The sequence below is a fragment of the Pezoporus wallicus genome, unplaced genomic scaffold (assembly GCF_028554395.1).
Source record: "Pezoporus wallicus isolate ANWC-B61680 ecotype Strahan unplaced genomic scaffold, APGP_CSIRO_Pwel_v1 contig_6974, whole genome shotgun sequence".
Classification (NCBI taxonomy): domain Eukaryota; kingdom Metazoa; phylum Chordata; class Aves; order Psittaciformes; family Psittacidae; genus Pezoporus; species Pezoporus wallicus.
In genome coordinates this window covers 83,410-227,588 of record NW_026636227.1, presented here as the reverse complement: position 1 = coordinate 227,588, position 144,179 = coordinate 83,410, and positions in this window count along the sequence as shown.

Here is a 144,179-nt window from a genome sequence, read left to right as displayed (position 1 = left end):
GTAAGAGTTTCCAGCCAACATAAAGCTCTCCTCTACTAAAAACACATGATCAGCACGTGTGATAAGGATTTTTCTTGTCAGCATTATTTTGCTTCTTCCTTTCCAGAGTGATACTGTCAGCAGTACTCCTTGTGGAAGAATACAAGTTTTATCTTTCAGCAACCTATAGGATCAAAAATCTGAGATAGACCACCACTTTGCTTCTCTTTCCACCAAAAACACCCCTTGATGATAACAGCAGAGAGGGAAGCCCACCCACTGCAGTCTGTGAAATGTGAATCTAAAATGCTTCACTGAATTGTTCAGTGGTATTTGACAGAGATAAGGCGAGGACAAGGGGCACCTGTGGTTTCCGTTCCTATAGCTAAGTCTAGTTTGATGCTATTCACAGGTCATTCTTTGTATGACTGACAATGAATTTTAAATTCCTATTGAGCTAAAATCTTGACATTTAGTACATTCATTCTTTATGAGGTGCTGAGGAAAAAGAAAATCTTCCAATTGAATTTTGACTTTTCCATTGCAGGTTCCTAAAAGGTCACTGGCCTTTTTTATTAGCTGCAACCATTGTCAAATCTTTGTACTAGAGGGTAACAGTTAACAGGAGGGAGGTTTTTAAGAGACCTGTGAGGAGTAAGGAGTCATATCATCACTATAATTCAATATTATATTCATTTTTTGGCACTAAAGTTTGTTACAGCTCTCATTTACAGCAATGAAAATAATACAGAGTTAAAGGTATAAAATTTTAGGCCCAAATGTATATTTTTGTCATCTATACAAATATTCAGATTAAATTAAAAATTATCTATTCATCATACCCAGATGATGTGGGGATTCTTCTCCACATGAGCAGGTATTAGACTAACAAATGTACAGTCTTACATTGTGTGTGCTATTTCTATAACCTTCAAAACAAATATGAAAAATGTTTATAAGAACTGTAATACCAAATTAAAATCACTAGGTGATGCTGAGCATTTCACTGTGTTGCAATTTCTGTTTCCCAGAGCACTATAAGGAAAAATACTGAAGAATGCTCTTGAGTACTGGAGCTCACCAGGACTAAAAGCAAGAAGGTACAAATGCTAATTCTGATAGCCATGGTAAGAACAAACAATGCCGTAACATACGTATTTTACAGAATTCTCAATATTCTCAAATAGCTGAGAATATTTATCAAGAAAACAAAATTCTTTCCTAATCTCAGTGACAATACTCAAAACCTGAAGAGTACTATTACTCATTTTGTAATGTTGTTACACTGGGGAAACAAGTTATATGCCTAACTTGCAAGTACCAATCCCACAGAGCTACAGAACATCAGAAATTACCCCTGCTTACTCTTCAGAGATAGATACATATGATATACAGAGGAGCAAAAGACCCTTATCCCCCATCAATTCAAGCAATCTTTTTCTTTGATGACTATGGTGTTAATCAAGTAGTATTTAGCATATTCACCCTCTAAAACCAACACTTAAACTCAAGAAATGACAGTAGAGCACTTGTAATAGTAGATACTGTGGGCAAGTCACCTGTTACCGAGCATGTTAGGAATTTATAAAATACTGTCATATAGTTTATCATACTGAAGAATATGTTTATCATATATAGAATACAGTTTATCATACTGAAGAATGCTCTTGAGTACTGGAGCTCACCAGGACTAAAAGCAAGAAGGTACAAATGCTAATTCTGATAACCATGTTAAGAACAAACAATGACGTAACATACATATTTTACAGAATTAAAGGATCGTGGAACATCTGACACTGAAAGGCACTCATCTCTACCTGGAGATTATCTAGTCCATCCTTTCTCCTCAAGGCAGGGTGAACTGGAGCAGGCTGTCTTTAGCACCTCCATTAAGTATTTGCACACAGGAACAAGTTTTACCCAAGCACTCCCTTTTCCAGACTGAACAGCCACAGCTCTCAATCTCTCACCATATGTCAGAGGCTCCAGTCCCTTCATCATCTTTTTGGTCCTTTGCTTCAGTATATATCTTTGGGGTCCCAGAACTGGACTCAGCGCTCTAAAAGTGTCTCACCAATGCTCAGCAGAAGGGAAGGATCACCTCCCTCAAACTGCTGGCCATGGTCTGTCTAATGCAGCCCAGGATGATGTTTGTTTTTTTCGCTGCAAGGGTACTTTGCTGCACATGGTCAACTTGTACACCAGCATCCTAAGACCCTGTGGGTCTTGTGTTGTCCAGCACTTTCTTACTTGATTGGAAGTCATCTCCCAATTAAAATTTAAAGTTCTCAGCAAGTTAGCCAGCCTTTTGTTGAAGATACTTCTGACTCAATTTATCAGATGTATTCCATCTCTTCCTAGTAGTTCTTGATCCTGAGAAAGGATCCAATGGTTATAAAAGTTACATCTCTGTTGTTGACACTAGAAGAAAACCACCTGTTAATCCACAGGATTCATCCACTTCAGCCAGCAGGATTGAGAAAAAAAAACCCTAACCATCTGGGACTCCAGCCTCTGTGCCATCCACCCTCATCCCCAGAGTCATCTGACCTAGAAGAGCTAGGTAGAATATGTGCAATGTTAAAAAAGTTGAATAAGCATCCAGTAGAAAAGGTCTAGGGACTGTAAGTAAAAAGAATATGATTATTGACAATGCTGGCTTGTATGCATATAGATATTTCCTGGCATAGATAGTACTGAACTAAATATTCTGCCATACTTCTATCAGTCTTAGCTCCCATGTGGGCATCTTGTGTATGGAAAACTGCTATACTGTCCCTGAACAATTACTCTAGAGTAATTGTTGACAATTAATCCAAATAAAATTATTTTGAAACAGAATGTCCTTAAACTAGTACAGTGATAGCAGCATAAATTATAGATGTGCCAGGAAATACCTATCTGTAGAGGTATGAGTTACAACAATATAAGAGTTGTGGGTTTTTTTCTGTTGGTTTTGGGGATTTCTGTGTTTTGGTTTTTTGTTTTTTTTTTTTGTTGTGGTTGTGGTGGTGGGGTTTTGATGTTTTTGTTTTAATGATGAGGTAGAGATTTGATTTCATGGTACATGAGAATGCAAAATCTTCATTCTAATGTCACTGGGATCATTTTATATTATTATCTGTCTGTGTCACTGTTCATTCAGAATAAGTGGTTTTACAGATTGTTCCCTATGTTCTCCTGAGCGATTATTAACTCTGTCATATATAGAATCATGCAAAATTTCGGGGTTCAACACACAGTAAATGACCATGATTAATGCAGCTTATTCAGGACAGCTTTTGGGATCATAGCCCATCAGAGATGTCATGGTTATTGCTTTGAAATGAGTTTCCTCTGTGTTACATGTCCTTATCCTTTTATGTACTCCTTCTATTGTTTCCTTCTTCTGTTGTTCTCCTCTATTTTCTCCTTTTTCTTTCAGCCAATTTCAGTATGACTGGGGAATCATTTTCCTTATATGGTACATTAAAAATAAACAGCCATCTTTAAATTTCGAAGCTTTTTAAAAGAAGTGACCGAAGAGTGAAGGGCAGCAACCTCACGCTATCATTGTAGATGTTTCTTTTGTTCTGAATAAAATAAACAATGTTTAAGAACCTGAGGTCTTGAGATTTTATTTGATAGCTTATCTAATAACAAACCATTTGGTATATGTCTATACCTGTGTCAGTTCAATGTAAATGGCTTTTTCTTGTAATTTCAGCAGCCTTAAAGAGGACACTGTCTCCCACAAATACTTTACTAAGGCAGCCTTTTAAGTTCTCTAGAATTCTTTGATACCTTCAACCACAGCCACATCTTTTGTTCTTTCAAGGTTGTACACAGTATATTTTTCTTGTTGATAGATTGAAGTACTCTGTTCTGGGGATTAAAGACAGAATACACTCTCTGTTTTTTAAAAGTTCTTTGCTGATATAGGCATTTAGCAGCAGATCTAACAACTTGAGTTTTCACAAAAAAAAAATCACACAAACTTGCTCTTTGCAGGGGGCTATCTGTCATTCAGTGCAGTAGGAGCAGCAACAGCTTATTCTGATCTTATCCTTAACAGTGAAACCAGCAACCCATTTCTGAAAATTAACACATTGAAAAGAATCAATCTGAGGAAACAAGCAGTTGGATATCTTCCTTGAATTTTATAGATAACATTTTGAGCTGACTAATATTGATGCAGTGTAGTATTAAGAAATTATAACAGGCATCCCAAAAAAAGAGACCAATAGATACTACTAAAAATGCTTGAGTGACAAAGAAAGACAAATGTCTAATTTGCTTGATGATCCATTGAATAGTAAAATTCAAGTAATCACGAGACATATTATATATTTAAAAATGCAATCGAGCATATAATCTCAAAAACTCTTCAGAGTTGAAAACATAAGAAATTAAAATAAAACATCAGAAAATAACAAACTGTGTTAAAATATATGCATTGGAAATTACCAAGCTATGAAACAGATTTGTTTATTTTAATAAAAGATGGTAGTTTGTACCTATCACAGAGTAAAGTAATTAGGGAACAACATCTGAGGATGGCAATTCTATAGCATGGTTCTAAATACAATATAATATTCTATTAAACATCACTATTTCATTTAAAAATAATGTCTGTTGAATTCCATAGGTTTCAAAAATACTTAATTCCTCAAAGACGAAATCTTAATAATCCTTGATCCAAACAGGAGGATGCATCCTACCCAATTTTTCTCATTGAAAAGTCAGATTCCTAATCTAAGTCAAATATTTATGATTATATGGTTAATGGAGAGAAATGTGTGTTCCAAGTCACAATTCTTTCTGTGAAGCTTTGACACCCATCTTGAATAACTGCCAGCTGGAGTTGCCTGAGAGAGCCTAACCAACTGTTTTGAGCTGGGCATCTAACTTAAATAGCCTGGGTGTGCCTGAGATACATTCTAATCTCAATCTTCCCTTTTGGTTCTGAGAATTTATAACATCTTTTTTATTCATCTCCTTCAAATATTTCTTGAGTGATCTTTCTTCAGCTCATTCAGCAGTATCACACAGGCTCATGGTTTTCATGGATAACATAAAGCTGTTCCGCCTTTTGCTTGCTGAAGCGTGCAGTGGGTTGTCCTATCAATATGTACTCCCTATGAAGCAGAAAAACATTAATATCAGCAACAGTGTCTTATTCTCACTCCTTTCTTCCCTTCTCAATTAACACCAGGGTCAAGCCCCACAGTTCAAACAAAAAGGGCTGTAATTTGCTCTTTTCAAGAGAAGCACTAGTTTTAGAAAGAAAGATTTATTATTGATTAACTTGAGAATCCTTAAACATATAATTCATTATTTGCGGTTTGTTGCTCTCCAAGTTATCATATAGTTAAAGCATATTCTGCACTCTGGAGAAAATGTTAACCCCAGTTACACTTTTGTGGAAGACTTGCATGAAGATGGAAAACTTCAGATAGGCAGGAAGGTATCCTGACTCAGGACTTCATTCCATGTTTTATTTGCATTTAATTCTCTGATGTGACTTTATAGCAATGTAATATTTGAATAAGTAAATTTCTATTCTTATCCAGGAAAATGCAGCAAATTAATAATTTTGAAACAACCTTCCAACATCTAAAGGGAGCCTATAAGGATGACAGAGAGGGACTTTTCATTAGGGACTGAGCAATAAGACAAAGGGTAATGGGTTTAAAGTTAAACAGGGGAAGTTCAGGTTAGATATAAGGAAGAAGTTCTTTACTATGAGGGTGGTGAGGAACTGGAACAGGTTGCAGAAAGAAGTGGTAAATGCCCCATCCATGGCAGTGTTCAAGGTCAGGCTGGGCAGAGTCTTGGGTGACATGATTTAGTGTGAGGTTTCCCTGCCCATCACAGTGGGGTTGGAACTGGGTGATCTTAAGGTCTTTTCCAACCCTAGCTATTCTATGATTCTATGATTTTATTAAATAGCTTTAAAAAATAAATTACTTTTGTGCTCAAATAAAAGGATTGACTATTAAAAAACACGATTCCTTTACAAATTCCTATTTTCTCATTTAGATATGATATTTTTAAGGGACTAGATTTAGGCTGAGTAGGACAAGAAATTTTGACTTCTTAATACATTATCGGCCTCTAGATAGCTCCTGCTATCTGAAAATTCACATTCCTTTATTTACTTCCTATTGTCCATTAATGTATGATAGACTAAATCCTTCTACACTGGGGTTCTTCACTTCTTCACATTCTTTAAAAAAGAAATCAGTTACTTAAGTAAGAACAGTGACCTTAAGTATTAAGTTTAAATTCTGTTTCAGTTGTGTGCAGCAATGATTACTGATGTTTTGTAACTCAGTTGTAGTTACTCTTGCACATAATGCTATTCCTTTGCCAACTTTATGACTTTATGACTTTATAAGCTTTGTCAGACACTTGTTTTTCCTAAGAAGCTAAAATTAGTTCCTTTTCCTATATCAAACCTCTAGTCTGTGGTTTCAGTCCCCTTCTGCCCTCCTTTAAAATTTGCTCGTATGCTTCAAGAGTCTGCCTGAGCTTAGAAGCCACAACAGAAGTTAAACTCCTATACTCATCACCTAAAAAATTATTAGGTTTTCTTATTTTCAAAACACCATAGCAACATGGCAGCATTCCATATCTCTGATTCTTGAAGAGATGGAGACAATTTTGTATCACTTGTATAGTATTTTACCCCTATACCCCAGCATATATTTTTGCACTGGGATATTCAGCTAGTTTTCAATTATCGGCCTCTCAGTCTGCTCAGCCAGGATATACTTTAACAGCTTCTACATGAGAGTGTTAATGGGAGACAGTGTAGAAATGAAATGAAATATGTAGCTTCAACCTCAACCAAGCAGCTTATCATTTACTTTCATAAGCAAACAAGAGATTTTTAGCGTGAGCATGACTTTCTAGCCCAATAGCTTGGCTGTTCAGCTGGATGATGGAAAGCTTGCAACTGATTCCTGCTTTCAGAAGGAGTGTTTGCATATTGATGTTAAAAAGACATTGGATAAATTATCTTAGAATGGTTTCAAGTTTCCTAGGTAAAGCAAAGCAAACCTTATTCAAATTTAGTGGACTAGTCATGCTCCATCAAATTAATGACAAAATCCTGTTTTCTGTTAAAGTAATTAAACCTTTTCCTAGAAACATGACTAACAGACAGCCAGAGTCATTTGGTTCTGGCCCATATCATATTAAGCAAAAACAACATATATTCTACTTTATAATGTCAACAAGTATTTTTAACTCCAGAGTTCATTCATATGCATAATAAAACCTCTTGCAATATACTGTGTAGAAGTAGGTTTACATTTAGAGAAATGACCCTTGGTATGCAGCATATAACTGTCAATGTTTGAGCAAGATGTAACATCTGAAACCTTAATGAGTGGAACTCTGTTCACAGCTGGTGTTTCTTGAGATTTCTGTCATTAGAAATAATGGTATACTAGAAAATCTACATAAATTTCAAGAATGCAGAAACCTGCATGTTTAATATTAGAATTTGGAACTACTCAGAACCCTACAGAATTAATTTTCTAAATACTAGAATATAACTACATAAGAGCAAGTGTATTCTGCATTTCCTAATGAAATTAGATATGCTTTAATCCTTATAAAATATTTTCATGTGAATATGTGCTGATATAAATAGGAGCTGGAGGAGTGACAGGTTATGCACCTCAAAATTTCCACTGGGAATTACAACATTCTTCAGTACTGCACAACCTATACAGAAGGGGAAAAATTTATTGAGAAAAGTAAAACATCTCTTCACTATTTAATTTGCATTCACATTTCCATTAAATTGAGTAATAAACAGAAAATGAAACAGCAACAATAACAAAATGAATAGGCAGAGTCTGATTATTTTGATTAGAAAAAAATGTGTTATAAAAACCACAGGAAGGTATGTTCTCCTATACAAAATAGAGAATTTACAGACAACTGTTTTCAAAACACAGCTAAAATGGATTAATAGAATACAAGTTTTCTAATAAAATAGAGTGCATGTAACAGGGATTCACAGAAAGACGCAGAATTCTCAGGTTTTTTTACAGTTTGATCAGAACGCTTTTTTGGCTTTTCAGGTATTTGCACTTCATATTACTTTTATTTTTATATCATGGTTATATGTTATTGAAAGAATCACTAACTAAGCCACATTTCAGAATGGGATGCACTAAACAACCGGAAAAATATCATCAGAATTATTGTGGATTCCCAGAATAATGAGCCCCCAAACAAAAAGAATTGGGCACGTATGAATGAGAAATGCTTGATTCAGCCACCTCCATTCTGCTTGTTTTACTTCACACTGGGTATATTAGGAGTGTTCACATGGACAGTTATTGCATTTTAGCAGACACAATACAGCCAAAGGTATTCAGTTAGCCAGATAACTTCTGTCATTGCCCTATGTCATTTAGAACTATGATTCCTTTCAAGTTTCTCAAACATGAGTGATTCTACTGGCCATGTATTTTAAGCATAGAATCATAGAATAAGCATAGAATCATAGAATACTTACGGTTGGAAAGGACCTTAGGACCATCTAGTTCCAACCCCCCTCCCATGGGCAGAGACACCTCACACTAAATCATGTCATCCAATGCTCTGTCCAACCTGCCCTTGAACACCGCCAGGGATGGAGCATTCACAACTTCCCTGGGCAGCCCATTCCAGGGCTTCACCACACTTGCAGTAAAGAACTTCCTCCTTATATCCAGTCTAAACTTCCCCTGTTTAAGTTTGAACCCATTACCACTTGTCCTAGCACTAGAGTCCCTAATGAAGAGTCCCTCTCCAGCATCCCTATAGGCCCCCTTCGGACACTGGAAGGCTGCTATGAGGTCTCCACGCAGCCTTCTCTTCTCCAGGCTGAACAGCCCCAACTTTCTCAGCCTGTCTTCATACAGGAGGTGCTCCAGTCCCCTGATCATCCTCGTGGCCCTCCTCTGGACTTCTTCCAACAGTTCCATGTCCTTATTATGTTGAGGACACCACAGCTGCACACAACATTCCAAGTGAGGTCACCTGAGAGCAGAGCAGAGGGGCAGGATCACCTCCTTCCACCTGTTGGTCACGCTCCTTTTGATGCAGCCCAGGATACCATTGGCTTTCTGGGCTGCAAGCACACACTGCCTGCTCATGTTCATGTCCTCATTAACCAGCACCCCCGAGTCCTTCTCCGCAGGGCTGCTCTGAATCTCTTCTCTGCCCAACCTGTAGCTGTGCCTGGGATTGTTCCGACCCAGGTGTAGGACCTTGCACTTGGCATGGTTAAACTTCATGAGGCTGGCATCAGCTCACCTCACAAGCATGTCAAGGTCCCTCTGGATGGCATTCCTTCCCTCCAGCGTATCAACCAAACTACACAGGTGGGTGTCATCAGCAAACTTGCTGAGGGCGCACTCAATCCCACTGTCCATGTCAGCGACAAAGATGTTGAACAAGACTGGTCCCAACACCGATCCCTGAGGGACACCGCTCATTACTGGTCTGCAGCTGGACACTGAGCCATTGACAACAACTCTTTGTGTGCGGCCATCCAGCCAGTTCTTTATCCAGTGAATGGTCCACCTATCAAATTGAGGTCTCTCCAGTTTAGAGACAAGCATGTTCTGTGGGACAGTGTTGAAAGCTTTGCACAAGTCCAGGTAGATAACGTCAACTGCTCTACCCCTGTCCATCAGTTCCATAGTCCCATCATAGAAGGCCACCAAATTGGTCAGGCAGGATTTGCCCTTAGTGAAGCCATGCTGGCTGTCACCAAGCACCTTGTTGATTTTCATGTGCCTTAGCATGCCTTCCAGGAGAATCTGCTCCAAGATTTTGCCAGGCACAGAGGTGAGACTGACTGGTTTGCAATACCTTGGGTCATCCATTTTCCCCTTTTTGAAAATGAGGGTTTTATTTCCCTTTTTCCAGTCATTGGGAACTTCACCTGGATGCCATGATTTTTCAAATATGAATGACAGCGGCTTAGCCACTTCATTTGGCAGCTCCTTCAGGACCTGCAGATGGATGTCATCATGGAGTTGTGCACGTTCAGATTTTTAAGACGGTCTCGAACCAGATCCTCTCCTACAGTGGGCCTCAGGTCTTACTTCTCACAGTCCCTGTGTCTGCCTTCCAAGACTTGGGTGGTGTGGTCAGAGCATTTTCTGTAAATTGAAATCGCTGAGCTCCAAGAAAGAGCATGAAAATGATGTTGGAGGTTATATTTCAATAACCTGTTAAATGAAAATGCAAAAAAAAATTAATTCTTATTAATATTTTTATTAGAAAAAAAACAGATTTAGGAAATCTGGAAAGCTAGAATGTGTACTGCCTTATGGAGATATTTGTCTTGGACAACTTCAGATGTGAACATCTGAACTAATCAACTTCGTGGCTCCTCGAGAAAATATGCAAGTTCTTCATATTACTTGAATTTAGATATCAAAACAGGTTGGGGGAATTAAGCCTTAAATTTTTATGGTCTCAGTGACTATCGTATGACCAGCTGAGGTGTCAATAGCAGAGCTTTATAGATCTAAAATTAAACATCTGAAATGTGATGAACCATACAACTGCACACCTGCTTAGTTTAAGAACATGAACTTAAAACCTGTTTGCTCTAAATTCTTTCTAAAGGAGCTCTCATTTTTGTAGGGAAAGAAATAATCTAAAAATTCTCAAGTTGCATATATTACATGCCAACATATCCACCCAAGTCCTAGTGAATGTCTTTAGGACAGGGCTTTTCTTTACATCATGCTTAACATGGGGCAGAACACTATGTGCTCTTATGCTTTCTGATAATGTTGCAATACTTTGATACACAATAGGAAAAAACAATCAGTTGGGGAGGAAACATTTTATTTAACATTCAAGGAAGGCAATTCAAAGAGTTTGCCTGCAATAAGAGAAGCACAAACATGAAAATGGGATCTACTTTTGGAAACATCACATGCTAAGCAGATAATTTTCTTACCAGTTATTGTATCAACCAATGTTTTGAGTCCTCCCCATTCGAACAATTGCATGTAGTTCAGCTGTCTGCCATTCATCCATGATCTTCATAGTGCTCAAGGCTAAGACTTTTCTAATCAGATAAAATAACACCATACTCAGATTTTTTGTTCTCTTGGGCCTTCCTCTGCAGTAACAACACAAAAAGCAGTCCAGTTGAGTGGACGATAGAACAGACGCATGTGACTCTTCAGCTTGCTGAAAGAGGTAGGGGGAGGAATACAAAAAATGAAGGGGTTTTGAGCACTAGCTTTAGTCTGTGAAATTTAATCTCTGCATATGTGAAAGACTTCCAGAATGGGACTTGGATACTCGGTACCATATATATGTATGTACTTGCTACATAAAAGTATACAAGGAAATTAGGTATCAGTTAACAATTAAAAATGGAAGGCAGACGTTCATATTTCAGAATGCTCTGCAAAGCAGGAAGCGCACCCTTGTGAATGAAGGTGGCTCTTCAAGGTTTCTGTCACAACTACTGCAAAAGAATTCTGTTAAACTTCTGAAAAAGACAACAAAGGAAGACAGCCACTACTTAGAAGCCCCATAAGGCAATGTGATATACAGGATAGAGGGTGGGATATTTTTATCTTGACAAATGTTGATGTTTCAAAAAGGCACATTAATTTTCAGAAAAGTAGTTCGATTTCTTAGAAAATATCCTGCTAAGATCCGGACTGAAAAAAAACAACAACCCAAACCTAATTAAAGGAAATCATTTTAATGTATAAAAAAAGACCAGTCACATAAAGAAGTGATTGCTGGAATAGTTTTACTGGCGGAAACTGACAGGACTGTACAGTGAAAGTAATGAAATACTAGAATCATGAGGGAGAACCACCAGTAGAGAAAGATGAGTTTACTATTTGTCTAAAGACACCAACCTGTACTACAAAGCTGTACATCTTCCCAGAAGATTTTCAGACACCTAGGGTATTTAGGTGTAGGAGTTTGGTTAGCACCAACCCACAGCTAAAAACTGTATATTGCAAAGCTGTTACATATTTAACTAGTTTGCTGTGCAATTCCTGTAATAGAACTGGAAAAGTGTATGTGACATGCAATGTGCAAACATTAATGTAAAATTTAAACTTAGACCAGTAGGGGAAAACTAATTGCTCAATGCTGGCAAAGAAATAAAAAGAAAGAACAAGTCTTCTATAGGAAACCCCCAAAGAATATGTTTTAGTGGACCAGATAAGAAGTAATAAAACTGTGTATCCATGTTAATTTGTATGTAATACTGGCTTCTTTCTGGTATCAACAGTAAAAATTCCATTGCATGGGAAAATGACAGTCCTTAATAATTGCCTAACATTGCTGGGACAGGAAAAAACTTGCACAAAGCAACATGTGGGATATAAACACCATATAGGAGAAGGAATATTACTGTATGTCCTACAATTACTCTAAGTCAGAAAGTTACAGTTGGTTTTGCAGATTTTAAAACAATGTCTGATCTTTTGTGCTGACGCAACTAATCGTTCTGAAAAGCTACTTTGATGTATCTAAGGAACTGCTTACCTGGACCAGTCTGTGATGCTGTCTGTTGAAGTTCATGTCACAATTACAGTTTCTGTTTTTTACGCATTCGCCTTTCCTATGATATTGTTTCTGGGGTTTTTTTTGGGTTTTTTTGTGGGTTTTTTTTTTCAATTGTGTGCATAGATATTCATCCCAATGTCTCTATGGGCAGTTTACTGGCAGGTACAAAGACTTTTGATTTTCCAAATACGAATTCCTCTCTATCAACAGTGAGCATCAATAAACATTGAGCATCTATAAGCATTGAGCATTAACATAAACTTTTCAAAAGCAGATATTTCAGTTAGAGGAATTCCCCTCTTTAACACTGTCTTCAGACAGTGGAGCATAAAATGGCTTTGAATCCTACTTTCTGCTTTTGAATCTACACAACCTTTGATGTTACACTTAAAGTTAAGAGAAAGGGATGGGAACTCCACAATATAAAATTGTGTGAGGTTGCATGGGTGTGCAGGAAAACAGGCTAGGAGGGAAATCTGCCTGGAAGACTTTGAATAGTATATGTATTCTTTACTGATTTGAGATGCTAATTATTAGGTATGCAGACATGGATCCTAAACTATGCATGACCTGCATGATCCTTGCTGACCCAAGACTAAAACTTAACCAAATGACCCCTGACAGTGTTACAGTAAATGCAAGCCTTTCCAAAATTTGACAACACCCCTTACTCCAACTCATTCAGATCCTGGATGCTTCACACCTAAAGCTCACAGGAAGGGGGGAGGAAGAGGAAAAAGATGTTCCCAGGTGCCAACCTCACCTTACCAAGCAGTACCTTAGTTTAGGTCCAACATATACTAAATCAAAGAAGAGAAAATATGGTTATTTGTCCCCAAGGACAAGTGCCATTGGGCTTAAATCCATGCTTCTGGGCTAGTGGATGTCATAATTTGATTTGGAAATACCCTCAGGTACAGCCCCTGAGTGAGGATTTTTCTGGTTTTTCCTAAAGTCTTGGAAATGGGCATATGGCAGCTCACGCTGAGTACAAGAAGAGGTGTGTAGGAGACAGTAACAAAATTACCTACAAGAAAATGATCATTTTTTTCTGTTATCCAGCATATGGCAACTAAATGTTCTCATCTTTTGTTTTCTTGAAAATCAATTATATGCACTGTTCTTGATTTGCATAACTTTTTCTTAAGCCTCCTTTGCATTACATGCTTGCCTGTACAAACACAGATTCATATACACATGATACCACAAAATTTCCCATTGAGATCCCCATTGGCAGAAGAGTGTGAGAACTGCCATTTGTGTGGACAGTCAGTGATCTGTTTCATAAACTGGTTCATAAGCTTGGTTGTTTTCTATTTAGCCACATAGACTACTACCCTGTCAATCCCTTGCCAGACAAACCCTAACAAATCTTAGAAAGTAGCACTGGTGAGTAGACCCTGCTAACCAAATCTAGAAATAAAGTTCTGATGATTCACTGAACAATCAATCCACAACAGCAGTTGCCCAAGATGTCCCCAAATCCATAAGAAACACTAAGCCTAGATGCATGATCTCATTACATAAGACACAGATCATAGGAACAAAGCCAAACCTCTGTATTCATCCCATCCTTAAAAGTACACACATTGGCTCCCAAAGGCCAGAATCCAAACCTTAACTGTAAACCCACCAGTCCTTGTCAGATTTAGATCTGTTCCCAACCAGCTGCTTCTGCTATCCCTTACCACATTCTGATAGCCCACAGTGGACTCATATCCAGCTATAACATGTCAGATCCTCCTAAAAAGCAAGTCTCCAATCCTAACCAACTCCAAACACAGCTACTTAGCCTAGTTATCAGAATTTTCTTGTTAAAATTTAACTTTTAGTGGTGTCTTAGTCTTTGCCTTCTTCCTAACTCAGCAGTAACACTGTGACTTCTATTAAGTCTACCTAAACCAGCAACTGTGTCCTAAACTTACATCAATCTTAAACATATTGTACTATTGATACTGAAACATTTGCATGGCAGGAGGTTTCAAAGGAATTTAAAAATTTATCCACGTTTGTCAGAAAATTAAGGCTGCCAATTTATAGCTACAAATCATCACAAATTTTTAATGAAAATGCAATCGCTTTACATCATAGGGAATCAATTTTTTCTTTTCTGATGACATATATTGCTTCAACCAAATACCACTTCATATCAACATACAGTATAATGGGCAATGCACAGGGTGCATCAGTCTGCTATAACAAACTGTGAAGGTCTTCAGGTGAAGTGGTCTTTTTACAAGTGATTTGAGGAAACCTGGAAAACAATTTAACAAAAGCAGAATGGATAATAATAGAAGAAATATCTAGATATTTTAGATTCTATAGATATCTACAGAAATATCTATAGCAGAAAAAAAAATTTGTAAACTTTAGGTTTACAAATAAAATTATTTCTATCTCTTCCCAGTTCCTTTTGTTTCCCTGCTAAGTTAGACCAAACTGCTTATCCTGACAAAGATTGATTTCCAATTAAATATTGCAGAAGCTAATAAAGTGATATCTAGAAGCATATCCAGATGGCTTTATTAAAGACAATAATCTTTGACATAAACATTACTTGGAAGAATTGCATTGCTGAAATATTTCAGAAGCTACAGGAAGTTTTAATGATATCTTGACAAGCAAGAAATCTCAGTAAACATGTAGTGAAACTTAAGGTGACCTTGCAAATGGCTTATATAAAACATTTTATAAAACTATTGATTCCTGACATTCTACTTTTTCCACCATTTGATGTCAGCTTACATCCAGTGAAATGAAACTATATGAACAGCCATCCTTCAAATACTAAGTTCCAACATTTTTTCCTGCCTCCCAGGGCATGAAATAGCTACCCACCACCTGCTGTTCACAGGTTGGTTTGTCCGGTTGCAAGTCAGAATTGATATGCACTGATTTTTATAGCACCCACACTGTTATACCTCTGTAGCGCTTAGGATAGCCACTGCTGCCTTGTGCTTGCCTGCAAGCATCCCTAGAACTAAATTAAAACAAAAATAATTCTAGACTGTTTGTGTTTGAATTTTACCATATGTCATGCAAGGACTGAATGAAAATTGTGTATCTGGGGCAAGCTACAGAACAGCCAAGGGCAAATTCATTAAGCATCTGCAGCCAAAATTATTTTGGTTCATTGATTTAATTTTTTCATGAAATAATTGTATGTGGTTATTCAGACTTACAAACACTTCTGTTTTCCAAAGCAATGACAGCTAGAAAGGACAAGATTTTTTTCAAGGAACTTTCTCTTCGCCAAAATCCTCCAGGTGCACCCCACATAGGCGCTTATTCAGGTGTGTTTCCTTTTCTTTTCTATTTATAAACAATTGAAATAGCAATAGCATTTGTTTACTTAATTGCTTTGAGCACATGAGCTGGAAATAAGTACAAAATGAATGAGAAGACTCAACCCAGATAAGCAATGGGAAAGCTTTCAGGCTGTGTTTTTCTCATCACTGTTCACTTGATGGAGAGAAACTAAATTCCTTGACCTTGGGTTAGCTATCATAAAATGTAATCAAAATTCTTTAAGCTCAGAATAAATGTTCTAAATAGGTTAGCAAGCTAAATTTACTCCATTTCTATGATCTATCATGTCCTGAAAGAGGTCATATTCCCCAAAAAAATGAATGAAAAGAAATATTTTTTTTCTTGTAGAAAAAATACAGGTTAAGAGCTAGTGGCAAGCTAATCATAAAGCATGCTGCTATTTCTTGGAAATACTGAACAAAACCATCAAGCTCTATAGGGAAGGATCTAGTTAAAAATCAAGCAAACTTATGGAAACTGCAAAATACCCCCCCCCCCCCCCCCCAATGTATTTCTGTTTTAAGAAATCCCCAATGTCAATATGGCTTGTATTGCTAGTAAAAGTATTTCTAATGACAAATTTACACCACTACTGCTAGCAGCTGCCAGTCCAGCAATGGTGGCCATCCCCAGAAGCTGGCACTCTTGCTGTTTGTGCCTATTGCATTATTACTTCTGCTGAACTTTATTTTTCTTATAACCCTTTCCTTATTGACATGAGTGGCAAAAGAGTCCTGTAAGTGTTGATTTATCCAGGAGAGCAGAGAAACCTAGTCGGTCCTTCAGAGTTACAATAACATACATTGAAAGCATTAGATGCTGTAGTTGGAGAAGCACAGCAGGAACCTTGATGGCATACCTCCATCCTTTTCACTTGGAAAAAAACACTAACCAAAACACAATAACAGCAAACTCCAAAACCAACCAACAAACCAAAAACCCAAATCCCAAAATAAACACATAAAGAAACCAAAAAAAAAACCCCAATCGAATATCTATGCACTATTGGTAACACAGATTTATATGACCTAGGCCAAAACATAATGGAAAGCAACTTATACACTCCTGTACCCTCTTTAAGGTCAATTTTTTTCAAAAGTGGTTTTGAAGGTTCATTCATATGATGCATAGTATTTGTAGCTGTTGTTTAAAAATGTTCTCAAATGTTCAAAAACTAGTGTCTCCATCACAGAAAAATATACTCTAAAATCACTTTTAAAATTTGTAGTATGCCCATGAAGTCTATGGGAATGAGTGTTATTCTGCACAGTTTAAATAACAAATTTTGTATCTGTCCATATTTCTGAAATACAGCTGATGTGATAAATGATCTGCATAACCCATAGTAAATGGGTATATTTTTTACCCAACATAGTTTTTTGTGACCTCATCAAGCAATATTTCTTTCTTTTTCACATTTTGATTTTTTTTTCCTGACAATTTTGAGATCCTGAATTGTGCTTCTTTTTCCCTGCACAAACACATCATTCAAAAAATACATTAAAAATTTATTATGGTTATATTGACTTAACTATTGATCCAAAAACCAAAAACAAACAAACAAACAAGAACCCAACAGAAAAAACCCACAAACAAAAAACTCAGCACATGAAATGCCAGTGATGCAATAGGAGTAACTGTTTTCTCAGGCTGAAACTGATTGAAAGCATACCCTATATGAAAATGAAATGAATTTCTGTGGATGCATTGACGTTTCACCATCTGTCCAACATCTCAGATTTACTTTCCCAGACAACTTCATATTTCACCCTGCAGTCCCTAAAGAAACATCACTTTAAACAGGGCCACATGGAAAAATGCACTTCAATAACATCCGAAGGTCTTGCATTTAGCTTCAAGGGCCTCTAATCTAAATGAATGATGTGCCTATAGAGTAAGTTCCATTTAGAGTTATGGAAATAGGGAGAAGGAAATGCAAGTGAAAGAATGCTAAAAATATAAAAAAAAAAATAAAAAGAAAGACACAAATGAAAAAAGGGAGAGCAAAAAAAGAAGAGACTAGAAAAAAAAGGGGGAGCTGGAAAAAGGGAAGAAAAGAGAAGGATGCATGGGGGAGGGAAGTGAGTGAGGGGGAATAACAGCAAATCCAGAATGATGGCAGTAAAAGACACAGAGATTTAGAGATAAAGCCAGAAGATGCTGGCAGCCGTCTATCAGTCTGCCGTGATGAAATAGGTATTGGAAATTAACTCAGGAACCCTATGAATTACATTCAATCCATGCTCTGGGCTAAGCACTTGTCAATTTCAGCTGCTATTGCAACCTATTACTTACAGACTACATGGCTGGCAAGCTAATGACACTGGAGAGTGTTAAAGAACAGTAGCATAAACTGTGTAGAGTGATGCTTGTCACACTCTGAGCATATATTCCCATAGTCTAAACTGAAAACTGAAAGCCCAAACTCTTAGTTGCTCAGTGAGGATTTGACCTCATATTATATTATTTCACACAGGAGAAAAGTACATATCTGAAGAATTAATCAGTGATCTGCCTGTCTATAGAAAGCTTTCACCAAGGTTTACTGGACATTGGGAAAAAGTGCTTTGATTAAATTTCTTGAACCATCTTCCCCCTCCCCATAGGATAATCCACACTGAGACAGAGGTCTTGAAACTGATAATTTTTTAGAGGATGCTGGTAAAAGTGTAGACAAATATGCTGTTCCTATAAAGCTTCAGTCTCTCGTATAGACAATGTACTTCTTTGCTGTGGACTTGAACTTCCCACCTAACTAATGCTTGATTACTTAGCTTTCAAAACAGCCTTCCAGGGAAGGTTAATTTAATTCTATAGTTATAAATGAATACATTGATATTTGTGCACTGAAATACTGGAAATGCATTTTATTAGAAATGTACTCACCCAATATACTGGAATGTCTTTATTGTATTTTTCAGCTGATAAGTTTGTCTAACAGTGAAATATTTCAATAGCAAGCACATTCAGGGTAAATGTCAGACACTATGATTCTGTGACTACCAGCTGCTGCTGCTGCTGGTATAGAAAGATGGAGAGAGAGAGAGAAGTACTAGTACCGAAAAACTGGTGAAGGCCAGATTAGAACAAATGTTTGTCAAGTAAAAAGGGCAGCTTTTTGTCTGATGGAAGAGATTTAATTAGAAAAGTCACAGAAAGAAACTGTCTCGAAAGTACCAGATCCATTTTCTTCAGATAAGCTAATGAACTCCATTGAACTTTGCAAAGAATTGCTGTACCAGTATTACAAGGGGAAAAAATACAGATCTGTTGCAGACTCCCTTAGAAATGAACTAACCGACTATCAGTGTTACTCTCCATCCCAGGAAAGGAGCAAAATGACACATTTACTTACTCCTTTTTCTTCCATTTGAATGAAAATGTACAAACAAATTGTTACAGAAATAAATTAATTTTGTACAATGTTTCTCTTTTACAGCAGATGATAAGTTAAAAATTTAAGTTACATGTTATATGTGCTAAGTCACCTACATGGTACATTATCTACCCAATTTGTTGTCTAATTCTATCAAGGTGGTTTGTTTTTTTTTTTCCCATAAGAGCAACCATAACAAAAAGCCTATTAAGGAACATAATATTTTGCATTAGACAAGAGCATCTTGAATGTATTAAAGAGCACAGTGAAAAAAAAATCTTTTAACAATGACAACACAATTAAAAAAAAAAAGGAAAAAATCCCATCCCAAATGAAGATGGTTATGTAGAAATTCAGGGTAACTAAAAAAATCTCTTAAAAAAAACTCCAAATCTTTTAATGCTTTTGGACGCTTTTATGCTTCATTCATATTCTTCATGTGCTTCTCTCCTTGCTTTCAGACTTTCACAGTATATCCATGTTTGGCACAAAACTGCAGGTCTGGAATTCAAGTATACAGCATGGATGAAATAGAATCATAAAGCATCTATAGTCCCATGTCACAAATTAACTAAAAATATTTTTTTATCATAGAACAGACAAAAAAAAAAGTTTATTAAAAGCAAACAGACAATGAAAAGCATTAATGTAAGATAGTGTTTAATAAGCCATTGAAAATTCATGTAATGGATTTTCAAAGCAGAAAAAACAAGCCTTTAAGATGAACTTGGCTGCTTGAGATCCACATTTTCTTTCAGTATATCTTTTGCTGTAAGGTTTTGGAATTGAGCCTTTTGTATATGGGGTTCTCAGAAGGCTCACTGAAGTCTATGGAAATTTTCTATCAGTGAATGTGATGTCATTTTCAAAAGACACAAAGTAAGGATAAAGCTACGACTTTTAAACTTTTGGAATGCATAATAAATCAAACCCTTGTCTCTAACAGGAGATACTTTATTGGGCTGACAAAAAGCATCCAGTGTACTTGATGGAGAACTTCCTACTCTGAGAAAGGATGAGAATAGGTTAAGTCCATACTTCTCCCCTTTTACAGTAATGTATGTAACATATTATAAAAAAGATTATTTTAATGTAGTTTCAAATACTCGAATAATTTATTTCACTGCAAATGTACACATCTTTAAGTATATGCGCTTATTTTTAGGAAGGTTGAGAAGATTGCTCGTGTTTGCAATGGTACTTAAGAAGGAAGTAAAAGCAAACTTGTCTTCCTCATTACTGCTCTTTTCCCCCTGTCATCTCAAGTATCTATGTGTGCATAATATATTAAAGACCACTGCTTTAAGTTGAGTAAGGGGTTGGAATATATCTTTTGGGCATTTCTACAGGTCTACTTTTTTTTTCCCTTCCCCTTTTTGAATGAGGTAAGAGAAGACAATTTTTTTTACTCTTTCTGACTCTGAAACCCTACCAGTTGCATTCATGAGCCAACACCTAAAAGAGGCAAGCAATAACATTTTCATAAACATTCTCGAACACAAGCCAGCTGCCAAAAGATTGCACCTTTTTTGTACATCTGAAAATACATAAATATTCTTCAAAGCAGTTTTTGTGGAGAAGTAGTTGTATCTTGGGCGTGTAGTTTTTTTTAATATCAAAACAGTTTTTCTGCAGGCAAAATTCTGATTGTATGAAGAGAGATAGAATAAACAGCAGTGGATATTGATGGTAATTCGATACGTCATCAATAGTGAAAGACTTTTAAGGTTAAAAGATGTGCCTCATCCCTGCAGATAATGAAACTCAAATAGATTACATGGATAATTCAAAGTTCATATGGATATGGAAAAATGTGGTTGGAGTCATGGTAACATTATACAACGATACGTTAGATTGATGGGGGTCAAAGCAGCAAAAATATGAAGCCATACTAGTGTTAAAATCTAAAATACTTTCCACTGCTTAAAGAAGTATCCGGGTTTTTTCATTATTAGGAATAACGCTGCTATGTGCCAGTCCGAAATGCCATTGTTCAGAATTCAAGACATTGTCAAAGACAATAGTATGCTGTTGCTAGGTCAACATATTGAACATAAATTGTGTCTGCAAATGGAAAACTACAGACAACAGGTCACATCTCCTGAATTCTGACTTTCTGAGGTTTAGTCCTCTCTGTGAGACACAAGCAGGTACAATCTATTGGCATTATTTACAATTATTAATTCCTTCTCTGTCCAGGCCAAGATATATAGGAATACACAACATGTTCTGATATTAATATTTCTCAAAGATTCTTGATCCTTAGTTCATACAAGCTATCCAAATGCTTGTAAGGATAAGAAATCTGTTTGTATAGGCTAGATTGATTTGGGACTTTGTGGTTTTCTAACTCACTATTCATTTAGATCATGTCTTCTGATAAAGAAAGATGAGAACCCTAGATAGTCTCTTGCATTTTCCAGAGCCTGTTTATTCTGTTAGTGGCATAGAATAACAGTATGCCTATGGATGGTTTTGAATGTGATTGTAGTGGAAAAGATTATTTATTCCTGTTATGTCAATGATGTAAGAACTCCCAATGCTGTTACCTCATTTCAATACAGATGCCTAATAAAAGCATTGCTGACCTACTGGGTTAAAAAGGGAGGCAGGGGTCTAATGCAGTGCTGCACCACAGGAATGACAACATCCCAGTCTTGCAGATTCCTGTGATTTTGCTTTCTGCAGGAAACTAAGAAATCATTAAGCTTTGAAACCCTTTTTATTATTTTGGTTTTGCACAGATAGATAGAAGGTAAATAATGATCTTTGGCTGGATGAAGTGACAACCTGCTTAAGTGTTATCTCTAGTGTTCTGAGTTGTAAGTCAAGACCATTCTATGTTCTTGTACACGTGATACCAGAAATTAAGTTTTCCACAGAGATAGCATTTGGAGGATGTATTATCTGTAGGCAGACTGCAGTCTCTGATAATGAGTCTAGGTAAGTCATTGCCATATTGGGTAGCCAGCTGATGAGTTCCTCTAGAAACCCTGATAAAACCCTTTCTGCATAATGTCCATATGTATATAAATACTGTTTAAGATTCCACTCGAATGAAACTCAGGTCAGAATACTGCAATTACTAGGAAACTTAATTACTCTGTTGGAGCTGACTTATCCATTGCAATGTTAACTAGTTTTGATTTTTCCTGTATTTCCTGTTTTTCCTATATGGCGTTATAGTTTACGTACTGTGGTCAACATTAAAAAGCCAACATTCATTGTGTCTTGCTGCGCTAGTAACTTCAGTCACCAAAATGCTTTTTATTAAAAAAGAAAAAAACTTGAAGAAAGTTCCACTATGGCCACATTAGTTCCTTCACCTGGTCAACCAAGAGACCACGAGTGCAGAGCTAACCATTGCTTTACAGCTATACATAGGTTGCACATGCCATCTTCAAGGAGAGAAAAGTTATACCAGTATATTTATTGTCAAAAATAGTTCACTACAAGTAAAACACCGAGTCATATTTACACTGAAGACAACATAAGAGTTACCTGGACCTAAACAAGAATTATAATAGTACAATTGTTTCAAGACTACACTTTTTTAAAATTAGCTTTTAATGTACATTTGCCCTAATAGAGCTAGACTACAGATTTGACGTATTTTCAGTGTCAGAAAAGACCATAATCTTGCTATTCATATATAATTTGCAAGTTATTATTTTCATAAAGTGTGTGAAAAATGTATTTTGTTTTCTATATATGCAATTACTTTGTTACGATTTAGGTAAGGTAAATCACTAGACTTATGACTGGATCAGCAATTTTTATTGTATGCATTTCTCACTACTGTAAGTTTCTTTCATTTGCTTTGTACTGAAATATTTATGATGACCACCAAGCTACCTGTGGTCAGTCACAACTATTTTAAGTAATTTTTATCTTTTCAATTATTTACAGTCCTACTTGTCTTGACTTACTTGAACCAGTACTTTGCCTTCTATTCATTTTTCATGCATGGCCATAGCTTACAATGAACTTTCAGTAGTTTATTATGCCTTTGTGAAATAAACCTATAATTTTCCTTTTACTTTTGTAGAATATGGAAGCCAAACTGGAAGAATATAGTGTGTGATAACTTGGTATATTTTTCATTACTGATATGTGAACTATTTTCTCTACTGTATATTTAGCTGGCTTTGTCTTTGAACTTTTGCACTTCAATCAAAGTGCAATTTTGGACAAAACTGTTTCTTAACTTTCATGGGAGGCTCAGCTAGATTTCCTTTGTAACTAACTCACAGGAGAAAAGATATCAGCAGAGAAGACCTCATTATCAGACATGGATCAAAATATATATCAAAAGTAACCAAAGGGACCCATATATGTGTATATGTTTCCTGGAAGTGATTACATCTTTGTGTCCCAAAAGCAGTGGTTGCAAGTAATACTTAAAGACTTGCTGTCTTTGTGTGATATTCATTCCCCTTAAATTTTTGCTGTTCCTGCTGTCACCATTGAGATAACAGCAGGAGCACCAGCAGAGACAAACTGGCTGCTGTTGTCATTGCTTGAGTGAGGACATCTGGCCATCACAGCAAAAAATGTCAGTTATTTTACTAAATGTAAAGTTAAAAAAATGTACCTGTAAGACTCATATTCACGCAGTTATTGTTCAGATTGATGAAGTTAATGTATTTAAATAATCACGAAGTATTACTGTACTCCTATGTTTTAAAGTTTATTTCTATTCTACATATAGCTGTTAATTGCCATTGTTAATCTAGAATATCTTCTGTCTTTTCCATTTATTGTCTTTTTCCATGATTGTCATCATATTTCCCATGTTGAATAAGATAATGTTGGGCATTAAGATGGTTATTATAATGACTATAATGACTATATAGAAATTTTATGCATGGCACATTAATTCTGTTTCTCCATAAATCCATATTACAAAGCTCCAAGCTAATCTTGCAGTATTAGACAGTTTAGGGGAAAAGAGCTGGCTATTGTCATGTTTCCTGATTTAAGAGAGATTATTTTTGCTTCTCTGTGCCACAATAACAATGTTGCAAAATGACCTATTTATCTTTTATTGTCCAGCTCCTGGGAGACAGGTGTCAGCAGAAAGTGGAACTTCCATGTCCAGCTTGCAGATTTTTTCCACCTTGTCTCCCATGGAGCAAAAAAAGAATGGATGTAGTGGGGATCTGCATCCATGCCATTATTCATCGTTTCTCATACCCTCTGGAATTAAGGTGTTTTTTTTCCAGAGATGAGTTCATAAGGCTTCAATGGATGAAAGAAGACACTGAAACTGAATTCTAAGGAACAAAATACAACGTATTGCTCTCAAACAAGAGGAAAGGTGAAGGAAGGATAAATTAAGATGTGATTTTCTCCAAATTTGTCTGACATACTTCTTCCCCTTCCTATACCAGCTCTGGTAAATAGACTTGTGGCATAGATGTAATTTAAGTAAGAAGTAAAAAAAGTAACTGAAGAATACATAGTCATTTTTAAGTAGACACTAGAATAAGATAGTAATTTTCTCTTTCAGACAAAGTCTGTGCTATCCCATTTTTTGTGTGATGAAAATGAGAAAAACTAAAAAAAAAGAATCACTTTCTACACTTTTGAAGATCTTGGAAAACCAAGCTCTAAATGGGACTGAAAACCTTATGCCACCAAGTTGCTATCTCTTTTTCATTCATTTTAAAGCATTACAGATGCATTCAGAAGACAAGACATCAGTCAGCAGTGACAGCCAACGTGAAAATGTGTAAGAATAAACTGGGATTTAATTTTTCTTTACTAAGCATAGACAACTACCATAACTAATTGTCGTGGTTTAAACCCAGTCAGGTAACTTGTTCACTCACTCCCAGTGAGTGGTGCCGAGCTGACAACAATCGAGGTCCGTGTTCCCCCCCCCCCCCATCGGGGTTCTCCCCTTCCCCACTCCCGGAGGAACGGGGAGGAGGATTGAAAAAGTGCAACTCCCACGGGTTGAGAAAGATCAGTCCAGCAACCAATGTGCACAAATCACCACCGCTACTATCAACTACAACAATGATAAGGGAAAATAACAAGGGAAGAGAATACGATACCACCGGCCAAGAAAACAAGTTCCACCCGGAAGCCCGTGTCCTTCCGGGTAACTCCCAGTCACCCCCCACCCCGGCCATGACGTGCTGTGGTATGGAATACCTCCCCGGCTAGCCCGGGTCAGGCGCCCCGTCTCTGCTTCCTCCCGGCTTCCCCTCCTCCCTGGCAGAGCACGAGCCTCACAAAGTCCTTGGTCAGGGTAAACATCACTTAGCAACAACTGAAAACATTGACTTCACCAACACTGTTCTCAGGCTGGAAGTCAAAACACAGCACTGCACCAGCTACCACAAAGGAAAAAAAAAAATGACTGCTACTGCTGAACCCAGGACACTAATGCACTTCTAATAGCACAGCATTTTTTCCCATGAAGTAATCTCATCTGTTTTGTTATGTGTTAAACCTAATTAGAAAGCAAGAGTCCTAGCAGTTATAAGAGGAAAAGCAATATTTCTTTTGACCAGTGTAGGTGAAATCTACTGCAATTGAAGTTATGGCAAAGTTTATGCAAGAACAGAGAGATCATATCTTTGTTAAATAGGCTGTGAAGTCCTCCTACTTTTGGTGCTTAATTACTGGTGTCATGCTTGTAATAGCAGCATCTGTGCGCACTCAACACTCTAATGGGCAGCTCCTACAGGACTAATGAATTTTAATTGGTGGTGTTTAGCGTGGCTTTTGGTTTCTGTCTCTTGTAGAGGAGGCTATGCCCTTCTGCTCTTCTGTCCCCAAGTGAGCTGCATCTCTGTTGGGGAGCTCATAGATACAGATGGTCAACAAAAGGTGAAGAATGCCAGAACTCTCTGGGCATCAGTTGCTTTTTAGTAAAGATAAAGCTTGAATTGCTAATCAGCTTGCTTTTTCCACCCAAGCTGTTTACGCTGTGGGCTTAATGTTAATCTGTTTTAGTAAGATGACACATTCCTTTTAAATTCAAAATATGCTTCCTGTGTTGGCAAATCAGAAGGCAACCTTCTTCCCAGTCTTCTCATAGGTAGTTTTAAATGTAGCGTCCATTGTCAGATGCAAAACAAAAACATCTTGTGGTGATGCTTAAACATTTTAGCCATTCCCAGAGATTTTGCAAAGTACTTAAAAAGAATACATTTTTCTAAATGTGCAGTTTACTCTCTAAATATTTTTTTTTCTGTAGGTATTCTTTTTTCTCAGATCAGATGCTCATTCTTCACACTGGAACTTCCTTCATTTGTGCTTACCAAAAGATGCAATGGAAGGTAAAACATATTTGGGAGAAGTATCATTACTTTCATAAATCTCAAGTTTCTTTTACCTGATATGTAAGACTTCTAAAAGGGGTGGGGAAGTAATTTAAACATAAAATATGAGTGGCATGAACTTCGTGTTCAAAAATTCCTGCTTTATGAACAACAAATCTTTAAATCACCAATATCTCAGAGGCTGTATAGAGATATGTTATAATCAAAATCTGGTTTATACAAAAAAAGGAAATTGTTCAACCCATGTTGGGTAATTAACAGAGCTATTTGTTATTAGTTTTAAGGCAATTGTTTGCCTGCTTTCCTTTAGCCTATCTCTCTAAAGGAATAGTCAAAAAGTAGGAATGAAAATGTGCTGCTTGTGAGTGATTTCTCTGAATTGTTATCATCTGTAGTTCCCTTTTGCTGAAAAAAAAAACAACAATCAAACCACAAACAAAAGCACAATACCACTTTCCTTTAAGTATATTCTCATATTTTTAAAAAGACAAAGAGCTAAGAGAGTTTTTTTAATCTCGAACATGTAAATACATTAACTAGATATAATTATGATTGAATGGCTCAGTTATAGTCAAGGATGAGTCAACCTTTAATTGCAGTTGTTGCATCAAGCAACATGTGCAGTTGTCCACTGTAACTACTAGAAATAATGCTACTAGAAAGTGATTACTAGAAATAAGCTGCTCCAGAGGACTTGACAAAAATAAGTTAATAAAATGAGCCACTAAAAAGCACTGCTTTTGATTTATTTATTCCAAGCTCCACAGCTAAAACACAAGAAGATTTATGTGAAACTGTTATTATTTGATAACAAGTACATACCAGTTACAGGTGATATAGTTTTATACAGAAGCTGTTCAGAAACTCAAATCTATTGACTTCAACTTGCATGTAAAACTGTCGAAAGACCTTTTAGGATAGGTAATCCCATCAGTTATATTTGCAAAGAGCAGATTTTAATAATTCAGTCAAGATTTCTTGTGCAACAAGAACTGCACAAAAGTTAGGAAAAAGAATACTCATATATTCTTATGAAAGTTTTAAAACACGTTAATCTTCTATCATGTTTGTGCATATATTGGGCTGTACATATTAATATTTTCTGGCTTGCTGTATGGGTGCAATTAAGAAAGCAATAAAAAGAGTTTAAGTAGCTGATGAAGGAAGGTTTACATTAGCTTGAACTGATTTTTCCTGTATTACAAAGCTTCCAGTCATCACTAAGAATGTGGACAAAGAACTTGATATTAACTTATATTCTAGGCAACAATATCCCCAGAAGGAATCAGAATAAAACACAGTTAAAGGAATGTTGCTGAGCGTTCACAAGATATGCAGTTTTGTTACGAAAATCTCTTAAAGTATTTTTTGAAAGATGTATTTTTATTCAAGCATGAACATCATGTGCTTGCTCTAAACAATGAATATGAAAAAGAGTGCTTGGAGTAAGCCCATCACTGCAGACCAAGATTTCTAATTCAGAAATAATCTGTGCAGAATTTCATATAAAACACTAAATCTGTTAAAAATGCTTTCAGTAAGCCTGCTTTAATGTCTTCTGTGCCCAAGAGGGTTGGTAACAATATGTGAGGATCACAGCTGGGGTGATCAGACATTTCTGCTACCAAACAAATTGTAGTTATTGCACTTTTAGAAATGGCAGTCCATTTATCAAGTGAGCTAGAATGCCAATAAATGGGCAGGTGAAAAAAGTTACAAAGATGGGGTCAATGAATGAGGTACAAAAAAACAAACAAGAGTAGCAAAATACTCCCCAATGCAGCTGAATACTGAAAAGTAAGGTACATGGGAGATTTCATGCCACCCATGCCAGGTAAATCATGTCTAAAATGCTGTGTGTATATATATATATATATATATATATATATATATATATATATGTCATTTATATATATATACACATACATCTACATATATATACGTACGTGACAGCTTGAGATAGGGCTATTCTCTGTTCTCTTTTCATTGTATAATAAGTGGAAAAAATATGGTTAGAATTGTTTAAGTTTGATGACACTAGAATATTTTTACAGCAGATGGAAAGCAGTCCATCAGATGACCGTCAGATCACTCCATGTTATTGTTACACACACACATATACACACATGAACAAGTATATAAAACACAAGATATCTGGATAAATTTATTTAAAATTAAAAATGAAATCTGGGAAGCCTGTCAAGCTTGCTCAGAGGTTTAATGGTCATCATGAGCAAAATACTGGCACACAATGCAAATCTGCTGGGGGGGGGGGGTATATTTTTGACAGATGAGCAGTTACTCTGCAAAAAAATATTGAAGGCTTCACATTAGAGTTATGGTGATATAATAGCTCCCTGGCAATGAAGGAACAGCCCTTTTCCTGATCATATAGCTCTATTCTCTCTTTTACTCTCGTATGGTGGTTCATCAGCTGGTCAAGTGAGCCAGAACAAACACCTAAAAACAGCAGAAATCTATTTATTTGGGTTTGTTGTTTGTTTGTTTTTTTTTTGCACCCTTTTATTTTGGGTGGAGAGGGAAGCATAGATGCTTTAAACGAATTTTGCATTTCTGATTCTACTTATGGTGTGATCAGACATCCAACACAAGTACAAAGGGTGTGGCTACTTCTGCAAGTATGAGCTATTTGTTAAACTGTGATTGCTGAAACACAGCACTTAAAGAAAAGTCTTAATTTTACTACTACCAGGACATTGTGAAGTGAATTCCTTAAAGTACCCTGTAGAAGGGAACAGCATCTTCAATAAAATGATGAGTGGTTACAGAAAAAGAAAAGCGAAAAGAATGTGTTTAATAGACATGCTTGTTATGAACTTTCATCAATTGACCTCCTGTATAAAAATTTTTACCATCCTTTTTCAAAGAAGGTATAGTATAGATGTGTGGAAGGCTTCAGTTGCTATTATCATCGATGACAAGAATTAGGTTTCAACCCTATTTCCTTCCACATGCATTTCTTTATTTCAGTCAGAAGCTGCCTGGATCTTCTCATCAGCACAGAAGATGTGGACACAAAAGAGATTGCTAGCAGCATTTCTGAATCCTTCTCTAGATGTTCTCCCAGCAGAAAGCAGCCTTTATTTAACATAGGAGATAACCAAGAGATATTCTAGGCACCAGTGAAACAAATCAGTTTCAAATCAGAGCACCCTGGCAGGCTTTCTGCCATTGAACACTGCCTGCTATTTGGTCTCTTGTAAAGGAAGATGCATACTGTAAATAGTTTCTTGGCAGATTGCCATTTAATGCCCAGTGCCAGGAGTCTAGCCCTGGCCTTGTTGTAAGCCCAGACCCATGGGCTCACCTGCCATTATGAGGTCAGAAATTTGAAAGGCACTGGTATTATTTAAGGCAACAGTTTAATTTAAACATTAAAACCAAACAAGCATAATGGAACCCGCTGCAATGGTAACTCCATGCACACTCATGTTGAGAAAATATATTGATCACCCTTTGCAAATATGTTCTTTAATACACTGTAAAACCTAGACAGTATAGTATAGTAAATAAAATGGGGGAGAGCAAAGTGCATGATATTAGATCAGTGTATTCTGCAACAGAGATATGAAATAGCTGAGGGCACTTGCTTCCTAAAGGAGCATTAACTGGCTTCCATATATTAGCCCAGGGATCAATAGATAGTTCAATTCTCAGACCTTCATTCTAGCTCTCAGTAACACAATATTATCTAATCCATGTCCTACTCATTATCAACAAAATAAGAGAATCCTGTTGAGATGTTTTGGGCCAGACCTCGGTGAGGGTATCTGCTTCTCAAATTTTCTTGGTGTCGTGGTTTAAACCCAGTCAGGCAATTCGTTCAATCACTTCCCCCCACTTCTTGCCCTCCCCCTGCTCCCGGAGGGACGGAAAGGAGAGTCAAAAAGAATGCAACTCCCATGGGTTGAGATAAGAACAGTTTAGTAACTAAGGTATAACACAAATCACTACTGATACCACCAATAATAACAACGATAAAGGAAATAACAAGGGAAGAGAATACAACACCTCACCACCAGCCGACCGATAACTCACCCCCCTCAGCCTGACCAAGCACCGACCGATACCTCCTCCAACCCTGCAGTCTCCCAGCCCTTCCGGCTAACTCCCAGTTACATCCTGGGCATGACGTGCTGTGGTATGGAATACCTCTTTGGCTAGCTTGGGTCAGGTGTCCTGTCTCTGCTTCCTCCTGGCTTCCCCTCCTCCCTAGCAGAGCATGAGGCTCACAAAGTCCTTGGCCAAACCAAAACATCACTATCAGCTCTGTTCCCGAGCTGAAAGTCAAAACACTGCTCTGCATCAGCTACCACGAAGGAGAAACATGACTGCTACTGCTGAACCCAGGACAGTAAGAAAAAGAATTTTAAGGTCACTAAGGAAAGTTTGTACAAAGCAGCTGCTCTGCAAAATGATAGAAATTTTTCCTTCAAATGTAATGAGCTCAAAGTCAAATACACGGAAGTTTTTGGTGTGCAAAACTGGGAGACGAACATTTTTCATTTCTAGTTTTCTTCCTCTTCTCATTTGTTGTTTCTGTACGTCTGACTCCTGGGACCTATCTTTTCTCTTCCCATGTCAGCTGCTCACTGGCAAGAAAAACATTAAGGTAGTATTGGAAACAGTTTTGTTTCTCATGTCCTTTGACTGCCTGAAGCTCTAACAAGACATTCACGTGAAATACCGTATCTACAGAGGTGACAGTGAAAAAAGTAACATGATCTTGAGATTCTGTCTTCTGTTTATGATATGTAATTTCCACCCACCTGTGAGGTCTTTTTCATTCACACATTTTCATGTAATACTATTGACTGAGGAGAAAATAAAACTTGGCTTGAAATGCCAAGGTTTCTTCTAGAGTAAACATAGACTAACTTTTGTTCTGTAAAAGCCTCCAAGCAGGGTTATGTGATACAGATTATCAGTGTCTGAATAAAGAGAATAGATCCTTCCTGAGCATCTAGTATCCCTCAGTGATACCTGTTGATTCCATTCTGCTTTTCTTATTCAATGGGTCACACAGTCAGAGACATGATTTTATCTCCAAAAACACCAGCCAAAATTACTAGCCCACCATAAGGCAGAAAAGGATGAGGTAATGATTTGCATGACTGGTAATACAGTAAGTCATCATTCCTGCCCCATCCAGATAGTAGCAGGGAGGAAGTGGTGCCACCCCATGCTACTCACTGAAGCACACAGAACTGAGTTCTCTGAACTTTGAGCATTGCACAGAGACATGGCAGGCTGTGTTCTGGCATCTGACAACAAATAAAAGAGTTTACATCAAGCTTGTCTGTTTTGCTTGATGCATCATCCAAGTATCCATATGCAGCAAACAATTTGCACAGAGTTGCTATGGCCTTGATATTGATTTTAATAGAGTAAATCTAAAGCATATTAGTGTAGCTAAGTGAAGCATCATTTTTCCATGGTGCTGAGGCACAAATCAGAGTAATATATGTAATTTCTAGCATACCATTTTGTTTTAAAAAACAAGATGGTTTTGAGGAGTTGAATCAGTATATTAACTGTGGAAACCTCCTGTAACAGGGTGTTAATTTAAATGTCTAACAATCAGAACAATCAGTACAGATGCCTAGAAAAATAGACACAGTTCAGAAGTCTGTGCTGTTTATTTTTGTGGTGTTTAGTTGATTTTTTTTCCTAACAGCTAAAGCAACTGTGTTTCAGGGTCTCAGTACAGACCATCAGGAATACTTAAATGCATATCTTTTGGGGGGGAAATGGCAGCTCCTCCCCACAAACCCACAGAGGAAAGCAGATGAAGGATGTCTTTTTGACAATCAAAGCTTTAACAGAAAGGCATAGACAAAAGCTGGTGAGATGCAACTAACCTGCGGATGAAGCACTCCATAGACAGGTAGGAAAAGCCTCACGCTCGCAGGCCCTTGTTCTCATGGGTGACTTCAACCACCCTGACATCTGTTGGAAGGACGGTATGGCACAGCACAAGCAATCCAGGAGGTTCCTTGATTGTGTAGAAGACAACTTCCTTCTGCAAGTAATAGAACAGCTGACAAGGAGAGGTGCCATGCTTGACCTTGTGCTCACCAACAGGGAAGGGGTGGTTGGAAATGTGACGCTCCAGGGCAGCCTTGGATGCAGTGATCATGAGATGGTCGAATTTGAGATCCTCAGGACAGTGAGAAGAGCGTGCAGCAAGCTCACTGCCCTGGACTTCAAGAGAGCAGACTTTGGCCTCTTCAGGAACCTGCTTCGGAAGGTTTCATGGGATACAGCCCTAGAGGGCAGAGGGGCCCAAGACTCTTGGTTGATATTCAAGGATCACCTGCTACAAGCTCAGGAGCGTTGTGTCCCAACTAGAAGAAAGTGCAGCAGGAGGGCCAGGAGACCTCCTTGGATGGATGAGGAGCTCCTGAGGAAAATTCAGAAGAAAAAAAAGGCTTATAATAAGTGGAAGCAAGGACAGGTAGCATGGGAAGAATACAGGGATGTTGACCGAGAAGCTAGGGACCAGGTTAGGAAAGCTAATGCCCAGTTAGAATTAAACTTAGCTAGAGGTATTAAAGATAACAGGAAGGGATTCTACAGGTACATAGCAAATAAAAAACAGACTAGGGAGAATGTAGGCCCCCTCAGGAAGCCCTTGGAAGAACTGGCTACCCTGGATTTGGAGAAGGCTGAGATTCTGAATGACTTCTTTGCCTCGGTCTTCACTGGCAAAGGCTGTGACTGCACCACCCAAGTCTTGGAAGGCAGATGCAGGGACTGTGAGAATGAAGACCTTGGGCCCACTGTAGGAGAGGATCTGGTTCAACACCATCTTAAAGACCTGAATGTGCACAAGTCCATGGGTCCTGATGCGATCCATCCATGGGTCCTGAAGGAGCTGGCAAATGAAGTTGCGAAGCCACTGGCCATCATATTTGAGAAATCATGGCAGTCAGGAGAAGTTCCCAATGACTGGAAAAAGGGAAATATAACCCCCGTTTTCAATAAGGGGAAAATGGATGTTCTGGGGAATTACAGACCGGTCAGTCTCACCTCTGTGCCTGGCAAAATCTTGGAGCCGATTCTCCTGGAATGCATGCTAAGGCACATGAAAAACAACAAGATGCTTGGTGACAGCCAGCATGGCTTCCACTAAGGGGAAATCCTGCCTGACCAATTTGGTGGCCTTCGATGATGGGGCTACAGAACTGATGGACAGGGGTAGAGCAGTTGGTGTCATCTACCTGGGCTTGTGTAAAGCATTCAACACTGTCCCACATGACATCCTTGTCTCTGCATTGGAGCGACATCAATTTGATGGATGGACCACTGGGTGGATAAAAAACTGGCTGGATGGCCGCACACAAAGAGTTGTTGTCAATGGCTCAGTGTCCAGCTGGAGACCAGTAATTGTGTAAGTATGAGATTTTTGCAGGCTTTCTGATAGAATCATAGAATCATAGAAACGTTAGGGTTGGAAAGGACCTTAAGATCATCTAGTTCCAACCCCTCTGCGTGGACAGGGATACCTTACGCTAAATCATATCACCCAAGGCCTCGTCCAACCTGGTCTTGAATGCTGCCAGGGATGGAGCATTCACAGCCTCCCGGGGCAACCTATTCCAGTGCCTCACCACCCTAACAGGAACACTGTCAGCTCATGTTCATTTTCTCATCAACCAACACCCCCAAGTCCTTCTCCACATGCCTGCTCTGAACCTCTTCTCTGCCCAGCCTGTAGCTGTGTCTGGGATTGCTCCATCCCAGGTGTAGGACCTTGCACTTGGCATGGTTAAACTTCATGAGGCTGGCATCAGCGTGTCAAGGTCCCTCTGGATGGCATTCCTTCCCTCCAGTGTATCAACCGAACCACACAGCTTGGTGTCATCGGCAAACTTGCTGAGGGCGCACTCAATCCCACTGTCCATGTCACCGACAAAGATGTTAAACAAGACTGGTCCCAACTCCAACCCTAACATTTCTATGATTCTATGATTCTATCAGAAAGCCTGCAAAAATCTCATACTTACACAATTACAAGGTATTATTGCTGTGAAAGAGATTAAATCAATAAAGAGAAATGGGAGAGAACAAGATAGACTGCATTTATTTGTGCCTCTTTTGGTGATGGTATATATAATGCAGAAGCCTGGTCATTTCAAATGTTCATCCACATCTTAACTAATAGCATCCATTTAAATAAATAAATAAATAGAACAATGGTAAAAGGAAATAAATAAATAAATATATATATATATGAGTAGTGAATAAGGCTGTATTTAATCCATTTTTGCCAAGGCAACTTTATTTAGAAAGCTGTTTACCTTTCTGAAAAGCCTCATTAGGCATAAAAACAAAGAATGAAGCTGATTAATGTGCTCTAAGTGTGATGTTCAAATTGTAATTTTCATATACGTAAATGGATGCTTCTGCTGTATTTTGTTTCATAATTTACAGAGTTAGCACCGTCCAAACCACTAATCAGTTTCTTTTTATGAAGACAGCTGCAAAAGATCCTCCTAGAATGCTAATTTTCATTAGTGCCTTCGCTTACCAAGAACGAGGGCCTTTCTCACAGATAACCTCATCATTGTAAACTGGACCTAGGAAGATGTAGTTGATTTGCAATTCAATTTGGAGATACTATTTTATTTTAGTTTATTTTGCAAGGTAATCTGAAGAGGAAAAAAAAGAGCAGCAAAAACCCCGCAACTGGATGGATTTATAAGAGAAGAGTGCCTATAAATCAAGGTGGTTATCTTTTCCTTTTTTTTTTTTTTTTTAATATATATATGATCATCTGCTGAGCTGACAGGAAAAAAAAAAGTAAGTTACACGCAGATGGAATTTCTTTAGGTACAGTCTGTATATTTTGTAGGATGATGACATTAATACAGATTAAACACACCACTTTTCTAGTAATTCTGTTCTAAAGGTCCTTTAATACAAAAAGTAGTGCTATAACTAGATGCACTGTGGCAGGAAGCAGATAAGACAAACTGATTAATACATTGGGTTATCATGTATGAAAAATGAGGTTTAAATCAGAAGTAGTTACAGAATGTTATGTTTTATGGAATTGCCTCAGTTTCTCTCAGCAGTGTTAAACCAGCTCATTGGAAGCATTAGTTTCTGTTAATTTAGAATTTTCATGCTTCAGTGACAGTATTAATTTTTTATGACATTGTAAATAGAAGGTAACCAATCAAATGGTCTAAATATATTAATGTTCTACCTTTGTGCATATGTATGAGAAGATTAAACTAATTCTGCTGTACAAAGAAAACACCTGCACGGAAGCACTTAAAGTACATTTGCTGTTGCAAGGAAGAATATTTTTCTCAAAATATTTTGCAAAAGAAAGAACAAAATTAGAGGTACTCCCCTAGCTTTAATACTGCAAACAGCAGCAATGAAACAGTCTAGCAGTTTTTATAACAAATCCAAATATAATGTGTTAAATAAACTCTGACGGTTTCAGAAATCAGTCTGAGAACAGCTGACACATATTCAGGAGTCCCTGCAGTATCTCCACAATGATTAGAGATCTGAAAGCACATTTCAAAATGGGAAATGTCCTCTGTTGCCTTTCCCAGAAATACATGCTTATACCCATTAACTCCAGCTTCAGTCTTTTCCATTAAATCCTCCCATCTCTTCCACTTAGTCTATACAGTGCCCCTTCTTATCCACCTCTTGATCCTTCCATCTGCATACAGATGCCTGCCCACCCTGATCTAAGTCACTGAAACTACACTCAGGGTCAAGCAAGCAGATCTGGGATCCCTCTTGTGGAGAAAAACTCACACTGATGAGACGACATAAACAGGATGGGATTTTCCAAAAGGCAAATTAATATTCTGTGGTTAAGCGCCTTGAATATCAGACTGTACAACTACTGGAAAACAAAACAAAACAAAAAAAAACACCCCAAAACCTTTGCATTCATGAACTCTCTGCCTTTCTGCCGAACTTCCATAATTCATTGGCTCTATGTGATGTGTTTGTAAGTGATTTCACAGAAGAACGCGAGAGAACAATTATAGAAACTGTGCCTTAATGAGAACAAAGTTGGGGGAAAGGATAACAGTGTACTATTGAACTGAGAGGATGCTAAAATAGCTGGCATAGAGGACAAGAAAAGAAGATTCTGTAGAAATAAAGGCCATATGAGGTGCAATAAATGTAATTGACAAACTGAGAAAGGCTAAGAACATCATATAAGCTGACTTCTCAGATGTAAAAATAACACACTGCTTATGCAAATCTGCTTGTTTTAGACAAATGAACTGCCTTTTTAGGTGCATGAGAATGTCAGTCTTCAGCCCAGATATGTGGAAACAAGACTGTCTTATATAGAGGATGTCATCTGTGAAAAATACAGCAAATCAGGATGAGTTAAAGAAGGGGAAACAGAAAACGCTCTTGGGTCATGAATGATTTTTGAGACTTAGGGTGACAAAGCCTGGTATCAACAGAGGCGTTGAAGGCAAAAGAGAATATAAGAAGAGAAATGAAGGAGCACTGTTACTGTTAAAGAAGCACAGCCATGGAGGTGCTAAAAAGCTTTCCTTGCTGATTTCTGCTTACTTGCTTTGTGTTTCACATCTATAAACAGCTAAACAGTTGGGACTACTAGACTGCTAGATTGTCACTACATAATCCTATTGCTGGTACTCCTGACTGTGGAATCATCAGAAGCTATAAAAGAAGTAAGTTAACAGAGAAAGAAAAGAAAAAAAAAAAAGCAAGTAGTTAGGCAGTAAGAGATAATGAGAATCACAGCAAAACTGTCCTCATTTGGTTTTAGAGGAACTTTGACAGCCATTTGGCACCCACAGAAATAATTTCTCACATGCTGACAAGCCAAACGTAGCACCTGATACATGAGCTGTATTCAATGCTTTTTGTAACATCTGCAAAGTGGAGGTTGCCTATCCATTCCTTATGTTTCATTGGTTTACTGCACAAAATGGATAAAAGTCAAAACATGATCTATGAAGTGTCTTAGAAACAGAGACATTTTAACTAAATACTCTGAAAATCTAGACTACTTGGAATTATATATATTAATTTGCTAATTTTATCTATTCTCAAGAAATAATATTTTGATATGAATAAACCAACATTATCAAATTGGCATAAGCATGGAAAACAGTGAATTATGCCCAAATAAAGATGTCTTGTAACATGAAGAGAAAAAAATGTTTGTGTGCTGGTAAATTGTGTCTGTATGTGAGGGAATTCTTTTCCTCTGAACTCCCCCAGAGAAGCTCTGTCTGAAATATGGTTTACTGAAAATGGAAACTTATGTAAAAATTATAATTTCACATAATGTAATAACTAACTGAAATCTCCATTTCACTGAAAAGACACATGGATGCCCTCAAATAGATGAAAGACGGTGTGTTAGTTTATAGCAACTTTTCCTTAGAATGATAACTGCATCCAGCAAAACAGATTCCAGTGTTAATTATCCCTGATGATATATAGGGTTTTACTTCTATTATTATCAAAGATCACTTTGAACCCATATGCTTGCCTTTTGCACTAGAATGTTACTTGCATAAAAGAAAATCTAAGAGAAATGTTATTTCCATGAAAAACTTTGCATTTATATAGCACATATAGAGACTATAGGAACTACAGTACATTCTGATCTATAGTCTGAAACTATATACAATTGGAATATAATGGACAAATTCAAGAACGAACACTAAGGAAGCCCACTTAGAAAAAATCTTAGGAGCAGAAGTTATTAACGTTCATCCAAGTATCCACATCATAGACATGTAGAATAATTTAGGCTGTTAAGAGAGCTTTGGGGTCATCTACTCCAAACTCTGCCCTGTCAGCAGGGCAAATTCGATTTGAGCAGGTTGCTTGCTCACTGACCAGCTGAGTTTTAAAGCTCTCATAGGAGGCAACTGATAGCAACTCAGATAACACTGTGTTTGAGACACCTGTTGAATTATCAGTGAAACTGCATGAAACATCACCAAAAGAAATACAGGGTAATTAATGTGAAGAAAATTAACCAAAACTCTTTCAATTCATTTTTCTTAAGCTGTCACTTTAAGGAATACAAGGAATGCTGTCAGTAAGCATGGTCACAGAGAGTTCAAGACTCCTACATATTCTGCAGAAAATTGTTTGCACAAATGTTCACACTGTATTTGCAAGTCATTCTTTGTAAGATTTTTCAGGCATCCAAATAAGGAGTAGAAACAACTTCATGCAATTTATGTAATCATAAACTACTGGTAGTGAAATCTTACTGAATATATACTGAAGTTTGTTGACTTAAGTTGATCAAACAACTCTCAACAACCAGATTTCTAAACCTCAAAGTCTACTTGTGGGTAATTTACAAGTAGGAAAAGGTCACGCTTTGTTCATAAATTATTCATTATACACAGCCTGCTCAGTACAGATCTTTGACTCCATTAATAAACAGCACAGATGACAATCTAATATTTTTAAACTTCCTTTTATAGTCACCCTTTCAGACATCTGGCTTTTATTTCAAGTTTCTAGGAGTCTTCTTATCTATGTTATTAAAAAAGTGCCCAATGTTAAAAACACACTTCATTTTCGCAAATCTAAGTCCTCCACCATCTGCAGTAATCCACATAGTTTTCTTTTAGGAAAAAAAGCTGATGAATTAGTCAGAGAAGAGTCAACTTCCAAAGCCAAGGATTCAAACACCCTTATTCTAGTTCTTTTGCATTTAATCCCCAGGATCTCATCTTGAGCATATCATCTCATTAGAATTTAAACACTATCACAGAGTCAAAGACTTCCTCAGACATGTGCTATATCATTGCATTTGAGGTTTGATTCTACGGCATTGATGGCTTACAGTAACACTTCCTTTACCGTCTACAGAAAAGACTGGCCATGGTGCATAAGTAGACGATAGATAGGTTTAAACTTACATCTAAAAATACAGTAGAGCTATTTTTCTTGTAAGAAACACCACTTAGTGAGAGCACAGATGTGTACTGCACCAGATAAAGTTTGAGTGGTTTTAAGAAGCCACCCCATGTAGAGCCCATTACAATAATCCATTTTGATGGATGAAATCCAAGCATACATGCTCTCCTGATAATTTCCTGCATTGAAAATATTTAAATACAATGAAAGAATTATAGTATTAAATAAATTTCCTTTTTGATATTCATCAGCCACTGAAATAGGAAACTTCTAAGTGCATGTCAGAGCCCTTACACTTTAAGTAAGTAACACAGTGTATATGCATAAGCAGCTCACCACCAGCGAAATTCAACAAAGTTATTCTGACTAGCCACTCTGAGTGTTTTGTCTTCATGAAGTACTGGCCTTTTTTCTACCTTATAATTAACATTTATGGGTAGCATGTAACTCTCTGACCAGCACTGTGCCACTTCTGCTCACTGCATGTACAACTTGCACAAAAGGCCAATGGAGTTTGCTCTTTGGAAAGCCATCTGAAGAAACTTGGCAATTATATGAAACACTCTCCATAAAGCAAAGCAAGTCTTAATATCAGCTTTGCATTCAGAAATGTATTTCATCACAGGAATATAGTATAGGGACAATATACAGAGAAGCTAGCATGAGGAGACTGATGCACAGAGACTTGACTTGCTTTTTGCTTTCCTCAGATACAAGCAAACAGAAACAATCTTGAGGATTTCAAGAATGGTGATGGATTTTTCCTGCCATTATCTGTTTAAAAGATAGGAGCATCCAAAGATTTTTTTATTTCTTTTTTTTTTTTTAATGATCTTTCCCCACATATGGCAGTTGCCATGTTAGTGCATACTTACAGCCAGGTTTTGCTAGACATTTTTACTTCACTGAAACTGGTAGCGCAGATTACACTCAGACTAGAAAATCACATCTTCAATTCAAAATACCCTGAATCTCTAGCACGGTTTCAGTCTCATTTTGACAAGACATGCAAACATTCACTGGTACTTCAAAAGTTACCCTTTCTGAGCCTCAGCTTCTCTGTTCAGGAGCTCCCTGAAAGAACATTCTACCACAGGATCTGTCACAACCATCACAGGATCAAGACAAGGTTGATGAATTTCAATTATGTATCTGTAGTTTCATATGAATTATATTTTACATATAACAGAAAAATAATATCACAAAACAGGGTTATTTTAAATCTCTGAAGAAAAAGAAAAGAAGAAAGAAAAATAAAAAAAAAAAAAAAATCATGAGATTCACATGTGGTTTTGGTACCATTGATCTTGCATGTGCCTTGAAACAAGTCTAGAGTTGCCCTTCTGGTATTTTGAATCTGTAATTTTTAATGAATAAGGATCACATTTCTTTTTTCTTTGTAAAATTGTTATGTGGAACCTGACACAAAAATTCTAATAGGCAAAACATCACACAATAAAAATAATTGCAGTTACTATCATATAATACTGTAATGAAGACTGAAAGCTAAGGCAAGACTTTACAAAACTGCAATTTATGATGCATAGACACAAAGCAGTGCACTCACAAAGTTCTGCTGAAATAAAAAATTATTACATCAAGCTCATAGTTCTGTCACTGAAGAAGGAATCTACACAATTGCAAGTACTATGATACCTGACAAGAAGATCTTATAAGAAGATACTTTTTCATGTCATGCAAATAATAACAACAGCTAAATTTTTATATGTACATATCTGGAAGGTTACATTTATTTTGTGATACTGCATAAATTTTATCAAATTGACTTTTTACTGAGAAACTTGCCCTTAAAATTCTTACATAAGATTTCTCACATTGGAATATATCAATAAGTACAAAATTCTCAAATGGAAGCAAGTGAAATTGCTTCCGAAATAAAAAAAAAAAGGATTCCAAATATATGGGTACTGTGAGAACTAATGATGAATGAATACTATGTCAACTACTACTACTACTATCTTCTGATTTTAGAGAAGCTCTTAAAATGCATGCCCTTGATATATCTTCATGATTCTAGTTTGTTCTCTAGAACAAACATTTTAAGAATACATTTTATTGAAAGGAATATTTACTGAAACAATGAATAGTAGGCCAGAACTATTGGGCTTTGCACTTGAGTTCATGTTCATATGAAAACAAAAATTGTATTTCTTACTTTGACTGGATATTCATAGCTCAAGATATTTGGTTAAACAGAACTGCATAGATTATATAAAAAATTGTACTTGAAAATGAACTTAAACACAAGCAAGTAAAGAGGAGGGCCACAGGGGTGATCAGGGGGCTGGAGCACCTCCCGTATGAAGACAGGCTGGGAAAATTGGGCTTGTTCAGCCTGGAGAAGAAGAGAAGGCTGCATGGAAACCTCATAGCAGCCTTCCAGTATCTGAAGGGGGCCTACAAGGTTGTTGGATAGGGACTATTCATTTGGGACTGTACCAATAGGACAAGGGGTAATGGGTTTTAATTTAAACAGGAGAAGTTCAGGTTAGATATAAGAAGTTCTTTACTGTGAGGGTGATGAGGCACTGGATCAGGTTGCCCAAGGAAGTTGTGGATCCCTGGCAGTGTTCAAGGTCAAATTGGACAGGGCCTTGGCCAACATGGTCTAGTGTGAGGTGTCCCTACCCATGGCAGGGAGTTTGGAATTAGATGATCCTAAAGTCCTTTAAACCCTAACCATTCTATGATCCTATAATTCCCTAAAATTTATTATTGGCTCGAAAGCAGCAGCATCTAAAACTGGTGTAGTCAAGTGATTAGGAACTCCATGCTGCCATCTGATCACACTCAGAAGAGGCAGGAGACTGAACAATTAGTAGGTTGATCCAATATTACTTTCTCACCTTTAGTGCTCAACTGTCTTTCCCACAAGAACACTGGAATTACACGGCACATGTAAAGATTAGCGGACTGAATTCAGTGAAAAGTGATAACAAATCACTACATGATGAAGTTGTACTACTTGCTCTTTAACAAAGAATATTTTGTTCTCCACTGAAGTTTTTTAGTGTATGAAGTGAGGTGCAGGTCAGATGGAGACAACATGAAACACTGCAAATATAACAAAAATGATATTTCATGCTATATTGCAAGATGATAAATAAAAGAACCACAGCAGAGAGAATAAGGGTAACTTCCCTCATTTAGTAGCCCACACCTAAAACAGAGGGGAGAGTATTTAATAGAAAACACCCCTGTTTTGAAGCTGCTCTCACTTTAGGAATGCAAGAGCAAGGAATTCGCAGCACAGTTCAACTTCAATTATCCAAATTATTCAGTGTCCCATGGTAATCAGATAAAAGTGCATGTATCATTTTAGAAGTAACAGGTTTTGGGAAACATACACAGTTTATAGAAATAATTGTCACAGAAGGAACACAGAATAGAGAAGCTTTGATGTTCAGCACATCTGAATTGGATGAAAAACTTAATAATTGACTATTAAAGTAGATTCAGTTTTGAAAATTAAGATAGATGTTAAATCGGTGAGTTTTGATCAAGCATTTATAAGGCATTCACTTGTGTAACAATAAATACTGCCATTGTGTTTCCGAAATTTCTTTGGATAACATGTAGAGATCAACATGCAAGTGAGATGTGATGCTCATTGTTGCCCACTAGGAAGAAGTAAGAAGGAACATTGGGCTGACCTGCATGCCTTTTGACAGCTTAATGTTTCTGCTTATCCAGGACATGACAGTTATAATCTGATAATTCCATTTTTATTTCAGCAGTGAAGAGTCTCTCTAATCTCTTTGTTCTTTGGTTTAACAGTGATCTAAACCATACTTGTATCCAAATCTTTTAAATATTTTTAGAACATTCATTTACAAGCTTGCTTTAAGCTATCATCCTACAAGGCTGCTAGCTTCCCAGTCATTGACAAACCTAGACTTTTCAGGACAACTTCCATCGTAAACATTGAATCCCAAAGGGGCACAAACAGACATTACTGGTCACTATGTTTTACAAACAAAAGACAAGTTACACATTCCTCATCTAAAATTCTGAGAAAGTACTGCTTATGGAGATGCCGATATTAGACAATTGCCATTACTGCAGGAGTGTGACAGTGAAAACACATAGTTGCACAATATCCATCCTTGCACAGTTTGGTCGTCGTAAGAGAATAGGCATAAAATATTAAATAATAAAAAAAAGGAAGATATCATCTAAAGATTACTCTAACTCGCACATCAACACAAAGTTTGACTAAGAATTTTCAAAAAGTTTTGGCAGAATGTAATAGGTGGGAAGGATTATTGAAATACTGACATCTTGTAATACAAAGTTGCCATATTCTAAAACTTTCATCTCTGCAAAGATGAGAGTCATAATGTAACTCTAAATAGTATCCTTGAAAGCTCTTTTAAAATTAAGCTACAGAAAACTGTCCAAGAAATCTGTAATAAAAAAAGAAAGTGAAGGTGGAACAACAAAAGATGCATTATGATAGACCTGCAATAGTGCAACCAGTATTAAATATTTTTCTGTTCATGTATGTAGCAATTCAGGGAGAAAATGGAAAACAACATGGCGTACATTTATCATGTTCATACCTATCTGAAACTAAGACCATAAGTAATTCTGGATAATAGCATGAGAAAATAAAAAGCAAGATACAAATCTATAGGAAGTATAGAAAAGAATGTAAGATAAATTATCCACATCTGACGAATATGAGATGGCTTCTAAATAAAAAGAGTAAAAAAAAAAAAAAAAAAAGTAGGTATTCAGAAAGAGAGTGATATGTAACCCACACACCACATAAATATTACTAGCTCTGACAAAAACAGATATGTTAAGACATACTACTTACAGAAAAAAAAAAAAAAGGAAAATCTTTTTTCATTTATTAAAAGTAGTGTCTGGTCTCATGCATTTATGGCAATGGATTAGTATCAACTATTATAATAGACTGTAAAATTAAATTTAAACAAATGAAATGCATATACAATTGTACTGATATATTAATACTAAATACAAAGCAATAACACTCTATTTAAACTATAGTAAATTGTACTTTACTAAAACAAACACCCAAAAAGAAATCCAGAAAGACTATATAACCATATCCCTATATTTTTCAAACAGCTTACAGCACATTGAGCATTTTTTGCTACAATGCACCTTGATGTCTACAAAGTTTCAGGATGATCAATGAGTGTATCTTGCTATTGTGCAAAGATTTGACATACCTTTTTCCACTACCTTGCACCTTTCAGCAGTAGTTATCTGCATTTTTGCAAGGCAGTGGTAAAAAATTTTAAAATGACACTATTACATCTGAAAGGATTGAAAAAATTAGAGCACATCTTTGAAGGAGAAGAGCAGAATCCACATCATCTAGAGCAAGAGCCAAGTGCAATGCATTGCCTTCTGATACTCAATTTATAGGATAACTTCGGTTAACTGTTGTTTCCATGTTCTTGGAAAAAATAATTTAGTGTATGCAAACTGTCAAAGGGACATCATGTAAATCCATTTAACTTGGTTATAATATTCTTAGATCCTTCATTAATGAGTTAATTATTATTTTATTATGCCTTCCTTTATTAAAAAAAAAACTAAAAAACAACACAGAAAAAAAAAACAGAAACCCAGAAACCCCCCCAAAAACCAGGAAACAAACAAAAAAAGAGCAAAACAAAAATATGCTAAAAACGTATTAAAGAAACTTTTCCAAGCTCTAATTTTGCAACACCTTTCTTCTTTCTGATTGATTCCTATGTACATTCTTTACTGTTGAGTCTTCCATTCAGGCTATTAAAGGTGTTTTAAAAGAATTTGCCTTGCTATAATGCTCATGACAGAGCCAATTTCTTGCCACAGAGTGTTCAGCATTCTGCGCAGTGGCTATCAGAACAAAGCAAAACATAACCAGTCTTGGAGATACTGTCTAAAATCTGTCACCATGTTCAAAGATTGATCTGTATAATGCATCCTGTCCTTAAGCACAACTCTGAATGTCATTCCTAGTAATCCAAAAGTCCTTTCAAAGATCAACCTAGCTGAATTCTATGTTTTGCTGATTTTATAACAAAATTCTTTATACCCATGTCCTGGGTTCAGCAGTAGCAGTCATGTTTCTCCTCCTTGGTAGCTGGTGCAGTGCGGTGTTTTGACTTTCGTCTCAGGAACAGAGCTGATAGCGATGTTTTGGTTTGGCCAAGGACTTTGTGAGCCTCATGCTCTGCCAGGGAGGAGGGGAAGCCAGGAGGTAGCGGAGACAGGACACCTGACCCAAACTGACCAAAGAGGTATTCCATACCACAGCATGTCATGCCCAGGATGGAACTGGGAGTGAGCCGGAAGGGCTGGGAGACTGCAGGGTTGGAGGAGGTATCGGTCGGTGCTTGGTCAGGCTGAGGGGGGCGAGTTGTCGGTCAGCTGGTGCTGAGGTGTTGTATTCTCTTCCCTTGTTATTTCCTTTATCGTTGTTATTATTGGTGATATCAGTAGTGATTTGTGTTATACCTTAGTTACTAAACTGTTCTTATCTCAACCCGTGGGAGTTGCATTCTTTTCGATTCTCCTCTCTGTCCCTTCGGGAGCAGGGGGAGGGCAAGAAAGGGGGGGGAAGTGAGCGAACGGATTACCTGACTGGGTTTAAACCATGACAACCCAAAACACGTATTGGAACACAGCATTATGCTATCTGCTGTAATCCACTGTTACATCAAAGACATATATAGAGAGATATATCAATATGTCAATTTCCTTTAATTAAATGAATATCATCTCTTTAGACTCATATCTTTGCCAAAATATATAAAGAAGTATTGCAAGTTGGTTAGCCAATCTTTCATCAATTGTCTCATTGCTGACAGCTCACTGGTACAGGAATCAAGAGCCAGACTTTCATTTGCTAACATATTGGGAAAGTTATTTCTGGCACCAAACTACACCTGCATATTAGAAAATGCTTTTATACATTTCCACAACCAGTTCAATGAGACCAACAGCACTAGTCTGGTTGTTGAATCTTGTACACCTCACTGCATTGATATGGTAGTAAAAAAGTATTTGATTCTTCTAAGTAAAGCTTAAGGAACAAAACCAAGAGCAGCAAAATGATACATTTTGAAAGTCAGTAGCTAGCATATAAATAACGCAGTATGTGACTTAAAAGCCGAAAGTCACTGCTGAAAGGACGAAATAAAGACTCCTGTATGTATCTCCCTAGTGTAGGGAGATCCCTGAATCCTAAGAATGACAAGTCTGAAGACACATATTTTAGCATTTCTCTACTGAGTAGTTAGTTCAAGACTTTTCTCCTCTCTTAGGAGTGCAAAGGTACCCTTACATCTTTCTACAACCACCTTCCTAGGAAGTGCATATGACTGCAGATCTATGATTTCTACCATAGGACCAGGCAGATAGAATTTAGGCACTCTGGTGTCTTTGGGACAGATTTAAATGATTTGAGTACTTAAGTGAGAACTTATGGGTAGAAGTTGGGGCTGTTCAGCCTGGAGAAGAGAAGGCTGAGTGGAGACCTCATAGCAGCCTTCCAGTATCTGAAGGGGGCCTATAGGGATGCTGGGGAGGGACTCTTCATTAGAGACTGTAGTGACAGGACAAGGGGTAACGGGTTAAAACTTAAACAGGGGAAGTTTAGGTTGGACATAAGGAGGAAGTTCTTTCTTGTTAGGGTGGTGAGGCACTGGAATGGGCTGCCCAGGGGAGTTATGAATGCTCCATCCCTGACAGTGTTTAAGGCCAGGCTGGATGAAGCCTTGGGTGATATGGTTTAGTGTGAGGTGTCCCTGCCCATGGGAGGGGGGTTGAAACTAGATGATCTTAAGGTCCTTTCCAACCCTAACTATTCTATGAATCCAGACCTAATGATATCACCTCTGTAACCTTAGGCACTTCATTAAGATACCTAAGAAATACTACCTTCAGTTCCCTCTGAGCAATTATCGAATCATTTATTTCATTAAAATTTGTATCATCATGCTGTCTTTCTTCATGGAATACTAAGTTTATAGCAATGAGTACTTGACTTCTGTGCTTCAATTAGATTGGGTGAATTTTCTGTAGATGTTCAAGGACAAACATGACTTAAGGAAATTTAAACCAAGGTCATTTTATTTCTTTGTGATAGGAGGAAAATCTTCAAACCAGATGATGATATTGGCATAAGAGATATCCACATCTGAGTGTCATCTAACACCGCACCTACAATCAGTACAGACAAACAGGCATTTCTCAGGAGCAATTCATTTGCTGTCAGAACAGATGAATAACATCTCTGAAAATGCCTTCACTTTTGCAGTGATAATAAACAGAGCCCAAGATAATTGTGCATCTAAGCCTAGTTAAAATACAAAGGACTGCATTTTTAGATATCTCAGAATAATTTTATTTTAATCCTTCCATAAATATCCAAAATTATTTCAATGACTACTATACTATGTTCAACCAAATTTAATTTTTAAATTCTTTTTTTGAAGACATACCATATGAAAAGATAAGTCACAAATATATTTTGTTTTTTCATCTTCTTTTGTTTTAGTTTTGTTTTTTCAATGGAAGTATGCTAGTACATGCTAAGTTCTTTCTTTCTTCAGAGAAACCTGTAGTAAATTCAATACTTGCATAAGGACTAGGGCTAATACTACTTAAGACCAAACAATTTTTTTCTGCACAAGAAGTGCTGAGCTAGGATAGAACAAGTGTCTCTATTCACTTGCACTTTAGGTCTATTCCATAGGAAATGTGTTCAGGAAAGAATTAGGGATTTCAATCTAATTCTAATCATAATTCATTTTCCATGACTTGATCATGAATTTATTTTATGAGATAAAATTAAGTTTCACTTTTAAAAAATTGAAATTCTCAACTCTGAATTGCCAGACTTTCAGACAGTTTATTGTAATTCTTATGCCAATTGATGAAAAAGCCAGTTTAACCAGCACAAATAGAAAAGCAATGTTACTTTTAACACAAGAAAATCTAAGAACAATGCTGCCTATTGGTTACATTGTCATGATTTTTCATCACCTCTAGCTTATACTGTGTGTCATTATAACTATTTAAATCTTTGCATGTCACTTCCAGTAGGCTCTGAGCCATCAATTACACTAGTTCACAGGAGAGGAGAATTTGGATTGCCCTATGTCCTCTTGACCTCGGGCTATGTAAAATGACCTTAATGGACTGGAAACAGCTAAAAGGCAAAAAACACTAACTCTAGTACTTCCTTCCTGTTTAGAGGGAGGAGAGTAAACCCAAGAAACAAGCAGGTAATTTATAGTTAAATATTTTCCTTTGATATGTATATAACTTTTCCTATTTCAAGCTAATTTGATTAAGTACTCACAAAGGGGGGGCAAAGGAGAAAGGTTTTTCTTCAGGCAGCCAGCCAGGAAACACAGTAGCAGAGACCTATTATTATTATTATTATTATTATTATTATTTGATCTCCCAGTGATACACATAATTGACTCAAAATAACAGAGGAGCTAAATTAAATCTGAAACATTCCAGCATACTGAATCTGGGGTTTTCCAGTGCTAAGAGTTTCAACTACTTTCAATACCACAGAAAATGTAGATAAAAACATATTATGGGTTCACAAGTTGTTTTGTGTCAGCTGAACTTCAACAACTGACAATATGGATGCTGTTACCCCACCACAGATATGAAGAAAAATATTCTAGCTTATGTCCTCTCTTGTGAAGACTTAAGCAAATGCATTTCATATTACATTTCCTGTCAGTTACATAGTCAAAGTGCAAAGTAATTACCTACATCCTATTCAGTCATCTAGATGCCTTATATACAGCATGGAGAAATGACAGCTGTGTGGAGCGATTCACCTCATTCTAAAGTAGACAGATAAAATATATCAGAAGAAATATGCCTTAGAAGTACTTATTTCTTTTTTACTAAGTACTCTACCAGTTCAGATGCAGACATCTAACCGAATTTGCACAAGACAAACAGCTACAGTTACAGCAGCTCTGCTTATATGCAACAGTTGATCTCTGGCAATAATTCATTGTATGTTTGAGCTGTGAAGGCTTTTTCTATGTAAAGAGAGAAATGTAGTGCTGGCTCAAAATACTTGTTGAGTATATGCACACCATGTTCTCCTGCTCACCTTGACCATGAAAGAATGAAAACTTGATGTATCACAGGTTAGACAGCCCACCACCTACTTCAGTCCTTCTGGTGCTCCAAGAGGACACAGTGAGACCTGTGAGCAGTAGAAGACCCCAGTTGCGGCTTCATAAATTTTAAGTTCAGAATACATACTGCTTTTAACTGACTTCAGCAGGAAATACACACTGGTGCAATTGGGTAAGGTAACCAATTCTGTGCTTGCCTATGTTGACATCTTACCACGAATTAGATACTTTTATACTCAGAAATTGTGAAAGCTTGGACAGCAAAATTGGACTAGGCATACATCTACTAGGTATGTACACAGTATTGGTGGGGAGGGGCTGTTACAAAACAACACAACCAAAACTAACAGCTGATCATCATCCATTCAGTTAGCCAACAGTTTGCAAGGTTTGCTCAATTCTTCAAATTGCTGTTCTAGTATCATAAACTTTAATCTTTACAAAATGGGTCAACCTCACACAAAAAACAGACTTCTCTGACCTAAAACATTAATATGTATAGATTCTATACTAATATTTTATCAGGACAGATGTTACCACAAGTCAACTATCAATGAGTTTACATCAGTTGAAGGAAAAATGTGAACTAACCATTGAAAAAAAAATATATTCCTATATTCCTATACTTCATATATAAAATATATAAACTCTTCTATTCTAGGTAGCTTAGAAATTAATCAGTGTTTGAAAAGAACATAAACAATATATAATTTATGTTAAAAAATAAGATATCTCCTTCACTGCCAAACAAAAACTGCTGTCAATGTCTCGTCTCAGATGTGATTAACGGTATTTAGAAACAATACTGCTGAGAAATAATATGTTTTGCAGGGTGAATCCTGGAACTTAGTTACTTAGGAAATTATCTGCTAATTGCTGTTCTTCATTTGTATTCAAAGCATAACCACTGTAGCAACAGTTAAATTGCATGTAAGGATGCACTTTGTCATAATTTCATGTTTTCAGAGTCTTTTATCTTCCTATAAATTATCTGCTCATAAAGTTATTCTGAGCCCAAGGAAGGCATTTTGTATCTGTCTGACACAATGCCATTTGACTGCTTAGGATTTGCATGTTCAAAAACGTGCTACTTCTTTTGCCTCCTTTTTGATGACACATTAACATACTTGTCAACTTGTGGTACTCAAAACTCCCCAGTTTTTTTAAGGCACCAGCTTGCAGTTCTCAACAAGTAGAAATGCTTCTGACACATTTGGGAGACTGCTGAGAAATAACAGAGGCTTAAGTGTTGCTCAATTAGGGAAAGGTCAGTGATATCTGAAACTGACCAAACGGAGCAGTGACACTGAAGAAACTATCAAGGTTTATTACATTTTCCAGTCAGGCAAAAGAGACCAGTCCACTGACATGGAAAATACTGCTTCTGCCATTTCCTCCTCTCAAAACAAAGTAGACATAAATTTTTTTATACTGGCTGGAAAAAAAATATTTACCTGTCCTAAACAATTATTATCCTGTGAGGAAACTACAGCTAAGCAGGTGACCATGCGTATCAACATCTGACACTTGGCCACAGCTCAGTGATCTTGAGTGTAGGCATTCTGCAGTGAAATATGGGTCTAGACATCTAGCTGCTACTCTCACGTGATCCCAAGTCTAACAGTGACAGTGTCAAAGTAATTAAGCACCTCAGAAAATTGGCTGCAGAATCCAATCCAGCCTCCTCAATAATGCCGATGAGGCATGGGCTGTCACCTCCACACATTTCCTCAACAGAAAACCAAAAACACCGATGTCAGATTCACTGGGAATTTGCCGATGTAGGGGGAAAGAGAAAGGAAAAAAAACCAACAAAACCCAACCAAAACAAACAACCCAGCCTCAGTATGACTGGGGCTTAAGGTACTTGCTGAATCTTCACAGAAGTGAAACCATATACACCACAATGAGAGAAAATGGTCACAGAGGCAGCATTGCAAGAAGTATCCTCCTTGTCTTATGAGGCTGTCACTTCAACTGGCATATACAGTGAAGTAACAAGCAACACCTTCTCCAGATCCCAGAAAGGAGGGAGATAAATGGCACTGAATTGGCTATGTTTCCCAAAAATGTCTCAGACAAGGTACAGCCGCAGCAGGCTGAGCAGCTGAGCCCTCGGAGACTGGGTTCGGAGTCTGAGACAGAAAGGAAAGATTTATTGCCATCTGGTAACAATGATGCTGATGTCTTCGAGAGACCCACTGGGCTAAGCAGCAACACCTAGCAACCCTAAAACTAGGACATAATTAGGTAGCTTAATTACTGAGCTGCTTATAAATCTGGGAATTCTACATTATGTTTATGTTGTTATTACGGTTATCTTTGGCAGGGAAAGAAGGATGTGGAAAATTGAACCTTGAAGAGGATGAGATGAGCCAAACTGAAGCAGTTGCTGTCATCTGGTGTCTAATTATATTAATCAAGGACTCCTGTTCCACAGTAGATCACCTAGGATTTGGATGCTGAACGTAGCAACCCTCTCATCCTGCCTGGCACTGAGTGACTGCTGAAAAACACAGCAACCTTGGTGGTTGACAACCTCTATATATTCTCAGGACAGCTACAGCATGAACAGTTTATAGTGCAAGTTTCTCCACTTTAACTGCCAAAATATAGCTATACTCACAAGTTTCTCATAGGTATACAGCAATATTGGAAACTCCATCCCCATTAAAATGCATGGTTCTCTTACAGACATCTAATTATTAATAGCGGCTGTCACAGCAATTTGAGAGAGATAAACATTTCTATAATTTTGAGTAGAGGTTTAAGACAGCATGGCATGGCAGAGAGACAAATGCTCTATTCACGCTTGCAGCCATAACCCCCCCTTAGCAAATCCAGAAATTACTGATGGGCAAATAGGGTTGTTAGTTGTACACTATACAGGCAGAATCAAAGGATGCAACAAAATCAGAAGCTAACCTCTTAACCCTGAGCTTTCGTAGTTTTCAATCAAAAGCAAACATAAATATGAAGTATTTTCTTAGTTTTCACTGGAAATCTCCAAATGGAATTTCAAAATAGCTGGGAATCTGAAATTCAGTGTAGAAATCTGGTGTTTTCCTGGCATTTCTATTCTAAAATTTACTGGTCAATTGTTGTATGAAATCTCCCATACTTCTTGAACAATTCAACAACAGTTAATCTGACAGTTCACACAGAGCATTTAAATGCCTTTAAACATGATAATGTGATTCCAGTAACATTTTTACTTTTTCTAAGCCCTAGACTAACAGCTTCGTGAGTCATAAAATGCAGACTTGACTAAGAGGTGAGTATACTGCAGTTGCAAAATTATATATGTTACACAGCCAATGTATATCATATGTAAATGAATACAGTTGGTGAAGGAAAGAGCTGTTTGTATTATAGCACCTTTCCTTTTCTTGCTCTTCTTTTTTATTCTAAAAGAAATGAATAAGAGACGTGAAGTCAAATTCAATGTCTACGGAAAGCACTCCACTATGTTTACCTAGCAGCAAAAGGAACAGTAAACAGTTACCGTCTAAAGAATCCTTTAGAGTTCTGCAGAGCATAAGACAATTACTCATTTTGAGGTGACGTGCTTACTCTTTACCCACCTTTCTTTTTTCCTAGACCCAGATCCAAATTGTTTTTCTTCCAGAGAATAGCTTTCTTTATTTCACTTTATTTAACTCCAACAAATACAACTCCTGCGTATACAAACTAGGTTTCTCTGTCAAGGGACACTGAAAATAGTCTGGTATTGTTGAAGAGACAAATGCAAAAAACCTTGATTTGGCAGGGTGTTCTCGTCAACAGAGAACAAACCTAGAGGACTCACATGAACAATGAAAACCTTAACCAGAAAAGGAATCACATGAAATAGTATTATTTTAAAAGCACTAAAAGATGTCTCAGAAGTACCTGGCAGGCAAACAAGGAATTTTCTTTGCTTGTTTGTTAGGGTTGGTTTTTTTTTGTTGCATTTTACAGCACAATATGAAGCCTAGGAACGTTATCGTACTTTGTAGCAGAATTTAAGACTTGGTAAGCGTCTGTATTTTCTTAAAGCTGTTGGATGAGGCTGTGTTTTCTGGCATAGCTTGCCACTGTTTGATAGCATTTTAAAAGCACACTATTCTTGAAATATCAACACTGAGTGCTTATTAGTTTTATTCTCTGCAAGTTACTTTGCTATGTGTAATGGAATAATTACTATGAAGTTTTGTAGCACTTATTCTCACAGTTGTTTATTACATATGGAGCCTAATTTTGAACTTTTTATTTGCTTTCTTTGCTGTCACTTCCATGGCATTCATAATGTTCATGATGATTTAATTTGAAATTGGACCAGACAGTACTAATGGAAGTTTTAGTGATTCCAGTCATTAAACACATTCCTTTGCTGGCATGTATATGGGGTTCTTTACAGAGTGCTTATTGGTTTGCTTTCTGCTTAAAGGATGTACATATTTAAATCCATTTCATGAAATAAAACACTGGACAAAAAAGTAGAATCTAGAGGTTTCTCTTTGCAATCATCTCAAAGCACCAGTGTTATGACATGGATATAAATGTGCATCCCAGGAAAGGGTGAAAAAGACAACATTTATTCCATATTTAAGAAGGTATTAAGTGTTACAATAGTTGGGGGTTTTTCTTAAGTTGATTCACAAAGGGAAAAAAGAATTTATATGAAGTCAGGTTTCAGGGAGAAAACTAAATAATTAAACTAAGCCTAAAAATTAAGACTGTGCTTAATATTTGTTGGAGTTTGGAGGGCTAGGAAGCAAAATGTCCACTAAAGATAGGAGAAAATTAATTTCTCAGAAAATACACTTCTCAGTGAGGTTTGTCAGAAAGCTGGTTATTTCTTTGGTCCTAAAATATTCATTTCTTTGTTTCTAATTCCTTTCAGCTTAAGGAGCAAATCAGTCTTCTTACTGAACTGACTAATTTTCCAAGGAACTGAGTTTTGTTTAACCATGACTGAGAACAGTGGGCAGGCAGAAACAGTAGGACAACACTCAGGAGGGGGCTCTGGACTTAGCAGTGAGGGTTTGGGACATGTAGTTGGGTCCCAAATACAAATGCAGGTCTTCTGGAATCAAGAGAACTCCAAGGGACTTCAGCAAGCTTGCTGCTGCTTGGAAGAGAAAACTGTGGAGGATGTGACTTCTAGCTAGCTCTGGCAGCAGGGTACACAGCAGTAGACCAGAAGCTGCTGAGCACAGCACACACATGCACAGCAGCTGTGTTGATGTGCCACAGGAGCTGTCCTTGGCACCCACTAGAGCCACTACCCTACAAAGCAGAGACCTAACCCACTTGGAGCTCCTGAAGCCAGATGCAGCTCTGCAGACCCAGTGAAGCAGGGACACCTGGTGCTTCCCATTGATCTCAGAGACAGGGATAATGGACTCTTCACCTGCAGGGCATGAGCATTGGTGAGGGACTGTGTCACTAAGTAAAGGAGCTGTGGGAAGTGGTTAGCAGGCTGTACAGCATCAGGGATGTTGAGAAAGAGGTTGACTGTGTCTTCTCTGACATCCTGAGGGTCATGAGAGTTTGAGCCCCAGCTCCACTCAAGGAGGGAGATGCAGACCCTATGCCTATTGAGTTGGGAATAAAAGACTCCCAGGATGGAAAAGATTGGGAACTCATGATTTCTGTCACCAGAAGGGTGATTCCTGCTCCACCTGCATATCTGCAACTATAGATTAAGGCTACTCTCTTATGGTAAACCCTAGCGGTGGGTATTGGGTCTAATACTTTTCAATGTCTCCAATACCTAAAGGAGGCCAACAAGAATGCTGGAGAAGCACTTTTCACAAGGGCATGTAGTGACAGGGCAATGGCTTTAAACTGAAAGTCTCCAAGTTTGGACACATTCAAAGTCTGTCTGATCATTGGACGAGGCCTTGGGTGATATGATTTAACGTAAGGTGTCCCTGGCCACGGCAGGGGGGTTGGAACTAGATGATCTTAAGGTCCTTTCCAACCCTAACGATTCTATGATTCTATGATTCTATGATCATGATTCTGGCAACTTGCTCTAGCTTACCCTGCTTTGAGTAGAGTGCTGAACTAGATGTTCTCCAAAGGTGCCTTCCAATCTCATCATTCTGTGAATCTATCAGATTTAACAGAACTAAAATATCTCTGATGTTTTTCAAAAAGAGCAAACTACAAATACATGTCCCTTAATATTTCTCTGTTATCTTTGCTGAAGAGTCAATATTTATGTTACTACTTATCCCAAATGCTTAATCTGTTTGAAAGAAATGATGCATAGGATAGTCCAGCTTCTGACTTCTCCTATTCAACCAAATTAGATACTTAGTTTTGTTTGGTGTACTTTTGTGGGGTAAACAAAATAGATTTGATTAAAAAAGAAAGGTTATGATTGAAATAATTTTCAGCATTTTCCTCCTTCTTGAAAATTTTTAAATGGTTTTGGTTATTAATCTCCCCTCTGATTTTAGCTGTTGCCAAGTTCCAATTTTACAGGAACAGTTTTTATCCACAACATATTCAAAACAACCAGAACTAGAACACTTCAGTCCCTAGAACTCTAGGTTCTCTGTTCCCTAGTGAGAGTCTTTGAGAAATATAAATTAAAATTAGTTTCAGTGCATTGAATTAATTATTCCATTTATTGGTTATTATCTTGCTTTGTGGTTTTACGTGCTTCTGAACTGTAGATGGAATTAGAAAAGAAGTGAGAGAGAATCAACTAATTAATCTTGGGCTTCCAAAAGAGACAAAAAGGTTTGAAAGATGAGAAAAAAGCAAAGTAAAAACTTGATTAAACTAAAAAAAAAAACAAACCCACAACAAACCTGAAAAAAACTTTCAAAGAGCATATAGCTATGTGAAATATAAATTTAATTCATGTTTATGCACTGCAATTACTCAGCATTTGTGGGTATATAGATGTGTATGTGCAGAAATTTAATGTATTGGCAGAAAAAATACGTGTTTCTATAGCACTCCAGAGATTATGAATAAAATATTTAATTCAGGAGGTTGCAATTACATTTGCTAAATTATTTCACTGACCTTCCATACTCATGTTGTCCCACAGTGGATGCATGAGCACTGCCCAAAAAGAAAAAGAAAACCACAATTTACCAGGCACAGAAGAAAAATTTAGTTGTTCAGTAGTAAGTGTTACTCAAAACAGGCACCAGGGACAAAAATTTAGAACTGGCATGCATTAGGATGATAAGTCTTAGACTCAAGTAACATATGCCATGTGTCTAAAAAGAAGCATGGCAAACGATGATCTAGCAGAGATTTTGGTAGTTGCTGTATGCAGAGGAGCACCAAGCTGGGCACGAGACCTTACCCCTGAGACCTTAGATGAAGTCAGGTCAACGGAGCGGTTTGCCTTAGTCGATGAGGAATGGGTTAGAGACCAGTTGAGCAATCTGGACATCCATAAATCCATGGGTCCAGATGGGATGCACCCGCTGGTGCTGAGGGAACTGGCGGAAGTCATTGCTAGACCACTCGCCATCATCTTTACCAAGTCTTGGGAAACGGGAGAGGTGCCTGAGGCCTGGAGGAAAGCAAATGTCACTCCAGTCTTCCAAAAAGGCAAGAAGGAGGACCCGGGTAACTATAGACCGGTCAGCCTCACCTCCATCCCTGGGAAAGTGATGGAACACGTTATCCTTGGTGCCATCTTAAGGCATATCAAGGATTAGAGGGTTATGAGGGGCAGTCAACATGGCTTCACCAAGGGGAAATCATGTTTGACCAATCTCTTAGCCTTTTATGAGGAAATAACAGGGTGGATGGATGATGGCAGAGCGGTGGATGTGGTCTACCTTGACTTCAGCAAAGCATTTGACACAGTCTCCCACAGCATCCTCACAGCTAAATTGAGGAAGTGTGGACTGGATGATCAGGTAGTGAGGTGGACTGTGAACTGGCTGAAGGAAAGAAGCCAGAGAGTTGTAGTCTATGGGGCTGAGTCTAGTTGGAGGCCTGTAACTAGTGGAGTGCCTCAAGGGTCAGTACTGGGACCAGTATTATTTAATATATTCATCAACGATTTAGATGAGGGAATTGAGTGTACTATCAGCAAGTTTGCTGATGACACTAAGCTGGGAGGAGTGGCTGACACGCCAGAAGGCTGTGCTGCCATCCAGCGAGACCTGGACAGGCTGGAGAGTTGGGCAGGGAATAACTTGATGAAATATAACAAGGGAAAGTGTAGAGTCCTGCATCTGGGCAGGAACAACCCCAGGTTCCAGTATAGGTTGGGAAACGACCTGTTAGAGAGCAGTGTAGGGGAGAGGGACCTGGGGGTCCTAGTGGACGACAGGATGACCATGAGCCAACACTGTGCCCTTGTGGCCAAGAAGGCCAATGGCATCCTGGGGTGTATTAGAAGGGGGTGGTTAGTAGGTCGAGAGAGGTCCTCCTTCCCCTCTACTCTGCCCTGGTGAGACCCCATCTGGAATATTGTGTCCAGTTCTGGGCCCCTCAGTTCAAGAAGGACAGGGACCTGCTGGAGAGAGTCCAGCGCAGGGCAACGAAGATGATTAAGGGAGTCGAGCATCTCCCTTATGAGGAAAGACTGAGGGAGCTGGGTCTCTATAGTTTGGAGGAGACTGAGGGGTGACCTTATAAGTGTCTATAAATATATAAAGGGGGAGTGTCACGAGGATGGAGCCAGGCTCTACTCAGTGGCAAACAATGATAGGACAAGGAGTAATAGGTACAAACTGGAACACAAGAGGTTCCACTTAAACTTGAGAAGAAACTTCTTCTCAGTGAGGGTGACGGAACACTGGAACAGGCTGCCCAGGGAGGTTGTGGAGTCTCCTTCCCTGGAGACATTCAAAACTCGCCTGGACACATTCCTGTGTAACATTATCTAGGTGTTCCTGCTCCGGCAGGGAGATTGGACTAGATGATCTTTCGAGGTTGCTTCCAATCTCTAGCATACTGTGATACTGTGATACTGTGAGACCCGCTAGTGTGACATGTGGTGCTGCAGCCAGACAAAAAGAAAAAATAATTAATCTGTCAAAAGGAATCATGCTATATTAACACTGGCAAACTGCATCTTGACTTCATGTGTCACATTTCTTAAACCTTAGTATTATTGGGTCAAGGCTGAAGCTGGGTATGAATTTTGCAATGCACATCACATGGTGATGCACACCGTGGGCTTATCAGCCTTGGTCTCTGCAGTCATAAATGTCTCTTCCCATTTTATAGTAAGGACTTACCATAGAACAAGTAAGGAGACAGCTTCTTCTTAGACCGGTATCTGTACCAGTTTTGCTCTAGGTTATATATGTAAATCTCTACTTACCATATAAAATATGTCCCCTCCTATCAGAAGCAAGATACCTATATTACTATCTCACCCGATATATATAGTACACTAGCAGCAGGTTTATATTTGCCTCTGGTTAAAAAAATATTGGCTTATATGGAAAAGAAAAAGATACATATATTTATTTGATGAGCCTAAGACCCAGCAAAAGTGTGGTCTTGCAAGGCTCAGTCCTGAATTAATAAACACATCCAGAATTGTCAATGTCCTAAAATATTCCAACCCTAACCCTCTGGCAAGTGGGATATTTAAGCACAAACAAATGAAGATGCATCTATATGTTCTAGCACTTTGGCTGCAGTAATTTAGTGAGATGAGATTTAATGAAGACCAAGATAATACTCAGTACAAATATAAACAAGAAAGCTTCTCTACTAAGTCATAAAGGAAGAGATTTAGGAGCATACAGAGGGTAATTGTAAATAAATCAAATGAACTCCCAGTACAATGAGTTTTGAAAAGTTCCAATCTGGAATTTATATACATATGACACTGATGACACATTTGTAGAGCAGGAAAAATTATTCTTGAGGTTCTACTTTGCTATTCTCCTGAAAGTACTTAAGCACAAAGAAGTAGCTGTAGTCTCAAGTGTAAATCTTTAAAATTATTATCTGTATCTATCTCCCTTTCAGGAGTACACAGTTTCTAGTGCTTATTTCTACATAATAGTGGAGAGTATTTAAAAAAAAAAAAACCAAACACAAAACTTTACAGAATTATCTGTTTCCAAATTGGCACTTGGGCTTCAGAAATGCTGGGGGTGCTATGAGGACAGTATTTATTTAACCCAGATAGATTACAGGTTAAAATCAGCAAAGCCAGTTTATGACAGGCTTTGGCTAGAACTTTGAAGTGAATCCAATTCTACCTTTTTCTTAGAGTAAGCATACTAAAAGCCTTCAGAAGGGCTATGAATAACTAAAGTGAGGTTACATTTGAATGCAAATTAAAATAGTGTCACTAGAGTAGCATGTTAATATACTGTTAGGGGTGGCATAATATTCTCTTTCTCCTGTGGTCTTCCACTTGAACCCAGACAAGACAGAACAAAAAAGCAATATTTCTTTATTTCTTCCTACTGCTCAAGAACAGCTTTTTAAAAAAAAAAAAAAAATCACAACAAACGAAATCATGCACATAAAAAAAGGACAAATCTGTGATACTAGTGTATTGTCAAACCAGTCTGCTGCCCAAGGTGCTGTCAGTAGTACATTTCCTATCTATTAGTTGGGATTGAATGACCATTTTTATGAGTGGCCTTAAAAGTTTAAACCACATTTTCTCAAAGTCTTCCATTCCTCCTATAGTTGGAACATCACTTTTCTTAAAATATTTCCATCTTTGTGTTTCCCGTGATGATCTTTACTAGCAATTTTTCCTCAGTTCCTGGGATGAGTCACTTTCTCCTACCACAATTGTTGAGATTTAGATGCTCTGGCTACAGGTTTATTTTGCAGTTCAGCCATTAAGAAAAAACACTATCTGTTGCCTTATTTCCTCCAATAAGACTTTTTTTTTTTTTTTTTCCAGGCAACAGAAGGGTAATTCAGCTTATTTGAGAATGTAATGAAATGTAGAATGAGAATGCTTATTCTTTTTGAAGCCAATCTAGGATAACTATCTCCGACTTTGACATCTGAAGGTAGGTGAGATGAATCCCAGTCCATTTAACTTTTAGTTCATTGCACAGTAGATGTGTTATCCAAAAGTCAGCTGCTAAAATACTGCAGGAAGATTATGCTGATGCTTCTGCTTCTCTACATTGTCAACTGCCAATCAAATTTTTCCCTTTCTCAGTTTTGTTTTTTTTTTTAATCTAACACTTTAATTAAACACATTTCTCTTAACGCTTTCATGCATTCTTTTTCACATTTATCAGAGTGGTTTATGGATCATGATAAACCCCTAAAGTTAATGTGTTATCACTTTGGTTTTTGTAATGATCTATGGTGAATCACAGTTTAAAAGTCTGAGACTCTTCAACAGTTATAAGGCCTGAGGAAAGTTGGAATTGAATAATTAAAAGCCACCCCAACAAAACAACAACATGAAATTACACAAAGATAAGTGAATAAGATTATTATTGAAATAGGTTGCAGACTACAGCTGTGGGCTATTTTTCTGAAGTATCCACACTGCAAATATAATGGAGTAATTAGCCACCCTCAAAAACAACCCAGAGGGCTAGACACACTATTGCATGTGGCAAGACATAGTACTAGTAAGAAGTCAATGTTTCTGGACTGGAATGATCACAGGTGCACCAGCTCCTTGTATTCTGGCAACACTGAAACCCCTTCTCAGCAAAATGGGGATCTATTATTAGAGGAACAAGAGCTTTTCTGAATGTGTTTGTGGTTGAAGTTCCTGAACAAATCTACAGTTGCTGTTTTCATGATGCTGGAAGCTTCTCTGGGGGAATGTTAGCTCTGGCAGAGGGAAGATAACCTCTCCTATTGCCTAGATCTTTACCAGTCAACCAAGTCTGCCTATAAAAGCAAGAGCAGTTCTCTGCTATTCCTGTGTGAATTTACTAATCCAGGATGTGCTTAATGTTGCATACATCCATGCATAGCATGTATATACTGCATGTGTTGAAAACATTGGGATCAGGCTCAGCCTGACCTCAAACATGGCTGTATGGCTTTTGGAGGCACATTTTGCAACATAGGACCAGGGTTTGGCACACTGTGGGTTGATCAAGAGAGCCATCTGGTAAGCTTGAAACTTGGGCACTGTTTAAGGGTCAGGTCTTTTTCCTGGCCCTTTCTTTGGTCATTTCAAACAGCTCTGTTGAAGACAGAGCTTCCATAAGAGGGGCTTGCTCTATGCTGAGCTGATGGATGCCATCTATATATGCCATATGGAATCAAGGCCCAGGTTTGGTTCCTGACACTCTCTGTTAGGTATTACCAACATAAATCTGTCACTTCAGATGTGACTGTGTCCCTCTGCACAGCAATCTTCTGTGACAAGGGTAGAACAGAGTGAAAGAGGTAAGGAACATTTTAACCCTGCATGCTAAGTACGACAGGGTTTCCTCTTCTCGGCTTCCTGCTATCTGGATGGTTTACCTTAAAAGTCAGGTACATTTGCAAAACATAGCAGAAAGGATGGGCAGCCTGGTCTCTGGCAGAGAGAAGCTGCCAGAACTGCAGTGGGAAGACATAAGGAGGATGTAGCAGAATTAAGGAGAGAGATAGCAGGCAGAGGGCACATGCACAGGGTAATAGTTTCTGAAGCAACAGAGAGCATCAAGGGATGACAATCACAAGAACTACCAGAACAGTATATAAAATTGCTGTAGTATCTCAGTTTTGAGAACCATAATATTTTTTATCATGACAGCAGTGTCTAGCAGGGAGGCTGAAGGGACAAGAAACACAGTTCCACTGACCTGTCTTAGATGTCTCAGACACTGACACCTACACTGTAGGCACCTGTATGTGCATTGGTGAACTCCAGCTTTAAAATTAGCTGAGGTAAATGCTGTAGTGAGTAACATACTCTTCAGCTAAAATACGGCAAAGGCAAAATTTGGTAAACTTAATCTAATCTAGCTGAGGCTAAGGGAGCCCTTACTTAGGCAGAAGTATCACCATGATAGAGAAAAAGATAAAACCACTGTCAATATGAAAACAGGACCTCATTTAAATAAAAGGAGACTGTAGTTTCTAGCAGTAGATAGATACCTGTTGAAAAGGTGACAATTCTTACATTAAAAACTGTAGGCTTTATCTTTGCAGCTGGCACTGTAAATTACATTTATTTTGACAGAAGCTGAGATATTGGGAGTATGCATGAGATTATAAAATAAAATCCAACAATGAGTTATTGAAAGGGAAACATTAAATAAAATTAAATCCATCTTACTAAACAAGGTTCAAAGACAAAAAGCAATCTAGAAAAATAGAAATGAAATAGGTTAGCTTTCTAAGGAACAAACCCATAATTGCCCAATAAGAACAAATTAAAAAAATCTTCAACGCTTGTGGGTACATTTACAAAATGTTCTTGAGTTGTGGAATGATAGAGTCAGGGCAGGAGATAAAAAATATGATGAGTGCTAGGTAAAATTCTGCATGAGATGAATGTTTTCCCTTCTTCCCAGCAGTGTAGTTGAGAGTAAGTATGAGCAACTCACTTTACTTGCTTCTAAATTGGCACAAAGAGACTGTATTTGTTTACTGTCTTATAGGAACACCACGCAATTTAGCTAATGTGCTTTTGTATTTGTATTGTTTGGTGGGGGTTTAATATCTTTAAATTTGTGCTACTGCAGGTTCCCCCTGGGAAAGAGCTTTTCCTAGCAATACCTCAAGGAAGAAGTGTATTGAGTCTATGAACCTCTGCAGAAAGTAATTATCGCAAGTAGCAATTACTGAGGAAAGGCTACCTCCGGTGGTCCTAACTAACAAATGGTTGATAATATTGTCAGAGTATTAAGGGTACTCTTCCAAAACTGCTCTGTGACAATATTCTTTTTTATTTTTTAACAACACTTTTATACAATTCCCCTGAATCCGTATAAATCTACTTTCAACAGCATGTAAGCAAGTGGATTCCCTGAATATACTGGAAATTACTACATGAGAAAAGAAGCAGCCCTAAAAAGAATAGAGTTCTTACTGATTTCTGAAATAGGGGTTTAGTCCATTTCACTAGAAAGCAAGCTTGATTTCTTTAACAGTATATGAAAAATGCTCATTTAGCATTTCTTAGGTTGTCTAAAACATTAGTTTAGATAGAAAGTCTTATTTGGTAAGGAAACCACAACACAGCAGTATTGTCAATACATCTACAGTAACTGAAGTCTAATGAATTATATTTTCAAGAGGAAGTGGAGTTAAATATAAACTAACTTCAATAATAAATTTAAATAGTTGTAAATTATTTGAATTATTATTCATATATGCAAATAGGCAGTAACAGTACTTGTATGTGGAACTATTCTTTGCCCAAGATGAGACACGGTTACAAGAGTGGGTCATGCCAAGTGAGCTATATTCATCAAATGAAATGTCAAGGTCCACTGTGCTGATAAATCCTCTGAGTGAATTTGAATTCGTGACTCATCTGATTACATTCCAAAATCCTTTATGGTCTATTATGTCAGCAACACACAGATTAAGAGACATTACTGGTATATACTGACATGAAAGAATTTAACATCCTCAAAGGTGCATATTATTTAAAATATATAAAGCATTTCCTTTATCTTTTTATGTGTTTAATTAAAAATCAATATGCATTTAAAAAAACAAACCAACCATAATATCTTTTACCAAAGTAATGGGTCACAACTGTGGCACCATGGCCTAATTTTGACTGCTCAATATTATTGTAGCTTTTGTGTGTGTATGAGGATACTAAAGAAAAAAAAAGTACTATTGAAGGCAAAAAAAGTCAGCATTTAGGACAGAGCTATCTACTGAACTCTCTCCTCAGTGTAACATTAAATCAGCAGCTATTTAATCTATGCTGGTATGCTGGTAACATGTATTTATTTTTGTTACGGACACTGTAGCATGAAATTGGAGGAGGATTTCCTTACAACTGAAACTACTTATGATACTTCTGCACTGAAAAACAAAGTTCTTGCTAGCTGGAAGTTTCTTCTTTTATTATTACTATTCTGTCAGTTCAGGGACAGAATAACACTGTGTTGCTTTGATGTGTCTGCACTTCTAGTGTTTTCTTTTGTAGGTTTTTGGGGTAAAGTGCAGGGTACAAATGCTGAACTGAACTCTAGCTTCATGTATGGAGGGCTAAATTTTTAGCTCTTTTTAGGACTAGACTTTTCCTAGCAGCATATGCCATATGTGAAATCACACAGCTTTACAGCCAGGTAAAGGCTAGACACTTGTTATACTGTTACATGAGATATCTTGTGTTTCATTACTCCTCAATGGAAAGAAGGGGGCTGGGTGTAGGACTTCCCAGCTACTCTGTGAGGACTCAGCGCAGAGCACTGCAACAGCCTTCTCTGACGATCAAATCAAACTCTGCTCCGTCCCTATAGAAAGGAGTAGACTACTTCACCCATGAAGCTGATAGTGATAGCAATGTGCCAGCATTCTCTCCTCATATGACGGGCAAAGTTGACAGTGCTGCAATGATTTACAGTGCTCGTTATTTGTCATTATTTAGGTTCTCTGAGACTTATACAAAAGACAAAATCTGATGAACCCGAAGTGTCCTATATCAGCTGGTCAGGAGAATAAGGAGTAAGCTTTACCTGCACTGTAACAGAGTTTTACTAAATATGGGGATTAAGTCCTGAAGCTTGGCTAGACTTGAAGTACTATTCAGGACCTGTCAGCACCTTTCCCAATTACTAACATTTTTACATTATTGTTAATTTCTAACACTTGAGTCCCCTGAACATTTTGATGACACAATAATAGGGGTGGTTTGGGGTTTGTTTTTTTTTTTTTTTTTTTGGTTGGTTGTTTGGTTGTTTGGTTGGTTTTTTTTTAATGGTAATGTTTTAAATAGTTTGTGTTCTGGAGAAAATCTGGAACATAACCACCAAGAGTCTCAAAAAACATAGAGGGCAACCACTTCTACAATTCCAAATGTTTATCTTTGTTACTTTTTAGAATAATACAAAAGACATGAAACTGACTCGTGTTTTTGACAGACCTAGGACTGACAATTATTAATTCCACATATTACTGATGGAGAAAATAAACATTTTTTTTAAAGCTGAAGAGGTTACCACCTTTCTGTGCCAGGAAGCACATGCAAAAAGAACATTTTGTTTAGTTGTTGGGTTTTTATCCCTTCATCATTCATTATTGTGCAGCACTTTGCTTGATTTCTGAATTTCATCTCTCCCAGATGGTTGCTAATTGATAGAAGATGGCTTTCACATTTACCATTATAGCTGAAATAATGGCCTGAAATTAAAAACTTAAATATTAAAACTACACATTAGGCAGAAATGTCCAAAAGGTTAGACAATGGAATAATTTGTCAGGGGAGAAATAGTTGAATCATCATTACTACTAGAATTCAAGAACAGACTAGATAAAACAGATTATTAGGAGATTATAGTAAAGGGCAAGCACCAGCTGCCCTGCCCTCTGTTGCTTCCCGTTTTCTAATTTAGCCTGGATAACATATTACGCATACCAAGGATGATCTGAGATACTCCATAACGCATGGCAGGCTATAGTGATATTGAAAATACAAGAGGAAGGGGCCAGAGCATGTGACCAGCTAAGAAATAAAGTAATCTATATATGTATGTATGTGTCTACATAGGTTGTAATATATAAAACCTATCACACCCCAGAGCCCAAAGTTTTAATTATGATGGTGTGTAACACACACAGGGCACCATTGCCCTCTCTGGTGTGCAGTAATCTCCCCACACACACGTTCAAACAATTTTGTATTAAATACTGTTGCTCATTTCCACAACCCTTATGTTCTGAACAAGTGCAGAGTGTGGGAGAAAGCCAACTTTCAAAGATATACTGTACTTGCTGTACTTTTAATTAATTTGTAGATTGAAAATAGCTACAAGAGAAATATATGAGGGAGGGGAGACAGGAAGTACTAAAGGAGTTTTTACTGCTTTATTTATGTAGTTTATTTCAAATCTGGTCTCGTAAGAAACACAGAGCTTGTTTCATCAAGGAAAACAACTATACAATCTCATTTCAGCATATGTCAGTGTAATTAACAGTCCGTTTTCCAGCAAAAACTGAGCAGAATTTTACTGTAGTTTCTTTATAGCGACAAGCCTTCCTCCCTAGCTCTAACATTGCTTTAATTAAAATGACTGTGATATTTCAGAGCTCCTCATTTCTTTATGGATGCTACCTAGATAGTACATCTTAATTTAACATTGATTATTCGTGCTGATATTACAGTGCCCACTGAATTTGCATTAGCCTTTGATTGTGACAGATATTAGACCCCTGCATCACCTTATGTAATAATATGTAACCGAGCACTGCCTCCAGCTTTTCCCAGTTAATAAAACCTGGTTGAAATCCCTCCCTCATTTAGCAATAAATCCTGCCTATATCATAAACTTGAATAATGAGTGCTGAGGGAGAAAAGTGTGGCAGGCAGTAGCAGCACAGGAGAAGCGGTGCCTGCAGTGTGGGCAGGCAGGCAGACAGGAGCCCTGCCCCAGCATGCAGGCAGACTGATGATGAGGTGGTGTGTGTCTGGGAAACCAAGATTTTTAACAAGAAACCTGCGATTGGCTAGGAGCCTTCTAAGACTTTATGTCACCTGCAGAGAGTACAACAGCTTTATTAGCATTAAGCATTTTGAGCCTGATTCACTACCACATTACTGCAGCTTCGTGCTGAGGTAGCCCCAGGCGATGGTAAATCAATAGCTGGCCAAAGTGTGTCCCACTCTCAAATGGCCCAGAGCATGGGGACTGTGCCCTGAACCTTTTAGGGGTTCTTTATTACTGAACATGTCTAGCAGTGAATTTTGGGTAAACACCATCTCTGCTGGGGATGACCTCCTGGCACTAAGCTGAGGGGTAGCCCTTTAGCTTTTAAACTGGAAATAATTATATAGTTTCCCTTCTAAGAGGTTAAATGATATTTCTGCTAAACCTTTCTTTCTTGATGGGGACAATAGGACTCAGCTTAAAGCTTTTTTTTCTGGCAAAAACCATCAGAACTTTTATAAGTGGATATTTTGCATTTACTGGGTTTGAAAGCACATCACAGGTTTATTTACTAGCGCTCATTTTGCATATGCATAACTTTATACAGGCACACATGAAAAAGTCTGCATGCAAATTGTTTTTTGCATTTGATGACTTTTGTGGACAGAAAGAAAATATCATACACAAACAGCATCTGTGTGCTCAAATTAAGAATTTGTCACTGCTTTCATTCAAGTTCTTAAGCATGAAAACATTTTGCAAATGAAAAGAGAACAGATCTGAATCCCTTTACAAACACTGGCTCTTTTTTTTTTTTCCTTTAGAAATCATCCACAACTTAACCCTTGGTGCTCCAAACTTGTGTAATTTATGCCCCAGATAAAAAAAAAATATATAATTTCAAGGGAAATTAAAAAAAATAAAAGAAAAAATCAAACCCAAAACACAACCAAAAAACGGTAATGACAACAGATAATTATATTAAATCTTTTTGGGTTTGCATAGACATATACAGTTGATCCATGTACCCAATGACCACTTATCAAATCCTTTCTTAGCATAAAATTGCACAAAGGCTTTGTCTCTTAGCAGGTACAGAAATTAAGTTAAAACTTATTTACCAAAACTTGTCCTGTCTTACAGCAGTTTACTTAAACTCAGAGATTAACACAGTTCTCAATACATTTTCTCCCGTAGCTTTAAAAAATACAAAATAAAAATAGAAATACAGAGATCACCTTAAGAACCCGGGTCCCTACAACTGGAACCAACAGAAATCACATCCTTTTCTATCATTAAGATTGCTGAGAGAACGATCTCCTGTTGATGTTGATTTTTTTTTTCTTTTTTTTTTTTTTTTTCATTTTCTTTTTAATTACAGAGTCACGGTTGAGTGGAAGTGAAATTCAGTGTCAACCAGGTGCTGGAGGCACCTTGCAAAATCTCAGCATCAGCTATACAATATTTCATACAGATATGCTTGCTTCAACACACCACTCCTATGGTTGTCTATATGGTCTTATTTCAGTCTGGTTTTCTTCAAAGGACTTTCTTTCTCCCTGTACTTGGTATTCTCTATAATTTCCTACAAAATGTGTACCAATGTTGCCTTAATTAGACATGTGAAATTCTCACTGAAGTTGCTGGGATTTTTCTCTACAGGTCAAGGGAATTAAATTAGTCTGATTTTACGAAGGGTCTCTGATGGTTGGTACTTTATTGATGGAATTTGGTTGTGTACAGCTGTCATTCTCTTACTCAAAGAGAAATAAGAAGCAGCTGCACATCACAAGGTATTCTTCTTTGCTTCATGCTGCTATACATTTTGGTATATATATTTGTATCAGCAAATATAAATTACATATTTCAGCTAGGACACCAGTAAACCAGTGCATAATTGCTTTCTTCACTGTTCTTGCTACATTACACGTTATCTGCCATGTAACTGCTACTCAAACCATGACAATGCAAACGGTGGAATTAAACATCTTTTATTGTCTTCACATAATTCTATTTTCCAGATCTTTTTAGCTTTTTCAGATGCCACTCACTCAATTTTTGTGTTTTGCAGCACAGTAATTTGACATTCATTCATAATCAAATGTCAATGTACTTTACTTACCTGCTGTATAATTATACAGTTCTCCTAGCTATTGGAAGAGAGTGTGTAGTATAGTGAATTTGCTAAAAATAACATCTTTAGAGCTCCCAAACTTTTCTAGGTTCCCTTGACAGTAATAGACCTTTCAAGAATATTATCACTCAAGACTAACAGTAACTTCTGCTTGTCACAAGTTATTTTTATAAGATACTGAGAGGAACACAGTTCTCTTACAGTTCTGGCCAGGGAGTATGCAGAGGACCCCTGAATTACCGTAAGCTAACTAGAATTAACACCAAAACACCGGATGCAGTACTTCTTCCCAAAGTAGTAGTATTCTTGATATCATAACTGTTTCCAGCACAAGCCTAGAACTTATTTTATGAGATCTGCCATGGAAAGCTTACTGGAGGATTTGTCCACTCAGAAGAATACCAGGCAATCTCATTCTATGGTAAAAAGCAAACCACCAGCAAGAAAAGACAAAATCATCCAGGACTATAAGCATGGTATTCAACCTGCCAGATACTGCTTCCATGAAATGGCATCTTGCTGGTTACTGATGTCAGTGCTTCCTCTTCAGAAAATAGAAAATATTTTTACTTGCTCACCTACTAAGATTGAAACAAATCTATTTACTCCTAACAGTTTGCTTATGCTCTGAAATCTCAGTCTCGGCTGTGTGATGAAATAAATTAATAGCAGTGTAAAGCACTATGTACTGTCATGAGTTGTATCCCAGTTATAATATTTTCTATAGACAAGGATCTACATTTTTCTTCATGTGAAAAAAATTTATAAATAAAAATTTAGTAAGTTAATGTCGTGCTAATGAGTTTTTTATAGATGGAAAATAGATGCTCTGAATTTTGGGTAAGAACAACTAAAGTCTGGGGGCAAGACTGAAGATAATAATTTGGCTTTAGTGTTCTAATGAACTGCATACTAAATCTGAATTACATAATTAACCCTAGACAATAAATATTGATGGCTTTCCCTGCCTTAGAAGTAATAAGTAGCTCCAAAAAGACATCAGTATTTTCCTCTCCATATAAAATCACATATTGTTTTATATTCAAACAACAATTTGGGATAGGGAAATCAAAATATAAAGTACAGAGGGAAAACAAAAAAGTTTCTTTCTGACAGATTATTATCAATTAAAAAATACAAAACCATATCATAACAGAGTGAGAGTCTGGAGGAAAAAAAAATTCTCATTCTCATGTATAATTTAGCTTTGTCATGAATTCTTAACAGACCTGTAAATTGGAAAATCAGCATCTGCTCTGTGATAGCACGTGAAGGACATGCAGGCTGGCACCAAATTTCCATCAGCCTTAAAAGTGGAAAAAAAAAACAGGTCTTACCTTTTTGACTGTTATTGTAAACATGTCTTGTAGAGAGAAAATAATTTTTTTTCTAAGCATACTATACATATCCTTTTCAAACATAGTTCTCTCTAGATTTTTCCATTTGATATCATCGATATATGAATTAAGCAATGGCATGAAGACAAAATAAGCAGAGTGTACAATGTTAGATCCCATCTTCCTTCCAAAACATACTAAACTATTGTGTAGAGCACCCACAGATCCTTCATATTTGTGTAGAAATCATGTGCTAGTTCTGAATAGACTTTATACCCCTTTTGCAAGATTGTCTTCAGACTCACTGAAAAGGAATGGGAAGTCCCGATAATGCTGTAGACACAAGACAGAAAAACACACACACTGTATAGAAGAAGCTAATGTACTGTGAGTATTAAAGAGCAAATTACTATCCACTCAGCAGATCTGTGCAGAATTTTTCCCAGTGCTTTTCATGGAGTGACACATTATCTAACAATCACAGTTTAGACTTGTTTGATCATTTTCAGAAGCAAGAAAGAATGTTTTCTTCTCTGCACTTCAAGTTACTACAGTTCTTGTCAGAAGACTTTGGAATTAAGCCATAAACCAATCTCCATTTAAATCTCCAGAAAACAGCTTTTGCATGGGCATTAAAGTTTCCAAAGCAGCCTATGCAGACAAAAGTATTAACTCACACGAAGTAGATGAAGTAGTCCCACATGCCTTCCTATGGGACTGTGCCTTTCTTAATGTTACACAGTTGATTTGCACTGAGACATAATAAATTTCATGCCTTTCATGAGCTATTATTCCCCTTCTTTAGATTTAAAAATTAAACTGCTGCAGGACAGAGCATGTGGGTTATAGTCTCACAAGCAATTATAGTGTAGGTGGTGAATTACTGCAGCAATAATATTCTGGTCAGTTGTTTCCTGTTCCAGCATATGAACTTCTCTGGAGCATCTGGCCTCTGTCTGTGAAAAGTTCTCATATTTAATTTTTGGACAGGGTTCATCACCTGGCTATGAAGTGAGACTCAAATCGTAAATCTCCTTATTCAACAACAAAGATCTGGTTGGGTAACTCTCATGGCAACAGCTGCTTAAACAGCAAATGAGATCTATGTTCCAATAAAGAGTCATGTTCTCGGTATCTCAGGGTATCTAATGTCATAAACCTCACAACTGGAATAAATTCCTTGTTTCAAAGGTAGCTTATGAAGATGTCAGACTGGTTATCCTATGATGCTGATTTATATCACATAGAATCATAGAATCATAGAATAGTTAGGGTTGGAAAGGACCTTAAGATCATCTAGTTCCATCCCCCCCTGCCATGGGATCTTACACATTTTATTTATTATTTATTTTTCTGGTTTTATGTATACAGAAAATTTGTTTTTCTGAGCATTTGATTCCATTTAGAGTTATTTCTGCTCTCCCTTTAAGGTCTGTACTGTTCACCATTAAAGAATGACAATGGTCACCTCACATAAAGCAACTTCAAAGGAAGAAATAATGTCACTAATGCAAATATGAGAGTGACTGTATGTACAACATATATATTAGAAAACAAAGCAAAGGAAAAGGGCATCTTTCCCTGAAAAATTATGACAAAAAATATAGCCCTGTTTTGCTGGTTTAAGTTTCCAGCAAAACTCTCAAAACATAATATAGTTTTTCTGGAATGGGACTTCCATGTGTTAGGTGAATTGTATTTCACATCCTTCTCAACTTCACAGGTCTTTTGATCTCATCAGTTAGACTTAAACTTTTATGATGTATATAAAGCCAGATCATGATAACCACCTGTAAGGAACACTTTCTGGGAAATAACCTCCTGGATATTATGGTTTCATAGAATAGAATAGCAAGTCAATGGCTTAGGAAGCAAGTTTCCATAATCCACTTCTGCATCACTTTAAATAAAAATATTTTCAGCCCAAACTATTTTAGATATTGAGAGAAAAATATCTGAAAGTTGCACAATAGCAGACAAACTGAGGCTTTGATGAGAATCTAATTCTTATAAAAATTAATTTCAATGGAGAATTCTTGACCATCCCTATTAGAAATGGTTGCCTAAAAATTTTGTCAAAGACAAAAACAAAGAAAGCAACGCCATTATTAATAGTTCTCATGAACAAAAAGTGTTATAGGTTGCCGTATCTGTATAAAAAATGTAATAATAATTATTTTCTGATCTGTACTTAAAGGAACACAGCTAACAGCTTCTCTCTGAGCACTGAGCATATCTAGTGATTTGACTGAGCTAAAAGAGATACCTATTGTTTATCCAGCACCAGCTTTATTTTATCACAAGTGTTATCAAGAATTGGAACTTTAAGCTACCGATAAACCTGTCATCTGATAAACTGTAAATGAAGAAAGCTACAAACTTACGCAGTTGTAACCGCCAAATGCATGTTAGTTCGTGATTTGGTATCTTCGTTCACAGTAATATTCTTTCTTTTCACACCATTCAAGAGAGTGATAACAAAATGAGATGCATCTCTTCTCACTAGGGAATTCTTTATCAGCTGATTGTCAATATTGAAAGTCAGCTTTGTTCTCCAGCATTCATTATTCAAGGATGGCTGTGATTTTATTTTTATGTGCATAAAACAGCGACAAGAGAGGTTCAGCTTGCCAGAATCTGAACCTGAAGCAAAATCATCCATTCCAAAGCAATGATGAGTTACAGAGTACTCACACCTGTTCAAGCAGTGCGAAATAATTCAGCATAGGTGTTAATGTGATGTCCAGTTTGCATAACTGCAACTTCATGCCCTGGAAATTCAAAAGCTCATAAAAAAGCTTATAAAGACAAAATAACTAGCAAAAAACTTTGGAAGTATTTTAACTTAATTAAGCAACTTTCAATTTAGATTGTAAGAAAACTGTGGGGGTCATCTACTCCAAACTCTGATCATAGCAGGGACACATTCAGTTGGAGCAGGTTACTTGCTTACTGACCAGCTGAGTTTTAAACCTCTCCTAGGAGAGGATTCCACACCCTTTCTGGCTAACCTCTTCCAGGGATTAACCACCTTCACTGCCAACATTTTTTGTTTAAATCCAGTTGGAATTTGCCTTACTGCACCTTATGTCCACCACCTCTTGGCTTTTTGCTATGTGCATCTGTCAAAATCCTGTGATCACTCATTAGGTAGTTGCGCATGATCAATTATCCCTTTCTTCTGAAGGCGGAACAAACTCTGCTCTCCCAGATTCCTGTGTCTTATGGTCCAGCCACCAACCATCATGGCTACTCTCCTCTGGACTCAGTATACTTTGTCAACATCCTTATTGTACTGGACAGCCCAGCACTGGATGCTGTAGCCCACTTGTCTCACAAGTGCAAAGCAGAGGGTTATAACCACTTCCCTCAACCTGCTGACAATGTTTTAACTAATGCAGCTCATCCCATCATCATGCCCAGGGCATGCTACTGACTCACTTTCAAGTTACTGTCCTCCAGGATCTTTACAGCAACCCGCAGAACTCTACTATTTCCCTGAGGCTAGAGCTGGCTCTCAGGCTGTTACTGGTACGTGGCGTTATTCCATCCCAGGCACAAGGCAATGTTTTTTCAGTTATGAACTTAGCGAGGTTTCTATCCATCTGTCTCTCCAGTCTCTCAAGGTTTCTTTGAAGTGCTTGCTCTCTAGTGTATTGATTAATCTACTCAATTTGGTACCATCATTCAAACTTGTTCTAGGTAAAGAGACTAAGACAAAACGGAAGATATCCACATGTTTAAATTTCTGAAAGAAAGAAAACAGAAAGTAGGAATATTTTATCACATGCTATCAATGCTTTTTAAAGCAATGCCCATACAGTTAGGATGGGTTGGATTCTAACATATCTAATTGGGTGATATAATTCAGACTTGAATCTTTCTTCCTGAAAAAGTGCTAATGCTCCTGATGTAGTTAGCTGAATGCTGCAGGTGTCCTTAAAGCAGAGTCTTGAGAAGTTCAAGATCCATTATAAAGGTATGATAATAATTTTCTGTCATTTATTCATCCTTTACCTATAAACCATGTCATACTTGTACCACTTATCATTAGTTATTAGTATGTTCATCCGTTGCCTTTTAATGTATTGCCATTAAACTGGATGGCAAACAGTGGGCAGGGAAAATTATATGGTCAGTGCCCCAGGGATGTAACAGTAATGGATGGATGGACAGTAATGATTCACTTATTGCAATCACTGCTACTCCCAGTCACTTTTTTATTGGTTCCATAGGAGATATCAGATAAGAGGGGAAAAAAGATAAATGGCAATAAATTGCATAAATGGGAAGGAAATATCAAATAGATGTGTTTTCAACTTCTGTTTAATACCGCTTTCTAATGTTTTGAAAGGGATGAAAATTATAGGAAGCACTAAAATAGAAATTAACATATAAAAAAAAAAAGGTTGCAGTAGACAGATTTAAAAGAAAATCATCTCTGTCTGCAGTGCATTTACAACAGAAAGTCTTATGACATAACAAAGCAAGGTAAAGCAAAAGGACTTAGGGTATGTTCTTTCCTGTTAGAAAAGGGCTGAGCTTCATTTGACCTGGAAGAAATTGTACATAAAAAATTTGTGTACTGAGAAAAAAAGTGTTTTGATATAAACTTCTCAGATCAGCTGAGAATGAAAATAATCCCCCTGAATACAGTAAAATTACTTATGCACTCCAAACTGCAGCTGCATGTAAGAGCTCTTCTAGCTGATCCATTTTAAAGCACAGCAAAGTCCATAGGACTTGTACCAGTTTCATTAGGGTTCTGCATCAGCCTTTTCTTCAAATTGTCTCATATGTATTATCATAATGCATTGCTTGTTTTTAACTTCAGCTATTTCAGCTACTGGAAGAATAAAATACAACTATTATTATTATTATTTATGATATGGTACATTGGAAAACCTAAAGAAGATAAAAGATTAAGTAAAATTAAGTAGAAAGCTTAGAGAATTTAATGAGATGGTTTTATTTAAATGCTCATGTACAGAAGACCTTTCTATTTGTTAGAATTTTGAACTTGTTAAAAAAAGAATTAATGCCTTGACATAATATTTTTCAGATTTCTTTTTCTCTTTTGAATGTGTTTTGCTGGTTCAATGTCTGATTAGAAAAGTGTTTTACAAATAGTTTCTAGACAAATTACTAAGTAAAACCAGATTGAGCAAGAGGTGTTATATTTTTGATTGATAGAAGGAAGCAATGCTGAAAGAATAATAAACAGCATTTAGATAGCAGCATAAGAAAATTTTCAACTGTTTAATAAAAACAGTTTGTTACTATATACATATAACAAAAACCAGAATGGTATTTTATCTTTATAGATTTTAATTTGCTTGTCTTTTGAAAATAGGCAAACATTGCAGCTGTGTTTCCAACCGTACACTTTATAAACTTTGCTGTCATCTAGCAAAACATTCTGGCTTAGTTCTTGTAACTGGAGGTAAAGATGTAATTTCTTTACATGTTTAGCCATGGAATTACAAAGAAGTAACAACTGAAGGGTTTAAAACTATATCTAGTACACTTCTTGCAAAGCCTAATGCATGTAATTACAGGTTTTAATTCCATGTAATATTTTCTAGCATATATGTACATATAGCTACATATTCATTCTCTGTGTCTTTATCTAATCTAAGAGTTAAAAAATACAATTTACAATCAAACAAATCAAAGTAATAAAAGAATATAGATGTAATCTACTATGGTGGAACTGAATGTAAAGCTCTATACTCCATTGCAGTGGAGGGAGGCCTATTACTCTGTGGCACTTGAGGAGCAGCATGTGCAGATCAATAGCTGCAACTAAAAAAGTGGGTTGCTACTACTGCTGCTTCTACCCATTTTCCTAGTAAAGCTATGATTGATGATCAACATAAACACGTTGATTTTTTACTATATGGTCCAGTGAATCAGTCCAAGTATACAAATTCTCTGTCACTGTACCATAGAATCATAGAATCAGAATGGTTTTGGTTGGAAAAGACCTTAAGGTCATCTAGCTCTAACCCCCCTGGCACAGGCAGGCATCTCTCACACTAGACTGTGCTGCCCAAGGCCCTGTCCAATCTGACCTTGAACACTGCCAGGGATCGAGCATTTACCACTTCTTTGGACAACTTGTTCCAGTGCCTCACCATCCTCACAGTAAAGAGGATGTTTAAAAGTTCCTTATGATAAAGTTCCTTATATCTAACCTGAGCTTCCCCTTTTTAAGTTTTAACCTGTTACCCCTTGTCCTATCACTACAGTCCCTAATGAAGAGTCCCTCCCCAGTATCCTTATAGGTCCCCTTCAGATACTGGAAGGCTGCCCTGAGGTCTCCACGCAGCCTGCTCTTCTCCAGGCTCACATTTTAGAGACAAGGATATAGGATGCTTTGCACAAGTCCAGGTAGATGACATCAACTGCTTTGCTCACCAGCCACCTCATTGTTTTTCATGTGCTCTAGCATGGTTTCCAGGAGAATCTGCTCCATGATCCTGCCAGGCACAGTCATTTATATTACTTTTTTAAGTCATATTTGTAAGCAGTTATTTACAAGTTAAACTAGATACTTCACTTTGTGGCAGAGAAAAGGTATAAATTTACCATTTCTCTGCTTTGTAACTCATTTTTTTGTTTCTCATGTGAATTTCTGCTGCATGGTTTGGGAATGCAGGAGGTTATGCATTGCCCTGGACTTCAGTAAGGTTTGGACAGATTTATAGATGAGTAGTATGCTCAGGCATAATACAGACAGAGCACAGCCCACAGTACTCCCCAAACCCAAAGTCAGTTTGAAATCTCTTCCTTTCCTCCCATCTCTTATCAAGAAGAATAATTTCATAGTGTCCTCCAAAGCCTTGGCATTCTGCTCTGCTAAAATCCTCATACAACTACCTCCCACATGTTACATATGCTGAGCTCTGTTTTTCATGTCAGTGCAGACAAAATAAGACAGGAAGAGAGTGTCCATAGAAATGTTTGTTTACGCAAAATAATAATACCATCAAAGCAGGTTATATATTTCTTCCAGAGGAGGAATTAAAAGTTGTCTATAGTTCATAGTATTTCACAGGATTTGAACAGTTTCTGAGAACTGGTGAGCCAAGCCGAAGCGTCAGCCTATGAGCTACAATAACACCTGGAAAGGTACAGCAATAGCATTTGGATTTTGTGAAATGATTAAACTAAGTTATCTTAATTCAGAACAGCAGGAGCAACAGATGTTGTTTGAGTTTATTTTCTTTTGTTTCCAGATGGGGTTAGAGAAATAAACACTGGAATATAAAAAGGGATCTGTAAAGATGTCTTTCTAGTCCTTCAGCACAGCCCAGCACTGTCTGCTGCAGCACATACTATGTGGTTTTGGGTCTTGGGCATTTGTTTTCCTCAAGCTAACATTGCTGTGGAAGCTTTTTTTAAGTTTTTCGTTCAGAGTGCAGTTGAAATAATCAACTTGCATATCACAGAACCCTACAAAAGAAATTCCTCTCTGCCATTACAGAATTATAGATACACTGTGGAACACTGTAATTCCTTTCTTTTTTTTAAAAAAGAACCAGACAGCGCTACCCAGAGGACCATCTTGATCATCCTTGCCACTCTAATAGACATTACTGAGACATTTCAAGCAAAGTCATACCTGCTTTGCAAAAGGGTCCTTTAGAAAGATAAGAAACACAAAATTGTCAGAAAGTTGTATTTTTGCAGTTCGTAACAGGTTTCAAACCACTAGTCTGATGGTGACTCACACCTTCAAACCACTTTTGATTGCTTAGTTACTCCAACCAACCAAGAGTAGTGCTCAGCTGTCCTATTCCCTGAAAAGCAAGAAACAAGTGCTCTCCAAATACTAACAGTATGAAGCTGGGGCAGACAAAAAGTGGAGAAAAAACAGCAAAATGCAAATCAGATAGTCTTCATCCCCAAATTTCTCCTCATATCACCAAACCAATCTCCACAGAGTAAAACTATCTGATGCTCCTTATAAAATCAGATTGTATTGGCTCTGACAGTAATTGTTCCCCCAATACTGCTGTAAGCTATAGCCAGAGAACATTCTTAACCCTGGACTCCTCTCATCCTTCATCTTAAAATAAATAAATAGTTGTAGCTGCTTTCTGGCTGAACAGGATTTTAAAATATTTTTATTACTATGATTTTTGCATGCCCACACTGTTAGCTGAAATTAAATAATTTTAAAGGTCTAGTTCTCAGAAATTGCTTTTCAGATTCTTTTTAGGGTGCAGATGCTTAATCTCATTTAGGGGTTATGGCACATTAGACACAGACATGCAATTTTCTTTGTAGTGGCATTCCAGTACGAGGTTGACAGGGTGTCTTAAAAAAAATTATCAAATCCCAGTGGTAGCTGTGTTCATGTATCTCCACCCAGCATTACAAAGGGAATGGAAAAGGTGTCTAGAAAGAGCTCCAGCCAGGATAGACTAAAGGGAAAAGCTCTGTGAACAATCAAGGTCAAAGTATAAGTTTTTGTTGATTTAAAACCAAATAATCAAGCCAACAACTAAAGAAATAAAAAATGACAAACATATTGAAGTATTAACATCAATTCCTGGGAAAGCAATTACATGAATACTACTGCAAGTCTGTCAGTTAAGGATAGACCAGGGAGGGATTCATTTATGGCTTCATGCAGGTATTACCAAACCATGTAGATGCTTGGAACAAGACTGCTGCATATGGCTGTAATGCTGCTGCTTATTCTGCCTGTATTAAATGCCTGGAAATTAATAGGTGCTGCTACTGCTGAGGACCATCACTGGTGTAGTCAGAATAGCTGACCCCCACTAATGTCTGCTTTCCATCTCTGTTCTCCCTTCATCTGGTTTGATCAGGAAGTCCACATTTCCCTGCCCTTCCTTGCTATTCCACATTCTTTCCTACTCATGAGAACCCTGTTATTTGTCCACCTGTCTTTGGCATCAAAGCCCAAAATAAAATTTAATCTTACCTTGCTGAAAAGCCAAGAGATGGTTTTGGGTTTAGTGTCCTTTATTGTTTACAAGTAATATAGATTCTTCCAGTGTCGTATCTGAAATACGTTTAATTAAGTTGTGAGTTGTTGATATCAGGTGACTGTTGATCACACTGACAGGAGTAAATAGGTCACTGGTAACCAGGGGCTCAGAAAATTGGAAGAAGTCTAAGAATGACTGCAATTATGTCAAATCATGCAGAACCAATAATAATGAAAAATAAATTGTCCCCCAACTCTGAATGTACAGACATAAGTGGAAACAAAATGGAGAAGCAGAACCATACATATTAATGAGACAGCACCATCTAATCAAAACCCATTGTCTTCTGCCAGCTCAATCAAAAAATTATTATAGAGGATAATGTTACACTTAGGAACTCTAAATGTTTATAAACAACCTCAATTACTATATTGCAGTAACTTGTCTTTGAAAGCAATCGGGTCTAATATTTTATCAGAAGAACAGAAGGATAAATTTGTACAAGATCAAACACTACATTGAGAAAGACAGTTATGTTGGATAAAAATGTTATGTTTTAAATTAGTGTATTGATTATTTGTATATGATTTTTCTGAGTTTCTCAATAGCACATATAAATAAATATCAAGTTGATAATATTAAAATATTATTCAGAATGTAACAGTCTTAAATACCAAAGCACAAAGCACCCTACAATTTTAACTGGTGCATTATCAACATTTATGAAAATAATCAAGGTGTACTTGTCAGTTGTAGGGCAAGCTATTCAAATTTGGTCAATGTGTTCTACCTCTCCAGCCAATGATGATGCTGTCAACTAATTAACTGAAAAAAAAAAAAAGTTGGGCTCACATTGACAGCTTTACCAAATTTCTCTAAAGTGTGTTTAAAAGCTACAAATATACCTTTATTAAATGCAACTCAGCTTTCAGGTGTACATTTAAAGGCTATTATTACAGAGGGAATTTTTTGTCTCCAGTTCCTATGAACATATGACCAATTGAAATATATATGTATAATTGTATATGACTGTATTCATTCCCAACAAGGCTATACCTCTGTATTCCCCTTGACAACAGCCTAAAACCAGCTTATCATTGAGTGATGAGACTATGAAATCACCTTTTCTTTCTTCTTCTTTACTGTCCTTTTCTCTTATTTCCCTGGCCCCACAAGACAAATTATCTCGTGACAAGAAGAATTATTCAGGAATGGCAAAGGCCTATCATGTAATTTAAACACTGAAGAGGGGCAGAGTGATCTAAGCCTAGGAGTGACAGCTGTGACTGCTGGGATTTGTTGCCAGCTACAGGAATGGCTTGCTCCACAGGCTTGCCAACTTTTGCAGCCTATCTGAAAAATGGAACTAACATTTTTTGATGTCACAGAGCCAAGCATTTTGAAGTACTTTGAAGACGCAAAGAGCTTTAATAGTGTTAAATATCACATTTCAGCCACATAGACCAAAGAAGAGAGTTTGGAAGTTCCTATCTTTTGTTCCCTGAAGAGTCCCTGTAATGCAAATTAAACCTAATTCTTGCCCAACTATGATTCTGAAAGTAGTGATGGATGGAAAAATCATGTTTTCAAGGGATATGTCCATGTCTAAGCAGAGAAATATTAGCCCATGGTTTATTTGGAACTTGCCTTAAGGAATTAATTATTTTTTTTTTAGTAGCTTTCTCTGCCTGTTTCTCATTATTTTTTGTCCTAGTTCTGTCATTAGCTTTTCACTTTTACTCTTTATATCCTCAAAGTTTAAGAAATTGTAAAAGGTGAGGATCATATGAAATGGGTCATATGACATTTTTCTCAGAAAGTATTAAACAATTGTATTCTGAGACCTACAGAGAACCGAAGCCATCAAAATAAGAAACACGGCCCTGTAATTTCAAAAAAGGATCACTATAAAGATGACCAAGTATATAGAACCATTTTGCAAGGTGCCCCCATGCAAAATTCCCTATGTTGAAATGAGGTAGAATCAAAATGGTGCATAAAAACAATTAAAATAATCCTTGATGTATAAAAGCTATTTATATGGTATCAGTAAAGACCAATCTTTACAGTGCAATGGAATACTGCACAGAAAGACGGATAATACAGATTGACAGAAGCACAACTGCAGCATACATAGATTTGAAAGATGAGATAAATAAATGGAAGGAAGGGGCAACAGTATTTACTTAATATGGAGTTACTAATACTGCATCTGGCTCCGAAAATCCCAACTCTTTAGCAGCATTCTGGAATTCCATGATCAATCTACAGAGGAGTATGAGCAGACAAGACTGAATTTCTGAGGATATTGGAAACACATGCCAAGTCTCAAAGCATGCATCCTGGGTGAAGGGTCTGCACCCACAGGGGCAACTAGTAATACCAGCAGGAGTTTACCTGGCTATATGCTTGACAATCCAATCCCTATGTTTCTCTCCCTCATGAATTCCTTGACTGACTTAAAGAACTTCACCAGCACTACCCATAATAGATCATGTCCAGGCAAACGGGTTCAAATAATCCACTGAAAGAAATGTTTTCAGTGTGTCACTTTCTGAACTTTGCTTCAGATTCTGAGTCCTTCTGGGAAGAAACTGATTTTATGTGACATAGTCTCAGTACCCACTAGTGATACATGGCCATAGCACTTAAGAATCAGACTGATTTTAACCAGGGCAGGCTGTCTATTAGTGGTGAAGGTCTAGGTAAAAGATATGGGAATTAATGAAAACTTAAAAACTCCCAAACAATAAAAATTTAAAGAAGAGGATTTGGATTTGAGACTTAAGATTTGAGCTCAATCTGATATTTTTCAGAAACAATTTATCACTGAAAATAGGTGTTTTGCAATTGAACTATTAGCAGACATAATTCTATAGATAAAATTGGTAGTGTGCATATGTACGTATATATATGTCTTTGAAAAAAAAAGTTCATTTTCCTGCGTGGCCAAATTGTAATTTACAGTAAATCTGCAAATTCTGAGAGGGAGGTAAATAAGGATTGGTTATATTGGGTCAATTGCTGAGGTGAGTAGCTTGAGAGAGGATGCCTTTAACACTGGAGCAGGGGGCAAGCTCAGCATCCAGGAGCCTCAGCTCAGAGTGGCAAGAGCCACCGAGGGATCCTCAAGTCCTCAACAGAACTTATCCAGGAGCCGGCAGCTCAGCTGACGAGAGCGAGCAGCTGACTCACACGGGGCGGAGCCAGGAGGGGCGGCACCGGCCCTGACTGGTTAAAAACCTGCCCCAGGGAGTGGGGGCGATCCGGAATGCAGTGAATAGGGTGGGTGGAGGCACTTTGAACTGGCAGGCGAGAGGGATGGTGAGCACCCGCGTTACGACCAGGGCCCAGACTGGGACCTCTACTCTGGCTGCCCTGGCGGTGGCCAGCGTAGGCACCCAGACAGAGCTGATGAGAGGGGAGGCTGCAGTGCAGAGCTCAGGGTGTAGAGAGTGCCTGCACTGGGCTTGTGAGGGGAGGGTGCAAAATGGACAGGGTTGCACTCGGTGCTCCGTGGTGGAGGTCCTCCTGCAGCAGGTGGCTGAAGGGGGGACACTAAAAAGGCTAGGAGGATTGGCCAAGTTAATAAATGGTTAGAAAGGTGGTGCCATAGTCAGGGGTTTGGGTATTTTGAACATGGGACCCAGGTTAGTAGGCCAGTTCTACTGGGGGCTGGTGGAGCTGCTCTAAGGTGAAGAGCGGTTTTGGTAGGAGGCTTGCCAGACTGGTTAAGGAGGCTTTAAACTAGAAGTGTTGGGGGAGGGGGGCATCATTCTATCCCAACACACCCAGTCAGTTGCCAGCACCTATAATAAATGCTCGGAGCAATGTAGAGATATCCCAGCCGCTCCAGCCAACGAGCCGGCTTCATTTGGAGCTCAGCTCAGATGCTTCTATACAAACTCCCATAGCATGGGGAACAAACAAGAGGAATTAGAGATGTGTGCACAGCTACGGGGGTATGATATAATAGGCATTGCAGAAACATGATGGGATGGCTCCTATGACTGGAGTGTTGGAATAGAGGTTACAGGCTCTTTAGAAAAGACAGGCCTGGCAGGCGGGGAGGGGGGGTTGCTCTTTATGTTAGGGATAGGCTGGAGAGTATGGAACTCTGCCTGGGGACAGGTGAGCAGTCCACAGAGAGTTTGTGGGTCAGGGTTAAAGGGAGAACAGTGATGGGAGAAATTACTGTGGGGATCTGTTACAGACCACCTGATCAAGAGGAATCTGTGGATGAAGCACTCCATAGACAGATAGGAACAGCCTCACGCTCACAGGCCCCTGTGTCATGGGGCACTTCAACCACCCTGACATCTGTTGGAGGGACGGTATGGCACAGCACAAGCAATCCAGGGGATTCCTTGATTGTGTGGAAGACAACTTCCATCTGCGAGTAATAGAGGAACTGACAAGGAGAGGTGCCATGCTTGACCTCGTGCTCACCAACAGGGAAGGGCCCAAGACTCTTGGTTGATATTCAAGGATCACCTGCTACAAGCTCAGGAGTGTTGCATCCCAACTAGAAGAAAGTGCAGCAGGAAGGCCAGGAGACCTCCTTGGGTGGATAAAGAGCTGCTGAGGAAAATTCAAATGAAAAAAGAAAATTCAAACTACAAAAGGTGGAAGCAAGGACAGGCAGCCTGGGAAGAATACAGGGATGTTGTCCGGGAAGCTAGGGACAACGTTAGGAAAGCTAAGGCCCAGTTAGAATTAAACCTGGCTAGGGATGTTAAGGATAACAGAAGGGATTCTATAGGTACATAGCGAATAAAAGACAGACTAGAGACAATGTAGGCCCACTCCGGAAGCTCTCAAGAAAACTGGCTTCCCTGGATTTGGAGAAGGCTGAGGTTCTGAATGACTTCTTTGCCTTGGTCTTCACTGACAAATGCTCTGACTGCACCACCCAAGTCTTGAAGGCAGACGCAGGGACTGTGAGAATGAAGACCTTGGGCCCACTGCAGGAGAGGATCTGGTTTGACACCATCTTAAAAACCTAAATGTACACAAGACCATGGGTCCTGATGAAATCTATCCACGGGTCCTGAAGGAGCTGGCAAATGAAGTTGGGAAGCCACTGGCCATCATATTTGAAAAATCATGGCGGTCAGGTGAAGTTCCTGGTGCCTGGGAAAAGGGAAATATAACCCCCATTTTCAAGGAGAAAATGGATGATCCGGGGAATTACAGACCAGTCAGTCTCACCTCTGTGCCTGGCAAAATCTTGAAGCCGATTCTCCTGGAAGGCATGCTAAGGCACATAAAAACAACAAGGTGTTTGGTGACAGCCAGCATGGTGTCACTAAGGTGGGTTTTGTTTGATTTGGTTTGTTTTTTTTTTTCTATCAGCCTTCAGTGCTGCATCAAAAGGAGCATGACCAGCAAGTTAAAGAAGGTGATCCTGCCCTTCTACTCTGCTCTTGTGAGATCTCACTTGGAGTATTGTGTACAGTTCTGGTGTCCTCAACATTAAAAGGACATGGAACTGTTGGAACAAGTCCAGAGGCGGGCCACGAGAATGATCAGGGGACTGGAGCACCTCCCGTGTGAAGATAGGCTGAGAAAATTGGGGCTGTTCAGCCTGGAGAAGAGAAGGCTGCATGGAGACCTCATACCAGCCTTCCAGTATCTGAAGGGGGGCTATAGGGATGCTGGGGAGGGACTCTTCATTAGGGACTGTAGTGATAGGACAAGGGGTAACGAGTTCAAACTTAAACAGGGGAAGTTTAGATTGATATAAGGAAGAAGTTCTTTACTGTGAGGGTGGTGAGGCCCTGTAATGGGTTGCCCAAGGAAGTTGTGAATGCTCCATCCCTGGCAGTGATCAAGGGCAGATTGGACAGAGCCTTGGGTGGCATAGTTTAATGTGAGGTGTCCCTGCCCATGGCAGGGATGTTGGAACTAGATGGTCTTCAGGTCCTTTCCAACCCTAACTATTCTATGATTCTACATCACAGCTATATAATAAAAGAGAAATAATGAAAATTCGTACCTTGTTTGTTGCTTTTTTTTTCTTGAAAATATCTTGAAAATGCTGACATTACTTCACAGAGCATGAGATGTGTTGGAGGCTATGTATGTTTCCACCCTATGTACTCTCCTCTTCACAGCTGCCAAAAGTTCTGTAACGCATCAAGTGTTATGACACTATTTACATCTTAAATACTTGTGTAACTAATATATAAGTATGTTGTAAGTTTGTGCACAGCTAAGCAAACTTCTAGAGAAATTGCAATGCTTCTTTCTTTGTAAATTAGATCATTATATTCTGAGTCATATTAGACCTAAAAAAAATGTGTATAGTATACGATCCCTGAACTTAATGAGTACACACAGTGTTAGAATTGATTCACCATTGCTGCTGCTCAGTGGCATAGGAATTACAGGAGATGTTAGCTTATCAATCCACCTCAGCATTTTATCAGTGGGTATCCTATTTCTTAAAGTCAGAAATACGAACTCAAATGCATTACAAACTTGTTTTACAACTGCATTTGTAATTTATTTCATGTGCATATAAAATGAATGAATGATTTGTGCTCAAATTATGTTTAGGAAGAATTAAAAGAAACCCAAAACTATTCTATATATTTCTTTCAAATTATTCTGTTATTTCTCAGAGAGGCAACATATATTTTCCTTTTATAGCAATTAGCCTCCATTAGATTGTAGGCTAATTTGGAAGGAATATAGACATAAACACCTACAAAGTCTGGGCAGGGAAAGCAACATCCTCTTCTTTTTTGCACAGCTCATTGTGGCAATCTACCCTTCAAAGCTATCTAATCTTCTCTGAGGCAAAAAAATCCCATCATCCAACTCTCAGACAGTTTTCTTTTTGGATGCTTCATGGTTTTGAGTTTTTTGTGTTCATCCCAGGGCCTTACATTATATTTTCAAGGCACTCCCAGGATGTAGAACCTTTGCCTACATTCATTTTAAGATTGAAAAGCACCTCCTGCTTACCACAAATAAGGTTTTTCCACAAACCTTTCCAAACACATAGTAATCTTCCGCAAAAAAAAAAAAAAACAAAACAAAAACACACAAAAAAAAACAAAACCCAAAGAAAGAAACAAACAAAAGAAAAACCAAACAACAAACTAAACACAAACAAGCAAACAAAAAGGAAATAGAGTGCTGCTTCAAGAAGAGGCCTACTTTTTGAAGTTCAGTGCCATTTGGTCTTGCTCTTCTCCCTTGGAAGTTTTCCATGAAGGTGTATCTGTAAAAGGAGGCAGAATGCTCCTATTAGACTCCTAAGGATTTATCAAGCCTAAATCCTTGCTACTACTACTAAACTACTAAAAATGGTTGAAAAGGTAGGTGAACTAGTACCCATCCTTTAGTAATCTTGCCAAGCAACTCTATGGTCAGTTCTAGTGGATGACCACTGATGTCTGTCACATGAGTAACTTTTTCAAAGGAAATCTCTTTTCTTGACAAGGTATTTATCTTGCTTGAAACTTCTTAATCAGGAAAGATTGGCTGCATTTTAAAAAGGGAATATCTCTCTTTCATAAAATGTAATTAGTCTGTGTTACCATCATTTTGGGATCACAGCCTAACGTGAGCATCAAAAATTAAGATAAACTGTATTTCCAGAATGGAATTGTCTGCTTGCAAGAAATATGTAGAATGTGTTATAAATACGTGCCAAATTCCTATGTTATACATACAGATTTTCCCAAATTGTCATTAATTAAAATATCAGAGTATTAGCAATCGACTAATGACATTTTGGAATGTTCTACTCCATGTACCAGTTCTCCATGCAAGAAAAGATATTCTGTCTGCTGTGAGTACAACATAAAAGGCAGTGAACAAGTTGGCCTGCAGCAGCCCCTCTTCTCCTCAGACTTCAGGTATGTTGTTGGGAGTGCATCCTTTTTTGACAGAAGAGGAAAAGAAATGATGATAAAAGCAGGCACACAAAAAAAAAGAAAAAATAACTATTGCCCTTTCTGAAACAATAATCTCTGCAGGGATAAAAGGGGAAATATCAGCCTGCCCTCCATCAAAAATAAAACAAAGGCATGTACTACAACAAATATTCCTGTACAGCTAGTTGGAGTTAATTGAATTAAAAATAGCCACCCCAAGGTGAAAATAGTTACTCTGCCTGTATTTGTTGCCCTAAACCAAAGGCTTTTGGCTATATGACACAATTTCAGGAAGTACTTGTCCCCCCTCAGTCAATATTTTACAGCTGCAACCCCAAATTCCAGAGGCTACCAGGAAGATACCAATAATGAGACTTTTGAGATTCTTTTACAGGGATTACAAATGAAAACTGGATTGTATGGGATTTATGGAAAAGCAGAGTTCCAGCTGTAGGACTGTGAACATACTTGGGAAAAGGAGAGTAAGATGAGAACCCATAGATGAAGGCAGTCTTAAAAGAAAGATTTTTGAGAAGAAATAGGTAGGTAGGCAGGCAGCCTACCCAGAAGGGTTCAGAAAGGAAACAGGTTAATACAATATATAGGAAATGTAAGAAAGGAGGTGGGATTATGCCTAAAGCATTATATTCAAGAGTCTAAAAGAAGGAAAAAACACCACGGGCTGTTTGAGAATGTTGGTTAAGGTGATATTATATACTACCATGTCTTGATCTTTTGCAGAAATGTTCCTGCTTACACGTCACAGATGTATTTTTGCAACATCTGGCACTAACCAATCCTTGCAGTTTAGGAGGAAACACCTCTTAAGATCACAGAAATTTCTTCTGGCTGGATTTATACTCTGTGCATTTTTATTTGTCCATTTTCATTGAGATAAATTCTGCTTTGTACTTAGCAGATTCTCTCACATTTTGTGTAAACACTAGATAAAGTTCAGGAGAGGGCAAGCTTTATTCTAACAAACAGAACAGTTAAGGTCTTGATGATGAAATCAGAAATAAGGTTCCCATGATGGAAAACAACCAACCTCTCCCCCGCCACCCATTTGGATAAAACTCAACACTAAGAATCATTTTACCTGTTTGAACACCTCACCTAACTCAGTATCTGGGTAACTTGTCTCTTAGCAGGGCTGGATCATCTCTCTGTTCAATGTAGATTGCTCTTTTTCTCCCCCCTCCCTCCCATTTATTCTGCTTCTTTCTTTATTCTTTTCTTGGTGTTTTATAATCCATTAGGAAGATAGTTTGAGTAATGGAAATCTCTTTCATAAATATGGCTGCAATAGATAAAAGTTCTTTAAATACAAACAAAATCTTCAGCGTCCTCTCTTAGGACTCACTAATTGCAAATAAAATGACCTTTCTTCTCTTTGGAGAGATATTTCCAGACCGTGAGATTGCTATGTTGTTTTGTAGATGGTATCTTTAGAAAGTTTACGTTATCCACATATTTTATTAAATTTCATTACAATTTCAGTGTTATTTCTTCAAAGAGACCACACACAACATAATAGATTAGCTCTCAGACTTATTTCTTCTACACTCCATTACCTTTTGTCATTTCAGGACCTTCAGCATCATGTGATGGAGCTCTCTGAAGAGAGAAGGGGAGCAGGACACTGAAAAAAGTCCTATCTCATTATTAATATTAAATCAGGTTGCTGACAAAGAGACACTATGCTGCTAGGGAGTAGCCTTAAACATTGGATCCCTGGTCATCTGCATTGCTTAATTATTATCTTGTTCCCTGGCTATGTCTTACACCACTCAAACTGGCTTTCTAGAAGACAAATCTATTAGACAGAGAGAGAATCCTAAACAGAGTGGATGCAAGTCAGTCTAACTTGGTTTCAGCATCAAGGATGGGTCTGTGGTCCTTTGTCATTTAGCCACATTGACACAGTCAAAAGAAGATTGAATGAAAAGAGGAGCATCTTAAAAGCTGTAAAGGTGTGTGGAAAGCACAAGGGACAAACTAGAAGAAACTGTTAATGGGAAGCTTGTTTTAGTAGCACTTTGAAGCCATTGTGCTAGGTGTGATAAAAGTAAAGAACATAAAGATAAGCTTGGCCTGCATAAAGCTTGCAATCAGATCAAAGAGGCCAAAATAAGATGTTGTCAGAAAACAAGGGAGAAAGAAAGTAAATCCTGAGCTGATGATCCATAGTAGTAATAGAAAGGCTAATTGTTGGAAGGCAGTAGATGGTACAAGTATTTTTTCAGGACCTTAAAAGCAAACAAGGTTTAGAAAGAAAGCAGTGAAAAGTCAAAAGCAAGTAACAAAAAAGAGGAGAAAATAAGAGAAGAGCTGATGCTCGCTGTCCTCAACTACATTCATAAAACCAGTTCCAACCCTTACAAAGATAATCCAGAAATAGTTTTGACTTTAACTTGAGACTTTCTGACTATATTTAGTGCTATTTTGTGTAACATTTATGATTTATTTAGTGATTGCAAATTACTGAAGTTACCAGTAGGTTTTACTAAATATTTTCCTAATCTTTATGGTTATTTAGCTGAAGAAGAATTAATTTAAAATGATGCAACAAATTTATCAGTATTTACTAGAACAATTGGATATTATAAATCTTCTTATATGAAGTTAAAATCTTTATACTGTTGTTAGAAATAATTGTTAAGTAGCAGGCTTCCAGTATCTGAAAGGGGCTTATAAGGATGCTGGGGAGGGACTCTTCATTAGGGACTGCAGTGATAGGACAAGGGGTAACAGGCTAAAACTTAAACAGGGGAAGTTTGGATTGAATATAAGGAAGAAGTTCTTTACTGTAGGGGTGGTGAGGCACTGGAATGGGTTGCCCAAGGAAGCTGTGAATGCTCCATCCCTGGTGGTGTTCAAGGCCAGGTTGGACAGAGCCTTGGGTGACATAGTTTAGTGTGAGGTGTCCCTTCTCATGGGAGGGGGGTTGGAACTTGATGGTCTTCAGGTCCTTTCCAACCCTAACTATTCTATGGTTCTGTGATCAAGGGGAAGATGCCCATCATTACTCCTGCTGAGATTCCAGGGTGTATTAACACATATTGAATATTCAATCTTCAGAATGACATTGCAAATAAATGAATAATGATGACTCTATTTGCTGTGATTTTTGTTGTTATTAAACTGTCTTTTTGTTCTTTAAAGGAAGCTACATAATATTGCTCTGATTTTTCACAATATTGTTCTGATTTTTCTGATCCTCAGTGATAGGAAGAGTGGATATTTCTGTTTTCCCATCTGGAGAGTCATAAGTACACTAGAAGCACTATATGAAAGCAGAATGTGTTGCATTATTTCATAGAAGAGGGAAGGCTTCAAGGAAAATGCTTAACAGTGCTTGGCAAACAATCTCAAATTCTTTCTTCAGAGACAAATGCAAGCACTCATGTTTCAGTCTAGTACCCTCCTTATTCCAGTATCTTATGTCTAACGGTAACCAATGCTGAAGCATCCTAAGCATGAACAAGAATATGACAAAAAAAGAAAAGGGATTCTATTTATCGTATACGAGCAATTACAGCTACCAAATGCACGGCAAGTCCCATGTCTCCACAACCAGTGGAATGAATCTTGAAACTGATATCCTTATTGTTGGACAATATTATTCACCCAGCTAAAAAACTGGTAAAACTAAAGGTCTGTTTCAGAAATATATTTTAATCTACTTTCGAGAAATATCTGGAAGTTTGTATTACCTACTGTTCTCAAACAGTGGGGCAGGAGTAATGTGGCTAAGTATAGGTGACATTCCCATTTAATATGCTTCACTATATCTTCATCTTAATATAAGAAAGAAATTATATATATATTATAGTTTAGGAGGAAACACAACCTCTAAGATCACGGAACTTTGGCTGGTTTTATGTACAGTGCATTTTTATTTGTTCAGTTTTCATAGAGATGAAATCTGCTTTTAATATATATATAAAGTTAAGCAAGATGAATCCACTTATTTATCTATCATAGGTTAGGCTGTAATTCCAGAAAACCCATAAAATTTTTGTTATTCCTGTGCTCTTATACAGGAAAACATAATAAATGGAGCCACTGTCCCTTCTCCTCTTCTATTTTCCATCCACCATGTGTGACCAGAAAGGAGGGAACTGTCAGGAGGCATCAAACTACTGTTTCTTTAATTTTGAGTTCAAAAGTCACAAGCTATTGTCTTTCATTATCATGAGCTGCAATTTCATGTCACAACAAACCTTTGTTCTACATGTATTTGCCAAAGACTATTGTTCATAAAAAAAAGTGGGTTTTTTTTGTTTGTTTGTTTATTTTTTTCTTTCTGAATTCCAAAAATATTTACACCAGGCCTGTTTATTTCCAGGGAGGTGATTCTGACCTATGGTGATCCTCTGAATCAATAAAAGCATCAGCTTGAAGTTATAAAGCTGTAAACTATTCATATCCTGTACTCTTCTGTAAAGGGGCTGAGGGGGAGTCACTATTTTAACATACTGCTACTTTCTCCAAATGCAGAAGTATATGCACAGTAATTTTTATTAATTGTATTCAAGCACTCATTTCATGACTGTGTTATACAGGGAAAATAAAGCACCGTCCAAATACAACAAATCCAACCCCAAAACTCAAGAGTTACATTTAAAATGAGTATGTTTGTTACCCATGGGCTGTAATTGTAGGAATTGGATAGCACTTTGATGGAAATCATCTGCCTTTGACTCTCTCCCTCAGCTGGCTGGTCGCTTACTAGCAGCAAAGGATTTCTTAATTTGTACATGCTATCTGCAACCCATGAATCAGTTCCTTATACTGCTGCCCTCACTGGACAAGTACTGCCAATATCTACTAGTTCAGTAGTAGCTCAGTTTAAGTCCAGACTCAAAAAAAAAAAAAGGGCTTTGGGGAAGAAAAAGAAGTGAATGATGTGACGAAAAAGAAAAATGATGATTCATGGTTGCCTGTGCTCTAAATAAAGGGTAAAAGTAGAGGAAAGCCTGAGGTTATCATTGGTTTATCCCAGCTTTAGTCACTACTGTCTATCAATAAACAAATATAGTCATGTTAGTATTTTTATGTGAGCAAACTATAAATCAGTATTTATACAATATAGGTATACAATAGGTCTCTCTCTCTTCCCACCAGTAAACACTGAGTTCTAATTCAAAGCAATTTCAGTGTTAATCCAATGCCATACACAATAGGAATTTATGATCTGCTCTTTCACCTGTCTCTGTTCTTCATGACAAATTCATCTGATAAACAGAAAATAAAACCGTATGTGGAAGAGCCAGACTAAACTCCTCTATTAAAAAAAAAGGAAGAAATAGGATAAATATTTATTTGGATAAGACAAACATTTCAATGAAACCTTAACTATAAGTCATAGTGACTTATCAAACAGGATAGTAGTCAGAATGACATATAGCACGCTGTTCAACACATAGAAAGGAGTCAGCACATATTAAAAATAAAAAAAAGGAGTTAGAAACTTGTAAAGAGTGTGATTATCCTTTTAATTACATTACCTACCATGGAATCTTCCACTGAATTAATGAGGACAGTATCTAGTACTGCCATTTTCTCCAAACAATGAAGGAAAATAATAACAGCAATAACACAGCACATGCTAGAAATCATACCAGTGGCTTAGGTGACAAATTTCATATCTCTAATACTAAACACCAAAGAACAGTGAACACTTTAGGAATATCATATATACTGTATATTATCTACTGACAATTAATACTTAGATATACCAGCAAAAGAATGGATAAAATGTGTTAGAAGTTGCAAAACCTCTCTATGAAACTATTCATGTATTGTCAAAGCAGAGAATTTTCCACACTGAACCACATTAGTGGTATTCCTGAATAGAGCGAAAAATGCAGTTCCTAGCTGGTTACTGAGGAGGAAAAGATATCCTGTTTTTAAAAAAAGTGCCACTTTATGTCTTGAAGACTCATACTGTATTCCTTTTCTCTTTCATAAGTTATTAGGACTAAAATGTGGTTGTATAGCACTAGGAACAGGTAGAAAATAAAGGCCTATAGCCTTCTGAGGTATATAGGAGTCTCTCCATTGATTTCAGTGGGCTTTGGATAAAGGCCTAAAGGCATATAACATAATCAAGCAGATATTTCATTTTTCTTTAGAACTCTTTGAAGGTTCATCTTTCTATTTTGTTTTTAAAGTCCCTGATAACAGGAGGATAATATCTGTCTGAGGGTTATATGAATAGTAAGGAGAACAAAACATCTCTCCCACATCTCTTCCCACCACAGCTAAATTATCACAAATGAGGATGTTACAGGTTTTTGAATGCTTCATTCTAAGTAATCTGAAGATAGTAGAAAAAACACTCATCTAAGTACAGAAATTTCCTAAGATGGCATGCTGGAAAAGATCAGCTTCATATTCTCATTCTCCCTTCCTCCCCCCTTCAAAAAAAAAAGGGGGAGATTTACTTACATTTTGCAAAGAAGGTTTCTCTCCCTTTAACTCAAAATTTGAGGGGAAAAATACAAAACTGCTGCTTTGTCCTTTGTTCACAGCAAGAGAAGTATTTTTCTCCAATCACCCACTGATTGAGATTCAGAAACCTTACTTGTTCGCAGCAAAAATAAATAAATAAATAAATAAATAAATAAATAGAAATGTGTAGCCAGTAAGAGTATTTTAATTTGCCACCATTATAATTTGGCAATATAGCTTTATGTCAGTCAGTCATTCTCTGCTACTTCATACAAACATGTCTGTTGGGAAAGGCTTTGATCCATCCTGGCATCTGAATTTGAGAGAAGTATCAAAGTCACTCTACCACAGAGATGAAAGTGAACATTCATCTGTAACACAACAAATAGAAATAGATGAGCACAGAAAACAAGACACACAGCTAAGTGCTTTCCCATATCTAGTATACATAAGCCAACTAACTGACGGTATTATGTTCAGTAGAGAGGGAGTCTTTGTATTGTAATAGCTCTTTGCATATTCAGAACCAAGATGACAGCTGGAGAAAGCACAGTTCTATATTTTATCCTGAGAGTACAGAAGAGCAAGAGAGATGATACAGCACTTTATTCATTTCTGTTCTGAATGTTTTAGTCTTATTCTTAAGTTAATATGGGAAATATGGTTCATGGCAGTGTATTATGCTACACAGCCACTGGTTATTTCAGCTGGTATTGCAAAAGCCATTTCAATGGAGTGGCTGCATTGCTTTCCCTGTACACATGATCTTTGTTTTTGACAAGATCAGAAAGAAAAAAGAGCATTTATATGACTCACAAACTACAAATAAGTTAGTAAACCTTTTTTTTAATGTCATTTTTATTGGAGTAAGTATCAATTTTCCTACCTAGTGGAAAAAGATAGTTACAGGTATTACAATAACAATGAGTCTTCAGATACTGTAGACAATATATTATGGTTGTAACTAATCCGCTCTGCATGTACAACTCCCTGAGACTCATGACACTCCTGTGTTAAGGCTACATTAAAAGCATTTCCATTTCATAATCCATGATGTCAGGCACTTCAAACATAGTAATTTATGAAAACCCAAATATTTTTCCAGGTCTTCAAACAAATATCAGTATGACTTACAATAAATACAGCTGGCCAGCAACTCTCATGAAAACAGGAGTGACAGGAGAATCTATGGAGCCATAAGCAATTCTGTGTCAGTGTGTACTAGAGAACATGTTAAGCCCTTGTAGACAATTAAAAAGACAAGACTGACCAAAACATCACGCATCTTGCTGAAATTGCTGGGAAAAATGCATAGTCATGAGACAATGTGCAGACGCTACTTCCATTCAAACTTCATTGTAAACAGGGTGTGCTTTGCACAGTTCCAAATGCAGGAAATGCTCACTTGTGAAATTAATCTGTTAAAACATCAGTTATCGTATATCTTAGGTTATATCAGGATCAAGTTGGAATGCTCAGCTGAAAAAATAAAAATTAGGGTATAAAAATGCAAATATGCAAATACCCGGGTCATTTTGGAACTGAATGCCGTGAAAGTAACCTGTATGTGTTCCTATCCATGTTATAAAATATAATGTAAGCAGTAAATCTGAACAGCATATGTTAACCAAAAAGGAGATTTTCCACCCTACTTGATAAAGGAAACAACTGAGTCTTGGAATATGTTTAATTAAAGTGGAGAGACAGCTTTCTGGCTTAACCTGTAAATTTCTTGCACAGTAAATGGGAAAACAGCCATCAGTGTCCACTGCAGAGTTCTATTCTGGAAAAAAAAAAATATTCCAGAATGAGGAGCTCCAACTTTTAACTGCAATAATTGGATGAGGTTCAACAAGGTTAAGAGTCCTGCACTTGGGTCACAACAACCCCATGCAGCACTGCATGCCTGAGGAAGAGTGTCTGGAAAGTTGCCCAGTGGAAAAGGAGCTGGGGTTGTTGGTTCACAGCCAGCTGAATATGAGCCAACTTTTGCCCAGGTGGCCAAGAAGGCCAGTGGCATCCTGGCTTGTATCAGCAACAGTGTGGCCAGTGTTACTAGAGAAGTGATAATTCCCCTGTACTCAGCACTGGTGAGGCTGCACCTTGAATACTGTGTTAATTTCTGTGCCCCTTACTACAGGACAGATAGAGAGTTGCTGGAGCAGATCCAAAGAAGGACAATGAAGCTGGTGAAGGTCTTTTGAGGAGCAGCTGAGGGAACTGGGGTGGAGAAAATGAGGCTGAGGGGGGACCTTATTGCTGTGTACAAGTACCTTAAAGGAGGTTGCAGTGAGGTGGAGGTCTGTCTCTTCCCCAAGGTAACAAGTGATAGGACAAGAGGTAATGGCCTCGAGTTGCTCCAGGGAAGGTTTAGAGTGGATATTAGGAAACATTTTTTCACTGAAGGGGCTGTCAAGCATTAGAATAGGCTGCAGATGGAAATGGTTGAGTCCCCATCCCTGGAGGTATTTAAAGCCTTGTGGATATGCCAAATCAGGGACATGGTTTAGGGCTGGACTTGGTAGTGTTAGCTTAATGGTTGGATATGATGATCTTAAAGATCTTTTCTAACCTAAACAATTCTATGATCTTCTGGGTAGAGACCCCATCGTAGCCTTCAGTGACTACCAAGATTAACTTGCCATATATACTATAGATTTCAAGCTACTCTTCTATGATCTTTTATTCCCTTGCAAGCAAGCAATTTCAGAGACAGGATTACGTAGGGTATTGCTGCTTTTAAATTCCTGCATTGCATCACCCAGACATAGGCTGAAGGAGTCATTTTTATAAAGACTGTGGTCAATGAATGCTCAGTTCCTCAATCAGGAAAAGCTTCTCCAAAATAAACTTGCTTTTAGAAATGTACATTCCACTTTTTAAGCTCAAAATACTGCATATCAGGCAGAGACCTATGGTTTTAAAAATCTCTGGATCATTTATTGTCTCAGATACCTATGGTTTTAAAAAGCTCCGGACCACTTATCGTCTCTAAAGAGGACAGGATTCAGGGTAAAATGCGCTTGAGGCCAAATCTACCTAACAGGTGTCATCTGATTAACATTCAGGTTTATTGCAGTACACTAGTGTAGGTAGCTTAAAAGCAGATTTGTATCTGAACTTTTAATTAAAATTTCAACTCCATCCTGAAATCTTTACAACGTTTTCTTGCAGTTCATGGAGTTTCTACCTTCAATAGATCTAAGGTTTTCAGTTTTCCACTCGGTCTATAAAATATTTCCAAGTTTACATTTCTATTTTTTTCCATATATATTGATTTTCACTTCAGTCAGTACAAGCAGATTGATAAACCTAGGTGACACATGAATCAAGTGAATCTGACCTCATCAACCCATGACCCTTCACCAAGGGGTACTGGAAATAAGCCTTTGTCTTATTTCTATGAGGTGTCCACCATATGGTCTACATGGCTGTTGTTAGCAAAGAGATTTTAGTTTTTTCTTCTTAAGAGTCACTCTTGATTTCGTAGTCCTTGTATTGAGTTTGTGAGGTAACGTTTTGGTAGTAGGGGCCTAGAGGGGTGGCCACAGCACTTCAAGTATGGCCACAACAGTGCTGAACAGAGGGAAGGATCACCACCCTCAAACTGATGAGGCATAGTCCCACTGGGTCTGAGAATGGTGGGCAAAGCAAAGGTGATAATAACAAGGAGCATTGATAGCCCTAGACAGAAGTAATGTACCAGAACCAGGGTTTCCACCAGAAGCAAAAGGATCTAAAGGTAGGTATGAAGACAAATCTACAGTGTACATCCAAAGGTTCCATCCAGGAGGCACAGCTTAAGACATGCACTGTGACCAAAGTCCCTTTCCTGAGCCAAAATGCTGCTCCTGGGCACATGGGCAAAGTCATGTTGGGGTGTCAGGTAAGGCTGCACAGGACTATGCACAGGACTATTATGGCCTGTCAAAAAGTCAGGGTAAAGAAAAAAAAACATTTAATCATGTTTTAGACTTTTTACAAAGAAAAATGTAGAATTAACCTGAGTTCATAATTGCAACAGTTTGGGACAAAAATGATCTCATAATACTACACACAATTGGAAAAAACACCTACTCTTTTAAATTTTTTTACAGGCCAAGCACAAATCTGGATTTATTTTCTTCTTAACTCTGCAAAGCATTTCTATGAATTACTTAAATGCAGATAGAAAAAAATTTAGAATCCAATGTATCAGATAATTTTTCATTTGACAGGTTTAACTAATACAAATATTGTAATTTATTAGCAGTTTTAATGGTGTGACCTTCAACTGTTCCTCAGGGGAAAACAAAATCTAGACAAAGATATTTGTTCTAAAAAGGGTCACTTATGATAGGTTTTCTGTTCAGTATGTACAAACGCTGTATTTCCAAAAGAAATGTGTAATGCTTTTGTGGGGGAAAGTTTATGCACAACACATAATTTTTGTATTGTGACTAGCAAAAAACATATTTGACATTTATAATTCTGTTACATTACAAAGGGGGTAAGTAAGGTAGTAAACTGAGCACCATATTCATAAATGATGATAAACAACAGTACGTTGTACTTACATGGTATTTTTCATTCTGAAGATGTCAAAACTCTTTATAAAAAGCCCCAAATTTATATTCTTATTTTAGAGATGGCAATCCAAGGATGTCTGAAGTAGAAAGACAGGATTACGGAAGGTCACACAGCTTTTTATGGGAAATGTAATTTCTCTTTATGAACTCCATGAGATCAACAGTGTGAGAGCAGAAGTGAGTTCTTGTGCTAACCTCCACTTTGTCCTAGCTGGAATGTGTTACAGTATGAAACCAACAAAAATTTGCTAGGTTTTTCAAGTAGCAGGTGTTTCAAGTCCTCAGAGGTACAGCTATCAGCCATACATAATATAGGTCCAAATAAAGTGCTGGCCGTAGCATGGCAGTCAAAATTTCATGTTTCTTTAACTAAAAGAAAAGTTGGAACAAGCAATTTTCACATTTTCTTTTTAATGATCAGTTAATGAGAAACATTAGCGTGAATCAAGTTCAGTTAATATAGCATTTAATTTTTCATTCCTGTTTAACAGTAGTTAGATAACCACATTTACAGCCTCTTTGGAGGGAAATCAGGTGATGAGCACAAAGGTGATTTGTTTCTTCAGGGCTTTTCTGCACCGTAGTACATATCCAGTGAAAAGAAGCTCAGGAGGAAAACTTATCAAAGAAGTACACAGACGCGTACAGTAATCCTGCAGTGGAAATACAGTTGTCAACCAACAACTACCATACATTAGACAGTGCAAAAGAAAAGATCTTGAAAGTATGGAGAAAGTTAAGGACCACATGCCCAGCTGTGCTGAGATCTTGGACTGCCCCCCTCAGTTTCTTTTCTCCAGACTTAGGAATGTATTTTTAGGAATAGCTATGAAAGTAGTTCCAACACAGTTCAGTCTTGTCCTTCCACAGTTTTGGCCTCTGGAAGTTCATCAGTTCTTACCCAACAACAGGGAACACTACAGGTTAATGAATACCTTGGATTCTGAGAGTACTATGCTGTCAGAAGTGTTGCCTACTCAACAGAAAGAACCTCTGTGTAACTGCATCAAATAATCCATGTAATCTGTAGCATTTTTCCCAGGGACAAAAACTAGCACCAGCAATTGGAGCTAGTTTAAACAGTCAGGTGAACCTGCATTTAGAGATAAAATGACACATGATAAATGCTTTGAGATGTTTACTGTTAAGATTACACTCTCAAAAAGTCATAGTATAACTAAAAGAGCTATGTATGTACATCACATATACATGACTGGGCTTTATCCAGAAAATCAGTCCCACTGAAGTCAGTAACTCAAGCACAGTGTTGAACCAAACCATCAGAAAAAGACAACAGATGATTACAGCAGCTAGCAACAAATTGATTCTCCTCCCCCAGATTTTACATTACTGCTTTGATCTTTTATAAAAGTTTAAAGTTGAAATATTGTCCTTTAGTGTAGCAAGCAGAAGGCTCATTTCATTGTGAAGGTGGTAATATTTCTCTGGTGGACATAATCACTATATCTAGATAAAGGGATTTGGATTACATTTGCAAAGTTTATCAGAATTCTTTTAGGTTTAGAGTGGTATACACAGTGGATATCATTCATTGTAGTTCCAATTATTTTGACAGATAACTCCTTTTCCATTTGTATCAAGAAACAGTCAAGTTTTTCTCTGACCTATTTGAAGTGAGAGCAGAGCATTGAAGTCCTGGTGTATTATGTGCTATTCATAAAAACTTCATGTGAAGACTAAAGAGCACAGCTCAAACTTACCGTGTTCCTTTCACTTTGTCTAAGCACCCAGATGCTTATCTGGGGTTTATCCAGACCTGTTGGGTCAAAATATCAGCCAGCGAATCTTAAAAGAATGTGTGTGCACTTATGTGATTTTCTGAACATCTTATTTTCAATCCATTTAATAAAATAAAAAAAAAAAAAGAATTTTAATAAAATTTAATCCATTTAATAAAAAAAGTGAAGAAGTTACTGTGCAATAAGCTCACAGATCTGCAATTTCAGAGCAACTCACCTACTTTAATTAACCCTGTCATCACACTTCTGTGTAATAAAAATATTTTATGTCCATTTTGCAAAACTGTTGAGCGTTTTGCCTACCTACAAACAAGTATGCAACAGAAAAGTGAGAAGCACTTCGCAGTTTTCATGAACTGGAAACATAACCTGTGATAGTACATCTGTCTAAAATAAGTTCTGTATTTTTCTTTTCATTAAATTAATTCCTGGCGTAATTGAAATATTTGGTTTTGTTTCTATAAATGGGAAAAGAGTTACCGATGCATAGTTTCAAAAAATGAAAATATTGTGGCACCTGTAAATACTTCTTGGGCAACAGATGGTGAGGGGAGATGCTTAATACAATAAACCTTTCTCTTTGAACTTCCAGGCAGAATTCACATGCCTATTTCTCCACACATCTATTAAAAGTGAGCTTTAACTATGTGGTACATGTAGTTGTGGAATAGTCATGCTGAAGTCCTAATTTACCATTCTAATTTACAGATATCAAAGAGATTTTGTCATTGCCTTCAACATTGGAACTTCAGCCTTTATGGTTTAAATCAATATGCTTTATTCACCTAGACCTATGGCAGTTTAAGACACAAGCAGTGAGTAAGCTGAAGTGACAAGTGGCAAGAATTTGGGAGGGTACACAACCTGGATAGCTGACACAAATTAACCATAAAAATATTCCATGGCATATAGCATCATGCTCAGCAATAAAAACTGAGGAGTTTTTTTTCTGGGGGGTGGGAAGAGGAGGGAAGGGTACTAGTCCTTGCTCACAAGGTGGATGGGCTTTGGTCTACCTGTGGCAGATGGTGAATGACTGATTTAGTATCACTTTTATTTTTTTTTTTCCCCTTCCTTTGTCTTTTCTTATTAAACTGTCTTTTTCTCAACCCATATGTTTTCTTACTTTTGCTCTTCCAATTCCCTTCCTCATCCTGCTGCGGACTAAAAGTGGGCAGGCAGCTGTGTGGTGCTTAGTTGCAGGCTAGGATCAATCCATCACAATTGGCATCAGAGGGTTTTTAATTCTCTTTACATCAAAGAAGGCAATTCTTACTATCTTAGCTCCTCCACATCCTGTACACTGATCTGTGTTCAGTGCCTCTTTCCTTTCCAGCTTCCAGCTTTATCAACAATTTTATCCTTAGTTCAAGCTGAAATTTGATACTAAATTCAAAGCATCCAGCAAATCTGGGTTCTGCCAAAACTTTCAGGAAGCAGAGATTACAAGAAAGAATTTAATCTTATCATTCTATTGCCAGAGTCCAGGAACATATTGCAAACCTTGTTCATGTGTGATTTTCTCAATGAAGTACTAGTGCTATAGAGTCAGTAACAAAATAGAAGAGGCATCAGCAATCAGGACCTTGCACTTGGCATGGGTAAACCTCATGAGGTTGGCATCAGCCCACCTCACAAGTGTGTCAAGGTCCCTCTGGATGGCATTCCTTCCCTCCAGTGTATCAACAGAACCACACAGCTTGGTGTCAAGGTCCCTCTGGATGTCAAGGTGTGTCAAGGTCCCTCTGGATGGCATTCCTTCCCTCCAGTGTATCAACAGAACCACACAGCTTGGTGTCATCCCCAAACTTGCTGAGGGCGCACTCAATCCCACTGTCCATGTCAGCGCCAAAGATGTTGAACAAGACTGGTCCCAACACCGATCCCTGAGGGACACCACTCATTACTGGTCTCCAGACGGACATTGAGCCAACTGACCACAACTCTTTGTGTGCGGCCATCCAGCCAGTTTTTTATCCACCGAGTGGTCCATCCATCAAATTGATATCTCTCCAATTTAGAGACAAGGATGTCGTGTGGGACAGTGTCGAACGCTTTGCACAAGTCGAGGTAGATCACATCAACTGCTCTACCCCTGTTTATCAGTTCTGTAGCCCCATCATAGAAGGCCACCAAATTGGTCAGGCAGGATTTCCCCTTAGTGAAGCCATGCTGGCTGTCACCAAACACCTTGTTGTTTTTATGTGCCTTAGCATGCCTTCCAGGAGAATCTGCTCCAAGATTTTGCCAGGCACAGAGGTGAGACTGACTGGTCTGTAATTCCCCGGGTCATCCATTTTCCCCTTCTTGAAAATGGGGGTTATATTTCCCTTTTTCCAGTCATCGTGAACTTCACCTGACTGCCATGATTTTTCAAATATGATGGCCAGTGGCTTCCCAACTTCATTTGCCAGCTCCTTCAGGACCCATCATGGATCTCATCAGGACCCATGGACTTGTGCACGTTCAGATTTTTAAGATGGTCTCGAACCAATTGGGTGAAGACTATAAGAGATCCAGTAAAATGATAGGATAATAAAGATATAAATTTACTTTTTCCTAGCAGTTATTTTTCCTGTAGGTGACTAACCAAAATAATGTCCACATAGTACTATGATAAATGTACATTCTTTTAAATGAAAAAGAGGTAGAATTTAGGATTGCAAATCCAAATGTATGAATCCCCAGAACCTTTCCAAGCTATAAGCACTTTCATGTTGACAGCTGTGTATTCAGGCATTGTTGTCACTCTGACCTCTAAACTTGACTCTGGATGGATCCTTAGACTAGCTGTTAATTTGCCTAAGTCCTAGCGAAGGCTTAGCCTGGCAGGCATGTACAAAACATGCATAACCCACCCCAGCCATGATCCATACAAAACACTGGCCACACAAATACATCCGTTTCATTCAGAACTGGGGGAGGAACCCAACAAAAAACCAAACAAGCAAAACCCTACCAAACAACAACAAAAAATGACAACAGAAAAAAGTAGTGAGATCATACTTCCACACTCTCCCTTCACCTAATAGCTCTTGTCCTTGAAGGTGGTCAGGGTTTACTGCTTTCGTTATACTGAGAGCATCCAACCAGTGAAAAATAGCTCAGTGCTGATCTCTTCCCCCAAAAGTACCGCTATTATTTATTTGCTTCTTTCTTCATACACACACATAACACACACACACCCCTCCCCAGTGACACTTCTATAGAGCCCTAGAAGCAGAATCCATCATGGTCACTTGCCCTTTCAGAGAGACCCACAGTACCCAAGCTAGACAGTTGTCTGTCTTCTTACTAAGACACTGATGAACAGTGTATTGTTTTCTAGAAAGCTACAAAGAGGTGCTTTAAATAGCTTAATTTTGCTAACCACTTCTGTGCTTAAGGCATCCCTTTGGAAAATGGTATTTGTGAGTGCTAAGTAAGGAAGGATTGCGGGGGGGGTGGGGGGGAAGGGGAGGGAACCATCAAATCTGCCCTTTTCCAAGCATTCATTTAGAAAAAAAAAAAAAAGGTGAGGGGCACCACCACTATTTTTAAAGAGTGAGAGCTCTATCTTGAAATTAAGGGAGGTTTAGGAGAGAGCTTAAGGCTTGAAATCTCTGACAAATGTGTCTCCTTAGGCCTCCTGGGATAAGCAGCTGAAAAGGCATGGAATGTAACACACAACCTTTAACCTGTGGTTGAATCAAGTCACTTACAGATGACTTTCAGGTTTCTTGAAAACCCTTTAACTAGAAGACCCTGATAACCACCTTTCTGAAGCACTTCTTCCTGCAGGCTTCATAGGCAAGTTCCTAAGCTCAGGATGGGACATCCAGTCAAAGATGAGACAGCAAAAAATGAGGCTTAGAAATATTGATTAAAAAAAAAAAAACAACAAAAAACCCTAAAACCAACAACCCAGAGATATTCCTTCAGATACCTTCTATTACTCTAAATACCTATATCTTTCTTCATCAAAGTCACCTCTGGAAAGCAGCAGGTACCCCTTCAAGTTGGTACCTGCATACACGAATAAAAGCACACACTAAATTAACATTTTTTAAAGTGTGTGGCAGCAGATAATGAAAAGTTACAAATAATGAAGCAGATAAACGGCCCTGAAATATTCATTACAGTTGTAACTATCAATGTCAGTATATAATTTTCCTTTTCTTTCCCTCTGTTGTAGGAAATTCTTTAGGAGACAATGCTCTCCATAGAACACATGAGAAAGTAAAATTGAATGTGAGTAAAAAGAATGGAGATAGGTAACGGCACAATGCATAAACTACTAGGCAGGGTGTCCTGTATCAAGATGAAGGATATCTCCTCATGGTGGAGGTATTACAAAAACAGCCCTATGCTTATAACATTAATACTAACATAGTGATAATGGCCAAAAGCAAAATCATGGAAGCAAAGTATTTACCCTATAAGCAATATTCTTTTAAGACACACCAATGTAGAGCATCTATAAAAGTGAGTATTATTGTGCTCCCAGAAAGTGGGCCTGAGGATTGTTTGACATGACCTTCTGTTAAAGAAATGTGTTGAATAATATGTGAGAAAGCAGCTGTCATAGGATTCTACTTAAGTGCTCCAGGGCCTGTAAAGATGACTTTCTTAGGGAGCTGAAAATGTTTTTTTCTTTTCTAGTCAGAACTTAGGCTAAAACACTATCCTATAGTTTTCTTTGAACTAGGCTTCACTCTGTAAATTATAAAGAAGTGTTCATTCAAAATCTAGTTCAGCCTGTGCAGAGCTCTACTGCCTTGTAAAGCAAAAAGTTCAAATGCAGATTGCTTGGACAGCGTTTTGAAAAAACTTCATTGCAGAGGTTAAATGAATCATTTTTCAAAAGACACCCCAGAAGCTAAGGCTGCCTCGAAGATGCAGGATCACTTCTGAGCAAGTAAGATAAGATGAAAGCAACTATCTCCAAGATGGAAAAGAATCTGAAACAAAGAAAAGCAGTGCAGGTATGTGGGCTTGGTGGGAATTATAACCCAGATGTCGATTTGGACAGCTGATACATTCAGCCTCTGAAGAGCACTAAAGCAGCCATGCATATGACAACTAAGACACAGCCATTAAGAACAAAGCAAAGTTGCAGGAAAATGAACTATTTTAGATGTGTGGTTTTTCCTCCTGTGTTAAAAAACTCAACTTCTTTCATATTAGGCTTCCTGATAGAAGATGAGAGGAATTTGGGGAATTTCCTCTTGTTTTCCTTAAAATAATATGGGAAATATTTTATCTAGATAACTGAAATATGAGATGAAACATTAAATAAATTTACTATTAAAAGTATAGCAGAGGTATTATAGAAAAAAAAAAAAACAAAACCATAAAATCCTATGGTTATATCTTGAACATATTAAAGTATATTTTACTTTAATATGTTTATTCTCTTCCAGACAGAAATTCTTCCTTTAGTGAATGCTTTGCCTCTAGCAGTTTCAGAAATCATAAAACTCTGTGTTTTTTTCCACATATTCTTTCTACTGCTGAGAATTAAGAAAGAAAATATTAAAAAATGAAGAAAATAATATTCAGTAAGGGCAGTTATTGCAGTAGATATTGCAGAAAACATCTAGGATGATATTATGGGTTAATTTTCAAGCAGCAAAAGCTATGCCGTTTCTTGTACTTGAGACTCTAGTACAAACAATCTCCACTAGTTTGCTCTAAACCACACTCTGAGCTTATTTTATTTCTATGAATGTTCAGTGCCAAATGGTCTGTTTAACAACTTCATAATAATCTCACCTTTTAAAAATTCAAAACTGATTTTTGCACCGGTGCAGATGTCTCAGATCCATACTCTTAACACTTCAAACATAATACTTTTCATACAAGGTGCTGAAATGTCAAATGCAATACATATACAACAGAAAGTTCAGAAAAAAGTTAACTGTCAAGGTAGAACAACAGACTGCATTTACCAGAATTAGTATTTCACAATTATGTCGGAAACTGCATGTTGCTGATCCACTCCTCTCTCCCCTAAAGTTTAAAAAAACCCGTGTGTATATTATGCAACTTCTGAAAACTGCCACTTTAAAGTAAATTTCCAAATCATGAAATCTGATCATTTAAGGAATGTACTCTCCATGTATGCTTGCATGCTTGAAAGAGCTAATAGAAAACGTCTATTAAGATCGACTTAATGTCCCCTACATTATTACTTATGCAGCACTATAAATGTATGAGACATTTGCAGATTAATAAAACAGAGAAGGAGCTTACAACTTAAGGGGAAAAGCTTTTTGACTTTGCATCTTGTCCTAGCAACATCACCTCTGTATGTAATCATAGGGAAGACAGTTTCTTTTTGCTTCTGGGAAAATTAGCTTGTGCCATTCAACTACAAGATCTGCCTTCATTGTTGTTGGCTGAACTCTGCAGGCTGTCAACTTGTGGGTCAGCATCAGCATGCACAGTCCATTTATTGTCTTCATCCAACTGCAAAAAGGGAAAGAGTGACCTTCAGCGTGTTATATTCTTACAAAAGCACATATAACGTAAGGCTTTTATGTCTCTTCGTTTTCCTCTCACCCCCATTTATCTAGGAAAAAAACTATAATCTTGCTTTACTTCACTTAATTGTTGGTTGTTCAGAACTTCTTAAGTTCTTTAAAGAATTGAATATTATTTTCATCCTCCCAAGGCAAGGCCCAAGAATAAAAATATCTTTTCAATCTCAGCCAATGAATTATTCATGATGCCCCAGGCGGTATGCTCCATATCATGAAATAAATAACTGTATTTGATAACGTCATTATCAAAGAAAGCAGTTTTCTTGATGTGAACAGAGCATTAAAGATAGACTTATCAGTGTTCTTTTCACTCTGATCCCTGTTCACAGTACCAAGAGAAGACCCATATTTGCACCTCTATCTGCAGGAAGTACTTCCTTCTAGTGGGGAACTTTCAAAAGGAGATAAAAAAGGAAGCTTGGAGGACCTACCATGATTCTTGTTTCATCCATGTGAAGTATTATAGTTATCCATCCAGAGAATAAAAAGAGAGTATTTTATGTCTGAAAAAATGTTAATGGTTTAATGCACTGGAAGGCTTGGTTTTGGTGCAAATTTGGTGGAACCAAGGCTGAAGTTGCTTAGATGGGCACCACATAGAGTGCACAATTTAGAACAGAACACAAGGCCCTCCAGCAATTAGCACTTTGTGCATGTGCAGCACATGCTTGTGCCTGGCAACTGGTTCACACTTGGCTGGCCACACAGACATGAGATGTGGATGTACTGTTCTAGAGACTTAATGAAGCACAGCAGGTGAGAATCTAACCCTTAATGCACTGCACCCATTACCAATCACTTAATCAGCATTTCTGTCACAATATTAAGATGGAAGTTTGACTCCTTTTTATTGTCTTTTAAAATACATCAGAACTGTTTTGCTTTCATGCAAGAGTTTTTCTTTCGTTTGAAGTACAGATGTACGAGAGAGGAGGGAAGGACACCGTTGGCTTCTTGCCAATCAAAACAAGCTCAACTGGGTTAGGAAAATATAAAGGCATTTCTGAAGAAGGGGTTATATTAATTGTACGAGATTGATCTGATTAACTTAATTTAGCATTTCTCTTTAGCCATAAACAAATGTACATTTCAGCTAGTGTCATGGTTTAAACCCAGCCAGACAGCTCGTTCACTCACTCTCCCCCCTTTTCCTCCCTCTTTCTTTCCTCCCCTCCCCCCCGCCCCCGCTCCCGGAGGGATGGGGAGGAGAATCAAAAGAATGCAACTCCCATGGGTTGAGAGTCCAGCAACAGTCCAGCAACCAATGTACAACACAAATCACCACTGCTACCACCACCGACAATAAGAGAAAATAACAAGGGAAGAGAATACGATACCACCTGCCAAAAAACGAGTCTGACCCAGAAGACCCCGTATCCTTCTGGGTAACTCCCAGTTACCCTCCCAGGCATGACGTGCTGTGATATGGAATACCTCTTTGGCTAGCTTGGGTCAGGTGTCCTGTCTCTGCTTCCTCCCAGCTTCCCCTCCTCCCTGGCAGATCATGAGACTCACAGAGTCCTTGGTCAGGGTAAACATTACTTAGCAACAACTGAAAAACATCAGTGTTATCAGCACTGTTCCCAGGCTGAAAGTCCAAACACAGTGCTACAACAGCTACCAAGAAGGAGAAAAACTGACTGCTACTGCTAAACCCAGGACAGCTAGGTACTTAGACAATTTTGTCTAGAAAAAATTACCCCTTTCCAAATATGATCATATTTACATATGAAGATAGAAAACTAGGTTGACAGTGTAACAACCTAGCTGAACATATACCAAAGGAATTCAAAGCTGTTTTATAATAATAAAAAAAATTCTTCATCTAACTCTTCCCTTATAGTTGCTCTGTCTATATTTCTTGATATTTTCAGTCTAAGGATAGGAAAGAGTAATAACAAAATACAGTGTGATTATGTGTCATCTTTTTGTTCTCTATTTCTAGAAGCTCGTGATCTGACAGGATTTCCTCCCTGCATACTGCTTAAAAAGATGAAAAACGCCAGCAACAGACTGAATCTTTAAATACATATTCAAACGCTTTAAGGTTTGCCTATACAGAGTGGCTGCAAGAGGCACTGAATTCCTATATTCATGTAACTTGATTGCACTAACAGTGTTAGGCTCAGCGGGTTCATCCTGTTTCAAAACTTTTGAGTAGAGCCAAGATGGCAACTATTACAGATGTATTACTGGAATATCTGTGCAAAAGTTGCACCTTTCCAGAAACAGGTGGTTGAGTATTAAAAAATAAAAAAATAATTAAAACCAAAATCAGTTCAGCTGACTTTATTCATTCTGAAAGTTTGTACAGTGTGTTGTTTCATGACACAGCCCCATAGTTCTCAGCCGCTTACCCCTGTCCTGTGAGAGGCAACCTGCGCAGTTTGAACTCGCTTTCTTTCAGCGTACACCCTTGCTTCCTTTCAGCATGTAGTTCAGCTGAGCCATGCCACCGGATCAATGACTAGTTGCTTTTCGAAACCCACGTTGTGGGCGCCATTTGTGGTGTATCATGACACGGACTCAAGTTGATGACTCAAGTTGATGAGGAGACTCAAATCCAACTTTATTACAATCAAGCCCTTTTTATCCCCTTGTTTGATACTTTCCCAACCTGCACAAATATGCCATTTTCAATCTCATTGGTCCCTGTAGGAAACTCCAGGTAAACAGTCCAATCACAATGCTGAGCACACGTTGTCTAGACGGCAGCAGCTTCACCCTGCCCTCTCAGACCCTCTCCCAACCCCCACATTGTCTGGCTCCAACTGAGACTCCTGCCACAACAACATCCTGGCCCATCCCCCCAAGGCTTGTTTTTTGACATTTCCTGTCCTTCAATGTTCCAGCTCACCACCCCAGGGCTCGTTAAGCATTAAGGCCTCAGAGCTCATTCCCAAACTGGTTTACATGCAAATCTCCTTCACTCCCCACAGTACAGTACCTTTAATGCCTTCTGTTTGGAAATAAACTGACCAACAGTGCTGAGTACCAGAATCTGATCTTCAGAGTCCCAGAGTACTTGCAAACCCATTTGAGATCAGCAATGCCTGTTAATGTTGACCACATCATGTAAGCAAGGGTTAAGTATTTCTTGTTGAGTAGATAAGGTAACACCCACAAGACTTGATCATAAATTCTTGTGTGGTAAAGTAGAACTTGGAATTCAGAAGTTTAATTCCAAGTACCAAGACCCTGAAAAAAAAACCAACTTTGCTCTTGGAGGTACTGACTGTGCAGTCAGCTGATCGGAGCTAGCCTAGCTAGAGCCACAGCCGGCACGCTTCAGCGACGCGAGGGTCAACGGAGATTAGGAAAATCAGAGGGGATAGCGCAGAGACATCGCGATTCCCGACATCTCCCGATCCCCGAAGCCCCAGCAGCCCTTGCGAGAGAGAGAGGCTGACGTGGCGGGGGGCGTTCCCACGGTGACGGTGACCACTCCCCTGCTGCTTGCCTTGAAAAAGCTTCAGAGGGGGCAGCGGCACACCGGGCGCAGGAAAGAACAAGCAGGTCGTGTTGCTGGTGTCCCAGGCTGCGCACCAATATGGTTGCCTCCAGAAAGAGAGCTTGCAGTAAGGTGATTACAGCAACTCAGACAGAGACCCCGTCCCAGACCGTGGCTGTTCAGGTCTCTGGGTGCAGGGAGTGCCAGAGCCTGCTGCTGCCGGGGGACGGAGGGCAGCATTCCACCTGTGTGAGGTGTGAGCAGGTAGAAGATCTGCTTAGCCTGGTGGCAAGACTTAAGGAGGAGGTTGAGACACTGAGGACCATCAGGGAGTGTGAAAGGGAGATCGACTGGTGGAGTAACTCCCTGGCGGGCCAGTTGGAATGGTTCCAGGGAGATACCCCCCAAAAGGGGAAGGACCCCCTGCCTTCTCACACAGAGGGGGATGGCCCGAGGCAGCCCCTGCCCTGTAGCTGTTGCGCAGAGGTAGGGGACCAAACAGATGACGAGGGTTGGAAGCGAGTTCCAGTTCGGCGCCGTGGGAAACCCTCCCCCCTTCCTGTCCTGCTTCCCCAGGTGTCCCTCCATAATAGGTTCGAGGCCCTGGATCTTGAAGGAGAGGTAGGTGAAATGTGGGGCAAGGCCAGCCCACAAGGCCACATAGGAAAAGGGGGTCGACTTTGCACCTCAAGACTGCCTCTGATAAGAAAGAAAGAAGGGTCATTGTAGTAGGGGATTCCCTTCTGAGAGGAACAGAGGGCCCGATATGCAGAGTTGACCCTCATCATAGGGAAGTGTGTAGTCTGCCTGGAGCCCGGATCAGGGATATCACTAGGGAGCTCCCCAACCTGGTGCACCCGACAGACTACTACCCGCTGCTGGTCTTCCAGACAGGTGGGGAGGAAAGACTACAGGGCCTTGGGGCGGATGGTGAAAGAGTCTGGGGCTCAAGTGATCTTCTCCTCACTCCTTCCATCTTCCACTGAGGATGTGGGAAGGAATGGGAAGATTCAGTTCATGAACAATTGGCTTCGAGACTGGTGCTACAGGCAGGGCTTTGAATTCTTTGATAACGGCTGGTTTTATAGGGCGCCAGTCTGGACAATGACATGTGAGAAAGGTTTGTCCCACAGAAGCAAAAGGATGCTGGGGCACGAATTAGCAGGGCTCATTTGGAGAGCTTTAAACTAGATTCGAAGGGGGATGGGGTTGTAGCTGGGCTTGCCCCAGTGGGGCAGCGCTCCAGAATTGATGAAGACTGGGAGGCCTCCTATAATCCTAGGGTGAAATCGGTGTGCTCAGCTCGCTCCCTGGAATGTCTGTACACCAATGCGCGCAGCATGGGAAATAAGCAGGAGGAGTTGGAAACCTGTGTTAAGTCAGGAGACTATGATCTGGTGGCAATTACAGAGACGTGGTGGGACAGCTCACATGACTGGAATATAGTCATGGAGGGCTATGTCCTTTTCAGGAAAGACAGGCCAGCCAGGTGGGGTGGTGGGGTTGCTCTTTATGTGCGGGAGGAACTACAATGCACCGAGTTCTGTCCAGGGACAGATGACGAGCGAGTTGAGAGTCTGTGGGTGAGAATTAAGGGGCAGGCTGGCAGGGGGGATACTGTTGTAGGTGTCTGTTACAGACCACCGGATCAGGGTGAGGAAGTTGACGAGGCCTTCTACAGGCAGCTGAGAGCGGCCTCACAGTCACAGGCTGTGGTGGTCGTGGGGGATTTTAACTTCCCTGATGTTTGCTGGAAGGACCACTCAGCAACCCAGCCGCAGTCCAGGAGGTTCCTCCAGTGTATGGATGATAACTTCCTCCTGCAAATGGTGGATGAGCCGACCAGGAGAGGAGCGCTGCTGGATCTCATCCTCACTAACAAGGAGGATCTGGTTGAAGCAGTAAGGGTTGAGGGCTGCCTTGGTTGCAGCGACCACGAGATGGTGGAGTTCAGGATCTTGTGTGGCAGGACTAGTAGAGTAGCAAGTAGAATTGCAACCCTGGACTTTAGCAGGGCAAACTTTGGCCTTTTCAAGCAATTGCTAGAGGAAATCCCATGGGCAAGGCTGCTTGAAGGTAAAGGGGCCCAAGATAGCTGGTTGACATTCAAGGACTGCTTTTTCCGTGCTCAAGATCGGAGCATCCTGACATGTAGGAAGTCAAGGAAGAGGGCCAAGAGACCTGCATGGCTAAATAGGGAATTGCTGGGTATGCTCAAGTGGAAGAGGAGAGTTTACAGGTCATGGAAGGAGGGGCTGGCCACTTGAGAGGAATATAAGGCTGCTGGTAGAGGATGTAGGAAGGCAGCTAGGAGGACTAAGACATCCTTAGAATTAAACCTGGTGAAAAGGGTCAAGGACAGCAAAAAGAGCTTTTTCAAATACATGGCAGACAAAACTAACACCAGAGGCAATGTAGGCCCACTGATGAAGGGGATGGGTGCCCTGGTGACAGAAGATACAGAGATGGCAGAGTTACTGAATGCCTTGTCTCTGTCTACTCTGCTGCAGGCAGTCCTGAAGAGCCCTGTACCCCTGAGACCTTAGATGAAGTCAGGTCAACGGAGCAGTTTGCCTTAGTCGATGAGGAATGGGTTAGAGACCAGTTGAGCAATCTGGACATCCATAAATCCATGGGTCCAGATGGGATTCACCGGCGGGTGCTGAGGGAACTGGCGGAAGTCATTGCTAGACTGTTCTCCATCATCTTTACCAAGTCTTGGGAAACGGGAGAGGTGCCTGAGGCCTGGAGGAAAGCAAATGTCACTCCAGTCTTCAAAAAGGGCAAGAAGGAGGACCCGGGTAACTATAGACCGGTCAGCCTCACCTCCATCCCTGGGAAAGTGATGGAACACCTTATCCTTGGTGACATCTTAAGGCATATAAGAGGGTTATGAGGGGCAGTCAACATGGCTTCACCAGGGGGAAATCATGTTTGACCAATCTCTTAGCCTTTTATGAGGAAATAACAGGGTGGATGGATGATGGCAGAGCGGTGGATGTGGTCTACCTTGACTTCAGCAAAGCATTTGACACAGTCTCCCACAGCATCCTCACAGCTAAATTGAGGAAGTGTGGACTGGATGATCAGGTAGTGAGGTGGACTGCGAACTGACTGAAGGAGAGAAGCCAGAGAGTTGTAGTCTATGGGGCTGAGTCTAGTTGGAGGCCTGTAACTAGTGGAGTGCCTCAAGGGTCAGTACTGGGACCAGTATTATTTAATATATTCATCAATGATTTAGATGAGGGAATTGAGTGTACTATCAGCAAGTTTGCTGATGACACGAAGCTGAGAGGAGTGGCTGACACACCAGAAGGCTGTGCTGCCATCCAGCGAGACCTGGACAGGCTGGAGAGTTGGGCAGGGAGTAACTTGATGAAATATAACAAGGGAAAGTGTAGAGTCCTGCATCTGGGCAGGAACAACCCCAGGTTCCAGTATAGGTTGGGGAACGACCTGTTAGAGAGCAGTGTAGGGGAGAGGGAGCTGGGGGTCCTAGTGGACGACAGGATGACCATGAGCCAACACTGTGCCCTTGTGGCTAAGAAGGCCAATGGCACCCTGGGGTGTATTAGAAGGGGGGTGGTTAGTAGGTCGAGAGAGGTCCTCCTTCCCCTCTACTCTGCCCTGGTGAGACCCCATCTGGAATATTGTGTCCAGTTCTGGTTTCCTCAGTTCAAGAAGGACAGGGAGCTGCTGGAGAGAGTCCAGTGCAGGGCAACGAAGATGATTAAGGGAGTGGAGCATCTCCCTTATGAGGAAAGACTGAGGGAGCTGGGTCTCTATAGTTTGGAGAAGAGGAGACTGAGGGGTGACCTTATTAGTGTCTATAAATATATAAAGGGGGAGTGTCACGAGGACGGAGCCAGGCTCTACTCAGTGGCAAACAATGATAGGACAAGGGGTAATGGGTACAAACTGGAACACAAGAGGTTCCACTTAAACTTGAGAAGAAACTTCTTCTCAGTGAGGGTGACGGAACACTGGAACAGGCTGCCCAGGGAGGTTGTGGAGTCTCCTTCCCTGGAGACATTCAAAACCCGCCTGGACACATTCCTGTGTAACATTATCTAGGTGTTCCTACTCCGGCAGGGGGATTGGACTAGATGATCTTTTGAGCATCTCTAGCATACTGTGATACTGTGACTTCACTGTTACTCTACAGTGTTAATGCATTTATCCGAAGACAATTGAAGGTAAAATACATAAACAGCTGTTTGAATAGTCTTGAACAAAGCACTTTTTCATTCAGAAATGAAAAAAGCTAAGCTAGAGTGATGCTTTTCTCATCATCACTTTTGATACATTATTCTTCAGCTTTTTGTGGTGTATTCTCTCAGTTCCAATGAGAAAGGTTGAAAAGTGCCATTGCCTAGGATAACTTGTTGGTTTAGTTAAAGGATATTGTGGAGCTAGACATACCAAAGTGGGAAAGCCAACTCTATTCTCTCTGGGTGAATAACTTGATTATATAAAAGGTGGGGAACTGCTGTACCTTGAATCCTTTTATGGATCTAATCAATGTTGTTAAGCTTCTCTTTCTTAAAATTTTTAACTGTGACTCAGTAATAATAAAGATCCAACAAACTCAGTGATTGCTTTTATTATCCTTAGCTATTAACTCCCTCTTTGCAGAGAAGAACCCCCAAAAAAGACGGGTGTCTACAAAAATGATGCCTGGACTGCAGAGGAAAAAAAGACATCATGGAAGGCACTTGTTGCTGACAAGAAAACAGGTTGTAATTCAGCAAGTGCTTTTGCAAACTGTGAGAACCACATGGAGTGTGTCAAAATGTACCTAGCAGAAGTCTGTCTGCAAGCAGCCTGCGTACAGGCAATTATATTAGACATTGGCACCAAGGGACAAAATCAACCTCAGAGGAGTAAATCAAATATAGCTCAAGACACATGTTGTGAAATTGCCCTGAGAAATGGGCAAGCACCCAATAAACATAAGGCAGCATGGTCAGAAATGAGTTGTGTCATGGCCTAACATATGGGATGAAAAAGAGTCAGAAGAAACTCTTCTCTGTCTAAAAGTCTGACACAAAGGATAAAGGTATGTCCTATCCCTCTCCTTTTCCAAGTGCCTAAGTATTTAGAATGTGCTTGTCACAGAAATTTTTCATCTCTTGACTGAAGTCATCCTGAGCACAAAGAAGTCCATAAAATCAGTTAATGCTTGTAGCAAGAATCTAACTATTCAAAATATTTCTTCATAGAAAATGAATGGAGAAACTGATTCAATGGTAAACATCCTATATTTGTTTATAATAGCTATTTAAATTTAGCAGAGGTACATCACTGTTGTACAACTACAAGATAGCTGATACTGGCTAATTCTTCAATAAATTCTGTAGTTTCAAATGAACAATATAAAAATAAAAGGTTAAACATTTTTTAGAAAACCTATGGAATTCTTCAGAGATTTTAAGAATAAGAGCATTCTTTCAGAGACAACTCTGTAGTGAAAGAGCATCATGAAGCCATGATTTGTCATCTGTTTTATTTGTTTTTTTTTCACACTCATATTATAAGCTTTTGTTCTGGATAGGTTACTATTTTTACTTTATATCAAATATAGGTTCAAATATACATATCTTTTTCCCCACAATTTCTCAATTGGCTAATGGGTGAAATACACCTGATTCACCAGGAATTATGACATAACTATGTCCTACTGTTTAATAATGAAGGACAGGTTTGGGAGGGAATAGAAAAACTAAAAAAGAAACCAAAACAAAATCTTGCTTTCTATGTTTGGGTTTTTTTCTTGAGCAAAATAGAAAAAAAAAAAAAAATTACTTTTTTATCCAAGTTGCAGTAAAAAGAGGGAGAGTTTCTAATTTCACGAATGGGTTAAGTGGGCTAGTATGCAATCCAAAGATTGCTGAAGAAACTTTAATGCTGCATGCTGCAAACCTGTCCAAGTTTAAGGCTGTTTGCACTGACTGAGCTGCCCTTTTGTGAAAAAGGAGAATTAAGAACAACATAGCACATAAACTGTTCATCTTTAAAATAACATTGTCTGGCAGGCAAGTGAGGGGAAGGAAAACAGCACAAGGGGACCATTCCTTCATTATGGGGAAAGTGAAAAATATGTTTAAAATGTCAAGGCAATCAGCACCAAGAACCAGAAAAGACTGGGTGTGTAAAGTCCAGCTTTGCATGTGTTTCATGCAGAAGCAGGAATATTTTCACCTAGTGATACTGTGCATGCCTCAGAAACGGAATCGTTACTCTGAACAACGTCTGTGTTGCACATGCAAGCCACAGCACTCCTTTGTACAAGGTCAGTTCCTCTTTCTAATTCTCATTATTCTCAAAACAGCAGTCCAGCTCATTGATACGGTGAAAGAGTAATGTCAGATGATTGGCAAGTGTCTCACCAGCAGGAAGTTAGCTGATAAGCTTCTTAAGCAGTAAGCTCTGGTAAGCAGGAAGCACTGGAGCCAGCTCAAGGAAGTTACCCTTAAAATTGCTTTGCTTAGACCTCAGCCTCAGCAGCCTAATTAGAAGCTGTTGAAAGGAAGAGTCTCTGGTGTGCATTTTTCTATAGACAAGACTCAGGAAACACATTGCTTGGGCAGCAGTGAACAGACACGGAGATAAATGTTTAAAAGATACCATAAAAATATCAGACAGTTCATGAGTACAAGAATGGAAAAAACAGACTAATATAAGTGGCCACTGAAAAGTTTAAAAACTAACTGGGACAGGTCCCAGTGGAAAAGCAGAAGGCAAACAGGCGAGCTATGCAAATGAATATTGGCAATTTGAACATTTCCTATTTGTGGAACCATTGATCAGGCCCGGAGAAAGGAATGATGCATAATGAGGATTATAATATTTCTCCACATGATATGCTGGGTATAAAGAACAACAGACCTTTCTTTATAGTGATCTAATCATATGGACAAGCACTCTCATTCTTTAGGAAAAAGACAAAGCATATTAAATTAGGAGCATTAGATTGAGCTAATGATGGGATGGCAGTGTGAACAAAGAAGGGTTCAGAGGTGTAAATGCATGATCTGCAAGGGTTATTAAAATAGCATTTTCCTGAGTCTTCTCTCTCCCTACCCTGAAGTAGTGACAAGAGCTGCATCCTCATAAAGCTATGAGATCTCTAATCTCACGAAGGCACTCAAATTATTCTAAGAAGCCTCTCAAGACTCAGAAGTATTTATGTGTATGTATCTATACATATATATATTACAAACTCTGATTATCAGATTATTTTCAGTATAATACAAAAGGGGTTTTGTTACTTAAGGTCTCTCTTCCTCCACACGTGCTACTGCCATGACACACACCTTCCCCCCATTAAGAAAACTTATTTCTAGATCCAAGAGCAATACCTTCAGGGTACAAACATTAGGATTACAAACTGATTAGGTTTTGGAGCTGCCTTTTACCTATGGCAGATACAGCTTTTTTGCTAACACAGTCGCTGATGAAAAATCGTAACATGCCTAGTTAAACACCCAAAGCACACACCATTAAGTGTCTTGCTCCACTGTGCAGGCAGACAGGTTCTAGCACCCACAGATGACACCAGGTAGTCTGAATTATGCGTTTTTGTCTCAAAGCTAATTATCAGTGTAGTCACTTAAGTCCATCGTAGTGCTGCCATTCATTTCAGCTGCCCTTAGGTTCTTAGAAGAAATGTGCAACTTCCCCTCCCCAGCAGCTGCCATCTCCCCTTTTCAGAAAAGCAGGGGGGATTTTGAAAGGGACAACACTGCTAGCACCAGTCCCAGCTCCATTAACTCCATAACACTGATATCTGCAATCATTGGCAGAGGAACAGCTATCAAATGCTCCAGGATCCTCTCTGTAACTGTGGGCTCTTGAACAGGAGCTTATCATATTAGTGAGTGTTTGACAAGAATGTAGGAGGATGACTATGGCATGCAGTGGATCACTGGGCATTTGTGACATATCAGTGGGGTTGGCAGCCTGCAGTTCAAATATTAGTGCTCCCATCTACTCCTCCATTTTTACTCCCCCACTGATGACACAGACATATTCCATACCCTTCAAGGTTACTTAACTTCAACCCATAGGCACAGCAGGGGGATCTAAAGACAGAAAGAAGGAATTATCTCTGAATTTCCATCTTGTGTTGGTAGATTTGTAAAAGCTGTAGATATATACATGTATATATACGCATAGATACACATATATACTAGTATAATAAATGAAACCAAGAATATGGATCATAAATGGAATTTCATGAGGCAGTCTATACGGTAATTTGTGGAGTGTGTGGCACAGACACAATAGAAAGTTAAAGCTTAGAGGCATTATGAACTGTCATGTCAAATCATACTTAGAGAGCTTTAATATGTGGATTACAGATACATTAAACCATAGTCTCCCCTGACTATTATGTCAATGGGACTTTGCATATTTAAATAATACCAGAGTGTATAATCCTAGTACTATGCCATGCATGCACAATAGATCTGGGCATACCTGAAATGAGTAGGAAAAATTCAGAGTTTTTGTCAAAACATTAGTTACTTTTAGTGCATAAAAAAAGGACAGATACCATTGTTTTACAAAATCCCTTTATATAGAAATTAACAATCACAAATGCACTTTTATGATAAAACCCTGTGTGTTTTTCAATAAAACAAAACATTTTTTCCTACTTTATTCTCTTTTACTTTCATATCACTACATTGGTGCATCAGAGCTGAACTGATAATCTGAAAATGACTATACCATCTTAATTATTTTTTACTCTCTGCACTCCAAATGGGTCCTCATTGTTCCCATTTACTGAACTGACCTTTCATCTTCTCAAGGGAGATTCAATCTTTCCACATCTCTACCTGTCAGTGCTTCCTCTCTCAAGCATTTATTGAATTTCATCACCTCCTTCCACCACAAATTCTAGCTCCCCACAAATTCACAAAGAGCACACACTTGTGCCTAATTTACTTCTCCTACACTTACTGATTTATTTCATCCAGCGTGTTAAGAACAGGACATAGACTGGAAGAGTGAACAAAACAAAACCATATCCAGGAAGGAGTTTCCAGCGCAAAACTTTATTCCTGGAAAACTGATTAAAGATGTTTACACCAGCGCAAAACTTTATTCCTGGAAAACTGATTAAAGATGTTTACAGCTACATTACCAGTTTCTATTACACAACAGGACTATATTGAGTGAAACAGCTATTGCTGAAACCTGATGTCCATATTATGTACATTTTGTTATGTAGATTTGTTATGAAGGTTTACTTCAGGTTAACTCCAGTCTTGTGCCTTTTACTGATTATCACTTAACAGTTGGAATAATTTTGATTAATTTAATCCAAAAGTAGTTCAGTTTATGCACTCCTAAATGACTCTACATTGCAAACCAAAGTGGTTACAGTGGAAAATTTGCTACAAAGGTCTTCCTCATCTGAGTTAGTTAAAGGCAAATGTAGATGCATACATATAAAAACCAGTAAATTTTTACCAAGATCACCACAGCTAACATTGGGCATCAACTTAAGTATCAAAAGATTATGAATGTAGTTGCCAGAAATCTTTCTCTTCTCCCAGCTGAAATAGAGCTTTCCAGAGGAGAAATTAGTAGAGGTCTCAGTAAAGCATGTTACAACTTAAAGAAAAATTCAAAGAAGGATTAGAACAACATGAATATCTGGAGTTTATGTGTGGAATAAACCAAGATGAGCTTCAGTCCTGAAACAGTACCTAACTTTTAGGAAATATATAGGACTTCTGTGGGAGCAGTTTATACAAGCTTTGGCTACTAGATGATTCTTGCGCTTCTGTATCAACAACAGATATCTACTGCTGGAGCTGGTTCTGGACTAGGGAGATCATAAATCTGCTTTTACAGTGAAATTCTAATCTGCATGTGTCGCTATTCCACCCTTCATAAATAGAAGGACATTCTCAGCCTGAATCTCAAAAACAGCTGCAGCAAAACCTGTAATCAGGAAAAAAAATTTAAAAAAAGAATAAAAAATCTGATTTCCCTGCTGTTTCTTTCTGTCTCTTTGCTCTGGTGTTTTGTCATCACACATCCCTTTGGCTTTTGTTTTCTTAAGGTCTCCACAATCCTCTGTTTCCTTCTGTAGTCTCTGTTTTTATCAGCATCTGCTGAGACGTCTATTTTTTTCTATAATTTATGTTCTCTAGTTTCCTTCTCCCCTAATTCTGGATTTCCTTTCTGTCCTACTCTTGAGAGATAATGTCAATCTGTGACATTCTGTAAAGAAAGAGAGACATATCTATAGAGTGCTTGCTTATTTTTGAAGCCATGAGGCAGCATCTACTTTCCTGTAGTTTTAATGTTTTACCTTTTTAGAGGGACACTTTAGCTCACTCTTACTAACAATCAACCTCTCTATCTAATTAGCCAAATGCACACTGCCTGTGATAGCAGTGCTCAAGCTCAGCCATTGGTTTGTAGCAGCAAATGGGAGCAGTTGCCTCCACACTGTTTTGGAATGGATCTCAAATTTGATTTATTTTTTTTCCTACCATGATAACCATTGCCTTGACTGTGCTTTCCTGTCCAAAGAATCTGTTTTCTCACTTCTGATGGAAAAATGGTAAATAAAATGCATGTAAAAGGGATTACAGTAGTGTTTAGACTTAAGTCTTCAACAGTGTATCAATATGGACAGAGCCAGAGTATTCAAAGAAGAGTCATCAGCTTGCAAAAACAATCCAGAAAATAGTAGAGAATAGATGGATATCATCACCTCATGTAGAAGTTACTAAGGGGCTGCTATAGAAGTTGAGGTAAAAAGGAGATGAAGATGGGCAAACAAATTATTTTTGGTGGTATATCCCTGCTATATTCCTAACCACAAACAGCTTGCCACCATGGATGAATATGTATGTCATTAAAAAATCCTAATGGCTTTTGAGGTTAAATATTGTTTAACATGTAATTACTATTTTATATGAGCAGTAAGATATACCGAACCATGTTTAACTGGTCTATTAATAGGTAGGTACCTCAGGTGACTGAATGCATTTTGACCTGTAGCATTATGCTTCACAACATGCATTCCTGGTTCAATAAATTATAACCTCCTGTGTCCTGTTGCTCTGTTTAATTAAAGTTCTTTCTAATTATTAACTTGATTTTTTTATTATTTTCCCTTTTTAATGGATGATTTAACACAGCTTTCATGCCAATCCCACCTCTTCTAACTCATGTAGAAATACAGTCTGAGGGAAACCTGAAAGCTTAAGCCTTGATGCCAAACTGCCTATTTTCCGATATTTGATTAGTCATTCTGTTATGCGAAGCAGTTTGGTCAGTACTTTCTCTACATTCTCTAACTGTATTAATAAATACAACATGGCTGTGTGGCTGGTTTGAGGGGATTTTTTTTCCTTGTATATATGGGAAAATAAGTATAATAGGTTAGTTTTTAAGATAGTTGTCCTGTAGTTTTCTTTTCACCTCCTGTGGAGATAGGTAGACCGTGATAGCTTAGTTATAATGTTATCTGTTCATATCTTGCCCCCTGTATGTGATTTGAAGTCACTGAACTGCATATGCACTAAACCTGGGTGGGTTATTTTTTTAAGTTTGTCTTCGGTTTTGGCTATTTTCATAAACAGAGTAATTTATTCTACCAAGTCTCCATAACCCCTTAAATTACAGTACAGCAATGAAACGTTCAGGCTTCAGGAGAAAATTGCTCCTGAGGAAAAACTCAAACCTTCTGCCCTGTTATATGATACCAGAGTTTAATGAGTATGTAAAGTATCAAATTAAAAAATGTTAGCAGTTTATTATAGCTGAGCAATCACTGAATGAGAAACAGGTTTCCCTTTCATTGAGCATAAAGGACATGACCTGAGGCTGGTAAGCACACTGCTGCCTCAGATTCAACATTTGATTTAGGGCTGGAGTAGTTGCCAGCCAGAAATCAACTTAGGGGTTTTTTTTATTTGTTTAATCAATAATTTTTCAAGCTGCTGATAGGAAAGAAGTATTGTAATGAATTAAGAAATTAACTAGGTTTAAGTTATGCATTTACATTCATCACACTCAGTTTTTCTCCAAGCCACTGCAATACAAATCATCCTTTGAAGACAGCTAGACCCTACACAATTCCTTATGGTTGTGTATAGTGCACCACAGTTCTGTACACTTTTGATGCTCATTTGTCTTCTCTGACAGCTGTTCCTCAGTGCCTGTAATATAAATTGTTAATGTAGAAATTACTCCTGAATTATGGAGAATAGAGGCAACGCACTTCAATTCCTATAAGCCACCTAAGGCAAACCTTGCAGGGTTTGTGAAGTTCTTTCCATGCGTCAGAACTCCCAGATATTCTCTTATTGGGATGAGTTCAACATTTTGCAAACATATATTCCCCAGCACAAGGACACATTCTCATCTGAAGACCTCTGCCAAAGTCTCATGCCTACCACGGGACCATGGCTCACATAAGTCACCAATGATCACTGCAACTTCTATGTAAGCCAAGTGTGCGGGTTCTCTTTTGCATCAGTGAGGATGAGTGGGATGAGTGGCATGTGCCCAAGTCCTGCTTGATGAGAAGTTTGGGTATGTTGATGTATTAAATACAATCCTCAGAAGCACTCACAGGTCCCCCAGCCAGGATAGGGATATCGGCCTGTGAAAAAGTAGTACAGGCTGAGGCCTGGTGAAGGAAACAAAGTTCAAACAGCCCTAGGGTGGCTGGACACAGCCATGGGAACAGAGTTGCAGCCTCCCCACTGCCCACTGCACTGCCCTGGAGCTGCTCCCCAGGATCAGCAGTAGGAAGGGGCTTCTCTTTGCTGGCCCTAAGTACCGGTAGACAAACTTTTCACCCACAGTACCCACAGCACCTTCTGGGCAGCTACCCACACGCTTCTGAGAAAGACTGCACTTCATGCACCAAAGTTACTGTGTTATACACAAGACAAATTTCAAGTTAACACAGAATAACAAAGCATAAATAGGCCTGTAACAAAATCAAAAAAGCAAGCAGACATTTCACTTCCACAAAGGTAATTTAAAGGCTTTGTGAAAATTCAATTGGAATTTAGAATAACTGGGACATAGCATTCCTAACACATTTTTCTTTCAATTAACTCATTCTTAATGCTAGGAATTGATGTTGCTTTTTTGTCCATTTGTGTCTAATGGAAATGTACTACAGAATGAACTAGAAAAGAACTAATATTAGATGCATCATCTAGAAAGGTAAGTTTCTGAGGAAGACTTTAGCAAGCAGGAAATATGGATTCTAATAAAGCTGTCATCCCAGTCTTAATTACATTTATTGACACAATGGAAATATTCTTCCCATTTCTTAGGTTTCACCCCAAGTGCTGAGATCACAATGAGCCCACAGTACAATTTGTTTGACCACACTTAATTGCATTTTCCATGTAAGTAATCCTTGTTCTATCTCATTTTCCTTTCCAATGCACTCTAGTAAAGAAGCAGAAACACTAATACAGAGTACTGCAGCAAGTGGTGACTGTTCCTTGACTTCCTTCTTGTGAATTCTGATGTGTTTAGCTTTGCCATTTTCAAGAAGTCCTGTTCATTTTAGCTTCTGTTAAAAATGTGCTCTTTTCCTGTTTTAATCTTTCTGGTTAAATTTTTCTCCTGCTGAGTGCAGCTGTATATGTTATCATTTATAATGTAGCACTGTCTAGAAATCCGAATCAGAAGATGTATCACAGTGGTTGCAGTTGTAGAAACCCATGAGAAAATGGTATTTGCACCGGAAGAAAACCCAACCAAGCAATTTTTATTTTTTTTTCATGGTTCTGATGGAATTGTAAGTTTTCCCAGTGAGAAGAGAAATGGTGTTTGGAAATTAAGACATCTGGGTTTTTCTTCGCAATCCACTTTTTGAAAGGGATTTGGGCAAAGTTTAAACCTAAAATCAGGGAGTACAAAATTCTTTCAAAATTATTCACAATAAGCAATAGGAACTTAGTGTTGTTGGGTGGGTGTTTTCTTAAGTCAGAACTAGATCTGTTTTGGCAGAAAGCTAGCATTCTTCCTCCCCGTTCCCCGTTCCCCAAACTCACTCCCAAACTCGTTTTTCACAGTCTGTTTGAACCTGAGTTTTCTTTATCCTGTTAGTGGGATGCTGTACTCCACCTTTGCTGTAGAGCTGGGGTAGAAGTAATATTTTCCCTCTTCCACTTTTATACACTGCATCCTCAGACTGCACTGCACCTTTTTGGTCCTTTCATATAAATGCACCAGGAGTGCATTTATATGCACTGCAGACTGCAGACAAGAAGCACTGCTCTGGACTCTCTTTTTTTTCTTTCCCATCTGCTTCAGGCACAGCCCAGCCCACTTGTGTTTCTCAGAAACTGCAGATAGTGTTTTGTTATGCCTGGATCCCTTTCAGCACAGCATTTTTCTTTTTCTGATGCCAGTCAGTATCTTTCTCATAATCAATGTCATTCACATTGGCAGGTTATTTTCATTCATCTTTACCAAGAATTCATTAATCACTGGAGGAGTTCTCCATAGAATATCCTGATTAATAGCCTCACTGCTTTCTGGTTGAGTAGAAAATTTCTGTTGTAGTGGTGAATTTCTCAGTCATTTAAGCACAGAGTCTTAGAAATCACAGAGCTGAAGGTATCAGCTAGTCCTGCCTGCATACAGACATGATAAAAGCAGCTAGACAAACTCTAAAAAACATACAACTTGCCTTTTAAACAGAAAGAAAAAAAAAAGAAAGAACCAGAAAAAACACACACACAAAAATCCCAAAACAACCTATGCAGGCACCTTAGCATACTGCTTCACTAGCCCTTGTTTGCCTTGTCTTTCAGAAATTTCCCCAGTATCTACACTAAGTCTTTGCTGAAAATTCAGCTGGTTTCTCTCTCTCTGAGACCTTATGGTCACAGAGAACAATCGTTCACTGCCCTCATTATAACTGCCTTTTACCTAATGGAAAAAACTCACTCTTGCTGCCTTCTGTCCCTTATTCTTCTACCTGCTAGACTAAATAAACACAATTATTTCAACCTTTCTTTTACCTCCTAAGTCACTTTTTCTATACCTCTTATCATTCCTACTACTCTCTCCAACTTATCACACTCTTGTTTAAACCATGCTGTTGGGCTCTGTTCCAGCCAAGGATGCCCTGAAGCCAGGAAGAACTAGAAAAAAAATGCTTCCTATGTATTAAATCCAACAGTCATCTTAATTCATTCCAGAATGAGATTTTTCTGGTTTTACAACAGGATCTCTCTAATGACTTATATTCAATTTTGAGATCTGTGCTAAGCTTTTTATCTTTTTCATCCAACTAAATAACCAGCTAGAACTTATTTTAAATGTGTACATCTTATTTCTCCTTTCTAAGTGCAACATTTTGCACCTAAAATCAATTGCATGAAATTCAAAGAAATCTTTTCTCAAATCCTTATTTTGACCTCCAAAATGTGCTTGTCACCTTTCCCTGAGTGAATTCTGCTATAAAGTTTGTATATATTGCAGTGATTATCCGAAGACTTTTGTACAAGAATAAAGCATTGACTTCCAAGAACCTAATTTAAGAAGTTTTATATGATTTAGTGGGTCTTCAATGATCTTTTGTCAAAAACTGCTGCTGCTAGAGCAATTGTGGATTCACATAAGTTGTTTTCTCAATTGCCTTTTCTACAGGCTCCTGCTCTGCAAAGCCAGTCGCTGTTTTCTGTCTTCAGCAGATTCTTTCCTCAGTTCAGCTGACTGTGTTCTGCAAGTAGATATCTCTACTCGCTGTTCTATGTTACCAATGAAATAGAAAGGTATATATAAGCCTGTCCATGAGGGCTGCATCTGTTGTTGCTCCTTTACCTGATTTCCAATCTTACTCCAGCATCTGCTTCCAAAAGACTGTCCCAGATTCCACCAATGCTGTATTTACAGATGTCTCCTGCAACCACATCCCCAAGGGTTTTGCACACTTCATTCAGTACATTAAACCATCTCTCTCACATTTCAGTAGGTATCTTGGTTACCTCACCAACATTTTGGCTGCTACTTCTTATGAGGAATCAACCTTTGCATGCATTATCACTTTGCATCTGGCATTCAGACCTTCAGTCTGTCAAAGCTTGGAATTTATTCAGTTCAATGCTAATTTCTGTCATACCAGGCATTTCTAATTGAATCTGGGATGCTTTCTGCAGATTAGTTTTCCTCTCTCCCACTTCAATCTTCATGTTTGGCATAGGCAGATCTACCAGAAGGACTGACAGCATATAAAGACCAATTACATGCTTTCACAGCATATCGCAGTTTTTCACTCTGCCCAGGATACAAAAAGTTAAGAGCTGGAATAGCCTGAATAAGTCATTAATATATATGTGCCAAAAAGTAAGGAACCAAGGTAAGTGCAGCAGGGAATGGCTCCAGTTTACTACTTGACATCCAGAAGGCGAAACAGAATGACTTCTGAAAAGAGATTGCATTGAATGAGTGAGCAAATTAAAAATTGGAAAGATGATAAGGGAAAGATTTAGAAAGTCTAACAATGCCTTGAAATCCTCTTAGTGCAGCTGTGAGTGCCATAACCAGTCTGCTGCTCTGCTACTTTGTCAAATCAACCCTTCTAAACGCAGTACTTGTCAGTGACACTACTTGCAATTTGGTGCTTGTTCAATACTTGGCAGAATAGGTAAAGATAGCAGAAAAGGCAATTGCAGCAGGAAGTTTTCTTTTCATACCAGATGAGGAAGTTCAAGGTTATCTGTAGTAAATCAATACATTGGTTAATTGTCAATAAAATGAGGCTAATTGTACAGTTCTTTACAAGGACACTATAGCATTTAATGTTCTCAGACTTCACATTCATTGGTAATCACCATACAGAGGAGCTAAAATGAGGGGTCTCACAAATATCTCCATTTCTATCTTTATTTGCTTTGAGCTCTATCATCCATTTCAACATATATTAGCAACATATGTTCACTTTGCTTTAATAAAGAAGACCAGCATCAGTGAAAGAGATTGCTTGAGTTTTACTTAAATCACACAGATTTCTGCATGTTACTGGCTTAAGGGGCAACATAAAAGTAAGCCATATTTTATTACCTTTTTGCTTATATTGAGTTTTCATGATGAGTTTATTGAGTAAAATCTGGTTCTTAGTACTGGAGATCCTCAAACCAGTAATGGACATTCATTTAAGAAAACATTTCCATAAATGCTTGATTAAGAGCACATGCCTAAATCCTATTCAGTGTGGTCAATGCGACCTACGGATATGTTTAATATTTTGCTAAATAACCAAGGACTTTCCTATATTTTTGAAAACTAAATTGGAGCCTAGGAGAAATTATTAATGAAAAAAATAAATTCTTAGTCAAATTTTGCACTTTAAAACATATTTATACATAATGTGATCATGTACGGCAACTCCCTATAGAATAATTGCATTAGATATGCTATAGTCTTTCTCTAAGATAATGATTATGTGCAAATCTGAAATTTGTACATTACTCAAAGCTCTCCTGCAATTATCCAGAAAAGATGTTTACATATGCTTATGGAATTTGTCACCAAAATCTTTTAAAAACTCTTGTGTTATCCAGAAAACTGTATTTTCCATATGGGACTGTGTGACTGAATGATTTGTAAAAGACAGAGGGCCATCCAAAACCTGGTGCAATGTTTGAAAATAATGCTGGTCAAATGGATGTGACAAAAGTACATAAATGATAAAGAGTTTTGACTACCTTAGATTAAAAGCCAATGATATTAACACTAGCTTCTGTCACCTGTAGATGATCCCAAAGTGCTTTATACATTAAGCATAGCAAGAACAATCCGCCCACTTCTGGAATACAATTATCTCTGTGTGAGAAACGTGGCATTCCAAGATAGCAACCACATACTCTGTCAAGGTAATTTGATGCAATTACAACCTTGAACACTTATATCTAGTAAGTGTAAATACATAAAAAAATTTCTACAGAAACAAATACCTAGATAAATACGCCTCAAAGGAGAGGTGGGAAAAAGTTGCTTTAAAAATATAACTTCTACATTTAATTTTTCTATTGTTGTTCTTTTTTGTGTGAATAAGATAAAAAAAGTCCTTCCAGGTTCTGCATAATCAAAAGTAAACAAGACGTACAAAACTTACACTCTCACTTCTTCTGCTCACCTCTGTGTTACTGTGCTTTTACTTGACTGTTAAAAAGACAGCAAGAGTTGCCAGTAATTGACATGTTTATTTCCTTTCTTTTCCTCCTTCACCCATACTGATGCAGTAAAATGGTCAGTAACTAATAAATAGCTCCCTGATTGTCTGAAACAATGAATTTGATTGCAGTATTAGATGTGTCAATTCAAGTCCTGCATATTTACCAATGGTTAGTCACAAGGAGCATCTTGAGTAGACAGAATTTCTTCTCCATGTCTCCAAAGGACTCTTGTGATGCCAAGATATGTGGACACATGAGAGAGTAGGGAAAGATGGAGAAAAATTCCGAGTTGTATGCTACAAAATCTGCATGCCATTCACACCTACTCTTTCTGTTTTGACCAAATCTACACTTTGCAGGCGAGAAAAATTTATTTGGTGAGAAGATTCTCTTCAATTGCCAAAAACCCTAGGGAATCTGATTCACCACTCTGTGATTCAATGTTATAATACTTTAGTTCCATTTAGTTAATCCCCTTTGTACTGTTGTTGGAAAGGACCCATTTATGGACACACACATAACAAGTACAATTTAAACAGATTCTCTCAGATTTCTCTCCTCTGCAGTCCCTCATTTATATGGACAGATATATATTGCCTATACACATATTCACATATTATACATACACACAAAATATATGTTAAAGGAATTTATTAAATTGAGCGCTCAGTTGCTTAAAAATGTCAGATTTGAGGTTACTCCTTCAATGTTAATTTGATCCCTCATACATATGCATTATGCTATAATCTTTAATTACATCATTACACAACACCTTTTCCACAGGAACTCACCCACAGCACAGGCCATGAATGTATGATGCTCACTTAGTGATCAATATGATGATCAATAGTTTCTTTTACCCTCATTATTCAGTGTGTGACCCAAGGCTTTCCTAACTTCATACAATTCAAACCTTATTTCTGAGTAGGAACTACAATTAATTCCTCACAGGCCGCTCTAAGTTCATGAGGAGCATTTCCCAGAGCTTCCTAAATATGGAAATACTTATTTCTCCAACTACCTTGGTGACGAACATGGTGATATCACTCCTGTTTTGAGGGCAAGAAACTGAGGTACTGAAGTCAAATCCATGCAACAGCTGGTGACAAATTTCAGAGTACAAAGCATTAGCGTCCTTCAGCCTTCAAAACTCAACACCAGTGAAATGCTACATGAGTCCAGTCCCTGTGCGTATGTGGTTTAGTGCCCTGTCCAAAATTACATGGACACTGTAGTAAGGACAGGACTAGACATAAGCTGCCACAACAATATGTAAACAATTCTCTTTCACCTTATGAATAAGCACCCTACCTGAAAATTACTGACACTTGTCAAACTCCCCATAGTAAATGCAAAAAATGAGCAAATAAACCTAAAACAAGTGTGTTATCTTAGATTTTGGAGTTCTTCTGTTTTTTTTATTTGATAAACAATTACGCCTGCAGAAATTATAGAAAATAAAAAGCACATCAGGATTACAAGGCCAGATACATACAAAAATATTTTGTACACATTCTTTAAAATACTCCATCTCTATCTTCCAAATTCATAGGTTTATTTCTGTAAATTTCCAGAAGCACATTTGGAACTCAGTTTCTGCCCTACTAAAGGCCTTCCTTTTCTTATGCCTCTAATACCAATCAGATCTTAAATCATAAGCAAATATTATTCACAGTTCTGTAGATTCGGGACTGTTCTTTATGTACTAAAACTTTTCTCAGTTTCCTAAATTAAGACACAGGCTTTTCTATGTATAGATCAACTCAGATTTGATACAACCTATCAAAATAATTGAAAATTAATTGAAGCTTTTGATTAATAAGAATCTCATTATAGCAGTGTAAAGCTCTGGTCCACAGAGCTTCTGCATGATTAGGAGGGGAATCCTTTGGAGAAAAGCTGTGTAGACAGACTGTTATGTCTCAGGCAAAGAGCAGTTCTAAATATTGGGCACATAAATGTAAATGCATGAATTCATATATAAGACCGGTTATTGAAAATATATGGTAATAAAAAATAAACAAACATGCATTGTTGTTTTATAAAAGACTTAAAACCTTCTCAAAAGCAGTGCTCTGTCACCCTCAAAGAAAAGAATTTTTTCTTTATGTTCAGATGGAACTTTCTGTGTTTCAGTTTATACCCATTGCTCTTATCCCATCTCTGGGCACCACTGAAGAGTCTGGTCCAATCCTAATGACACCCATCCTAAAGATACTTGTATGCATTGGTAAGATCCCCTCTTGGTCTTCTTTTGTCAGGAGAACAGGCCCAGCTCTCTCAGCCTTTCCTCCTAAGAGAGATGCTCCAGACCCCTAGTCATCTTCGTAGCCCTCCACTGGACCCTCTCCAGTAGCTCCCTCTCTCTTGAGCAGGGGAGCCCGGAGGTAGACACAGTACTCCAGATGCAGCCCTACTGGGCAGAGTAGAGAGCATAATAGCTATCACAAAATAGATTGCTTTCATTAAATCTGTGTACTAAAAGAGTCTCTTATTTATTTGACATCTAGTTTTATTTTCCTCAGTTATCTAAGCTGAAGTAACCCAGTGGCAGTAGTTTGGTGAGAAAGCTGACATTGACTTCAAAACAAAGTGAAGTTTAAAAAAACCCCAAAACCACAAAGTGTTATTTGGGTAACTTGCTGTGTAAAGTACTCCCTGTGGTGTGTGGATCATTCCTGTGTATATTGTGGCTGCTTTCATGGGTTTTGCCAATAGCTAAATAAAATAAAATAAAAAAACAAACTACAAAACACAGAAGAAAAGAGCACTGCTCTGTCAGAAAGAGTCATTGGTGCCAGAACACTGTATAGTGGGAAGGTATGTGATGTTACTAGCAATCGCACCCAGCTGCATCCAGCTCCATCATTAACCCTCCACACATCAATTTTCCTGAAAGAAGTATCACTGCTGCTAAACCTGTTTCCGAGAAGAGCAGCTCATAAAGTAATATTTTGGCACCCTTTATGTTTATTTTGCATAATTTCTTCTTTCCACCTTCTAAGTCAGTCACTTAAACATCATAGCCTCAGCATGCTACTGGAACAGAACAGCTTGAGTGACTTTCCAGTACTTGCACCCCACCAAAGAGTAATCTTAATCCATATATTTGAACAGTGTCCTAGAACAATGGAGCAATCACCTAGATTTCACATGGTGATGTGCAACTCATCACTGTACACATGACTGAAAAATAGGGTTAGAAGATTACTCTAGGTTTATGATAACTGCATTTGTGTTTTCTAATATCTTAGATTGTGTACCAGGCTTTTAGCAAGGTCACTGTGATGTTAATAGCATCAGTGTTTTGCAGCTAACCACACTTCTCCCAACAGCACTATTTGTCTTCTTAAAATTTGCTCATCAGAAACTACCTTCCAGGTCATCTGAGGCTCTATCCAACCCTCACGGCTTGAGGTAAAAGCATCTAGTGCTCTTTTCACTGGAGAAGGAAGCAAAGAAGCTTCACTAAGCATCCACAGCCTATAGATGCTGTTCAGAAAGGACTGAGGAAGATTCTGCATCATGTTAATGGTTAAAATCTACTTCTGCTCCCACACTTTCCTAAAATCACTGAGTGACAGATCTATACTTAAAAGTTTGCAAAAATCTGAGAAAGAAACCATGTACATAAGGGTGTGGCAATCAGAGGGAAAATGTTTTTTTGGTGTTTTTTGTGGTTTTTTTTGGGGGGGGGTTTTTTGGTTTTGTTTTAGGTCTGAATAAATAAGGCTTAAAATTCTTATCCTTGCACAGTCTTTCCACTTTCAGTTTTCCATTCTTCCACAAATTTTCCATCTGTGTTGAACAAATTGCTTAGCATAAGTAGCTCAGGGCATGTAAAGCCATCTACAGTGATTTCTGGGGTAGTGAGGCTTGTATGTGCTTTTAGAATTAAGGCTTTCATCTCTTTATATTACAAAAAGGAATTATAGCACAGAGGTGACTGAACCACCTGTCAGCAAGTGTCACATGGAGATGATACTTCCCTGGAGCGCTGCATAGTGCCAGAAAGAGCTATCAGCTTGTGTCTGAGAGTGGTGCAGTAATTGTGGTGGTGTGATGCCCATCAGTTAACAAAAGCAGCCTCAGAAACACTGACGTGCTGATACAGCTGTATCCCTTTCCACCAGTCTGGCTACTTCCAGGGTCTCTGCCCTAGTTTTATCTTACAACAGTGCTCAAAAGTAGCAAACTTAAATCTTGCAGTTTTTTTAGCAAGAACAGATTTCATGACAGGATCCTGGAGGATTTGCATTATTAAAAAGAATGTCTACTGATACAGTTCTAGTGTAATTTTTCCTCTTCTTACAGGTAGAAAGCATAGATAATAACAAAAAAAAACACCTTGAAGTTCAGATGTACTCTGATGTTCATGCCACTATCTGCTTGTAAAACTGTGTTATAGCTGGGAATATTTTGACAATGCTATAAAAGCTGATTTTCTGGCAGTGCATTAGCTTGTTCCTGGAAGAACTGTCTTCCATGGTACAGCACTTAATATATCTCAGAATAAAGATTTTCAAAACACTGGTTCTGTGGACACAGTTTAATCGCTCAAGCATTCAGATATTTTAAATTGATATATTTTCAGAACATGTGTATAATTCAATATATATTTCTCTGTTAAAACAAAATGGAGCAAAAGAACTTGCAAGGTTTTATGCTGTAGCTTTTTTTTTTTCAACGCATAACTGCTTATTCACAATAATAATTCTGAGATAGCTCAGAAACTTATAGATAATATCATAACTTTAACCTCTTTCAGATGAAAAGTAAAGTACACTTTTTCTCTACTGTGTACCACTACAGCCCCCTGCATATATTAAACATAAATAAAACAGCAAAACTCACTTCACTACACATGTGATTCTGTCCTCTGGGAGAAGATGAGGGGAAGGATAGACCACATTTGAATTCACCACCACAGTTCTTATTGGAAAGGCTCAAGATGAATGTGACATAAAAACCTGAATGCATTACTGCAGTAACTGTAACTCTATCCTGGTGGGAGAGGAATATCTAATTGCAATCAAACACCAAGGAAGAGACAGATCCAGAAAAATCATATCTGTGTTATATTTTTAATTAACTGAAAGTCTGGGACTGACAGGTCAGATCATGTCTAGTAAGTACACAGTTAAAATTTTTAAATGTATTTATGCCTACTTGTCCCATGACTTAGAAACACCTTCTATCAATACCCAGGATGGCCAAAACACAAGACATGCACACACTGTGTGAGTTAATCTGTAACAGCTCTGTCTAATATATGTGCTCTAAAGTAGTTTCCTTTGGTAGTATCTGTACTATAGCTCATTTCAGCTCTGAAAGAAATGGTGTGATTTCTAGTTTTAATAAGAATGGCCATAAAACATTAAGCTATAAAATATTAAAGCTAACTTTGCATCCTTAAAATTTGTTTCCCTGTGAGTGGGTGTATAATAGAAAAAAGAGTTATAAATAAAGTTACTTAAACAGTAACAGAATTCTCTGTTTTAATACAAATTACTAGCCCTGTATTGCACGGCTTACATAGTCTTTCAGACAGAAAGGGGACACACTGATAACAGAGATAATTATCAATCATATGGCCTGGCTTATTCATTTTAGCATCTTGTTCCTAAGCACAGGAGGGACCAATAAGATTTTAATTTGCCCTTACAGCCAGACTTCTGTCAAACAGCATTTCTCCCAAAGGTCTCCCCTAGAAATTTTGGAGATGCCTGAAGTTATGCATACTATTTCATTCACGTTAATTCCTGATTACCTACCCTGAATTTAAGTCCATCACTGTGTTCTATCTCTGTCTGAGATTAATGGGCACCCTCCCCTAAACAAGTGTTCAACAAAGCCTTCAGTAATATAGCTTTAAATCTTGGGAAATCCTATACATGGCTGGGTGGTCAGGGGAGCAGGGGGCCAGAAGGCGTTGTCATACAGAAATATTTCCTTTTGAGGCATTCTTAGATTCTTAACATATTCTTAAAATAATTAAGAATGAGTGTTAATAGCTCTAGTTTTAGTAAAACTTTCACAAAAGCAAACCGTGCTCCACAAGACAAATTTTACAAGAAACACAGGACCTGCACTTACATCAGTGCTTTTGCTGTAAGGTCCAAGCACAGACTCTTGACATTTGCTATCCTTGAAAATAGAAGCATAGCAATTTCAGCTAAAAAACAGTAATCAAAAGCTATGCACACCACCTGTCAGTGGCATCAGTATTGCTGAGTTGGGCTAACTGAACTACCTTTCAGAGGTGCCTACTGTTCTGAGTTGTCAGCAGCTGGCCAGTTCATTGCTCTCTAATGCCTAATCCCAGCAGGCAGCTGTTTCAATTTCATTCATGTGAAGCTCTGCTCCAATGCACCATACAATTTGTATGGACTTTGCTGTCACTACTGAAATGTTCTATTATGCATTGTGGCTCCCTGATGTGTCTAATTGTGCTACATTGTCAGGTTTATGAAATCTACTGTAAAAAGCACTTTATTCTTCTGTCTTCTCTGTGATGTTGTGCTTTTCTTTCTTGTATTAAGTATTTGCTGGTTTTCTATTAGATGTTTTCTACTTTAATTAGATGTTTGCAAGTCTTCTGTCTTTAAGCTATGCAGGCTATAATCAAGCTGAAATGCTTGATTTTGACTTTTTTTTTCCTGTAAAATATCTAGAATGTTCTTGAGTTTTCGAAGAGTGCATGTAACTAAGCTGTAGAAATACAGTATGCTAATAGTTTCCACATAAAAAAGACATACTCGAATGGTCATGAATTTAATATATTTTTTCCAGGCTTATCTTTTTTTTGAAAATAATTACTCTGGAAGTAAAGCTAATGTGGACTACGCCAGTGGATACATAAGTGTCTAATTTACAATTATTTACTTGATAATGATATATATGAATGCAAGTTTTTTACCTTTGTCCATATACTTAAAAGGCCCAGTTATGCCCAGTTATCATAATTTTAGGCGTACTGTTTTCTTACGATTTAATCTTCTTACCACACTGAGAATTTTTCATGGCTTTTCCTGGGTATGTGTTCATAATTGACATATTTTTTCAGGGTAACATGCACAATAAAACACAAGAGAATTCATACAAAACTTTGACTTTCTTCTAGCTTTTTTCTTTAATAGCACCCTTCATACCAATGCGGAGAAAATGCCACTTTGAATCAGAAAATACACATGGATCTAAAAATTATGAGAAGAAAAAACACTACCTATTTAAATCAACATAGAAACATTGTTACATTTGAGAAAAGGCCTTTTATTTTTAAGGCAATGCATTATAAGAAAAGAGAAGCTCAGATATTTTAAAGATATATGAAAGGAGCAACTTGAAGAAATGAGGGAAAAAAAAAGCTAATGGCATTTAAAATGTGAAAATTATTTTACTGCCAGCACAAAGATTAGCTGTGACAGGGACATCTAAATACGTCATGAAGAGCTGCATGTAAAGAGCTGTACATAGGGAATCATTAGTAATGCATGAAGACATCTTCTGTTGTTCCAACAAAACCTATGAAGAATGCTTCAATATATCGTTTTCTGTAGTGTCTCAGGACTGTCAACTGATGAGTTTTTTGTAACTCTCACAATATTCTGTTTTCTTTAAAGCCTAAAATTCTTTTGTCACATAACTGTTTATAAAAGAATTTGAAGTGTCTTACTTTCAAAGTTTGCTATATTCAGGGTTGCTAAGAAAAGAATTTAGGTGCATAGAATATAAGATTTTAAAGTCAAAACAGCAAAGAAACTTCATCTTCAAATTATTACTATTTAAAACTCATTTTAAAGTCACAAATCTTTGGTGTTTGACTCATTTTCTGAATGTTCAGAGATGGTAACATTTCATCTATTGGTATATAAATCTACTAATTTACACATCGACACACAATCTTCCGAAGAACATTCTCACAAAACACTGTATTTATGGAAGTTTGACTCACTTCAAAGAATAAACAACCTTCCCACATTATACAATGCAATTTAGGTTGCACTGAAACCCTTTTAAAAATCAGGAGCCATGCTATATTCACAGTTTCAACCTAAACCAGCCAATTTAGATGCACAGTCAAATACAGAGGAAGAAAGGGAGTTACATGTCATCTTTGACATGACTGTTCTTTCAGAATGAAAGTATTAATTTAAAAAGCTTTGAAACGGTTTATCAGCGGGAAATCCCTCATTTAAAATACATTCTGGAAGTCCAGAAACATTCCGTAAGAGTCTGGTTTCTTCTATCTCTCCGCTCAGCTCTCTGCATCTGTATATTCTGTAGGCTTGTTTTTAAATGGGTTGCTTTTTAGAGTTCCTTAGAGAAGCAAGAAGTGTTCCTGCAGTATTTCCAAGAAGGGTAAGAAATGGCTTTGAGAGTCTCCTCAAAATATCCCAGAGGATCTGCTGTAGACACAGATTTAAATCAAACAGCAGAAAAGGCAGGGGTAGGCACACAGAATCCTTAATCAGTTAATATAAGCCATCCACCTATTAGTTCCCATACCCAGCAAAAGAGTGAAAGGTTTTTCTGGCTGCTGGGCGGTGAATGCAATGAAAAAGGGAGCACAGGAGTTCTCTGCTGCATGTAGGAAACTAGAACATGGCCTAGAAACACAGTTGCAACAGGATTATACTGACAGGCATCTTGCAAAAGAGGCATGCAGTAGCTGAAAACAGGGAGAGGCATTTCTCTTGCACAGTCACAGTCTTTTGTCTGCTCTGAATGAATCACATTTCTATTACAGATGTACCTGAAACAGAGGTCCTAATGCTTTAGGAGATTGTTGGCCAGAGGATTTCCAGAGGGCTTTCAGTTCTGTTCCACATTATGGAGTTCAACTTCCATACAAAAAACAGTCACCCAACACCTGTCATTTCCTCTCAAGTGCTACCTCAGAGAAAAAAAGTCTTGCAATCAGACTTTCTGTTTTCATAAACTACTGAGGTTTTTTTTAATGCCAGTGATGCTGGCATCTTTAAAGCATATCCATGTGAGAACAACTTCAGCTGCAGAGTTTAGAGATCCATTTCTATTTTGGATGGCAGAGAATCAGATTTGAAGGGACAGGAAACACTGAATATCACAGTCAGATCTCATTGTTGGGATATGCAAGATTTGGTTAAATATCAGCTCTCCCTACCTTTGGGAAAGGTTTGGACAAAGGTACTCAGAGGGAGGCACTGGTATAGCCAAACAGGTCAACATGAAGTATTAGGGAAGAGCCTACCAGACCTATTAGAAACAGGAGAGCAAATATATTTTAGTGTTTTCCTACGATGAGGTTTGCAGAATGTTCACCCATTACAAGGACAGCTTCCATATGAGGTTAAAATGATCAACAGACTTTCCAAAATGTGCATGTTTAGCTGAAAAGTGAGGCCATTAAAAAAATCCTTCAGTCTGACGTGTTGACTAGAGCATTGCAACCCTCAACTACAGTAGCAGTAGTATGTTGCTTACTGTGTTAGTGACTGGTTATTCTAAAACTTCACTGAAATACATTTAGCAGCCTTGCAGAATCAAGTGGGAACTTTGCCTTTCTCAGCCAGAACTGTCCCCAAATTCCAGAATAATCTGCCAGAATCATCTCACAGAGACTTTTATCTTTAATAAATCCTCTCAGATTTTGGAACAGATGGATGTAGTTCAACAAAGAGGTTTCAGATTCTCTTTAAAAACATTTGAAAAGAACGCTACACATTAATGTTTTTTCCAAAGTATCATTAGAGGTATCATTAAGTTGTTTGCAGAGACACTACAGAGACAATCCAATATTACGGAAAGGGTAATTCAATCTTTGACAAATTCATTTGAATCTAAATATTTTTTATTGACTGTCATACTCATTGTACCCGTGATTCCTAAATACTTAGCCATATGTGATTTAAAATTATGCCCATCATTGATTTTCCCTTTTCTCCTTCTGCACGAAAAATAAAAGTCAACAAAAATTACTGACATTTTTCAGTCTTCATAGAGAAATGAGAGAGAGGGGGATCTACAGATGTTACTGACAGTTACCATGGTTATAAAATGTGCTTTCTTTCATCAAGCTCATTGTACCTTTTCTAGTGTAAAACAAAAGGAGATAATTTTACTACACCCATGAATTCCACAGCTTAATAAAAGAAGAAAGACAGGACATAATTAATAGTTCATATTACAGTATGGACAGTAAAATATCTGTCAAAGGATATTTTTCAAAGGATTTCATGACATAGTCCAAATATTTAATATTCAATATGATCTTCCATCAAAAGATCTATATCAGATTTAAAAAAAAAAAACTATCAATATAAATAGAAGATGAAGTTCTAAAGGTTAAGCTCAGGAAGAGAGAAAACCAAAACAAAGTAAAAGCAATGCAGTAAAAAACAATCATACAAAACATCTCCAGCCAATAAATTGTAAGTTTCTTTATCAAACACAGTCTGAGAAGCTGAGTAACTAGCTTCAGGAGTTGCTTTGTATCATCATAAATTATCAGATAAATTTCGATCCTTGTTCCAGAAAATATGATGCAAAATCTCCAATTATGATTCAAGAAAAATCAGAATTAAAAAATACCTACATAACTCATACTATATTAAGAAACACCAAACACTCATTAAATAAATAAATATAAATAAATAGATTTGGTAGGGAAGGGGTAATGGCTGTAAATCAGTAGTAGATTTAGATTAGATACCAGAAGAAATTCTTCACTGTGAGGATGGTGAGACACTGGCACTGATTGCCCCGAGAAGCTGTGAATGGCCCATCCTTGTCGGTGTTCAAGGCCAGGTTGGACAGGGCTCTGAGCAACCTGGTCTGTTGGAAGATGTCCCTGCCTATGACAGGGGGTTGGAACTGGATGATCTTTAAAGTCCCTTCCAACCCATTCCATGATTTTATGATTTTCTCCTGGCAAGTTCCAGAACAAATGTAATCACTTTAAGCAACTGATGGAAAAGCTGTGTGCTGATCTCTATTACCCTTTAGTGCTATACTATGAGAGAGGTGTCAGAAATATTTTGTGCATTAAAAATATATTTTTCAGGTCTCAGTGGTAGATGAAATACCACATCAAAGAAAGACACAAGAAGTTTGCATAGTACTGCCTCCAAGCAATCTAATCCCTCCACATAGGCTTCCGATTCCCATTGATATCTCAAGCATCTGCTTTCAGCAGTTTGTCAGAATCTTTGTTCTCCAGTAAAGCATTTCCTTTCACTAAGAAGTCACATTACAGACTCATCATTTCCACCTTTCTCTGCTGAGCATCTATCAGTGTCCACACTTCACTTTTCCTCCAATGCCTCTACTTGCCTTTCAACTTTCATTATCCTTATTAGAAACACATCCATATTTTTGCTTTCATCTTTTCCTTTAAGGAACCAAAAGATGACAAAACAGTTTTCAAAGGGAGCTGGGTCAGGAGTATAAGGCATTTCTGATGAGATTTTTCTACCATGCAAAACAGAGTAAAGCAGGAAAAGGGGAAATAAACTAGACCTGTGTGAAGTGAGTATTTTTTTCCTTTTCCAAAGAGTTTCCTGAGAAAACACAGTTTTTTATGTAACCTGGTGAACAGTTTGGGAAAGATGTGTCTTGAGAAGATCTTACTAAAATTTAATAACTTCTGCCTATCAAGAAGGCTAATAATTTTGTCCTATGTCAAAACATGATTGTAAAACTTGTCAATTTCTATCTCTGGCTAGAAAGAAAATGAAAGAAGAAAAATCCTATAGACACTGAGTACACAAACCAAGAAATGTCTTTTTTCATGAGTCCTGTATAAATATGTTTTGTCAACAGTTTCATCAATTACAGCAGAGCTGTAAATCCACCAGCATGTGCTAGCTTCAAGAATTTCTTCGTTTTGCTCACAGCATCCAAGTGTGGAAGCATAAATAATTCTTTTTTTTCACATCACTCCTTATATCAAGTAACATCTTCGCTACCCACAAACTTAAGGAAATAATCTGCTTTTTCAAAGAAAAACAAAAAATTGTATTATAAACATTAAAAATAAGACATTGGAACTTTTTTTTTAATAGTCAGTTATGTAAAGCAAGATCCAACAGGAAAGTTTCCAAAGAGGGATCTTCATAAAAAGCTGAGGTATGTAAACGTATGCAAGTGGGGTCTCCCAGATTATGTAAATAGGGTCTCCCAAATAGACTTGTCTACTGCAAAATCTGTCCCAGAACATTTAAGGTATCTGTAGTGCTAAGCCAAAGGTTGAGAAGCAGGTTTAGGGGCTTCAGATGTAGGTTTCTAGGTTTATGTTTTATGTAGGTTCCATCTTAGGTACCTTCAAGTCTCTTGTTTTCTGTGTCTGGCCCCAGGCATGGCAGCACTCCATAAACTGCACTGTTTATACTCTTTGATTTTGAAATGCCTCTGAGTAACTTAAGATATAAACCCTTGTTGAACATACCACCATTATTATACGATAGCAACTTGAGACATTCTCTAGTTCAAAGAGATCACATTCACTATTCAATATGATATGAGGAAAAAATAAATTCAATATAGGGTGAAATAAGTAGCACATACAGGTTGCATTGTTTACATGCATAGGTACGTACATTGTCTTGAAGACAATGATTCTGATTCCTTAGGTCACTTAAAGACAATGGTCGTTTAATTTTAATTATAGCATGGGTATTTATGGTGTTTTCCCTAATTATCCATCTATCCCAGGATTAGGTCTTGATTACCTATGTCTTCAGTCATGGCTATTTTATGATGGCTATTGTAAAATGCACAACAGCAATTAGATAATACACAGAAAAAAGAAATGAGGATATCACTGGAACAGATTTTCAAGAAGTTAGATAAAAAGGGGGAGAAAAAAGTGATAGCAACTCTATATAAATAGGCTCCATAAGAATGAAAGAACATTATTCTTAGAGTCACAACAACAGCCCATCTAGTCCAGTGTCCTGCCTCTGACTGTGGCCAGAAAAGATATTTATGGGAAAACTGTAAGAAAATGAGGCAAGAATAAGGTAATAGTTCTCTCTCATAAATCATCCAAAAATGCCAGCCTGATGTTGAGGAGGTCCTAAGACAAAGATTGTATCTGCATCATGGATTTAATATTTCCTGCACACTTTTCCTCAAGAATTTTTAACTCACTCATATTTCTGGAAAGCAGAACATCCTATAAAAATTACATCTATAGTTTAATCTTAAACTGTGTGAAATCCTTGTACTAAATTATGCTTTTTCTGATTTCATGTGTCTATATCATACTCCAACCACTTTCTATACTGGTCATTTAAGACCATCTTTTGTTGTCCTTTTCTGATATCTTTGCTAAGATAGCAAGATGGTAAGCAGCATTCAGGAGAGCGATGTACTGTAGAACTATCCAAGGTTATAAATCGATTTTCCATTTTACTTTTTACGCCTTTTTTATGATTTCCAGTTTTATTTTTGAACTGCATTTGGCCATCAGATATGTATAGTGGTTTGTCAAAAAAACCTCTTTCCTGGACATTTATACATGATTTAGTGCCAATTTTTGCTAACTTAGAGTTGATTTTTCCCTTCATGTGTATTATTTTGTGTTTATTGATCTTTAATTTCATCTGCCCTCTTATTGACTGCTGCGTACTATGAAATCTTACTGCAGATTCAGTTAATTTCAGTTTCAATCAAGCTGAAGAGATACATAACAGAATCAAATTTAAGGTTCTTGCTGTTCACCCCCATCTTAAATTATATGAGTATTTAAGCAACATGTATTTGAGAACTAAGGCTGCTGGGATGATTACGTTACTATACCCATTTAATAAGTGACCATTTAAGTTTACTTTCAAATTTCCACCCCTTAACCTACTGTTGGTTATGAAATTCCCTCTTACTCATTGATAATTCTGTTTCTTTAGGAACCAGTGGTGAAGAATTTCATTGATAGCTTCTTGAAAATCCATGTAGGGTGTTTCAAGCAAATAGCATGTACGTGTTCACTGACATTAAAAAAAAACAAACAACCAAACGACAAACTTCTACTGCATTTGTGAATCACAGACTTCCTTCTACAAATGTCCTGTTTATTCATGGCCTCATATTATCATTTATAGTAAATAAATTAGTGTGTCTACGAACTTTAGTTTTCAACATATTTCTTTTAATATTTGCCTGAAATAGCAGTCAGATATAAAAATCTTTAATTTCCCAGATGCCTTTGGTGTCCTTTAGAAAATAGTCACTACATTAATTCATTCATCTGATATTAAAGCCAATGTAAGCAGTAAGCTTTCCACTACAAACAAGATCAGCAATCTTGTATTTGTTTTCCTTTAAAACTCTTGGGCAAAAGTAATTTCATCCTGACAACATGTAGCTATTAATTTGTTCTAAAACCTTTTATACTGACACTTTTTGGACAGTTCCTTAGACTTGACACCCATAAAGAAAAAGACTTCTATAATGGCCATCACTATTAATACTAATGCAGAGAATTGATATAACTTTTATGCAGTGGCCTTATCTTCTGATACTGTCCCTCTTAAACATCAATCTTATGTTAACTATAGAATTTGTTTGGCCGTGTTTCTGCTTCTGATATGTTAAATATATATATATTACTCATTTTTATGCTGTTAGCAAATTGCTCCACAAGATCTTTTTTGGCCTGCCTTATTGTGTACTTAAGTTTACCCTGCCAAAGTCTAGACTACCTTCTTTCATCTTTTGGACACAGCTTCTGCTTTCTACCCTTAATGATTTCCCCACCCTTCCTGTTCAAAGAGAACTGTTGGCAGCCAGGAATACAAAAGTTATAGGACCAGAAATGAAATAGACAAAAATGACTTGAATTTATCTCAGCAGAAATGGGAGAAACTAATCTGATAGTTTCTTCTAGGACTGCTCTACTTATCATCTTATTAGATCATCTTATGATGATCTAATGTGAAATGCTTACACTCCACCAGAAGCAGGATCTAGGACCCAGACTGTCCCCATCCAGGTGAGGGCTGGGCTTTCTTCTAGCCTTCTACATGGCCTAGTGGCTTAACCAGGTGACAATTGCCTCTTCATTTCACAAAAGCCTAGGGCCATTATCAGTACTTTCTGTCAGAGAGACATGAGAGAGGGGAGAGAACAACCTAACTTCTCTCAAGACTTAAGATCTGATAATTCCAGGTGTACTAGCTTTTACTGGGATGATATTCTTCATAGTAGCTTGTATCATGGTGTTTTGGATTTGAGGGCACATAACACACCAATGTTTTAGGTAGGGGGTGCCCAGGAAACTGGGAGGAGACGCAAGTCAGCACAGCTGACCCTAACTAACGAAAGGTATATCCCATACCAGATGTCACCGTGTTCAGCAATATAAGTGGTGGTGGAAGAAGGAGGAAAAAAGAACGTTTAGAGTTGTAGCATTTTTCTTCCCAGGTAACCCAGCTTTCCTGAAAGTGGCTGAACACCTGCCTGCTGATGGAAAGTAGTTAATGAATTCCTTGGTTTGTTTTGGTTGTGTGCACAGCTTTTGCCTCACCTATTAAACTGTCTTTATCTCAACCCATAAATTTTATTACTTTTGCACTTCCAATTCTCTTCCTCATACCACTGGGGGAGAGTAAGCAAGTGGCCGGTGGGGCTGAGCTGCCTGCTGCACTCAAACCACAACATGGGACAAAAGTTCTGTCAGGCTAGTAAGCACATGGCAGGCCACAATTTTAATATAGGTATAAAGTCAGTGTCATTCGTACATGGGGAAAATTAGTTTGTTCTCATTGAAGCTTTCTAGGAGGAATTTAAGAAATAGGGTGTAGAGTGATGATGAAAAATAAGTGTTTATAACCACTG